This window comes from Oncorhynchus masou, chromosome 25 (genome assembly GCF_036934945.1).
Source record: "Oncorhynchus masou masou isolate Uvic2021 chromosome 25, UVic_Omas_1.1, whole genome shotgun sequence".
NCBI lineage: Eukaryota > Metazoa > Chordata > Actinopteri > Salmoniformes > Salmonidae > Oncorhynchus > Oncorhynchus masou.
This window is the reverse complement of record NC_088236.1, coordinates 48,843,241-48,969,128: the sequence shown is the minus strand read 5'-3', so window position 1 is coordinate 48,969,128 and position 125,888 is coordinate 48,843,241. Positions and strand designations below refer to the sequence as shown.

At 42.1% G+C, this 125,888-nt stretch overlaps 2 protein-coding genes across 4 annotated transcripts; both read right to left on the bottom strand.

Moving 5' to 3' along the window:
- Positions 1-24,600: 24,600 nt before the first annotated feature.
- LOC135513585 (inactive phospholipid phosphatase 7-like) lies at positions 24,601-34,559 on the bottom strand. Its single transcript, XM_064936471.1, has 2 exons — positions 33,993-34,559; positions 24,601-25,242 (listed from the first exon to the last, which is right to left on the bottom strand). The coding sequence occupies exons 1-2, from the start codon at positions 34,486-34,488 to the stop codon at positions 24,857-24,859; spliced, it is 882 nt and encodes a 293-aa protein (XP_064792543.1). The 5' UTR covers positions 34,489-34,559; the 3' UTR covers positions 24,601-24,856.
- A 44,773-nt stretch (positions 34,560-79,332) lies between these two features.
- Positions 79,333-123,874, bottom strand: LOC135514434 (spindlin-Z-like). Of its 3 annotated transcripts, XM_064937934.1 has the most exons (9): positions 123,791-123,874; positions 123,149-123,209; positions 122,764-122,799; positions 122,440-122,543; positions 88,376-88,568; positions 83,697-83,745; positions 83,329-83,576; positions 81,722-81,955; positions 79,333-81,543 (listed from the first exon to the last, which is right to left on the bottom strand). In XM_064937934.1, exons 5-9 carry the CDS (start codon positions 88,425-88,427, stop codon positions 81,344-81,346), a joined length of 783 nt encoding a protein of 260 aa, XP_064794006.1. In that variant the 5' UTR covers positions 88,428-88,568; positions 122,440-122,543; positions 122,764-122,799; positions 123,149-123,209; positions 123,791-123,874; the 3' UTR covers positions 79,333-81,343. The 3 variants fall into 3 exon arrangements, with proteins under 3 accessions (XP_064794006.1, XP_064794007.1, XP_064794008.1); XM_064937935.1 differs by lacking the exon at positions 122,764-122,799; XM_064937936.1 differs by lacking the exons at positions 122,440-122,543; positions 122,764-122,799.
- Positions 123,875-125,888: the final 2,014 nt, after the last annotated feature.

Sequence of the window (125,888 nt, the reverse complement as noted above, 5' to 3'; positions counted from 1 at the left end):
ACAGTAGGCTAAGTTATGAGGGGGAAAGGGAACAAATGTGACTGACCAGCTCAAATCGGTATTATGCAGCAAAATTTGATATTTGGTTTGGGAAATTGAGACTCAGAGCTACAAAATGGTATATCATACACTGCAATTGAGGAATTCTGCTTTAAAAGTTGATCAACTTGTAAACTCACTTTTGAGAAAAGGGCCTTTGAAAGGTTTGGTACCTACTGGGGTGCTCTCCTTTGTCTACACCCATTCAGCATTGTTCACACCCTTTTAAGCCACCCATTTCTTTAAGGATTTACATGTGAGGTCATGTGCTAAACAGTGAGTAGTGCAGTAAATATTAAGACTAAAAGTGGTACCGTGGTTCCTCCTTTAAAAGTTGTGAACTTACACCACGGGACTTAGAGGTACCAGCGTCACAGCTTCATTGCTCCAGACCACCAACAAGGGGGAGTTAGAGCACTCATTATGCAGTTGGGTCCCAAGGTTTTTATATGACCAATAATATTGAGTGGTTCCAATGACAAATTTGACGCGGAGCCACCCTTCCCTGGTGACTTTCTTCAGCAAAGATGGCTGACAAAACATTACGGGGAGGCAAATGTAAGTAGTTTTAACGTTATAACGAGTCAAGAAAAAAATGTACAATTGAGAGGAATATGTTAGTCAATGTAAAGACAACAACATATTTTTATTCGTCATAAAGTTAATTTACGAAAATCGCTATTTAGCAAGTTTTTTCTGTCATATCCAATACCAGGTGTATAGAACTACATTCTGTGAATGATGCTGTGTCTGCGTGTATGTATTACAATCATACACTGTGTTATCAACCGTGTTTACTACTCCTGCTCTCGGGACATCAATTATTACACATTGTAACTATGCAATAGACTAGATACATGAGTTTTATAATTCATATATACAAAATAAAAACAGCACATCCTGCCAATGACACATGGAAGAGAGCGAGGAATGAGATGGGAGTAACAATCCAGGCTATTTGCTCTGAGACCTGCATAATAATGTAATGGAACAAGCAGGGAGCAGGTTTAGAACCCACAACATTCCACAACATCCAGCACACTATCGACCGTGCCCAAATGTATTAATTGGGGTTGGGGCCGATTGTGGCTAAAAAAACTTTATCTACTGGAATCTTTAACATGTGGAAAGAGGAAAAAGTATTATTATTCATTTTTCACAAGTGTAGCAGGGTGGGCAATAGACTATTCAACCTTTACTAAAGAATTGTCTAATATTTTTTATTTCACCTTTATTTAACCAGGTAGGCTAGTTGAGATCATTTACAACTGTGACCTGGCCAAGATAAAGCAAAGCAGTGCGACACAAACAACAACACAGAGTTACAGATGGGATAAACAAACGTACCGTCAATAACACAATATAAAAAATCTATATACAGTGTGTGCAAATGAGGTAAGATTAGGGAGGTAAGGCAATAAATAGTCCATAGTGGCGAAGTAATTACAATTTAGCATTTAAACACTGGAGTGATAGATGTGCAGAAGTTGAATGTGCAAGTAGAGATACGGGGTGCAAAGAAGCAAAAAAATAAATAACAATATGGGGATGAGGTAGTTGGATGGGCTATTTACAGATGGGCTACATAAAGCTGCAATGATCTGTAAGCTGCTCTGACAGTTGATGCTTAAAGTTAATGATGGAGATATGAATCTCTAGCTTCAGTGATTGTAACTATGCAATAGACTAGAAACATGATTTTATAATATATATATACAGAATAAAAACAGTACAAAACAGTACATAATAGCCTAGCTAGGTGTGAACCCCCCCTCCCCATCCCCAACTTGCAACAAATCATTTGTATCTATCTTTCCACATCTACCTACACACGTATCTACCTACACACAGTTAATGTTCCGGAAAAAAATAATATATTTATGGTTCGAATTCAGGCTGTATCACATCCGACCATGATTGGGAGTGCCATAGGGCGGCGCACAATTGGCCCAGCGGGTTTGGCCGGGGTAGGCTGGTGCTGGGGTAGGCTGGTGCTGAAAATATAGCTAGCTTGTTATGCAAGTATGCACACTTGGAGAAAACCTAGACCAGTCGAGCAATTCATTTCAATAATAATCTTCATTTTAATTTGACTTTGCAAATAACAAGAGGGCTTAATTGGAGTATATTTCTTCAGAGCCTAGACCTATATAAAATAACTTAACTGGCTGAGGAAGGCTATAAAGGCTTTAATGGGCCTACTTACAATTGTAACTGGTCAAAAATGTAGCATCCTACATAAAACAATAATTTAAAGAAAAAAATGTCTGCATGGTTGATCTAAACAAAGTAACTAATAATTAAATGTGCACATTCTTAAATCCCAAACTCTAAAAGTAATTGGAAAGGTAGATACAAATGATTTGTGACACAATGAAGAATGTTAACAAGATGATGTGTTTTTATTTACAGTAGTGATGGACAACTGGAGGCATTATTAAAACAGGTTTTCAAGCACTTGTTTTCACAACTGTAGCAGGTGTAGCCCATCATGCAAAGGTTTCCTATTAGCAGGACAATAGACTTTATAACCCAGCTACTGTTGGGAAAAATCGCGCAACTTGCAATGTATTCGATGCTTAAGTACTCTAATGTGTTACATTTCGAACTCAAAACAACAGTACAGTATTTATTAAGCAACATCTTTATGTTTTTGTTAATAAAATAATATGCGGATGCTTACATATACTACACTTTAGTCGCACTTCCACCCAACTGCACTACCACAGGTAAAACCTTGCTGAGATGATCAATGTATTTGTTGCATCAATTTCTCTAGCCAAAACATCTTGATGGCCTTGACCAGTTCATCTTTGAGCAAATTGCTGAAAGGGCCACGGTTGATTCGTCTGTGAAGATGTTATCTCGCCAGCTTTGATCCATGCCTGAGCCTGCAGGACGCAAAGTTCTTTGTTTGTCAGATGAATCATTGGGGCGAAACTACAGAACAAGCAAACAATCCAGGTTAGTATTCTGATCATTTTTTAATTAACCTCTTAAAGGATAGGGGGCAGCATTTCCACTTTTGGATAAATAGCGTGCACAAATTCAACTTCCTGCTACCCATGCCAGGAATATATTATATGCATATGATTAGTAGGTGTGGATAGAATACACTCTAAAACTGGTTCAATCTTGTCTGTGACTATAACAGAACTCATGTAGCAGGCAAAACCCAGAGGAAAAACTGTTCAGAATAATTTTATTATTTTTCCTCTGACCGTTCCCCCTGTTGTCTTTGCCAAGGGAAATTTGATAGTAACCATTTTACAGTTCCTACGACTTCCACAGGATGTCACCAGTCTTTGGAATTGGGTTGAAGTTAATCATTGGTGAAACGAAGAAGAGACACATCCTGGAACAATAGTTACGCAAGAGGGAAAATGGTGCATGTTTTGTTTACTTTCTCTATCGAATACAGATTGCCCCGTCTACAATTTGATCGATTATTAACGTTAATTAATAACTAAAGTTGTATTACAAAAGTAGTTTGAAATATTTTGGCAAAGTTTATAGGTAACTTTTCAAATCAAATCAAATCAAATTTTATTTGTCACATACACATGGTTAGCAGATGTTAATGCGAGTTTAGCGAAATGCTTGTGCTTCTAGTTCCGACAATGCAGTAATAACCAACAAGTAATCTAACTAACAATTCCTAAACTACTGTCTTATACACAGTGTAAGGGGATAAAGAATATGTACATAAGGATATATGAATGAGTGATGGTACAGAGCAGCATAGGCAAGATACAGTAGATGGTATCGAGTACAGTATATACATATGAGATGAGTATGTAAACAAAGTGGCATAGTTAAAGTGTCTAGTGATACATGTATTACATAAGGATGCAGTCGATGATATAGAGTACAGTATATACGTATGCATATGAGATGAATAATGTAGGGTAAGTAACATTATATGAGGCAGCATTGTTTAAAGTGGCTAGTGATATATTTACATCATTTCCCATCAATTCCCATTATTAAAGTGGCTGGAGTTGAGTCAGTGTCAGTGTGTTGGCAGCAGCCACTCAATGTTAGTGGTGGCTGTTTAACAGTCTGATGGCCTTGAGATAGAAGCTGTTTTTCAGTCTCTCGGTCCCAGCTTTGATGCACCTGTACTGACCTCGCCTTCTGGATGATAGCGGGGTGAACAGGCAGTGGCTCGGGTGGTTGATGTCCTTGATGATCTTTATGGCCTTCCTGTAACATCGGGTGGTGTAGGTGTCCTGGAGGGCAGGTAGTTTGCCCCCGGTGATGCGTTGTGCAGACGTCACTACCCTCTGGAGAGCCTTACGGTTGAGGGCGGAGCAGTTGCCATACCAGGCGGTGATACAGCCCGCCAGGATGCTCTCGATTGTGCATCTGTAGAAGTTTGTGAGTGCTTTTGGTGACAAGCCGAATTTCTTCAGCCTCCTGAGGTTGAAGAGGCGCTGCTGCGCCTTCTTCACGATGCTGTCTGTGTGAGTGGACCAATTCAATTTGTCTGTGATGTGTATGCCGAGGAACTTAATACTTACTACTCTCTCCACTACTGTTCCATCGATGTGGATAGGGGGGTGTTCCCTCTGCTGTTTTCTGAAGTCCACAATCATCTCCTTAGTTTTGTTGACGTTGAGTGTGAGGTTATTTTCCTGACACCACACTCGGAGGGCCCTCACCTCCTCCCTGTAGGCCGTCTCGTCGTTGTTGGTAATCAAGCCTACCACTGTTGTGTCGTGAAATGTTTTGTAGTGACGTTGTGTTTTGGAAAGCTGTTTTTTTCCGGATCAAACCTGCTTTATAAATGGACATTTTGTGTATACATGGACGGAATTATTCGAAAAAAAAGGACCAATTGTGATGTTTATGGGACATATTGGAGTGCCAACAAAGAAGCTCGTCCAAAGGTAATGCATGTTTTACATGTTTTATTTCAGCGTTTTGTGTAGCGCCAGCTACGCTAATTATTTTGTTTACAACTCGTTCAGGTGGTTCAGGTGGGTGCATGCTATCAGATAATAGCTTCTCATGCTTTCGCCGAAAAGCATTATTAAAATTTGACATGTTGGCTGGATTCACAACGAGTGTAACTTTAATTGAGTACCCTGCATGTGTGATTTAATGAAAGTTTGAGTTTTATAGCGTTTTATTTGAAGCTATGCATTTCACGAGGCTATTGGCCACTTGAGATGCTAGCGTCTCCCCTATCCATAAATGTGAAAATATTCAGCATACAGTGAAGGCCAGAAGTCGATTTATTTAATTAAGCATTCTTTTTAGCATTATTAGGCCTACATTAAAGTATCGTAGCCTACTGTTCCTGTTTTGTAGCCTACTGTTCCTGGCTTTCAAGTTCGGCGTAAAACAGGCATCTGATGATAGTGTTTGCGAATAGCACTGTCCGTGACCAAAATCCCCAAGTCTACCAGTATTTTTGAAATGTCTCCAGTAGATTTTCCGTTCCTCTTGAAAGCCCTAATCTACTCACTTAAATTAATAGAGATCTCGGTCATGGTGCTACAGTATAATCAGAGTGAGGACAATCGGTAATCTGCTGTATACTAAATAGCCCATTGTGACCAGAAAGTCAAGCCTTTCCTCACTCTGCCCAAAACTACACTACACCCTTAACAAACCAATGAGCAACCAAAGTGAACAGACAAAATGGACATCATTTTCATCAAACCAGCTTCTTTCTATGGTGCATACTGTATATTAAAATCGATAATTGTGTATAAAAAACGTGAATGTGTCACGGCTTTCATTGTGGGAAGGAGGAGCGGACCAAAATGCAGCTCCCTGAGTAGCAATTTTTTGATTCATTTTATTCCTTCTCCACTCCCATGTTCATTCCTTCTTTTGTTGCTCCTGCTGTTGCTTTTGCCTGTTACCACGCCGCTGGTGGGTGATTCTGTCACGGCTATCGCTGTGGGAAGGAGGAGTTGACCAAAATACACGATATACACGATAAACTAACAAAATAACAAACCTACGAAAACCGAAAACAGCCCTATCTGGTGCAAAACACAGAGACAGGAACAATCACCCACAAACACACAGTGAAACCCAGTCTACCTAAATATGGTTCCCAATCAGAGACAATGACTAACACCTGCCCCTGATTGAGAACCATATCAGGCCAAACACAGAAATAGACAAACAAGACATCCAACATAGAATGCCCACTCAGATCACACCCTGACCAATCAAAACATAGAAACATACAAAGTAAACATTGGCCAGGGCGTGACAGTACCCCCCCAAGGTGCGGACTCCGACCGCAAAACCTGAACCTATCGGGGAGGGTCTGGGTGGGCATCTGTCCACGGTGGCGGCTCTGGTGCCGGACGTGGCCCCCACTTCACCGCAGTCTTCTCCCACCTTGTCCGCTTCCGTGACCTCCAAGCCACGGCAACCCTACTTAACAACACGGGACAGAGGGGCAGCTTGGGACAGAGGGGCAGCTCGGGACAGAGGGGCTCTTCAGACTCCGGCAGCAGCGCCGGACAGGCGGAGACTCCGGCAGCAGCGCCGGATAGGCGGGAGACTCCGGCAGCAGCGCCGGACAGGTGGGAGACTCCAGCAGCAGCGCCGGACAGGCAGGAGACCCCGGCAGCAGCGCCGGACAGGCGGGAGACCCCGGCAGCAGCGCCGGACAGGCGGGAGACACCGGCAGCGCAGGAAGGAGAAAGGCTCCGGCAGATCCTGGCTGACTGGCGGATCTGGAAGAATCTGGTTGACTGGCAGATCTGGAAGAGTCTGGCTGACTGGCAGATCTGGAAGAGTCTGGCTGACTGGTAGATCTGGAAGAGTCTGGCTGACTGGCAGATCTGGAAGTGTCTGGCTGACTGGCAGATCTGGAAGAGTCTGGCTGACTGGCAGCTCTGGCTGCTTCTTGCAGACTGGCAGCTCTGGCTGCTCCATGCAGACTGGCAGCTCTGGCAGCTCCTTGCAGACTGGCAGCTCCTTGCAGACTGACAGCTCCTTGCAGACTGGCAGCTCCTTGCAGACTGTCAGCTCCTTGCAGACTGGCAGCTCCTTGCAGACTGACAGCTCCTTGCAGACTGGCTGCTCCTTGCAGACTGGCAGCTCCTTGCAGACTGACAGCTCCTTGCAGACTGACAGCTCCTTGCAGACTGACAGCCCCTTACAGACTGGCAGCTCCTTGCAGACTGGCAGCTCCTTGCAGACTGGCAGCTCCTTGCAGACTGGCAGCTCCATGCAGACTGGCAGCTCCGGCTGCTCCATGCAGACCCGCAGCTCTGGCTGTTCCATGAAGACTGACAGCTCTGGCTGCTCCATGCAGACTGACAGCTCTGGCTGCTCCATGCAGGCTGGCAGCTCTGGCTGCGCTAAACAGGCAGGAGACTCCAGCAACACTGTAGAGGCGGAAGGCTCTGGCAGCGCTAAACAGGCAGGAGACGGGGCGGCAGGGTAGCCTAGTGGTTAGAGCGTTGGACTAGTAACCGAAAGGTTGCAAGTTCGAATCCCCAAGCTGACAAGGTACAAATCTGTTGTTCTGCCCCTGAACAGGCAGTTAACCCACTGTTCCTAGGCCGTCATTGAAAATAAGAATTTGTTCTTAACTGACTTGCCTAGTAAAATAAAGGTAAAATAAAAAAATAGCAGCGCAAGAGAGGAGGAAGGCTCTGACTGCGCTGAACAGGCGGGAGAATCCGGCAGCGCAGGAGAGGAGAAAGGCTCAGGCAGCGCTGAACAGGCGGGAGACTCCGGCAGCGCAGGAGAGGCGAGGCGCACTGTAGACCTGATGCGTGGTGCTGGCACTGGCAGTACTGGGCCGAGGACACACACAGGAAGCCTGGTGCGGGGAGCTGCCATCGGAGGGCTGGTGTGTGGAGGTGGCACAGGATGGGCTAGACTGTGAAGGCGTACTGGAGATCTTGAGAGCAGTGCTGGCACAAGACATGCAAGGCGAGGGAGGTGCACAGGAGGCCTGGTGCGTGAGGCTGGCACCAACTTCACCAGCCGACTAGCACGCACCTCAGGACGAGTATGGAGCGCTGACCCAGTTGCCATCAAATCCCCGACACGCTCCGTCGGGCGAATTCCATATTTAAAGCACCAACAAAGCAACTCCCTCATTACTCTCTCCTCCAATTTCCCCATTAACTCCTTCACAGTCTCTGTTTCGCTCACCTCCAACACCGGCTCTGTTTCTGGTCTCCTCCTTGGCTCCTCACAATAAACAGGGAGAGTGGGCTCAGGTCTGACTCATGACCCTGCCACACTCTCCCTGAGCCCCCCAAGCAATTTTTGGGGCTGACTCTCGGGCTTCCATCCGCTTCGCCGTGCTGCCTCCTCATACCGGCGCCTCTCCGCCTTCACCGCCTCCAGTTCTTCCTTGGGACGGCGATATTCTCCAGTCTGAGCCCAGGGTCCTTCTCCATCTAATTCGTCCTCCCATGTTCATTCCTTCTTTTGTTGCTCCTGCTGTTGCTTTTGCCTGTTACCACGCCGCTTGGTCCTGTTGTGGTGGGTGATTCTGTCACGGCTATCGCTGTGGGAAGGAGGAGTTGACCAAAATGCAGCATAGTTTTGATTCATTTTATTAAATACGGAAACTATACACGATAAACTAACAAAATAACAAACCTACGAAAACCGAAAACAGCCCTATCTGGTGCAAAACACAGAGACAGGAACAATCACCCACAAACACACAGTGAAACCCAGTCTACCTAAATATGGTTCCCAATCAGAGACAATGACTAACACCTGCCCCTGATTGAGAACCATATCAGGCCAAACACAGAAATAGACAAACAAGACATCCAACATAGAATGCCCACTCAGATCACACCCTGACCAATCAAAACATAGAAACATACAAAGTAAACTATGGCCAGGGCGTGACAGAATGTTTTTGCAGAGCTTACAATTTACAACTCCACCATCCATGGAGATCAGTGGACAAAGGTCTAGACAATGGGCCACACCGAAAAAATGCATGGTCGCCAAGAAAGCTAGATTCTTAAAATGTGTACGCAGCATTTGTGTGTTGGAGTCACTTTTAATTCTTAATTGATCTACCGTTTCTATCATAGGCCACTGTAACCAATGGGGGCTCAGGGCATTATCATTGTGCTCATCTGATGAAGTGCTCATGGGTGAGACTCAAACTTTGAAGACCGAGATTGAGTCATTGAAGGCAGAACATCAGAAAGAGAAACATTCTCTGAGGGGAGGAATATGGGTGACAGCTGATGCATTGGTCCAGAGCCAGGTGGTATTTTGCAGAGAATCACTCCTGATTAGCGGAGAATCAGGCGGCATTGGCGGAGAGTCAGGTGGAGATGTGTAACCGCAGAGAGATACCACGAGTGGCCACAGAATAGAAACTGGGATGGATCCCAAGGCAAATGTGGTTTACCAGTGAACCTCTGGGTGTTCATCATGAATACTGTGTGTCAGAAGTTAACGCCCATGACTGATGCAACCAGAAAAAGCATTAAAGACAGAGTTAATGAGTACCTAATGTCACCGAGAAAGTCTGGACATGGCCTGCTCTCCCTTATGTAAGGAATTAGGCACTTTCCCATGTTTACTACAGTATGTACTGTATGCTATGTTTTGTTAATAAAATAATGATAAAAATACTCTCAAAATTCTGCTGTTTATTTATTTATTTATGGATCCATAACAAATTACTTGTTCAAATATGCCATGATATTCTTGAGATATGTGTTATAAGTGATGTCTGCTTTTTTTTCTTTGCTAGGTTAAATGAAAACGAAATCTCCAAAATATTGTTACTTTTTAATGCAACCGCTGTGACTGATTTCAAAAAAGCTTTATGGAAAAAGCAAGCCATGCAATAATCTGAGTACGCGCTCAGACAGAAAAACAAGCCATGCAGATACCCGACATGTTGTGGAGTCAGTAAAACTCAGAAATAGCGTTATAAATATTCACTTACCTTTGATGATCTTCATCAGAATGCACTTACAGGAATCCCAGTTCCACAATTTTTTTTTGTTTTGTTCGATAAAGTCCATCATTTATTTCCAAATACCTCCTTTTGTTAGAGTGTTTAGTAAACAAATCCAAACTCATGAGGCACGGGCAAGTCCAGGTGAAAGTTCAGATGAAAAGTTAAAAAAGTTATATTACAGTTCATAGAAACATGTCAAACGATGTACAGAATCAATCTTTAGGATGTTTTTAACATAAATCTTCAATAATGTTCCAACCAGAGAATTCCTTTGTCTTTAGAAATGCAGTGGAAAGCAGGTCGCTCTCACGGGTGCGCTAGTGATCATCTCATGCCACTCTGGCAGACCTCTTACTCAATCAGCTCTCATTCGCCCGCACTTCACAGTAGAAGCCTCAAACAAGGTTCTAAAGACTGTTGACATCTAGTGGAAGCCTAGATGACCTCATAGACGCTGTATATTCGATAGGTAATGAGTTGAAAAACTACAAACCTCAGATTTCCCACTACCTGGTTGGATTTTATTCTCAGGTTTTTGCCTGCCATTTGAGTTCTGTTATACTCACAGACATCATTCAAACAGTTTTATTAACTTCAGAGTGTTTTCTATTCAAATCTACTGATGATATGCATCAATTAGCTTCTGGGCCTGAGTAGCAGAAAGTTTACTCTGGGCACGCTTTTCATCCAAATGTGAAAATGCTGCCCCCTATCCCAAACAAGTTAACTACAGTAATCAACGGCTGGATGAGTAGTTGACTGAATGGATCAATGATAGTTTTTGGCTACAACATGTGAAACAGTTTTATTCCCCAAGCAAAGGGTCAGGAAATACTGCAATAGATTTAGACAACATTCAAGACCTTAAATTATGATAAAATAATACATCATCTTTACTTACATTGGAACCTTGAAGTCTGTGCAGAGAACTCTGACGACCGCCTCTCCTTTGTCTTTGACGATCCTCAGGAGTCTTTCTACAGCCATGAACCAGGAATTCCATCTTGTAGCATTCAGGCACAGCAGCTGGAGGTACAAGCATCTTCAACAGTTTTGGAGCTTCTGCATTTGTTCCAAAGTGCTTGGCACTTGCCAAATGTTGAACGGGACACTTTTTTGTAAGCCTCACTGGATGTTGCTTTCAGGGCATCGACTGAAGATACTAAGTTGAGTCAGTGGCAAGCACAGCACTGGTGCTTCGTCAGTTTCTCCTCAAAACCATCATCTTCATTCAGGATTGTTCCCACATCAACAATCTCCACTTCTTGACCTGATTGCTGAGCCTGATCCAAAACACTGCAGGTGGAGGAGAGATACTCGGGGTGGTCTATTTTGACTTAGGAGTTGCACACACCACCCACCGCTTCCGGGTATATTACTAATGTTCAATCTCCCTCCTGTAACAATCGCCGTTGGTGGAATTAGACCAAGATGCAGCGTGGGCTGGGTTAATCATATTATTTAATGATAACCAGAAAAACAAGAAAGAGAGAACCAATGAAATGTACAGCCTTGTATGGCTCAACAGCAACAATTACAAGGACAAGATCCCACAACATAGGTGGGGAAAAAAGGCTACCTAAGTATGATTCCCAATCAGAGACAACGATAGACAGCTGCCTCTGATTGGGAACCACACTCGGCCAAACGCAAAGAAATATAAAACATAGAATGCCCACCCAAATCACACCCTGACCAAACCAAATAGAGACATAAAAAGGCTCTCTAAGGTCAGGGCGTGACACCTCCTTTGGAAAATCTGTTTTGCTCCTCCCTTCCTATAGGCAGAAACTCAAACAGGAAGTACCCGTGCTAAAGACTATTCAACGCTGGTCTGACCAATCGGAATCCACGCTTCAAGATTGTTTTGATCACGTGGACTGGGATATGTTCCTGTTAGCATCAGAGAATAATATTGATGACTATACTGATACGGTGACTGAGTTTATCAGGAAGTGTATAGGAGATGTTCTGCCCACTGTTACTATTAAAACCTACACTAACCAGAAACCATGGATAGATGGCAGCATTTGCGTGAAACTGAAAGCGAGAACCACCGCATTTAATTATGACAAGATGACTGGGAATATGGCAGAATACAAAACAGTGTAGTTATTTTCTCTGCAGGGCAATCAAACAGGCAAAACATCAGTATAGAGACAAAGTGGAGTCGCAATTCACCGGCTCAGACACAAGACGTTTGAGGCAGGGTCTACAGACATTCTCCGGATTAGAAAAGGAAAACCAGCCATGTCGCGGACTCTGACGTCTTGCTTCTGGACAAGCTAAACACCTTCTTCACTCGCTTAACACAGTGCCACAGACGTGTCCTTCTATCAAGGACCGTGCGCTCTCCTTCTCAGTGGCTGATGTGAGTAAGACATTTAAGCATGTTAATCCTTGCAGAGCATTCCCAGACAAGCTGGCTGGTGTGTTTACAGAACATATTCAATCTCTCCCTATCCCAGTCTGCTGTTCCCACATGCTTCAATATGTCCAACATTGTTCCTGTACCCAAGAAAGCAAAGGTAACTTCACTAAATGTTACCATGAAGTGCTTTGAGGGGTTAATCAAGGATCATGTCACCTCTACCTTACCTGTCACCCTAGACCCACTTCAATTTGCTTACCAAATAATGTTCATCAACTATAGCTCAGCATTCAACACCATAGTACCCTCCAAGCTCATCATTAAGCTCGAGGCCCTGGGTCTGATCACCGCCCAGTGCAACTGGGTCCTGGACTTCCTGACGGGCCACCCCCAGGTGGTGAAGGTAGGACACAACACCTCCACTTCGCTGATCCTCAACACTGGGGCCCCACAAAGGTGCATGCTCAATCCTCTCCTGTACACCCTGTTCACCCATGACTGTGTGGCCAAGCACGCCTCCAACTCAATCATCAAGCTTGCAGACGACACACCTTGCATGCTGCCGCAGGATTCTGTGGCATGTCATTTAATTCTCAGATATTTTTTCTGTTACTGCAAGTTATTGCTAGTTTGCTTTGAGAAGCATTTGATAGTATTCCATATTGGCGTTACTAGACAATTTAAAACGTTTTCGTAATAACATAGTATATGGGATTGATTTTAAGAAACTTGACTTAATTTGATTAATATTACGGTGTTTCTATTCAGAGAAAAACAAAAAACTAAACCCTCAGGGTTTCTATGGCGCTGTACAACGTGACATCGGAAGTAGGCTACAGAATTGGAGGATTCTAAATTGTTTGCCTTCATTAGCAACTTTGTTTCACTATTTATGTAATTAGCGATGGATCCATAACTAAATCAACATCAGCATTTTTAAAGAGTATTTTTCATCATTACTTAATTAACAAAATATGTTTATTTATTTATTAGGCTACTGTGCAGTCTACAATACATACCGTAGTAAACATGAGGGCCACCATTGTTCCTGTTCCCAAGAAAGCTAAGGTAACTGAGCTAAACGACTACCGCCCCGTAGCACTCACTTCCGTCATCATGAAGTGCTTTGAGAGACTAGTCAAGGACCATATCACCTCCACCCTACCTGACACCCTAGACCCACTCCAATTTGCTTACCGCTCAAATAGGTCCACAGACGATGCAATCTCAACCACACTGTACACTGCCCTAACCCATCTGGACAAGAGGACTACCTATGTGAGAATGCTGTTCATCGACTACAGCTCGGCATTTAACACCATAGTACCCTCCAAGCTCGTCATCAAGCTCGAGACCCTGGGTCTCGACCCCGCCCTGTGCAACTGGGTACTGGACTTCCTGACGGGCCGCCCCCAGGTGGTGAGGGTAGGTAACAACATCTCCTCCCCACTGATCCTCAACACTGGGGCCCCACAAGGGTGCGTTCTGAGCCCTCTCCTGTACTTGGAGGCGTGGCCACGCACGCCTCCAACTCAATCATCAAGTTTGCGGACGACACAACAGTGGTAGGCTTGATTACCAACAACGACGAGATGGCCTACAGGGAGGAGGAGATGATTTGGACTTCAGGAAACAGCAGAGGGAACACCCCCCTATCCACATCGATGGAACAGTAGTGGAGAGAGTAGCAAGTTTTAAGTTCCTCGGCATACACGTCACAGACAAACTGAATTGGTCCACTCACACAGACAGCATCGTGAAGAAGGCGCAGCAGCGCCTCTTCAACCTCAGGAGGCTGAAAAAATTCGGCTTGTCACCAAAAGCACTCACAAACTTCTACAGATGCACAATCGAGAGCATTCTGGCGGGCTGTATCACTGCCTGGTACAGCAACTGCTCCGCCCTCAACCGTAAGGCTCTCCAGAGGGTAGTGAGGTCTGCAGAACGCATCACCGGGGGCAAACTACCTGCCCTCCAGGACACCTACACCACCCGATGTTACAGGAAGGCCATAAAGATCATCAAGGACATCAACCACCCGAGCCACTGCCTGTTCACCCCGCTATCATCCAGAAGGCGAGGTCAGTACAGGTGCATCAAAGCTGGGACCGAGAGACTGAAAAACAGCTTCTATCTCAAGGCCATCAGACTGTTAAAACCTCTTGATACTCCCCATCCCGGATCCGGGATCGTGAATAAAGCCTCAGGCTCATTAGCATAACGCAACGTTAACGATTTCTGAAAATCGCAAATAAAATGAAAATAATGAGCCTGCTCTCAAGCTTAGCCTTTTCTTAACAACACTGTCATCTCAGATTTTCAAAATATGCTTTTGAACCATAGCAAATCACTAATTTGTGTAAGAGTATGCTAAGCTAGCTTAGCATTTTGAGTAGCATTTAGCACGCAACATTTTCACAAAAACCAGATAACCAAATAAATAAAATCATTTACCTTTGAAGAACTTCGGATGTTTTCAATGAGGAGACTCTCAGTTACATAGCAAATGTTCAGTTTTTCCTGAAAGAATCTTTGTGTAGGAGAAATCGCTCCGTTTTGTACATCACATTTGGCTACCGAAACGAACCGAAAATTCAGTCACCAAAACGTCAAACTTTTTCCGAATTAACTCCATAATATCGACCAAAACATGGCAAACGTTGTTTGGAATCAATCCTCAAGGTGTTTTTTCACATATCTCTTCATTGATATGCAGTTCGTGGAAGCCTGCTTTCCCCTCAGAATCGCATGGAAAAATACCAGCAGTTGAAAAAGACGCACCAATTTCGACGGAGGACACCGGGCGGACACCTGGAAAATGTAGTCTCTTATGGTCAATCTTCCAATGATATGCCTACAAATACGTCACAATGCTGCAGACACCTTGGGGAAACGACAGAAAGGGCAGGCTCATTCCTCTCGCATTCACAGCCATATAAGGAGACAATGGAAAACGGAGCCTCAAAAATCCTGCTTGTTTCCTGGATGCTGTTTCATCTTGGTTTTGCCTGTAACTCCCGTTCTAGGGCACCCACAGAGAATATCTTTGCAGTTCTGGAAACGTCAGAGTGTTTTCTTTCCAAAGCTATCAATTATATGCATAGTCGAGCAACTGCATATCAATGAAGAGATATGTGAAAAAACACCTTGAGGATTGATGAACTGTAAATCAGTAATTTTCCCATAAAATTTCAAAGGAAAACTAAATCACACACACACACAACTTGGAAGGAGGGACAAATTGGGGTGCGTAGAGACATACACTGCCTGCATTAGTTAACCTTGTTGGAACTTTTAAAGAACCGTCAGACCTAGAGTTCCGAAACTTTAGAATCCTGTTCTAGACCTCAGGTCGATAGTGCGTGGTGAGTTACGTGGCTCTAGGTTCTCGGACCGAGAAACAGCCTCGTACATTTGCAATGACTTCAATTCATTTTTTGCATCACGAAAATGACGACATTTAGAAATGTCCCAGAGTCGCAAGACTAGGTGCATTGCGACCGTCTCGGCCCATAGAGACGGAACCCAACGTTTCTGTCCGATAGCTCATTCAAGGACCCCATAGCAAGTCATGGAAAAAAGTGGGTTTTCAGCACCAATTGGGGTTTTGCTTGGACACCAAATGACCTATCGAGCCGAAACGTGGGATTCGGGGTCGCCTCAGCTAGAGCTACACATGACATCTGAACTGGACCGGCAGCTGGAACGTAACTACGTGTTTTAATTTTTTTTTATGGTTTGAACCGAAGGCGTTGTGAATTTTGGGCCAACTCTGAAGTATGTGATAGATGGCAACTAAATGAGTTGGAAAAAGTGGGTTTGGTGTCAGTTTGTATCAGTTTGGTGTCAGAATGATATCTATTTGACTGATAGACGGTGACTTGCTGGTGACTCTTGTCAATTTGCAATATGTTTAAACAGTGAGGTACCATCACCAAAGCGACATTCTGAAATCAACCCTAACGAGCGATGAAGAGGAACCAGAATCACTGCCCAGCCATCCCGAGTTGCCTAATCACACATATGCAGTTTTGGAAAGATCTGACTTTTTTAACCCCTCGAAACAGCCCCTGAGACACCAATTATGGCACTTCCGGTTGGCACAGGAAGCTATAAGTCAACACATATTCTCATCGTGGTATGCTTTTACAGAATCCTGAGCTTTAAGTCCTTACGTTAAGAACTGACTGATTTACACAGGGTTGAATGCACTATGTCTATCAAACTGCACGCAGGGTATGGATATACACTTTTAGGGTGATTTTAACCACTTCCGGTTGGTCCAGGAAGCTTAGAATCAACACAGGTAGACCTCATAGTGGCCTGATGCATTCTTACCGAAGACAGGTTCATACAGCATTCATAACCCATATAGGCTTCAGGTTGAATTTAGGGGTGCAGTCAATGTATTCCTATGGGGAGAAGTCAATGCAAACTCTTTGAAGTAAACACCTTCTTTTAATGCCACACAGTCAAGGTTAGTCTTGCACAGATCGGGAGGTCCTTAGGAACGTACCTGAGGTCGATTTGTGCTTCTCACCCTAACGGTTCTCTCACTGTCACCCAAAAGCAAATGACATTGTGGGGCAGGCCTCATTTTGGGCCTACTATTCTAATGGTCGCTGCGCTTAGACCGAGCGAGCTACGGTCAAGCGGGATATCTTGTTGAACTCGGCACAGCCTAGGGATTATGTTAATGCTATCGCCTGCTCTCTGTGTCTTTAAGCACCGCACTTTGTCACTCCATCCTTCCTGTGTGTGTGTGAGTGAGCTTTTCTTTGAGATCTGTTGGGAGAAATGACTAATTTACAGTTCAAGAGGGTTACCTAGTCACACATATGAAGTTTTGGAGAGATGTGACTTTTCTAACCCTTCAAAACAGACAGTGTGACCCAATTAAAGGCACTTCCGGTTGGCACAGGAAGCTATAGGTAAACACATGTCTTGAATGAGGTAGCCTCTTACTGGATCCTGAGTTTTAAGTCTTTAAGTTAAGAATTGACTGATCTACACAGGGTTGAATGCAGTCATTTTCACATTTGCAGGTTATGTGCATTAAAATACCTTTTGGGTGAATTTTACCACTTCGGGTTGGTCGAGGAAGCTTAGAATCGACACAGGTAGACCTCATAGTGTCCTGATGGACTGTCATCGAAGACAGGTTCATAAGGCATTCATAACCCACATAGGCTTTAGGTTGACTTTAGAGGAGCAGGCAATGTATTCCTATGGGGAGAGAAGTCAATGTAAAACACCTTCTTTTAACTGTGAAGGGTTAATGCCACACGGTCAAGGTTAGGCTTGCACAGATCGGGAGAACCTCAGGATCGTACCTGAGGTCGAATTGTGCTTCTCACCCTAACGGTTCTCTCACTGTCACCCAAAAGCAAATGACATTTAGGGCCAGGCTTCATTTTGGGCCTACTTTTTTTCACGGTCGCTGCACTCAGAGCGAGCTACGGTCAAGCGGGGCGTCTCGTTGAACTCGGCACAGTCTGGAGACTATGGTGATGCCATTTTTTGTGTTGATTTCAGAATGCCATTTTGGTGATGGTCCCTCTCCGGTGATGGTCCCGCTTTCAAAATATGGGGCACTTCCGGATTGGATTTTTCTCATGCTTTCGCCTGCAACATCAGTCCTGTTATACTCACAGACAATATCTTTACAGTTTTGGAAACGTTAGAGTGTTTTCTATCCCAAGCTGTCAATTATATGCATATTCTAGCATCTTGTCCTGACAAAATATCCCGTTTAAAACAGGAACGTTTTTTTTTTCAAAAAATTAAAATACTGCCCCTAGAGTCGCAACAGGTTTTAATAACCATAAATCACCGTCAACAGAATAATACAATAAATAGGTCAAACAAAACCCAGTCAATACCAGCATACCTTGCACAAGCACTACAACAAACAATTATGGACAAGGACATAGTGGGAAACAGAGTGTTAAATACACAACATGTAATTGATGGAATTGGACCCAGGTGTGATGGAAGACAAGACAAAACCAATGGAAAAATTAAAAGTCCATCGGCGATAGCTAGAAGGTCGGTGATGTCGCCCGCCGAACGCTGTCCGAACATGGAGAGGGACCAACTTTGGCGGAAGTCGTGAAAATGAGACAGCAATTCTTACCCCTCCCACAATATTTTTCCACAGTACACCATAATTTACAGTATGCTGCAGTAAATATACCGCAAAATATCAATACAGTATGATTGCTAATAGTGAATATTTAATTACATATTACAGCATACACAGCACAGCCGACATAGCACTTGCACTTTAGGCCTTAACAAAGGCTTCTAAACCTGACAGTAACTACAAGACAAAACAGATCAAAAGGACATTGCTAGCCACTCAACCATTACAGGTTTCACACTACCACTCTGATCTGTCCCTTCCATAAATTAATTTGTTGTAAAATTAAATCGTACCGCATTCTCACTAAAGGGTGCAACAAATATAGCCTCTTACAAGACACACCTCAAATATGTTAATGACTCAGAAACAACAATACCATGCATCCACTAGTGTTGTACATAAGGTTTTGATACAGTATATTATTGTATTCTGTGGTGTACAGCCTTCTCACTCATGGGCACAACAAATATAGCCTCTTGCAAGGCCTACATTAAGATATGTTAATGAGTCAGGGATTCTTTTCACATTTTCCCACAATGCATCATAATTTATTCTGTAAAACACATTTCCGCTATTTTACTGTGCTTTCTACAGTGTTTTACGATTGAAATTACAGAAAAGTCTTACAGTGTACTGCCACAACAGTGACCATGTGACGAATGCATTTGCCAGGGTGGGGTGTAAGGAAAAGTTTGATGTTAAAACGATGAGGCATGCTTGTCCAGAGATGTGAATGTCTGAGCTCAGGCAGGTATTTATAGCGTGCTGAGTCAGACTTGAGCTCCAGTAAAGTTACTGGATTACCATCATGATAAGAAGGAGGGGGAGTGATGGTGGTGGTGGTGGTTTGACTGACAAAGGCAGCTGCTTTATGTGCCTCAGTCTGTCAGGAGCAACTCGGACTCCGGGGTAGACGTAACATAGTAAATGTTTATCCGGAAAATGCAAATTTGTATATGGTAAGTATTAATTTGTGGATTTCCATCATATATTTCATATGAATTACAATTCTTACAATATGTTAAGAATTGCAATTTCTACAATATATTACATATTTGCAAAACGTGTGATATGTTACAAATTCCAAATTGTTGTGGCTAACATTAGCAAGGTGTCTAACATTAGCTAGGCAAGGGGTTAAGGTTAGGGTTAGGAGAAGGGTTAGTTAACATGCTAAGTAGTTGCAATGTAGTTGAAAAGTAAAAAGTACTTGCAATGTTGCTAAAGTTGTTTGTGATGAGATTTGAACACACAACTTTTGGGTTGCAAAATATTTGTGTTTATACACCTACCCATTGCCCCTGACCAACCACCCTACCTTCGTATTTTCCTTACCTTATGTCTTATATAACCATACCAAACGTAACATATCATACTAATTTGAGTGTCCTGGATTTACAGTTACTTTGTTACCTTTAGTCTATGAGACCAGACAGGAGAGGCAGCACAACATCAACCTTGTGTTAGTGTCACCTACTGTGAAACACAGACTACCTCTGCTGCAGCAACAACAAAATTCCCCTGACGGCCATTTTAATTGCCAAACAAGACACTTAACCATTGCAACTGTCAAACTAAGATCACATGACAGGCATAAGAAAAATGCACTGACGTCTCTCGCTCTCGCTCCCACTCTCCATCTCTCTTGCTGACACACACAAATACGTTACATGGCCACAAACAAATGTATGTGGACACCCCTTCAAAGTTGTGGAATCAGCTATTTCAGCCACACCCATTGCTGACATGTGTATAAAATCGAGCACACAGCTATTCAATCTCCAAAGACAAACATTGGTGGCAGTAGAATGGCCCGTACTGAAGAGCTCAGTGACTTTCAACATGGCACAAGTCAGTTCGTCAAAATTCTGTCCTGCTACAGCTGCCCCGGTCAACTGTACTGTAAGTGCTGTTATTGGGAAGCTGTGGGCCACACAAGCTCACAGAACGGAACAGCCGAGTGCTGAAGCGCATAGCGCATAAAAATTTGATGAATCACCATCTGGCAGTCCGACAAACTAATCAAGGTTTGGCGGATGCCAGAAAATCACTTCCTGCATTGCATAGTGCCAACTGTAAAATTTGGTGGAGGAATAATGTTTTTCATGGTTAGGGTAAGGCTACTTGAAGAGAGATCACTACAGCATACATTCTAGACAATTCTGTACTTCCAACTTTGTGGTAACAGTTTCCTGTTTCATCATGACAATACCCCCATGCACAAAGTGAGGTCCACACAGAAATGGTTTGTTGAGATTGTTGTGGAAGAACTTGACTGGCCTTCACAGAGTCCTGATCTCAACCCCATTGACCACCTTTGGGATAAATTGGAATGTCAACTGGGAGCCCGTGCCTGAACTCACTAATGCTCTTGAGGCTGAATGGAAGCAAGTCCCCACAGCAATGTTCCAACATCTAGTGCACGGCTGTCGAACCCTGTTTCTGGAGAGCTACCTTCCTACCTACCTTATGTTTTCGCTCCAACCCCAGTTGTAACTAACCTGGTTCAGTTTATCAACCAGCCTATTATTAGAATCAGGTGTACTAGATTAGGGTTGGAGTGAAAACCTACAGGATGGTACAGTAGCTCTCCAGGAACAGGGTTGGAGAGCCTTGATCTAGTGGAAAGCCTTCCCAGAAGAGCAGAGGCTGTTAGTAAAGGGGGAACAACTCCATATGAATTCCCATGATTTTGGAATGAGAAGTTCGACGAGCAGGTCTCCACATACTTTTGGCTATGTAGTGTATATACGGGATAAAGGTCCATAATATTGCATTACATTACTATGTTGATGAATACCATTGCATAAATAGTTTAATTCACATATTAAAATTGTGTTTGGTTCAGGCACATACAACAATTATTTGCCATGTAGACAAAGTGTACAGCTACTGTATGGTGCAGAGGAGGGTATTGTTAAAGGTGTCCTAGATAGAGCACATCTCTGTAAAATGAGAATGCACCTGCATCTCGAGGGCACTGTCCCTTATGTTCTCATCCATACAAAATGTCACACATTTCAGCAAATCAATTGAGGATATAATTTATGTTTAATGGATATGCCAATACATAGACGCATGCATGTATACACTATTCAAGATCAGAAAATACATGAAAAGGTTGTTGGTAACATTTCATTGTTCAAAGATAAATTACCCACTTTCTAATAGAATAAACCAAACCTAACCCAGTAGAATTTCATCCATCTGAATTCAAACCAATATGTTCAGTTAATGCTTAATTACTGAATGCTTTATTATTACGAAAACCTGTCCCACACCTTACTTATCCAAAATGTTTATCTAGTGAAAAATCTAATTTCAATCTTAACTTTTGTTTTAACCAGTAACTGTAGTCTGTCTTACAAAGGACAGCAGTTTCATTATGTGGTGGCATGAAAAAAATTACTGCATAGAAATATTTTGTTCTGAATATATAAGGAAGCTACCGCTAACACATTTTGAAACTGACAATATTTAAGGCAAAACCCACAAATTAAACACAATATAAAGTGTGCTGCTGAAATAATTGTAAAGAAAATGTAGAAACATGTATTTCCATTCATGTAAAAATAGCATCTTAGGCAATTAGAACAGCATCTGTTTTTCACAATTCCTGACATTTAATCTGTGTAAAATTTCCCTGTTTTAGGTCAGTTAGAATCACCACTTTATTTTAAGAATGTGAAATGTCAGAATTATAGTAGAGATAATGATTTATTTCTGCTTTTATTTATTTCATCACATTCCCAGTGGGTCAGAAGTTTACATACACTCAATTAGTATTTGGTAGCATTGACTTTAAATTGTTTCACTTGGGTCAAACGTTTCAGGTAGCCTTCCACAAGCTTCCCACAATAAGTTGGGTGAATTTTGGCCCATTCTTCCTGACAAAGCTGGTGTAATTGAGTCAGGATTTTAGTCCTCCTTGCTCGCACATTCTTTTTCAGTTTTGCCAACACATTGTCTACAAGATCGAGGTCAGGGCTTTGTGATGGCCACTCCAATACCTTGACTTTGTTTGTCCTAAAGCCATTTTTCCACAACTTTGGAAGTATGCTTGGGGTCGTTGTCCATTTGGAAGACCAATTTGCAACCAAGCTTTATTGATGTCTTGAGATATTGCTTCAATACATCCACATCATTTTTTTCTCCTCATGATGCCACCTATTTTTGTGAAGTGCACCAGTCCCTCCTGCAGCAAAGCACCTCCAAAGCATGATGCTGCCATCCCTGTGCTTCATGGTTGGGATGGTGTTCTTCGGCTTGCAAGCCTCACCCTTTAACCTCCAAACATAATGATGGTCATTATGGCCAAACAGTTCTATTTTTGTTTCATTAGACCAGAGAGACCAGATTTCTCCAAAAAGTACCATCTTTGTCCCCATGTGCAGTTGCTAACCATAGTCTGGCTTTTTTATGGCGGTTTTGGAGAAGTGGCTTCTTCCTTGCTAAATGGCCTTTCAGGTTATGTCGATATAGGACTCGTTTTACTGTGGATTATAGATACATTTGTACCTGTTTTCTCCGACATCTTCACGAGGTCCTTGCTGTCCTTTGATTTGCACTTTTTGCACCAAAGTACATTCATCTCTAGGAGACAGGACACATCTCCTTCCTGAGAAGTATGACGGCTGTGTGGTCCCATGGTGTTTATACCTGCGTACTATTGTTTGTACAAATGAATGTGGTACCTTCAGGCATTTTGAAATTGCTCTTAAGGATGAACCAGTCTTATGGAGGTATTTTTTCTGAGGTCTTTAAGGATTTCCTGATTTTACCATGATGTCAAGTAAAGAGGCACTGAGTTTGAAGGTAAGCCTTGAAATACATCCACAGGTTTTTTTATTTTACCTTTATTTAACTAGGCAAGTCAGTTAAGAACAAATTCTTATTTTCAATGACGGCCTAGGAACAGTGGGTTAACTGCCTGTTCAGGGGCAGAACGACAGATTTGTACCTTGTCAGCTCGGGGGTTTGAACTTGCAACCTTCCAGTTACTAGTCCAACGCTCTACCGACCAGGCTACCCTGCCGCTACCCTGGTACACCTCAAATTATGTAAATTGCCTATCAGAAGCTTCTAAAGTCATGACATCATTTTCTGGAATTTTCCAAGCTGTTTAAATTCACAGTCAACTTAGTGTATGTAAACTTCTGACCCACTGGAATTGTGATACAGTGAATTATAAGTGAAATAATCTGTCTGTAAACAATTCTTGGAAAAATTACTTGTGTCATGCACAAAGTAGATGTCTTAGCCGACTTGCCAAAACTATAGTTTGTTAACAAGAAATGTGTGTAGTGGTTGATAAACACGTTTTAATGACTCCAACCTAAGTGTATGTAAACTTCTGACTTCAACTGTATATGATGCTCACAAGCCACACAATAGCTTGGATATTCATTTCCCACTGAGCAAACAATTTCTGTACTTACAGCATTCTCAGAAATTAATTTTGTCATGTTTTTGTTTGGCAGACAATTTTTTAAATTGACATTTGTCAATACAAATCATGAACGCAACTGTTCATGTCAAATCATTCTACTTGTAGCCCTAAATGTCCTTAAAATAAAATGGTAAAACACTTAGTTGTAAGGCTAAATATGGATTGCAGAAAGTAGTTGCTGAAAGTAGTGAGAGAAAAAAAAAGATTTTTGGGCCTGATAATGCTCTTTTGAGACCCCTCTTTCAAAGTAACTGAGATCTCTTCATCTTTCCATGGTAGCCAAAGTAATGGGCAACTGGGCATTTCATACATGACCATAAGCATGATGGGATGTTAATTGTTTTTTAACTGCTATCAATATACTTTGCATCCCTCATTTACTCATGTGTTAACTTTGGCAGTTAGCTGTATCTTCTCGTGCATACTGTACACAAAATATCTGATAGTGAGTCATGTAAAAGTGTGTCTTTCACAAAATCCCTGATAACTTATGATTGTTTTACTGATACTTGCCATTTTTAAATACATACAATTTCAGGTCCAGAGAATGAGTGTTAAAAACATGTTTTTTTATAAGAAAAATGAATTGTCATAAATGTTGACAAAACTAAAAATTGCGGATCAAAATGTAATAAATCAACCCTAGTCAGAAAGGCATCGGAAATGTGTCACAAGGATGCATTCATTTCCTTGCATACTGCATTTACACTGGAGAAAGAAATTCAGTCAAAGCTGAAAATAACCTTATTATCTAGGGGTAAATGTGATTAACATACATTATGTCTTCATAGACTTCTATTTAAAATGACATGAGGGCCAGTGAGTGGTTGTGACAGAAGAAATTAACAAAAATAGGGACTGAGGGATAGGAGGATGTCAAGCTTTTGTGGGTTGCCTAAAATGCTGATATTGTCATTAGAAGGGGATCCAACTGAGTTTCCCGATGGAGATTAAAGTCTGGCAAGTGTTGGAGGGCAGCCACACCATTTCAACTAGATTGAAATGGAGATAGCCCAATGCAAAACCAAATCCCACATCTGTCAGGTGGTGGCGGCCAAGAAGGATGCGGGACACGCCGGCCAGGAAAGCCCACAGCACCAGTAAGATGCGCAGAGGGACAGCGAGCACTAAGTGTGACAAAAGGAACTTGGATACCATGGCAGCTCGGCTTGCATGTGATGCTGGGAAAGAGTAAATGTCCATCGCTATGTAATCAAAGAGGCCAGGTGTCATCTCCCAGGGTCCTTTGCGCTTCACGAGTTTCTGCATACCGGCGACGGTCATTACATCCAGTAAAAGCGCTGAGGAGGGAGAGGAAATGGTGTTACGGATTAACAGAAAACATCCTAGACCTAGATGATAGACAGTAGGGTAAATACAGCATGTGTATCTGAGTTAGGACCTGTACAAGTTTTACCAGTGCCAACCACTTGTTTTTAAAGTTGGCATGCACCAAATCTGTCCCTGTTTGTAGATTCCAGCCCATCTAGCCTAGCCTACAAAAATGCCCCAAAAAATAGCATTGCAGATAGTGGCCAGGTAACAAAACCAAAGCGTGAATTGCTGTCTTACCTTGTCCATAGGCTGCTAGACTGCTAAACCAAAATGAAATTTGGTAATTTTGCTGAACTATCCCTTTTTGATGATCTCATAATCCATTATAAACCTTGTCAGTATCCATGAACTGTTTATAATCTGTTTGTATCATATTATAATGAACCAGTTTGATCAGTTACACATTTTGTTGTGTTACAGCCTTAATTTAAAATTGATTAAATTGAGATGGTGTATCAATACACCCAGTCACGACAAAAACACAGGTGTGCTTCTTAACTAAGTTGCCAGAGAGGAAGGAAACAGCTCAGGGATTTCACCATGAGGCTAATTGTGACTTTAAAACAGTTACAGAGTTTAATGGCTGTGATAGGAGACAACTGACGCTGAATCAACAACACAAAAAACAATACAACCACAATACTAACCTAAATGACAGTGTGAAAAGAAGGAAGCCTGCACAGAATGAAAATATTCCAAAGCATGCATCCTGTTGGCAATAAAGTACTTAAGTAAAACTGCAAAAAACGTGGCAAAGAAATTAACTTTATGTCCTGAATACAAAGTGTTATGTTTGGGGCAAACCCAACACAATACATCACTGAGTACCACCCTGCATATATTCAAGCATGGTGTTGTTTGCATCATGTTATGGGTATGCTTCTCATCGGCAAGGACTAGGGAGGTTTTTTTAGGGTAAAAAATAAGGAATAGACCTAAGCACAGGCCTAGAGGAAGACCTGTTTCAGATTGTTTTTCAACAGACACTGGGAGAAAAATTCACCTTTCAGCAGGACAATTATCTAAAACACAAGGCCAAATATTCACTGGAAATGCTTACCAAGATGACATTGAATGTTCCGGAGTACCCTAGTTACAGTTTTTATGTAAATCGTCTTGAAAATCTATGGCAAAACATAAATGGTTGTCTAGCAATGATCAACAACCAACTGGACAGAGCTTGAATAATTTATTTAAGAATAATGTGCAAATATTGTACAATCCATGTACAATAGAGACTTACCCAGAACGTCTCACAGCTGTAATAGTTGCCAAAGGTGAATCTAAAATGTATTGACTCAGGGGTGGGAATACTTATGTACATAAGATTTTTCTGTAATTATGGGGTATTGTAAAACCTATGTAATCAATTTTGAATTCAGACTACTTCATGACTACTTCACGAAGGCACTGTATTTTGAGACAGTCGGAAAATTGCTAGCAGGGATTCTTGACCGACGGAAATTTAACTTTTATAGTTGAAAACACCAAGGGCAATTTCATAAGGATAAATATTTATTTGGGGAATTGTAGAATGTTTTCTATATTATTCATTTCCATGTTGGCTCTATGCGCGGAAATGCCTTTGTCCTGAGCAGAGGAGCCCAATTTCAAACTCTGCACAAAAAAGTGTTTAAAATGAAAGAACTGACAATAATGAATATTAACTGGAAAAGGATGTTATGTAGTGTCTTGCAATAGCCTTCGGTGAATTTAAATAATAATTATGTAATTACATAAACATGTATACAGAGATTTGGTCAACACATTATTCAGGAATGAGCAGGGTCAGTTACAGCATAAGAACCCCTTCTTCATGTCCTAATTACATGTAGTGCCACAAGACCACTCAGGTCTGTAAAGTTCTCTACTTTTGATAGATTTAAAACACACAATATTGACATCACCATGGTCACAATCATAACTGTCAACTCCATCTCCCTGATAGGACATAGTGTGTGTGTGCCATTCAGAGGGCAAGACAAAACATTAAAGTGCCTTTGAACAGGGTATGGCACTAGGTGCACCGGTTTGAGTGTGTCAAGAACTGCAACAACAGCGGGGTTTCTCACACTCAACAGTTTCCTGTGTGTATCAGGAATGGTCCACCACCCAAAGGACATCCAGCCAACTTGACACAACTGTGGAAAGCATTGAAGACAACATGGGCCAGTATCCCTGTGGAACGCTTTCGACACCTTGTAGAGTCCATGCCCTGAAGAATTAAGGCTGTTCTGAGGGCAAAGTGGGGTGCAACTCAATATTAGGAAGGTGTTCCAAATATTTTGTACACACACCATATACACACTCACTCACACACACACACAACATTGACACTCCCACAAAAAAAACCCACACACATTCACATACACTAAATACGCACATATGCACACACCGAAACAACACAAAAACACATACAGTACATAAACATTACACACACACACAGGCACACTCACACTTTTACTCTTCATTTCCTGCTGCTACTCTGTTCTTTATTTTACTCTTATGATTATCTATCCTGACACCTAGTCACTTTACCCTAACTTAATTTACATATAGGGCTATGGCGGTCACGAAATTTCATCAGCCGGTGAATGTCAAGGAAATATCTGTCAGTCTCCCATTAATTGACCATTAATTAACATAAACACATTTAGCATCTCCTGGCTTATACACACAGCCTACAAGCCATTGATGCAGACCTTTGAAACATTTAAAAAGGTATAATGAATCCATGTAATATAGTCTACAACTTCACAATAAATATTTATTTTAAACAGGTCTAAAGATGCATGATATGAAGAAAATCTAGTCTATTTAAGAAGAACAGAATAGCATACTCTGAGTTGTCCTTATGTTAGGTCCTGATCTGGCTATGCCAAATGGCTGAGGGTACACTAGTTAATTTAGCACATAAGATTTTCTTAGAATTCCGTGGCATTATTTTATAGTATGAAGAATACAATTGATCAAAGCAAAATAAAATAGAAAGGATATTTTCTCCAAATGATTTGAGGGAGTGCGCACATGTGGCTATCTGTGTTGAGAGGTTATTAAACAAAGAAATACACCATCATTCAAAAGTTTGGGGTCACTTAGAAATGTCCTTGTTTTTTTTTTAAAAAGCACATTTTTGTCCAATGAAATAACATCAAATTGATCCGAAATACAGTGTAGGCATTGTTCATGATAATGTTGTAAATGACTTGTAGCTGAAATGGCAGATTTTTATGGAATATCGACATAGGCGTAGAGGCCCATTATCAGCAACCATCCCCTGTGTTCCAATGGCACGTTGGGCTAGCTAATCCACGTTTATCACTTTAAAAGGCTAATTGATCATTAGAAAACCCTTTTGCAATTATATTAGCACAGCTGAAAACTGTTGTTCTTATTAAAGAACAATAAAACTGTCCTTCTTTAGACTAGTTGAGTATCTGGAGCATCAGCATTTGTGGGTTCAATTACAGGCTCAAAATGAACTTTCTTTTGAAATTCGTCAGTCTATACTTGTTCTGAGAAATGAAGGGTTTTCCATGTGAGAAATTGCCAAGAAACTGAAGATCTCGCGCAAACTGAAGAACAGCGCAAACTGGCTCTATCCAGAATAGAAAGAGGAGTGGGAGGCCCCGATGCACAACTGAGCAAGAGGACAAATACATTAGAGTGTCTAGTTTGAGAAACAGACGCCTCACAGAAGTCCTCAACTGGCAGCTTAATTAAATAGTACCTGCAAAACACCAGTCTCAATGTCAACAGTGAAGAGGCGACTCTGGGGTGCTGGCTTTCTAGGCAGAGTTCCTCTGTCCAGTGTCTCTATAATTTTGCCCAGCTTAATCTTTTCTTTTTAATAGCCAGTCTGAGATATGGCTTTTTCTTTGCAACTCTGCCTAGAAGGCCAGCATCCTGGAGTTGCTGATAATGGGCCTTTGTACACTTATGTAGATAATCCATAAAAAATCAGCCATTTCCAGCTACATTAGTCATTTATAACATTAGCAATGTCTACACTGTATTTCTGATCAATTTGATGTTATTTTAATGGACAAAAAATAGCTTTTCTTTCAAAAACAAGATCATTTCTAAGTGACCCCAAACTTTTGAACAGTAGTTTATATATTCCTATATGCTTAATTTAGAGTTATTAATGTCACTTTAGTTGTTCTACAAATGTTGGGCTACATGTTCCGATACATTGTAAGGCTGCATGATGCCACTCTAATGATGATGTCACGCCCTGGTCTATATTTATTATGTTATCTTCATGTATTGGGTCAGGCCAGGGTGTGACATGGGATTATTTGTAGTGTGTTTCGTCTTGGGGTTGTGTGGGGTGTATAGATTAGCCTATGGCTGCCTGAGGCGGTTCTCAATCAGAGTCAGGTGATTATCGCTGTCTCTGATTGGGAACCATATTTAGGTAGCCTGGGTTTCACTGTGTGTTTGTGGGTGATTGTTCCTGTCTCGGTGTTTGTTGCATCAGTCAGGGCTGTTTCGATTTTCGAAGTTTGTTGTTTTGTATTGTTCGTGTTCTTCTTTATTAAAGATGTATCGAACGAACCACGTTGCATTTTGGTCCGATCCTTGTTCTACCTCTTCGTCAGAGGAGGAGTTGGAGGAAAGCCGTTACAGAATCACCCACCACAAACGGACCAAGCAACGTGTCAACGGGCAGGAGCCATAGGAGAAGCAACAAAGGCAGCAACAGCGATCACAGGACTTCTTAACTTGGGAGGAGATATTGGACGGAAAAGGACCCTGGGCACAGCCTGGAGAATATCGCCGTCCCAAGGAAGAACTGTAGGTGGTGAAAGCGGAGAGGCGCTGGTATGAAGAGGCAGCGCGGCGACGCGGTTGGAAGCCCGAGAGTCAGCCCCAAAAATGTCTTGGGGGGGCTAACAGGGAGTATGGCTACGCCAGATAGGAGACCTGCGCAAACTCCCTGTGCTTACCGGGGGGTTAGAGAGACCGGGCAGGCACCGTGTTATGCTGTGGTGCGCACGGTGTCTTCTGTGCGGGTGCATAGCCCGGTGCGTTCTATTCCAGCTCCGCGTATCGGCCGGGCTAGATTGAGCGTCGAGCCAAATGCCATGAAGCCGGCTCTACGCATCTGGTCCCCAGTGCGTCTCCTTGGGCCTGCTTACATGGCACCAGCCTTACGCTCGGTATCCCCGTTTCGCCTGCATAACCCAGTGCGGGCTATTCCACCATGCCACACTGGCAAAGCGACCGGGAGTATTCAACCAGGTAAGGTTGGGCAGGCTCGGTGCTCAAGAGCTCCAGTGCGCCTGCACGGTCCGGTCTACCCAGTACCGCCTCCACACCCCAGCCCACCGGTGGCAGCTCCCCGCACCAGGCTTCCTGTGCGTGTCCTCGGCCCAGTACCACCAGTGCCAGCACCACGCATCAGACCTACTGTGCGCCTCGCCTCTCCAGCGCTGCCGGAGCCTTCCTCCTCTCCTGTGCTGCTGGAGCCTCCCGCCTGTTTTGCGCTGCCAGAGCCTTCCGCCTCTACAGCGTTGCCGGAGTCTCCTGCCCGTTTAGCGCAGCCAGAGCTGCCAGTCTGCATGGAGCAGTCAGAGCTGTCAGTCTGCATGGAGCAGCCAGAGCTGCCAGTCTGCATGGAGCAGCCAGAGCTGCCAGTCTGCATGGAGCAGCCAGAGCTGCCAGTCTGCATGGAGCAGCCAGAGCTGCCAGTCTGCATGGAGCAGCCAGAGCTGCCAGTCTGCATGGAGCAGCCAGTCTGCATGGAGCTGCCAGTCTGCATGGAGCTGCCAGTCTGCAAGGAGCTGCCAGTCTGCAAGGAGCTGCCAGTCTGCAAGGAGCTGTCAGAGCTGTTAGTCTGCATGGAGCAGCCAGAGCGGTCAATCAGCATGGAGCAGCCAGAGCCGCCAGTCTGCGTGAAGCAGCCAGAGCTGCCAGTCAGCGTGAAGCAGCCAGAGCCGTCAGTCTGCCAGGATCCGCCAGTCAGCCAGACTCTTCCAGATCTGCCGGTCAGCCAGACTCTTCCAGATCTGCCGGTCAGCCAGACTCTTCCAGATCTGCCGGTCAGCCAGACTCTTCCAGATCTGCCGGTCAACCAGACTCTTCCAGATCTGCCTGCCGGTCAACCAGACTCTTCCAGATCCGCCAGTCAGCCAGGATCTGCCAGAACCGGCAGTCAGCCAGGATCTGCCAGAACCGCCAGCCAGCCAGGATCTGCCGGATTCAACTCCCTGGCTGGGCTTCCTCTTAGTGCTGGGCTTCCTCTCAGTGCTGGGCTTCCTCTCAGTGTTGGGCTTCCTCTCAGTACTGGGCTTCCTCTGTCCCGAGCTGCCCCTCTGTCCCGAGCTGCCCCTCTGTCCCGAGCTGCCCCTCTGTCCCAGGCTGCCCCTCAGTCCAGTGGGGTTCTGGGTGAGGACTACTAGGCCATGGTCGTCGGCGAGGGTGGACAATCCTAGGAAGCAAGGAGGGGGGACTAAGACATTCATAGAGTGGGTTCCACGTCCCGAGCCGGAGCTGCCACCATGGACAGACGCCCACCCGGACCCTCCCTATTATTTTTGTTGTGCGTCCGGGAGTCCGTACCTTGGGGGTGAGGGGGTTCTGTCATGCCCTGGTCTATATTTATTATGTTATCTTCATGTATTGGGTCAGGCCAGGGTGTGACATGGGTTTATTTGTAGTGTGTTTCGTCTTGGGGTTGTGTGGGGTGTATAGATTAGTCTATGGCTGCCTGAGGCGGTTCTCAATCAGAGTCAGGTGATTATCGTTGTCTCTGATTGGGAACCATATTTAGGTAGCCTGGGGTTCACTGTGTGTTTGTGGGTGATTGTTCCTGTCTCTGTGTTTGTTGCACCAGTCAGGGCTGTTTCGGTTTTCGACGTTTGTTGTTTTGTATTGTTTGTGTTCTTCTTTATTAAAGATGTATCGAACGAACCACGTTGCATTTTGGTCCGATCCTTGTTCTACCTCTTCGTCAGAGGAGGAGTTGGAGGAAAGCCGTTACAGATGATTTGAAAAAAGTCGCTTGAAAGGCATGAGCTCTGCTTCGTTTTTTTGTGCAGACTGTACACACTACATCAGTCACTCATTCACAATTTGACATGCACTTGGTAATGCCTAGAATATTTGTGGCCGTTATGCACGCAAAAAAAATCCATGCCTTTTGTGGTTAGTGGCCGTTCGTGCCCTTCTCTGAGCGCTGCGCGCTCCATCAGGTGATCGGGTCTTTCTCACAGGCTATAAGTGAAGACAGACACATTGGGGACACAACTGCATGCGTCTTTATGCAATTCCAAGGTGCAAAATGAAGATATTGGAAGAACTGTCCAGATTTACTTTTCGTCAGCCAACAAGATGAGTAGGCCTAACAAACAGCAAAAGCACTTGCCTGTGTCAATTTACTATCCCCCATAGTATAAAATATTATTTCTTGACATTATAAGCACAGCAATGTGCACATGGTTGCAGGCTACAAGAGTGAATGTTCCATTAGCAGAAAACAGCATTATCAAAAGTGACCGCAAATTAAATTATTCATGTAAATCTTCTATTATAAAGGTGCATTTTTATGCTGAAAATGATCCTCCCCCAACTTGTATGCCAGTTAGGCTCTACACCCCTTGTAAAGGCAGATTGTGTTTAACTTGAAGTTATTTGACCACTTTAGTTGTGATACAAACCTTATTACAACATATATGCCCATTGGCTAGGCTACACGAGGTGTGCGACTATGATTCAAAAAAGTCAACAACAACAAAAGGAATCGTTTTTTATACTGGGCATCATTCACAAGTGATAATATAAAAATTCACAAGTGATAATATTGTCACCCATCAGACTATTCTTGACATAATATTGTCTTAACATATACTAAAAAATATATCTATGAAATTTGTTTTGATTTAGAATGGACCATAATCATGCACCTATATTGAAACAGGGGCAGCGGGAAAAGATGCATGTCATCTACACATTCAAATAGCGAATGGAGGATGCTTTTCCTTTTAGTTTATTTTCAAATAAATATAGTAGGCCTAGCCTATAGAAAGCTGATGGGATCCTCGTCATTTATTAGGGGCCATCACTCTGTTTTCTCCGGCAATTGCATAGGCTATAGAAATGTTGTGCAACATGAGCACATGGACTCTCATGAAGTGTTTGATTAGATTTTAGAATACATTTGCATTGATGTCAGAGTGATTAGAGGGACAATAGGTTGCTGAGTACCAGGCAGTTAGCAAGTTTGTTAGGCTACTAATGACCAGCAGCAGCATCATAGCTTGGGGAAGCCTAATTACTGTGACTAAACGGTCACATGGAATTTGACTGCCTTCATGACTCGTGACCGCTGGTGTGGCGGTAATACAGTCACCGCAACAGCCCTATGTACATATCGACCTGAAATACCTCTGCACAATGATATGGTACAGGTAGCTCCATTCTTGTGTAATTTTTGTATTCCTCATGCTACTATTTTATTTTGAACATCGTTGGGAAGTCTACACCAGTTGTATTCATTGCATGTGGCACATATAATTTGATTTGAATAAGCTGTACATAAGGGATGGAATTAAATGCACAGACAACAGTGTTGAGTGGTGGAAGAGTGGTGGAAACAAAAACAAAATTCAGTCAGAAAAAAACACTGTGAAGAAGTGTCCCTTATGCTTGAATGATTTGAGTCTGCCACATTTGATGACGAAAAGGTAAATCAAAAAATTAAATCACTTACCAAGAAGCAAATTGACCAGAACTTCTTGTCCTGCCATTGTGTTGCTTCTGGTGAGACATATAATTGTGCCAACAATCCAAGGGATGCCATGACCAGTGATTGCAAGCAGGTTGACCATGGAGCGCACACTGCCCCATGAGGAGTGAGAATATGCGCAAACCCCAAGCCTTTTGGACATGCATATATCAATCGCCAAAAGAGAGTTCATTGCAATGGCCTTAAACGAGGGGTTGAGTTGTATGCAATCCTCTTCTGGAAGTTTAACAGATTCTCTGCGGTCCTCAGTGTTATTTTCAAGTGGCTCCTGCTGCACATTTTGAGGTTGCTGCTGCTGCTGCTGCTGTTGGCTTGGCTGGCGTTTCAGTGAACCATGCCGTCTTAATGTCCCCCGTGCTTCGTTGCTATTTCTGAGAGGCTGGTTCAGTGAAATAAACTCCAGTCTGTTGATCGGGTCATTCTGATCTCTCATCCTGGATCTGGTCTGATTTACAGGCATTTTGATATCAAATTAGCAAAACCTGACAATTCCCCCTTTCCATGTAGCAGGGACGTGATTACTGATATGGTGAAGAGTTGTCTGCAGAGAGATCAAGTGTTGCTCTGAGGCGCCAACTCAGTGTGAGTTATAAATAGATCTACTGCCTTGCTTCTGTATCTGTATGACTGCACATGGCTCCTCGATTTCAGCCATTTTTATTTTGATACAAGACAAGTGACTGTACATAACTAGGGCCGAGCTCCCTGGCATCCAGGAACTCTATACCAGGCGGTGTCAGAGCAAGGCCCTAAAAATAGTTAGACTCCAGCAACCCAAGTCATAGACATATCTCTTTGCTCCCACATGGCAAGCAGTACCAATGCACCAATTCTGGAATCAATAGAAGCCTGAACAGCTTCTACCCCCAAACCATAAGATTGCTAAATATCCACATCCATGGGACAGTAGTGGAGAGGGTAGTAAGTTTTAAGTTCCTCGGCGTACACATCACAGACAAACTGAATTGGTCCACCCACACAGACAGCATCGTGAAGAAGGTGCAGCAGCACCTCTTCAACCTCAGGAGGCTGAAGAAATTCGGCTTGTCACCAAAAACACTCACAGACTTCTACAGATGCACAATCGACAGCATCCTGTCGGGCTGTATCACCGCCTGGTACGGAAACTGCTCCGCTCACAACCGTAAGTCTCTCCAGAGGGTAGTGAGGTCTGCACAACGTATCACCGGGGGCAAACTACCTGCCCTCCAGGACACCTACACCACCCGATGAAACAGGAAGGCCATAAAGATCATCAAGGACAACAACCACCGAGCCACTGCCTGTTCACCCCGCTATCATCCAGAAGGAGAGGTCAGTACAGGTGCATCAAAGCATTGACCGAGAGACTGAAAAGCAGCTTTTATCTCAAGGTCATCAGACTGTTTAACAGCCATCACTAACACCGAGAGGTTGCTGCCTACACACAGACTTGAAATCATTGGCCACTTTAATAAATGGCTCAATCGTCACTTTAATAATGGCACTTTAATAATCATGAAAAATATTGCATTTACTCATCTCATATGGATATACTTTTTTTTATATTATCTATCGCATCTTGCCAATGCTGCTCTGTCATTGCTCATATTTATATGTATATATTCTTATTCCATTCCTTTACTTAGATTTGTGTGTATTAGGTAGTTGTGGAATTGTTATATTACATGTTAGGTATTGCTGCACGGTTGGAACTAGAAGCACAAGCATTTCACTACACTTGCAATAATATCTGCTAACCATGTGTATGTGACCAATAAAATTTTATTTTATTTATAGCCAGGTTATTGTTATTCATTGTGTATTACGTGTTATTACGTGTTATTACTTTTATATTATTTCTCTATTTGAAATTTCGGCTTTGTTGGGAAGGGGCCACATGTAAGCATTTCACTGTTAATCTATACCTGTAGTTTACAAAGCACACGACGAATACGATTTGATTTTAAATGACTGACAGTAACCTCAGCCAATCGACCATGGACTATTATTAAGATATAAAAATGATAGCTGCAGAGGTGGCACCACAGTTCAAAAGTTTTTCCTGATCTCATGACCTGGTCTAGTAAACCACACCCATCCTGATCACATTTGTAGGCTATCACATAGTCCAACGTTAACTTTTTTCTCACTGGCCAGAACAGAATTTCTATTGGCCCGGAAATGGAGTAGTTTATTAATGTGGCGCTGCCCCTTTAACTTCTTCTGGCTTCAGTGGCACTATTGAGTAGCTTGGATGAAAGGTGTCCAGAGGGTGCCCAGAGTAAATGTCCTGCTCCTCAGTCTCAGTTGCTAATATATGCATATTATTAGTATTGGATAGAAAACACTCTGAAGTTTCTAAAACTATTTGAATGATGTCTGTGAGTATAACAGAACGCATATGGCAGGCAAAAACATGAGAACAAATCCAAACAGGAAGTGAGAAATCTGAGGTTGGTATATATTCAACCCATTCCCTATTGAAATCCCCTTGAGATATGAATGAAGATTCACTTCCTAGGGCTTCTACTAGATGTCAACTGTATATAGACATTTGAATGAGGCTTCTACTCTGTTGTGGGACTGAATAAGAACAGAATGCATCAGACTACTGGCAGAGAGCCAGTTCCAGGTCTAGCATAGCATAGCACATGTTATCTTCCTACGTTCCGTTCCTCCTCAAGACACAGAAGAATTCTCTGGTTGGAACTTTATTGAAGTTATATGATAAAAACATCCTAATGATAGATTCTGTACTTAGTTTGAAATGTTTCTTCAACCTGTAATATAACTTTTTGAAGCTTTTGTCTGAAAAAATGATCAACCAACTCTGGGGTGGATAGGTGTACGAAACGCACTAACAAAAGTGGCTAATTGGACATAAATAACGGACATTATCGAACAAATCCAGCATTTATTGTGGACCTGGGATTCCTGGGTTTGCATTCTGATAAAGATCATCAAAGGTAAGGGAATATTTAGCATGTCATTTATGGTTTATGTTGACCACAACATGGCAGCTAATTTGACTTGATTGCTCTGAGGACCGTCTCAGATTATTGCATGGTTTGCTTTTTCCATAAAGTTTTTTTGAAATCTGAAACAGCGGTTGCATTAAGGACAGGTATATCTATAATTCCATGTGTATAACTTGTATTATCATCCACATTTATGATGAGTATTTCTGTTGAATCGATGTGGCTATGCAAAATCACTGGATGTTTTTGGAACTAGTGAATGTAACGCGACAATGTAAACTCAGATTTTTTATATAAATATGAACTTTATCAAACAAAACATACAAGTATTGTGTAACATGAAGTCCGATGAGTGTCATCTGATGAAGATCATCAAAGGTTAGTGATTAACTTTATCCCTATTTGTGCTTTTTGTGACTCCTCTCTTTGGCTGGGAAAATGGCTGCTTTTATTGTGGATTGGTGATGACCTAAAATAATCGTTTGTGGTGCTTTTGCCGTATAGCCTATTTGAAATTGGACACTGTGGTGGGATAAACAACAAGACTACCTTTAAAATGGTATAAGATACATGTATGTTTGAGGAATTTTAATTCTGAGATTTCTGTTGCTTTTAATTTGGCGCCCTGCACTTTCACTGGCTGTTGTCATATCATCCCATTAACGGGATTGCAGCCCAAAGACTTTTTTTAAGACACTTGCGTTCCAAAAAAGATATCGACCTGGCTACAGTAGACTAGCGAAGACGAATGCTAAAGTGTATTTTATGTTTGTAGACTATCAACAGTTGCCAGCATTTTGAAGGTTTACTTTTGTAAATCACTTTCCCTAAAATAAATAAGTTCAGTGAGTAGATAGGCGTGTTTTTATGCTCAGGCAGGACAGCTCGCGTGTACTGTGTGAATGTAACATACGCTAACACCATTCCATACAAATGTGCGCAACCGGGGCATTCAAACGAGGCCACAAAGAAAACTCATGGGACTGTAGCGACTGTGTTGACATCAAACTCTGGGGTGTGAACTCCGTTTCTATTCAAGTGTTGATTGACATGGTAATGGCTCTATAGTATTGGAGAAAGGTTTAAAAAACGGACCCTCCGACGCTGTACGTTACATTGTGAGGTTTCATAGCGTAACGTACAGCACACATAAAGCAACTAATTCTGTCTTACAGCCTCTCTCCACCAGGTGTAGCATTTCTCTCACCGTTCAAAAACAAGAAAGGGACAGGGACAGGGTATTTTTTGCGTCATCACTGCAAGCTATCATGACTCTCAAAACCCTCTGTTTACTTCTGAAGATCACTTTTGCAACGCCCTAAAAACCCAATTCATATTCGACACAAACCTTCAAATAGGTATGTAATGACACAGTATATAAACTCTTTATAGTGTTTTATTTACATCTTAGAGGCGATAAGCTGATAAATTGGACAGATCGAGTGAAAAAAGCAGTTTCCCAACACGACATCTCTCCTTCTCACTATCACACAATAGGTTTAGCTTCCCCACCTGCCATTTTTAAAAAGACCTGACGGAGCTCATTGCCTTCTTGAATCATGCAGCGATGGGCATCAGGATGGCCTCGCCATTGATTTTGTTGGAAAGGGGAGAAATTGTGCTTTACATTGGTATTGATATTACAGTTGTTCTGGAAGTATTATTTTTTTTGAGCACTAAAATAAGGTCAATTGTACGGACCAGCGCGATGTACAAAAGTGAGTGAGTTTACGTTAGCTATCACCTTTTGCACTATTCAAGTGCTCCAGTAGTTATAACTCATGGGAACGTAGTGCTGCTTGAATGAACGGCCAATCATTTTGCTCAAATACAAATAGCACAACTTTTCCCTGCAGATGAAAACAGCATAGACCATCATTCGTTGTGTTTTTACTGGTAACCAGCCTTTGTTATGTTTTTACTGGTGACAAGCCTTCATTGTATTTTTTAATTGGTGACCAGCCATAGTTGTGTTTTTGCTGGTGACCCGCATAAGCTGACTTGCAAAGAGATGTTTATTTCCTATTGGAATCCAGGTTTATTAGGGCAATCCAACAATTTGAACTTTTATTCAACCATAACCTGCATTCAGAATGACTGCCAGGGTTAGAAACAAATGTTTAAATGAGACTACCTAAACCATCTTAACTGGAACAACGATTTCAATAAAGGGTAAAATAAGTCCAACAAACAGATTGGTTTTATGTTATTTAACTTTGTGTAGCATAAGATAAATTAATGTATAAATGAATTAATCAATGTAGGCTACATGTCATTCTAAAAATGCCACTACAATAGAGCATGTTGGGAAATGTGTTCATGATGGGTGTGGTTTAGCAGACCAGCTTGACCATAATGGGCCAGGATACACTCTAAAAATATGATACATGTACAGTGGTAAGAAAAAGTATGTGAACCCTTTGGAATTACCTGGAATTCTACATAAACTGGTCAAAAAATGTGATCTGATCTTCCTCTAAGTCAACAATAGACAAACAGTGTGCTTAAACTAATAACACACAAATGATTGTATTTTCCTTGTCTATATTGAATACTTCGTTTCAACATTGACAGAGTAGGTTGGAAAATGTATATGAACCCTTGGAATAATCAATGGGATTGGAGATGTTGGTTAGAGCTGCCTTGTAATATAAAAGAAACACTCACAAAATGTGAGTTTGCTATTCACATGAAGCATTGCCGGATGTGAACCATGCCTCAAACAAAAGAGATCTCTGAAGAACTAAGATTAAGAATTTTTGACTTGCATAAAGCTGGAAAGGGTTACAGAAGTATCTCTGAAAGCCTTGATGTTCATCAGTACAAGGTAAGGCAAATTCTCTATAATTTGTCACCCGGGGAGTGGCTGACCTGCAAAGATGACTGCAAGAGCACAGCGCAGAATACTCAATTGATTATAAAAATAGTGCCCCCTAGCTTCAAGAGTTAACAAGAATCCTAGTGTCAGCTAAAGACTTGTTGACGAGTCTACGATATGTATAATTGAAGTCGGAAGTTTACATACACTTATGTTGGAGTCATTAAAACTAGTTTTTCAACCACTCCACAAATTTCTCGTTAACTATAGCTTTGGCAAGTCGGTTATGACATCTACTTTGTGCATGACAAGTCATTGGTCCAACAATTGTTTACAGACAGATTATTTCACGTATAATCGACTGTTTCACAATTCCAGTGGGTCAGAAGTTAGCAAACACTAAGCTAATTGTGCCTTTAAACAGCTTAGCAAATTACAGAAAATGATGTCATAGCTTTAGAAGCTTCTGATAGGTTAATTAACATCATTTGAGTCAATCAGAGGTGTACCTGTGGATGTATTTCAAGGCCTACCTTCAACCTCAGTGCCTTTTTGCTTGACATCATGGGAAAATCAAAAGAAATCAGCCAAGACCTTTGGAAAAATAATGTAGACCTTCACATGTCTGGTTCATCCTTGGGAGCAATTTCCAAATGCCTGAAGGTACCATGTTCATCTGTACAAACAATAGTATGCAAGTATAAACACCATGGGACCACACAGCCATCATACTGCTCAGGAAGGAGACGCGTTCTGTCTCCTAGAGATGAACATACTTTGGTGTGAAGATGCTGGAGGAAACAGGTACAAAAGTATCTATATCCACACTAAAACGATATCCTACATCAACATAACCTGAAAGGCCACTCAGCAAGGAAGAAGCCAATGCTCCAAAATGCTGTCTAGCCACATATTTTCTGGCGGCTCTGGATATATCAACATATATTTGTCAGGATTTGGCCAGGGTTGTTCCGGGTTTTGGTCACTAGATGCCCCCATTGTGCTTTTTGACCTCATGTTTTTTCCCTTGTTCCCCATTATTATTTGCACCTGTGCCTCGTTTTTCCCCTGATTGTATTTAAACCCTTAGTTTCCCTCAGTTCTGGGCTCTGTGTTTGTATGTTAGCACCCAGCCCTAGTGTTCTGTGTATTCTTGTTGATTCCGGTGGATGCTCTTGTGGAATTCTGTTTTTGTTTTTGAGGATCTCTTAAGGCTTTTTGTGCTATTCCTACCATCTTTTGGATTTGCCATTTTTTGTATTGAAGGACTTCTCCTTTTTACTTTATTAAATACACCGTCTTAAGTACTGCTGTGTCTGCCTCATCTTCTGGGTTCTGCTGACTATTCGTGGCTCAGTTGGTTAAGTGACTGTTTCTCACTCAATCCGGAGGTGCCTGCGTCTTTGTCCTTGGTTATGTCTCCCCCTCCGGTGGCTTCTACCTCGGGTTCAGATCCTCGTGGCTGCCAGCCTCACCAGACCGTGAGGCTGCCTGGGAGACCGGCCCATTCAACATCACCAGCTGTTATCATAGTCAGCTCTATGGTGAGTAACATCTCGGTCCCCAAGGCAAAAACCCTGTGCTACCCAGGAGCACGAGTACAGGACATAACAAGGCTGCTTCCAATTGTTCTACCACAGATGCCGGGACCTGACACTGTCGTAGTCCATGTGGGGTCAAACGACATCCAGAGGGCTGGCTCGGGACATTTTGAAAATGCATTTTAAAGAATTGATTTTAGCATTAAGACTCCAAAAAACGGCCAATAATTTCAGGTCCAGTACCATCGTTGGGCTGTGGGTGTGAAAGATTCTACAGACTGCTGGCATTACACATCTGGCTTAAAGACTACTGTAGCTCTGCTGGAGTCACTTTTATTGGTAACTTTTACCAGTAGAGAGAGGGTCCTGAAAGTATATTTCGGAAATATCTTTTAGAGTGTGTATGGGAAATGTGTTTTTTCACAAGGTGGAAATTGTCCTTTGCCATTTTCTTCTTTGTGACATTTCTAATGTTTTGGAAACAGAAGATACTCTACAGGAATGACGGAGTCCATCCATATCATCTCGGCTCCTGGGCTCATTTCAAGGCTGCGTTGAAACAATGACTGGTAAATGATCAAGATCAGCTAAATTAATCCTTACTATTGTGACAATGAGTCGTCATAATGCTGCATCAAATATACATGATCTTAGGGGCATTGGCAAACACAATGTAAGTAGTTTAATTTATGTTCCCCCAATTGCACCGAATTCATCTGTTTATCCTACAGCTATTGTAAGCAGTAATCATGAGGCTATAAACCAGAGTTGCACTGTTAGCACTGAGGCGGTGTGCAATAGTAGGAAGACCACTTTATGCAGTTCACTACATGCAGTTCACCTTGCACTATCAGCTCAAATGTAAATAACATGAGTAAGTCTACCTCTAAGCTTCCCAGTAAAGCATTGAAAACAATCAAGCAACCCAGAAAAGTGATAAAAAATAGCCCATATTAACATATGTAGCCTAAGAAACAATGTCCATGAAGTAAATAAATGACTTGTAACAGATGACATTCATATTCTGACTCTCTGAAACTCACTTAGATAATACCTTTGATACAGTGGTAGCAATACATGGTTATAATATAACATCTACTGAAAAGACAAATGCCAACTGAGGCGGTGTTGCTGTCTATATCCAGAACCACATTCCAGGTTCATCTGCCTCATCTAAAGCTCAAACATTTCTAAACATTTTACAGTCCACCTAGTCATAGTACTTGTCCATATTTCAGGCATGGTACTAGTGTCACAATACCAGAATTGTGACTTCAATACCAGGTTTAGAATCATGATACGCAATACCAAAACGATACTCTATACCAAAACAAACCATGGCAAAAAAGAAAGAAAGCAGGGAGTTTTTTTTGGGGGGGTGTTAAAATATTTTAGGGCTGACTCTAACCATAGCCTATACACGGTCCATACTCTTAGGCAGGTGTGATGTTAGTAGGAATGTAATGATTCACCCAATACGCATCGTCCCCGATTCAAATCTTTAAGATACAAGTGCATCAGTCCATGGACCTATCCAAATGTAACATGCATCTTTCAGAAAATCAATTCAAACTTTACAAAAGTTTGCTCATTATATTCTTTCTACCTTCCAAAAATACCTCATATTTTCTGACAACTGATGAGTCCTCTCTTTCTGTGTCAAACCACATGTAACTGTGTTGAGTCATTGATCTACAAGTTATTTTGCATGGCGAACAATCACAGGCAATATCAGTAGCCTAGTCAAACTGTGCACAGTGCCAGGCTTCGCTCATAAACTAAAGTGAGGGAGGTGACCTGTTCCTGATCTTGCACATCTGCCTGGCACCTTCAGCATTTGAGTGCTAAAATGGCTTGCTCAATATTGCCTATGTAATTTGCTAGGTTATTGTTATCTATGCTCTGTTTAGAATTGTTTTACCGGAATAAAAGTAAGCTACTGTAGACAACTCATCTGGCTATACCTAGATTTGATTTTGATCAGGTTCATCGTCAGTAATAACTTATAGTAGTAGTTTTGCTTTAACCCTTTGATGCGTACGATCATATATTTGTGATCATTGATGAGTGGTCCCTGCAGCATACCGTTGCAAATATGTGATTGGAACTGTAGCAACAGAACGTATGATGCAATAAACGCATCTAAACAGCATTGTTGTCAAAAGCATTTCAACAATGTTTTGTACTGATGGAAAATAAAGCTCTTTACAACTTTATTACTCAATTTCACCTTTTCTTTTTAAAGATAAATGTGGGCATCACAAGGAACACATCCACAGCCAAACTCATTCCATAAAGTCTAACAGATAAAGTCTGACAAAAAAAACTAAATAAATTAGCGACTAATCTACCACATCTCTGGTGAGCACAAGGGAGAAATGTAATATTGTTTAGAAAAGAGATATGTGTCAGGTAAGCTAACAGTGGCTAAATTCTTTAATGGCAGCCACGATTGTTTGACAAGTAAAAACTCCCTAATCCCATAAAGTGCAAATAATCAGTCAAAGATGGCTGCGCCCATTGCTTAAATAAGATCAACTTAGTTTGGCCACTTTTCAGCATATTGCAAATCTTCAATATGCTTGTTAGTGTATACATTAGCCAGAGCACACGAGTTGACAAGTTGTTAACAAAGCAAATGCGATTATCAAATACAAGCTTACTGCCTAGCTGTAGCACGAAAGCTGAACATGTTTACCAGATTTGAGTGAAACCATTTTAGGGGGCAGCAGATGTAGCCTATGTTTTTTGTCAGATCACAAAGTGTAATTTTTGTAGGTTGTGTTTGAGCTAGTAATATATTAATTAATATTCATGTGTTAATACGATCTGTTATAATCAATAAATGACAAACTGGGTATTCTTGAATCAGTCAGTAAGGATTTAAGAGGGAGTTGAGTTGAAGGCAAGGAGAAGGAAACAAACAAGCTAAAAGGAACAGCCAATAGGACTGAAACCGAAGTGAATGAACTTAAAAAGGAGAACATTGTTCTGAGAGAAGCCTTACTTGACATACAGACTAGATCCATGAGAGAGAATCTGGTACTTACAGGTATCCAAGAGAAAGGAGTTCTTGAATCTTTAGTCAGAGTTCCTCCATAGCTTTGAGTGAAATCTGAAGCCATGTATCAACAAAATCCAACTCAAATGTGTACACCGCTTCGGACAGAGAGGGCAGAGGTATGAACGCCAAATCGTTGCCAAATGTGCTTCTTTTAAACATAAACATTATTTTAAAAGCCTGGTAAAAGACTTGCTGGGACCAAAATTGTCATGAATGACCAGTTCCCGAAGGAAATTGCAGAAGGCGTAAAGTTCTGTATCCAATTTTCAAGGAAAATAGATTAAAAGGGAAACGAGTAGCTCTCGTCATCGATAAACTATATATTGATAACCAGTTGTTCAGAGACACAAAAACTAATCCATGGCTATTTTAAAAATTACAAAGTTCTTTTAAACGAGGAAAATAATGAAACACAATTCTAGCCTGGTTATCGATTGTAATAATTCAACACAAAATATAGCTTTTCTATATATCTTCACATATAACTCATTAGAACACAAAGCACTAATTCAACATGGTGAAGATAAAAACTCAGTAAACAAAAGACAAAGTATGTGCGGGTGGTGTGGTGTGTGTTTTATTGCTGTTTGGGAAAATGTGGCATTGAGTGAGAAAGGAAATGGTTGCATTTCCTGGAACCAATGTATTGCTGTGAGCTGGGTTGTGAGAGAGCTTTCAATGTTGTTCCGATGATGGATATAGTTTTTATAGTGAATTATATTATTGGAATTAGTGGGTATATGGAGACTTAAATACCCTGCCCTAGTGAGATATACAGTGGGGCAAAAAGTATTTAGTCAGCCACCAATTGTGCAAGTTCTCCTGCTTAAAAAGATGAGAGGCCTGTAATATTAGTAAGTATTATATTATAAGTCTTCACAAGGTTTTCACACACTGTTGCTGGTATTTTGGCCCATTCCTCCATGCAGATCTCCTCTAGAGCAGTGATGTTTTGGGGCTGTTGCTGGGCAACACAGACTTTCAACTCCCTCCGAAGATTTTCTATGGGGTTGAGATCTGAAGACTGGCTAGGCCACTCCAGGACCTTAAAATGCTTCTTACGAAGCCACTCCTTCGTTGCCCGGGCGGTGTGTTTGGGATCATTGTCATGCTGAAAGACCCAGCCACGTTTCATATTCAATGCCCTTGCTGATGGAAGGTTTTCACTCAAAATCTCACGATACATGGCCCCATTCATTCTTTCCTTTACACGGATCAGTCGTCGTGGTCCCTTTGCAGAAAAACAGCCCCAAAGCATGATGTTTCCACCCCCATGCTTCACAGTAGGTATGGTGGATGCAACTCAGCATTCTTTGTCCTCCAAACACGACGAGCTGAGTTTTTACCAAAAAGTTCTATTATAGTTTCATCTGACCATATGACATTCTTCCAATCTTCTTCTGGATCATCCTAATGCTCTCTAGCAAACTTCAGACGGGCCTGGACATGTACTGGCTTAAGCAGGGGGACACGTCTGGCACTGCAGGATTTGAGTCCCTGGCGGCGTAGTGTGTTACTGATGGTAGGCTTTGTTACTTTGGTCCCAGCTCTCTGCAGGTCATTCACTAGGTCCCCCCGTGTGGTTCTGGGATTTTTGCTCACTGTTCTTGTTATCATTTTGACCCCACGGGGTGAGATCTTGCATGGAGCCCCAGATTGAGGGAGATTATCAGTGGTCTTGTATGTCTTCAATATCCTAATAATTGCTCCCATAGCTGATTTCTTCAAACCAAGCTGCTTACCTATTGCAGATTCAGTCTTCAAAGCCTGGTGCAGGTCTACAATTTTGTTTCTGGTGTCCTTTGACAGCTCTTTGGTCTTGGCCATAGTGGAGTTTGGAGTGTGACTGTTTGAGGTTGTGGACAGGTGTCTTTTATACTGATAACAAGTTCAAACAGGTGCCATTAATACAGGTAATGAGTGGAGGACAGAGGAGCCTCTTAAAGAAGAAGTTACAGGTCTGTGAGAGCCAGAAATCTTGCTTGTTTGTAGGTGACCAAATACTTATTTTCCACCATAATTTGCAAATAAATGCATTAAAAATCCTACAATGTGATTTGATGGATTTTGTTCTCATTTTGTCTGTCATAGTTGAAGTGTACCTATGATGAAAATTACAGGCCTCATCTTTTTAAGTGGGAGAACTTGCACAATTGGTGGCTGAGTAAATACTTTATTCCCCACTGTACATGGCGGAGGCTTAATCAAGCTAGTTCTCTTGACTACTTTCTCTGGCACCAAATGTTAGTGTTGATAAGGGACAGAATGTGTCAGGATTTGGCCAGGGTTGTTCCGGGTTTTGGTCAGTAGATGCCCCCATTGTGCTTTTTGTCCCTATGTTTTTCCCTTGATCCCCATTATTATTTGCACCTGTGTCTCGTTTCCCCTGATTGTATTTAAACCCTTTGTTTCCCTCAGTTCTGTGCTCTGTGTTTGTATGTTAGCACCCTGCCCTAGTGTTCTGTGTGCTCTTGTCGATTCCGGGTGACGTTCTTGTGGTATTCTGTTTTTTGTTTTTGTTTATTTTTGGTGAGTTTCTTTTGAGGTCTTTTTGTGTTTTACCTACCACCTTTTGGATTTGCCATTTTTTGTATTTTAGGATTTTTCTTTATTAAATACACTGTCTTAAGTACTGCTGTGTCTGCCTCATCTTCTGGGTTCTGCTGTCTATTCGTGGCTCAGTTGGTTAAGTGACTGTTTCTCACTCCGGAGACCCAGGTTCGAAACCGGGTCCTGACAGAAACACAGAGCCAAAAATGAACCCAGAGGCAGCCAGTTCCCAGGACCTTTTGCCACGCTGTCCCACCACCAGGAGACTGTCCAACGCCACGAAGCCGCCCTGGTTCAGCAAGAGGCCTTAATGGCTAGACATTCTCATCTTCTGTCGGAGATGCTGACTTCCATTAAGCAAATATCTGATCGACTTACCCCGGCAACAGTTCCCGTCCCAGTACCTCAGGTTCACGTACCCATGGCAGTTAACCCCCTGGCTGAACCTCGTCTTCCACCTCCCCAACGGTTCTCAGGTGATCCAAGTGCTTGTAAAGGCTTTCTCACTCAATGTTCTCTCTCCTTTGAGCTGCAACCCTCGTCGTTTCCCACCGACCGGTCTAAGATCGCATATATCATCACCCTGCTGTCGGAAAAAGCCCTGGCCTGGGCTACTGCTGTGTGGGATGCCCATAGTTCCTGCTGTGCCAGCTACTCTGCCTTTGCTGAGGAATTCAAACGAGTGTTTCAAGGCCCAAGCAGTGGTTCTGACTCAGCCAAACAGCTCCTGACTCTCCATCAAGGTTGGCGCAGCGTGACGGACTATGCCATCCAGTTCCGCACGGTGGCAGCAGCGAGTGGCTGGAACAACGAGGCGCTCACGGTGTGCTTTCTGAAAGGCCTTTCCGACACTATCCAAGATGAACTGGCCACTCGGGAACCACCGGACAATCTCGAGTCCCTGATCAAGTTGGCCTCACGCATTGACCAGCGTCTGAGAGAGAGAGAACTCAACCGTAGACCTCTAGCCCCTATCAGTCCCAGCTCCGAGTCCCCACCTTTATCATCGCTGGCTCCACCGGAACCCATGCAGATTGGACGCATCTCCCAGGCTGAGAGAGACCGCCGGATGAGGGAGCGACGCTGTCTATATTGCGGCAAACCGGGCCATTTCCGTTCCACGTGTCCCGGGCTCCAGGGAAACGCTCTGTCCCGTACAGACCGGGGGGAACTGTAACGGGAAACAACCTCCTCCCATCCGTCCAACTGCCGTCTGCTCATTCCAGTCACCCTCTCCTGGGACAACCACAAGCTTCACCTTCAAGCCTTGGTAGACTCTGGAGCCGCAGGTAACTTCATGGATGGTGTCTGGGCGAAGGAGAATGGCGTTCCCTCTGAACCTCTAAGTGACCCCATGAGGGTTACTACATTGGATGGAAGCCCTTTGGGATCTGGACTTGTCACTCATGTCACTACCTCCTTGAGACTTTCAGTTTCACAACACCAGGAATTGATGAACTTTCATTTGATCTCCTGTTCCGAGTTCCCTCTCGTCCTTGGATACCCCTGGTTTCACAGCCATAACCCTCACATCGACTGGTCTGTGGGCACTATCAAGCAGTGGGGTCCTACGTGCCAAGCTACTTGTATTTTCCAGAATTCCCGAGTTCTACTCCCGAGTCTTTAGAATCCATCGACCTGACCCGAGTTCCCGAGTGTTACCATGACCTCAAACTGGTGTTTAGCAAACAGAGGGCCACCATGCTACCACCCCATAGACCTTACGATTGCCCCATCGACCTGTTTCCGGGCACTTGCCCCCCAGGGGTCGGATCTTTTCCCTATCTCCACCCGAACGAGCTGCTATGGATACCTACATCAAGGACGCTCTGGAAGCAGGCCTCATGCGTCCATCCACCTCCCCCGGCGGGAGCAGGGTTTTTCTTTGTGGCCAAGAAAGACGGTGGATTACGTCCTTGCATCGACTACCAGGGACTCAATGACATAACCGTCCGTAACCGTTACCCGCTACCCCTTATGGCCACAGCCTTCGAGCTGCTCCAGGAAGCAGTTGTTTTCACTAAGCTTGACCTGCGGAACGCATACCATCTTGTGCGGATCAGACCTGGTGACGAGTGGAAGACCGCTTTCAACACGCCTACTGGTCACTATGAATACTTGGTGATGCCCTTCGGCCTGACCAACGCCCCAGCGGTGTTCCAAGCGCTCATAAACGATGTGCTTAGGGATATGCTTAACATATTTGTGTTCGTTTACTTGGATGACATCCTCATCTTTTCGAGCTCCCTTCAAGAACACACTAAGCATGTCAGACAAGTACTCAAACGCCTCCTGGACAGCCATCTGTACGTTAAGCCGGAAAAATGTGAATTCCATTCATCCCGAGTACAATTCCTGGGATTTGTAGTGGAACCCGGTCGAGTCCAAATGGACCCTAGGAAGGTAGGGGCGGTAGCGGATTGGCCCACCCCCAAATCCGTTAAGGATGTTCAGCGTTTCCTGGGCTTCACAAACTTTTACCGCAAGTTCATCAAGAACTTCAGTTTGGTGGCAGCTCCTCTCTCAGCTTTAACCAAAGGTGGCAATGCAAGGTTTTTGTGGGGAAGAGAAGCTGAGACGGCCTTCCAAGGACTCAAGCAGCGCGTCCTCTCTGCTCCCATCCTGATACTACCGACTACGGATGAACCATTTGTGGTGGAGGTAGACGCATCAGAGGTTGGTGTTGGAGCTGTCCTGTCTCAGAGGGGTGAAGACAAGAAGCTTCATCCGTGCGCTTTCTTCTCACACCGGCTTACCCCGACTGAGAGGAACTACGATGTGGGGGATCGTGAACTCCTAGCGGTTAAGATGGCATTGAAGGAATGGAGACACTGGCTCGAGGGGGCTTCTCACCCGTTTCAAGTGCTTACGGACCACAAAAATCTGGAGTATATCCAGCAGGCGAAGCGGTTGAACTCTAGACAAGCTAGATGGTCTCTTTTCTTCAATCGATTCCAGTTTATCCTCACCTATCGGCCCGGGTCGAAGAATCTCAAACCGGATGCCCTGTCCCGAGTCTACGCTCCTGCCATTCGAGATGACACGGACATGCCTGTCCTTCCTGCTGCTAAGATGGTGGCTCCGATCTCGTGGCAAGTTGAGGATACCGTGAGACGTGCTCAAGCTAGCGAACCGGACCCTAAAGGAGGCCCTGCCAATCGGTTGTTTGTCCCCAAGGCAGTGAGGACTCAGGTCCTTCTGTGGGGGCACTCCTCTCGCCTCACCTGTCATCCGGGCGTAGGTCGCACCTTGGAGTTTATCCAGCGTAAGTTCTGGTGGCCTACCATAAGAGAAGACGTTGCCACTTTCGTCAATGCCTGCCCCGTGTGCTGCCAGGGCAAATCTTCTCACCTTCACCCTTTACCTGTTCCCCACAGACCCTGGTCCCATATCTCATTGGACTTTATTACTGGACTTCCTCCATCCCATGGCAATACTACTATCCTAGTCATAATCGACAGGTTTTCAAAGGCGGCCAGGTTCGTCCCTCTGACTAAGTTACCTTCTGCCAAGGAAACGGCTGAGTTGGTAATTAATCATGTGTTCCGAGTCTTCGGCATTCCTCAAGATGTGGTTTCTGACAGAGGTCCCCAGTTCGCCTCAAGGTTTTGGAAGGCCTTCTGCCAACTCATGGGGGCTTCTGCCAGTCTATCTTCAGGGTACCATCCGGAGTCCAACGGCCAAACAGAGAGGATGAATCAAGAGCTGGAAACCACCCTCCGATGTATGACTCGTGACAACCCGTCCACATGGTCATCCTTTATTGTTTGGGCCGAATACGCGCACAACACCTTGCGCTCCTCCTCCACTGGTATGTCCCCGCATGAGTGTCAGTTTGGCTATGCTCCTCCATTGTTCCCGGACCAGGAGGCAGAAGTCAGAGTGCCTTCAGCCTTGAGGTTCGTCAGACGCTGTCGGCTTATGTGGAGGAAGACCCGTCTTAATCTGATGCGTTCCTCACAGAGGTATCAACAACAAGCCAACAGACGTCGCCGTCCCGGGCCTACCCTGCGCCCCGGCCAGAGAGTCTGGCTTTCCACAAGAGACTTACCTCTACGGGTGGAGTCTCGCAAGCTGTCCCAAAAATACATCGGTCCCTTCAAGGTTGCCAGGAGAGTTAACCCAGTTTCTTATCGCCTACACTTACCCAGATCCCTTAAGATTAATCCCACATTTCACGTTTCATTGTTAAAACCTGTTGTTTTTTCTCCCCTTGTCCCGGCAGACAGACCTCCCCCTCCGCCTCGTGTCATTGGAGGCCAGCCGGCTTATACCTTCCACCGGATACTGGATATCCCGCCGGGTGCAGCGGTCCTGGCAGTATCTGGTGGACTGGGAAGGCTACGGTCCTGAGGAGCGCTCCTGGGTTCCTGCCAAAGACATCCTGGACCCTGACCTCATTTGTCAGTTCAGGGTCCTCCACCCTGAGAGAGCTGGTAGGAACGTCAGGAGCCGTTCCTAGGGGGGGGATTCTGTCAGGATTTGGCCAGGGTTGTTCCGGGTTTTGGTCAGTAGATGCCCCCATTGTGCTTTTTGTCCCTATGTTTTTCCCTTGATCCCCATTATTATTTGCACCTGTGTCTCGTTTCCCCTGATTGTATTTAAACCCTTTGTTTCCCTCAGTTCTGTGCTCTGTGTTTGTATGTTAGCACCCTGCCCTAGTGTTCTGTGTGCTCTTGTCGATTCCGGGTGACGTTCTTGTGGTATTCTGTTTTTTGTTTTTGTTTATTTTTGGTGAGTTTCTTTTGAGGTCTTTTTGTGTTTTACCTACCACCTTTTGGATTTGCCATTTTTTGTATTTTAGGATTTTTTCTTTATTAAATACACCGTCTTAAGTACTGCTGTGTCTGCCTCATCTTCTGGGTTTGCTGTCTATTCGTGGCTCAGTTGGTTAAGTGACTGTTTCTCACTCCGGAGACCCAGGTTCGAAACCGGGTCCTGACAGAATGCAGTCGGATCATCACATAATTGGCATATATATTACTCTTACAGAATTTCCATGTGGGAGAGGATATTGGAAATTAAATCAAAGCCTACTAGATGATAAATTGTTTAGAACTAGAACAGAATAATTTATAACTGACTTTTTCAGACATAACATAGGTACAGCAGATCCCCTTATTGTATGGGACACTTGTAAATGTGCCTTTAGAGGCCATGCAATTCAGTACTCATCTATAAAATGAAAGCGATTTAGATCAAAGGAGTCCATATTAACAAAGGAAATTGAAGGACTAACAGTAGTTAGATAGCAATAAAAACTGTACCATATAATGATGGCTTCACGCATGATTGACCAAATTATATTTTGAAAGAGGAAGTAAAGTACTTTAAGAATATGTTTTCATTTCAGTCTCCATCTCCACTAACTGAAGCTATTTATATGGATGTTCTAACTAATCATGTAAAATTAACATCTGTACAGAAAGACTCATGTGAAGGCCAAATTACAAAGTAGGAACTTCTTCATGCAATTAAAGCCTTTAAGGCTGGGAATACTCCAGGGCTGGATGGGATACCAGTGAAAGTATATAAACTTTTTTTGATGTACTAAGAGGACCATTATTAGCATATTTGAACCACTCCTATATCAATGGTAGATTATCAGGCACGCAACAAGGTCTGATATCATTATTACTGAAACAGGACCCAAGTGGTGTCTATGTAAATATCCAGTCCATAAAAAAATTGGAGACCTCTTACACTTCAGTGTTGTGATGCAAAATGCTTGGCGCGTAGACTTAAAGTATTGTCAGATACTATTCATCCTCATCAGACAGGTTTTTTACATGGACAATACATTGGAGATAATATAAGACAAGTACTGGAAACAATAGAATACTATTGGTTTTGAAAAATTGGGGGCGGCAGGTAGCCTAGTGGTTAGAGCATTGGGCCAGAAACCAAGAGGTTGCTTGATCAAATCCCTGAAGGTAAAATTCTGTTCTACCCCTGAACAAGGCAGTTAACCCACTGTTCCCAGGCCATCTTTTAAAATAGGAATTTGTTCTTAACTGACTTGCCTAGTTAAATAAAGGTAAAAAAGTACAAGTGGAGTTTATATATAAATGCCTAGAATATTTAAACTTTGGGGAATCTCTTATAAAATGGGTTAGTTATGTATAGTAACCCAATGTGTAAAATAGTAAATAATGGCTACATCTCAAAGTTTTAAACTATCTATAGGAGTAAAACAAGGTTGTCCACTATCGGCATATCTATTTATTATTGCCATCGAAATGTAAAATCGACTGGCTACATTTTTATTTTTTGGAGCAATCTTTTTGCAGCCAGTCAATTTCTAGTATGCCGGCTATTGAAGGTTTACTTTTGTAAATAAGTTCAGTGAGCAGATTGATGGTTACTTCTTTTTGCTCTGGACAGCTTGTGTATGGTTGTGTGACTCATGTAGCCTACTGGTTGGGAAAATTGTGACTTTCGGGAGCGTGGTGATTGAATGAACGGCCAATCACATTGCTCTAACACAAATAACATGACTTTTCCACGTGTGGTCTTCAATTGTTTTTAATGGTAAACTGCGACAGAGCAGGTAAGTGTTGAACTGGTACGCCAAAATTACAGATTACGGAGCGCTAACCTATGCTGATACTCTTAAAACAGTGCAGATTGTGCCCATTTTCAGGAGTTGAGAAATCAATGAAGTAATAATGGGAACTTGGGATCCCCTCTCTTTTTAACAAAGTGGGTGGAGGGTTTTTCCTGATTTTGCATAAAGAAATATGGTGCACTGTCTGCCAATCAAAATGCATGACGCTCTCCCTTTTTGAACTTGCAAATTGAATGCATCTCTAGAGGAATATTTACTGACTAGGTTAACTATTCTACAATGGGGTTGTCTGATTCTGCTGTTCATTAATCGTTTTGTTGTCAGAATCCCTATCTCTCCCAGTCTCTTGCTCTCTTTAGTTCTTAGAAGTGGCTTGCTCTGTTTAAGCTGATGCAACATTGCATGCGCAAGAGCAAGTAACACAGCCTACTATTGCCTCGAGAAAATTCGGACAAATTACTAGACAGACATGATCCGCTCAGCCAGTATACGCCGCGAGACTTAATTGATAGAAGTGCCGAAAGTAGCAAATTCTACTACCGAACCATTATTCATGTTCTAGTATCGAAAAAGTTCAGAAGTTTCGGTATACCGTGCAACACTACATTGTGCCAATCCTACTGAGATTTCTGGAGTCGTTCTCTCCAAAGGGATATGGCTGTGTGCTGATGTTGTACGCTGTGTACCGCAGGTTCAAGGAGTTTCTCCAGAGGAAGTGGTCGTCAGAGAAGTGGTTCGGCCTGGAGGGCTGCGAGTCTCTGATCCCCGCCCTCAAGACCATCATCGGCAAGTCCAGCGAGAAGGGTGTGGAGAACATTGTCATGGGCATGCCACACAGGTAGGTAACAGCAGGAACACAGGAGGGAATTCTTGAGTTTCTGCTAAGTGGTTTCACTGTCTGCCTTATCTGACAAGTGCTCCTCGTTTTTTTAGGGGTCGTCTGAACGTCCTGGCCAATGTCATCCGCAAGGAGCTGGAGCAAATCTTCTGCCAGTTTGACTCCAAGCTGGAGGCTGCTGATGAGGCGAGTCCCATCTACCCCACCCACTGCACGGGAATTCTTGATTCTGTAATCAATCGAATACATCTGCTTTCAGTGGGATATGGCTATGTTCTTTCAGGGCTCTGGAGATGTGAAGTGCCACCTGGGAATGTATCACAGGAGGATCAACCACGTTACGGACCGCAACATCACCCTGTCACTCATGGCAAACCCCTCCCACCTAGAGGCCGTGGATCCCGTGGTGCAGGGCAAGACCAAGGCCAAGCAATTCTACTGTGGAGACACAGAGGGACACAAGGTACCAACCCACTGACTGACACAGCTGGTTTTAAATGCAGTTTGAATAGCGATTATATGCATTTTGTCAAAGTGTTGGGGAAGTCCTTGTAAAGATCATTGTCCTTTTTTGTTCTGTAATAAATGCACCCTTAAGGTTCAATCCCAGGTTTCGGCAGCGACAAAAAGAAATGTACTTCTTTCTGCCCTTCACATACACACTGATATGTAACGGATGAGTGAAACTATGTTTTTCACCATATCGGCTTCACTAATCTGACTTTATCTGATACGTTACCTTTAAATAATGGGTTGTAAATGGTTTTTGAAGTTGGATTGTTTATGTTCCAGGTGATGTCTATCCTGATGCACGGTGATGCTGCCTTCGCCGGCCAGGGCGTCGTGTACGAGACCTTCCACCTCAGCGACCTGCCCTCCTATTCCACTCATGGCACGGTGCACGTGGTTGTCAACCAGGTGCGGACACATTCACACCAAGCTAACCACAGACCACACCTGGTCTGGAGAAGATAGAAATATACTTTGTTCCATGTGGGTTACAGCCATGCCAGGAAACCATTAGTGGTGTGGATGGATGGCATGCTAACTCTATCACCCTGTCTACCCCTAGATTGGCTTCACCACTGACCCCCGTATGGCGCTTTCCTCTCCGTACCCCACTGATGTGGTCAGGGCGGTCAATGCTCCCATCTTCCATGGCAACGCTGACGACCCTGAAGCTGTGGTATACGTGTGCAACGTGGCGGCCGAGTGGAGAGCCACCTTCCACAAGGACGTGGTGGTGGACCTGGTGAGTAAGAGTTCCCCATTCCCTGGAAAAGATGATTAAAGGCACAGTCAACTTAGTGTATGTAATCTTCTGGTCCACTGGAATTGCGATACAGTGAATTGTAAGTGAAATAATCTGTCTGTAAACAATTGTTGAAAAAATTACTTTTGTAATGCACAAAGTAGATGTCCTAACCGACTTGCCAAAACTATAGTTTGTTAATTAACAAGACTTTTGTGGAGTGGTTGAAAAACTAGTTAATGTTTCCAACCTAAGTGTATGTATGTAAACTTCCAACTTAAACTGTATCAGTTTAAGGATACATCAGTATCCTGTAACGATGTTTATCACCAGCGCTGTTTGGCAAAATTGGTTGAGTAACCTCTTCTGCCAGGAAGTCTTTCATAAGGATTAGTGACACGTCCCAAAAATATATCGCCATCCACACAGATTGACAGGAACCTCTGACTGGATGAAATACAGCCACGATCCACTGGGATGCTGTGCAGTATCGCCACCATCTCTCTACAAAACACACACACACACACATTATCTGGCAGCATCTGCACTCACACCAGATTGTGCCACCGCTACGCCGACCGTCTAGCTGAGGTGTTTCAGGCAGCATATCTGTGTTAATGCTACGAGAACAAACTCTTTGATCTGGGGCAACGAGCAGCTCAAACATGAATGGCTTCAGTAGGTTTATCGGCTCCGTAACTAATGTTATTTCATCTACTGTTAAAAACTAATTCTCAGACTCGGAGCTACTCTTGTTAAATTCAGCCATTTTTGGGAGTTCGAAAACTCTTTCCTGCCAGTGACGCAACAATGCCAATATGGCAATTTACAGTTAGCTGGCTTTTGAAATCCTAGTGTTTCCATTCCCCTTTAAGACGTCATTGTGCTCCGGCACCCAAACACGAGGGCTGCTACAGAGAGGCTCTATCTTTCTCAGGGTGGCTGTCTGAACGGCTTCGCATCCAATCATCTGATAAATAACCAAACTTCCAACGAGAATACTAGCAGTTGTTTATAGGGCTAGGCATTGACAGGGACCTCGCGGTACGATATATTATCATGATATGATATGTATTGATTATCATGATATGATATGTATCATGATATGTATTGCAATTTTCACGATTCTATATGTATCGAGACTTGATGTTCCTAACATATTGCTCACCATATGTCTGCAGCAGAGAGACAAGAGAGCCATGAGATAATACATTTTAATCAGTCATGGAAATAAATGCAGAAAACAATTGGTTCCCTATTTTAAAGACGGAGAACAAGCTTTGAAGGAAAAATACTGCCGTCTGGGTGCAGGTACCGCCAACTAGCCCAAAAAGAATATTGCGATATTCTCAAAACTATACATCAAAAATAATATCACGATATGTAAACTGCATCGATTTCTTTCACCACTAGTTTCATCACTAGTTGTTAATCAAGTGCATTCGACTCTGAAAAGAGGAAAAAGACATGAGAAAGATAAAGCAGAAGTTCCTTCTGTGAACAATACAAAAAGCAAATATTCAATCACAAAGATAGAGGGACAGAACTATTGGGAGACTTATGTTTCCATACCTCCAACAGTTAGAATACTGAGACGGTTCTTAAACATTGCCAGGTCTGAAGGACGCATCAGGGGGCGAGAGATCCAGAAAAGGTTAGTGACTCATGCCCCCATCATGGACATGGGGGCCATCTCTACCACTACTCACTCAAACACATCGAAGGGGTTGGCAAACTAGAATCGAAGTGGAACTGTGGGTGGTTCACGAAGACAATAAGATGTCCTTTTCTCAACTTATATTCTGTGAAGCCGAGTTCTCACCTATAATACTCAGATACAGTAAATGGCACTACTAGTGCCGCTAGTATATTTTGCTGGTGATGTGTGGCAGCACGTAGCCAACTTTGCTATGACTTGGTATTATTTACTTAATTTATTACCATAAATGGACTGTATGGGATGTAGCCAACACCAAGCTATGTAGCTAGCTAATGCCACGTTTATGTCCAATCTGAATTTTCCAAAATACAACTTGTAAAACTCGGAGCAACGAGTTGTGTCCATTCAAATAGTAGTGTTCAGAGCATTGTTTTCGATAAATAGCATTTGTTTTAAATGTCCTTTCCATGGTAGGTAAAGTTAGAGTTTAGCATGTCGAGCAACTCAGGGTACAAAGATGGTTCCAACTTGTATTTACGACTTGGAAGCTCATGTGAAAATAGTTTTCCAAGAGGCCATAATCAGATGATTTTGGTATTTTCCAACTAACTACAGATCGCAAACTTTGCCGGTGTGGCAACCACAGCCAAGTTACCTTGAAACAAAATAACTAGCTACCTAGTTATGGAAAAGTGCTTGTGTGAATGTAACACCAAGATAGTTTGGTGATGTTTCCACCATCTCTGCATACCAGAGGCCACCATCATGACGGTCAGCAGCCAGGGAAGGCATAAACGACTGGGAACCCTTCCACCACTTAATTAAATTGATCAGACAGCGGTGGGTTGGTGTTTGCTAAGTTAGAACATTTCAGTTGCAAACACCTCTGACAAACAGTTTTTTTATTTCTAAATGTGTCTAGTTTTGGACATTATAGAGAGAGGATGACAGTGGGGAAAGATAGGAGAGGTTGTGTCTAAGGACAGTAGGCTGGATTGGAACATATGCAGACACTAGACATGTGCCGGAGGCAGTGGCTTAGCGTGCTAGGCCACTGGCTTGTTATTTTAACTTCGATTTTGTTTGCAAAAAGCACCCAAACTTCGACTTCACCACACAACGTCCATCACTACAGCAACACAGCGACTGATCGACTGCCTCCGAACTCTAGCGACAGCACTGACCACAACATGGATGGCAAACAAAGCTTTAAGTGCCAATCACGTCTAGAAAATGCAATACCTGCCTGGCTGCACAAATACAAACATCACACCTGGATCAAAGCCTCACTTAAAAACGTCCCATGCAGACCGCGACATGCTGTACTGGAACGGACAACCATACGACACGCATAAGGTATACAAACCTTGAGTACTACTAATTAGGATATTCAGTCATCAACAAGAAGCGAGGTCCAAGGTTTAGGGGCATGCTGGTGTGTAAAAACTGCTGCTTGGGGATGTCCCTTCCCTACCCTTTTTTCTTATAATCTAAGTTGAAGGCAATTTACCTTTCCAAACAGTTAACCTTTTACTGCTGGGAATCATACTGTATGCTGTTGTGAGCAGTCAGTGACAACTAAGGCCTAAAAGTTATAGTTAGCAGTAGAGCAAAAACTCATGTGTCCCCCATCATTCAGCAGGAAACTACCAATGCGTTGAATTGCTGGGAGTTGTCACTGTATCACGGTTAGAAGTAGATTAATAGTCAGATGGGCTTTCTCGGCCATACTCAAGGCTGTGAGTAATGTGAGGGAAAATGTGGTCCAGTCCCGGAAGGTTTTAAGGAACGCAAAAAGGTTAGTAGAGCTAGAAGCTAAGCCAAAAAATCTGAAGCAGTCTCGAATTGTCCCTCCACAGATGTGTAATGGGACACTTAAATCATATCATAAAAACCAATGGTGCAACACTGGCTCCAAACTGGGAATCTACCTCTGTGTCCCTCAACAAGGCTCCTATAGGTGAACTTAACACTGGAGCACTCCAGACAATATTGTTATGACGGTTCAATTTGTGCTTGGCTGCTTGCAGACAGAGAAGTCAGACAGAGCTGTCCTAGAAAGAAGTGCTAACCAAGAAGCTGCCTATTTGTATTGATGATTTTTCGACTCTCACCTTGTCGGGGAGACGGGGCTTGAGTACCTTAATGATTCCTCAGAGCTATGCCCATTGGAGGTAACTCCCGGCAGGTCTATGCAAAATGGACATGTCTAGGGCCAGCAGTCAGATGAACCACAGTCTACCTCTTAATCATAAAGCCTTGTAGGAAAAATATGCGGAAAACTGTGGATAACAGTGAACACAGCTGGCTGGGCTAATCAACAATCCAACTAAAATATTACAGAAAACGAAACCATTGATACTCCAACTGTGGACGGTTGAAGTCAAGTCAAAAAGCATAAATATATTTGTCATTTCAGAAAAACAGGGTGCTAGGAGCCCTTTCATGACAGTGGGCAGACTGAAAACAGGGACAAACGGGCACGTTTACAGAGAAGGCCGGCTTAGGTGATACATAGAACAGCAGTTTAAGTCAAACAGAGCTTGCTCAGCTTCCCAGCCGCCCGAAGGCTCTGTAGGGACTGGCTCATTCTTCTCAACGAGTTTATCCGAGGACGTTATAATGTCATTGGGGACATGAGAGTCCAGATCAGCATCCATAATCTCTAGAGGGTCCAGCTGAGCAACATGGTGCCCACGGATGTACATAAACAGGTTTGAGTGGAAATGGAACAAAACATCCAACAGGTGGTGGTGGGGGGCACGAGTGTAGAGACATAAGTGTTGAAAGGAATTTGAAAGGAAATAGAGAAGAGAAAAAAAGAGGGAGGAAATGGGAAAAGCAACATTAATACAAACAAGCTCATTGTTGTCTCGCACAGCTGTGAGGGAACATTTCTCACCGACATTCTGAACCCCAGTAGCTACTGGGGCATCATCAAAATGTATACAACTGATGCCAAGAGGATCAACTTGTACGTTGTGATGGCCATTCAACTGGAAATAAGGTAACATTAGTCACATGGTAAAACAAGGTATTCAATTAAAACAACAATACAACATAAAAATATGAAACATTCAAGAGTGTATCATAATAGGCATTTCTGTAATGAAGTAACTAGTTCCTTATGGGATAAAAACAGATATCTCACCATTGTCCCAGCTTTCAAATAATCAACCATTTCAGCACAGGACAAGTGCCTTCTGAAAGTATTCATACCCCTTGAGTTATTCAACATTTGGTTGTTACAGCTTGAATTCAAAATGGATTAACTAGTTGTTTTTTCACCCATCTACACACACACACTACCCCGTAATGACAAACTGAAAACATGTTTTAAGAAATATTAGAAATGTATTGAAAATGAAATACATAAATTTAATTTACATAAGTATTCATACCCAAGTCAATTTTTTGTAGAAGCACCTTGGGCAGCATTTACAGCTGTGTATTTCTGGGTACGTCCCGAAGAGCTCTCCACACCTGGATTTGGCAACATTTGCCCATTATTATTTTCAAAATGTTTCAAATCTGTCAAATTGGTTGTTGCTAGACAAACATTTGCAGGTCTCGTCATCGATTTTCAATCAGATTTAAGTCAAAACTAACTCGGCCACTCAGGAACATTCACTGTCTTCTTGGTAAGCAACTCCAGTGTAGATTTGGCCTTGTGTTTTAGGTTATTGACCTGCTGAAAGGTGAATTCATATACCAGTGTTTGGTGGAAAGCAGACAACCAGGTTTCCCTCTAGAATTTTGCCTGTGCTTAGCTCCATTCCGTTTACTTTAATCATGAAAAACTCCCATCCTTAAAGGGGAATTTCACCATGGATCTGCCAGTATCATTACAATATTAACATTATGATAAAAACGTAAACGTCACAATTATCCAAACCACAAGCTGGAACAGGCACATTTTAACTTCACTGGTAGAATCGGGAGGTCGACTCCCTGAGTATTCATCTGAACCAAAGTCCAGTATTCACAGCAAATCCTGATATCGCCCACAAACGAATAATGGCATTGTTTGCGTCGAACAATCAACACACAATAATCTCAGAATTTCTCTTGGCAAGATTCTTTTATTAACCGTTGTTTTTCACTGACGTTACGGTCTTGTATTGAACGCTGAAAGGCATCAGCTAAATCTTTTATCCATATTTTGGTATGCATATTGTCAATCCATTTCGCCTACGTCATGGTAGTCACTGCTAGATTGGTAGCTACCTTCAGCATAGTAAACATGTTTGTTCTATCTTTGACTGACATTCGCTAACGTAAACTAGCTAATGTCAGCAAAGAGTCAATTTGGTAGCCGACTATTCCACCCTCGCCTGGAAGACACTCCGTTACTGTCGATATACTGTGTGTTGGTAGAAATTATGAATGTGTATAAATTGTCTATGGTTGCTTCTAGGACAGTCTCAGCTGGCAAGCTAGCAATCTTGCTGCCAATTTGGTGGGGTGGTTGAATTGTGTATTTTGTTGTAGTTCATACAGAATCGGATTCCATCAACATGCACTTCCAACACCTAGCTCTGCACAAGGTGAAGGTAAGTTAAAATATTTACAAGCTGAAAGCTAAGATTTACATATTACGGTAAGCATGGTATAAACAAGAATTGGGTAGTGTTTGTGTTATGCGGTTACATGTGGTTAGAGGTAGCCTGAGGATCACAGAGTATCTTCCAGACCATGTAGTCTACCCCTCTTCTTTATGTAAAACTCAGGTTATCTGGAGTCATTCCAGTGCCCTGCTGAAAAATACCCCAAAGCAAGGGCATTTTGGGTACACAAGCATGAAGAAGCAGACAAGAATGTTGGACAGAAACCAGCAAGGGCCACAAAAAAGGTATAAAATCAAGACTAAAACAGTAATGAGAACCACCTAAATTCTTCCCTCTGCAGATTCTCAATAACACAACACAAAGACATGTCTACAAATTTCCCCTGCAAAGGGCTACTATTAGAATGACTAGAATGATCCTTCAAAGTCAACGGGCTAGGTAGGGGAGGTTTTGGTTGTGCTTAGACAGTATATTAATTTTTGCCATTACTCCTCAATCTCACATACACAACAATTCATACGGTGTAAGAACTGCCTTCTGAAGACTTTTCACACCTTTAGCTCATTCACTCCCACTATCCCGTCATTGTGTTTAAACAATACTCTAGCCGGTCCAATTCAGTTGATACCGTTTCCCTAATGTCCCTTCCACAAAAATAACAAAAATACCACAACTGTCTTTCCAGTACAGTACCATAAAATATTCTGCAAGAGAAACAAACAGTTGGTGTTTAAAGATGCCCTACAGCACTTTCGGCAGAGTCTTATTCAGCTGGCCGTTTAGCGCAGACCATCGCATAAGCCCATCTCCCTCAGCCCACCTTTGCCAGTGTACCGAACCCGGATAAAGGACTAAGTTTGCATTTCCACAGGCAGCCCAATTCTGATATTTTTTTCAAACTTTTAACCAATCAGATCAGTTCTGACAAAGATCTGATATGATTAACATCAATTAATGGAAAAAAATATCATAATTGGGCTGCCTGTGTAAACGTAGCCAGTGTGGCTCAGCATAAGACAGTGTTTCCCAAACTTGGTCCTGGGGACCCCAAGGGGTGCACGTTTACTTTTTTTGCCCTAGCACTACACAGCTGATTCAAATAACCAAAGCTTGATGATTAGTTGATTATTTTAATCCGCTGTGTAGTGCTAGGGGGAAAAAACTAAAACTAAAACTAAACTCAAAAATGCACCCCTTGGAGTCCCCAGGATCAAGTCTGGGAACCCTGGCATAAAACCATGTAGAAAAGGTGTCTCCAACCCTGTTCCCGGAGAGCCAACCTCCTGTAGGATTTTGCTCCAACCCCAGTTGTAACTAACCTGGTTCAGTTTATCAACCAGCTAATTATTAGAATCCGGTGTGCTAGATTAGGGTTGAAGTGAAAAACCTACAGGACAGTAGATCGCCAGGAAAAAGGGTTGGAACCATCACAAAATTGGAAATGTATCAGCTCTTATGGATTCACAGAAGATATTGACAGTATATAAGCTGTACAGGGCGCTGTAGCATCAAACAGTGTGTCTCAGGTGTAAAGACAGGTGCAGAGAACTGTAGCTAGATTTTTACACCAGATAATGTGATTTACCCTAATATTTTGGGTGTCCCACCCCAAAGTGCTGCATGTCATGATGAAAGAGACCTGTCTCAATCAATGAGTGAAAAGACTTGAAAGACGATGGCAGCGGCCATATTGTTGGATTACAGTATAGGGCATTTTCTAAATTCAATTGACCCCCTGCAACTGGATACAGACATTTTTATGAGACACCCGTTTCCCTGAATCAAGGACGAAGACAGTATCTTTAACCTCTTGATGCTAATGGGGGCGCTATTTCATTTTTGGATAAAAAGACGTGCCCGTTTTAAGCGCAAAATTTTGTCACAAAAAGATGCTCGACTATGCATATAATTGATAGCTTTGGAAAGAAAACACTGACGTTTCCAGAACTGCAAAGATATTCTCTGTGGGTGCCCTAGAACGGGAGCTACAGGCAAAACCAAGATGAAACGGCATCCAGGAAACCAGCAGGATTTTTGAGGCTCCGTTTTCCATTGTCTCCTTATATGGCTGTGAATGCGAGAGGAATGAGCCTGCCCTTTCTGTCGTTTCCCCAACGTATTTGTAGGCATATCATTGGAAGATTGACCATAAGAGACTACATTTTCCAGGTGTCCGCCCGGTGTCCTCTGTCGAAATTGGTGCGTCTTTTTCAGCTGCTGGTATTTTTCCATGCGATTCTGAGGGGAAAGCAGGCTTCCACGAACTGCATATCAATGAAGAGATATGTGAAAAAACACCTTGAGGATTGATTCCAAACAACGTTTGCCATGTTTCGGTCGATATTATGGAGTTAATTCGGAAAAAGTTTGACGTTTTGGTGACTGAATTTTCGGTTCGTTTTGGTAGCCAAATGTGATGTACAAAACGGAGCGATTTCTCCTACACAAAGATTCTTTCAGGAAAAACTGAACATTTGCAATGTAACTGAGAGTCTCCTCATTGAAAACATCCGAAGCTCTTCAAAGGTAAATGATTTTATTTATTTGGTTATCTGGTTTTTGTGAAAATGTTGCGTGCTAAATGCTACTCAAAATGCTAAGCTAGCTTAGCATACTCTTACACAAATTAGTGATTTGCTATGGTTCAAAAGCATATTTTGAAAATCTGAGATGACAGTGTTGTTAAGAAAAGGCTAAGCTTGAGAGCAGGCTCATTATTTTCATTTTATTTGCGATTTTCAGAAATCGTCAACGTTGCGTTATGCTAATGAGCCTGAGGCTTTATTCACGATCCCGGATCCGGGGTGGGGAGTATCAAGAGGTTAAGGTTGGTTGAAAAGTCTCTGTGTTACAGCAAACAGTGTCTTACCTACAAACATAGAGCCCTGTCTAACTCCCCTAGTTCCACAATGAGATAGCCAACATGCCAGCTTAGTGGAGTCTGCCATTAGCACAGTCAGTCTAGTCAGCTCAGTTATCTCCATTGAGACCGTTGTCTGTGCCTTGACTTCGGTTGGTCAAAACTAAACATGGCGGTGTTCGCCTTAGCAATCTCACTGGAATAAAGACCTCCTCCATTCTTGCCATTATTGAAAGAGATTGTGATATCTCACATCTCAAAATAGAGCTACTTAATGTTAGATCCCTCACTTCCAAGACAGTTAGTCAATTAACTAATCACTGATCATAATATTGATGTGCTTGGCCTGCAAAAAACAGCATCTTTAGCCTGATGAATTTACTGCGTTATAGAGGCCTCACCTCCTGGATACACTAGTGACCAACCCTGCTTTGCCAGCAGCATACCACCCTGCATACCACTGCTGGCTTGCTTCTGAAGTTAAGCAGGGTTGGTCCTGGTCAGTTCCTGGATGAGAGACCAGATGCTGCTGGAAGTGGTGTTGGAGGGCCAGTAGGAGGCACTCTTTCCTCTGGTCTAAAAAAATATCCCAATGCCCCAGGGCTGTGATTGGAGACACTGCTGTCTTTGGGATGGGACTTTAAATGGGTGTCCTGACTCTGAGGTCATTATCCTCAGAAATTCTACATCCAAGTTTTCAGACCCCGGTGGCTTGTCATTGTTGATAGACAACAATAATTTTCTCAACTTTTCCACACTAACTTTACGGAATTTTAAATTACAGTGCTTGTCTTTCATAATTTGGTCAGATATACTTGGATGTGTAGTGTCAGCATTTGTTGCTGGCATGTTATGCCTACATTTTCTAATCTGTTGATCTCCATCAGTACAACAGGGCCCAGGTGCTCTATGATACCCTCTTCAACCACATCTACACACCTGAGCCTCAGCTGTGGCATTAATAGCTTGTGTATGTACAGACATGTATGTATGCAGACATCTCATAAAAAAACTGTTGACCACGTAGCCTCATTCATTTTTAAAATGTTTCTCTCTCCCAATTTTGTGCTATCCAATTGTTAGTAGCTACTATCTTGTCTCATCGCTACAGTCCCGTACGGGCTCGGGAGAGACGAAGGTTGAAAGTCATGCGTCTTCCGATACACAAGACCATGTTATAATATTTGTATTGTATTATAATGGTTGATTTATTTGACAGAATAGAGTGTTCTGTTAACTATTGTGTGTGTGTTTTACTGAGGAGGGCCTCTATGAGATAGCACTGACAGAGGAGATTTACGATGTCTTTGGGTAATAAAGCCTAAAGAGCATTCCAGAGAACATGAGCTAATAGTTCTGTTCTATACCGTACCAGGGAGAGACGATTCCAGTTTGGAGTAGGAGGGCCAGACACTGGTCTTTACAATGAAAACTGTTGACACAGCAGTAACTGTCTGCTATGTTGTATAGATGTATTTCATACAAATCTTAACCTTGTGACCATTCTATGTCTCTGCTGTTCATCATATAGGTTGAGAGGGGTGTATCTTGGCTATAAAAGATCTTTGTACTTTTGTGTTGTCACTTTCAATGGTTCATTAGAAATGGCGCATCATTGAAAGTCAAATTGCTATTGCAAAGCTCTTATTAATAAAACAATTGTTGAAGTATAACTCTGACTGGTGTGTGAAGTTTGTTTCTCCTCATTTGGTAATACAGAAATTAGCCACCACACAATATTAGCCTATAACTTGTGAATGATGTATTATCACTTGTGAATGATATCCAGCATGTGCAGTAAGGCAAGAAACAGAGCATGCTTTTTTGTTGTTGACTTTTTCAAATCATAGTCGCACACGTCATGCAGTCTAGCCCATAGGCTTATATGTTTTGATAAGATTTGTAACATAGCTAAAGCGGCCAAACAACTTCTTAAAAATAATCACATTAATCCGCTTTACAACCGGTGTAGAGCCTAACTGGCATACATAGGTGGTGCGTGAGTTTCAAGTTTGGGGAAGATAGTTTTCATCATAAAAATGCACCTTTATAATAAAGCATTACATGCATAATTACATTTGTGGTCACTTTTGAAAACAGTGTTTTCCGCTAATTGATTGCATTTTGGAACATTTGCGCTTTTAGCCTACTACTGTGTATGCATAGCTGTGCTTATAATGTGAATAAATAGGCTAATAGTTTATCAACATTTTAAGCTCAATGTATTGATCTGTTGCATCAGCCCCATTGCTTTTAAATGTTTTTTGAATGCGAGTGGTTGTATTAATTTGGGATCTATCGCATCCGACAACTGTCCAAGCGTATGTTTGGAGTATTTATATATTGCACAGAAGGACAAGTTCACCAATAGAATAGGTCAACTTTGCACTATGTGGGATAGTAGATTGACATAGACTTCTGCTGTTGCAGTTTGTTAGGCCTACTCATTTTGTGGGCTGACGAAAAGTAAGCTAAATGTGGACAGTTTTTCTAATATCTTCAATATGCGTCCCCGATGTGTCGGTCTTCACTTGTAGCCTACTTATTAGCTGTGAGAAGGACCTGATTATGTGACTGTTATTGACTAATTAGAATATTGATATCTGAGAGAGCCATGTGAGTGAGCGGTCCTTCACACATCGGCCACTTTGGCTGCAAAAGGCATGTATTGTTTTAGGGGGCATTACGATAACACAAGGGGGATGCCACCAGGACATTTGAGACCTGGTGAGAATATTATCAAGTGCTTGTCAAATTCTGAATGAGAGACTGATGAAGTGTTTGCAGTCTGCACACAAAATAAATCAGAGCTCATGCCTTTCATGCAACTTTTTTCAAATGATTATTAGTTGTGTCATGCAGCCAATGTATTAAAAATCAAAACATACAGCCCAACGTTTGTATCACAACTAAAGTTGCATAAATAACTAAAAATGAAGCCTATAGGAGGACCTGATCTGTCCCTGATTGAGAACCATACCCGGCCAAAACATAGAAACACAAAACATAGAAATCAGAATATAGAATGCCCACCCAAATCACACCCTGACCAAACAAAAATAGAGACATAAAAAGGCTCTCTAAGGTCAGGGTGTGACACCAAGGGAATCCCTGACAGCTTGAAAGACATTTTGGACACTACTGTGAAAATGGTTAACTTTGCCTTTTACGGCTGCGGTTCCTGTACCAAATCAACGAAAAATCCAGAGCGCCTGTACCAAATCAGCGAAAATTTCAGAGCGCCAACATATTGTACTCGTTAAAACTCAAACTTTCATTAAAATTCACATGCAGGGTACTCAATTCAAGCCAAACTCGTTGTGAATATAGCCAACATGTCAGATTTGTAAAATGCTTTTCGGCGAAAGCATGAGAAGCTATTATCTGATAGCATGCAGCCCCCAGAAACACACAAAGGGGTTTTCTTGGGATTTTGACCACAGAACTCGTTCTGTTATAGTCACAGACACCATTGAACCAGTTCTAGAAACTTCAGAGTGTTTTCTATGCACACATACTAATCATATGCATATACTATATTCCTGGCATGAGCAGCAGGACATTGAAATGTTGCGCGATTTTTAACAGAATTTTTTTAAAAGTAGCCCGATCTCTAAGAGGTTTTAAAGCAAGGACCCTGAACTCTCGCGGACACTGACCCTGAACTACGCGGACACTGACACTGGACATACTCAACAGGTGTTGAGCATTCAAAAATGAATCAGTTATTCTGCGCTCTGGCACACTAAGACGGGAGTATTTTGTTAAGAAATGTAGTTAGATAGCTAGCTAGGTAAACAATGATTCCCAACTCATGACTTAACGTCAGCTAGCTAGCTAATAGTACACTAACTTGAAATGAAAATACATTGTCAAAATTAGAGTGGAGTTGTTTTTTGTTAAGACATGTAGCTAGCTAGCTAGCTTGCTATACATTGGAATATAATCACAACTCATGACGTTACTACCCTGCATGAATCTGAAGGTAGTTAGCTAACCAACCATGTTCTATGGCTAAAACTAGCCAAGCAAATGTGTCTAAGATACGAAGAATAAGATTATACACAACGTTAGCTAGCAACCCAGCCAGCTAACGTTATCTAGCTAACAGTACACTTGAAATGAATCCACTTTCTGTCAAATTTAGAAAAATGTAATATCTGAAAATGTAGCTAGCTAGACTATCTTACCGGTCAGTAAACATCATGGTTGGATGCGTCTCCTGTTTGATGCCATGCATGGTTGCCCTTAGTTTAACAATCTAATCCAGACTGGTGTTTTCTCCATCTCCTTAGCTATCATACTCGAATTCCAATGATTTCAAAACTCAGTCATCCTGAAAGTGGAGAGCATATGCATAACATTAGCTAATTAACAGTACACTTCAAAATAACATAAGGTTTATGCAGTTTTACTACACAATAAAAAAAAATTACAGCCACGTTTGACATGATTACCAAGACATACTGACCAGCTCCAATAGACAGGTGAATGCTATATGGCAGACCAATCCAAACTCATCTCTCAGCATGTCCAGCCCACTCATTATCTCAGCCAATCATGGCTAGTGTGAAGGTTGCTCACTTTTTCTGTGTCTAAACCAACTAGGCTTGTAATTTAACAATTGTATTTGTATTTACAGATGGCATACAAGTTTGATATTAAGGCACATGAAAGTTCACATGTTCGAGATGGCATTTCTGCCCCCCAAAATTCAAACAGCTCTCCTGTGAAATCGTGACTTGCGACATATGCCGAGTTTCCTGAATCGGGTCACAAATATGCGATTTGGGTGAGCAATTACACAGATACTTTCCCGAAACAACTGGATTCATTATCCCTTTCATGCCCTGCCTCCAGTCCACTTACCGATAACTGAACAAGAGTGCCTCATCGAAATTTCAACAAGTGGTTCTGTGAAAATTTCACAGATCTCTGGATGGGGCTGCACTCAGAGTATCCTGCCTTGGCAAATCGCGCTGTTAAAAGACACTGATGCCCTTTGCAACCACATACCTATGCGAGAGTAGCATGAAAACTAAATACAGGCACAGACTGTGTGTGGAAAAGGATTTAAGACTGAAATTCTCTCCAATACAACCCAACATTGCAGAGTTATGTGCATCCTTTCAAGCACACCCTTCTCATTAACCTGTGGTGAGTTATTCACAACTTCCGATGAACAAATAAGGTTTTATTTGTAAGATGGTTAAATAAAGAGCCTGGTGCTACAAGAGCTCTTTGTCACTTCCCACGAGCCGGGTTGTGACACAAACTCACACTCATTCTTATGTTTAATAAATGTATCGTATAGTGTGTGTGTGTGTGGCAGTCTTACAAGGATGGCAAAAAATAACATTTGAGATTGTGCTGACCCTGGTGCTAGAGGGGGCACGCAGCTGGAGGTTGAATGTTTGAAGGGGTACAGGACTATAAAAAGGGAACCACTGGTGTAGGCTATATAAAATGTATTTATTAGACTTTTTAAAATGTAGATGTTACAAAGCCCTACATCAGTGGCTTGTAGGCTATGCGTGGAATTCAGGAGATGCTAGACGTGTTTATGTTCATTAACGGTCAATTACAGTGAGACCGGCCGTTATTTGGTGATTTGCTTGACAATCACCGGCTGACAAAATGTCATGATCACCACACTTGTGCTATTTTTTTGTGTATAGAGCCCCTGGCCAAGGCAATTCAACAATCGAAAGAAATTTCACCAAAATCACATCATCTCATTATACGCCGACAATATCTTGCATTGTCTAGATAAAGTATCTCAATCCTTCCCAAAACCAGAGAAGATCATAGAGAACTTCAGCTCTATCTCAAATTATTAAATAAATCTAATCAAATCTGCCCTACTGCCTCAAGACGCTGATGGAGGACTCCATCCCTACTTATGGAATCCCAATCGTTTCCTATTGAAATATTTTGGAATAGTTCTATTTCCTTCCTTAGATAAAACCATTGCCAGAAAGTTTAACAGAATGTTCCAATACATTTCTGTAGTTCAAATGCTTCCTTTGTCTCCCCCTTCTGGCTAATGTGATGAAATCCATAGTGTGGTTTCAAAATGTATATGAGAAGGTAAGCAAGCCTGGATAAAATTACCAAACTTGGAAAGAGGGTAGGAGGTCCCCTGTACTGTACACAACTTTAAATTGTATTTCCAGGCACTAGCATTTAGTCTGACCCTAGAAAATAAAAATGAGGAAAATTAGTATAGAGAGAAATATGGTGTCAACTATTTCCCCGGAAAACATTTTCTACACTGATGTAAGCTCTTAAACAATGTAAACTACACTTTGGTTCTATTATTGCGCACACAATTTATATTTGCCGCAAAATTTTAAAACAATTTAACTGGGAATCTAAATGGCATGCCCATACACCAATATTTCAATATAATGCCTTGCGATCTGGTGGGCAGCCTTTTGCTCCCCACCCCCAATTCCAAATGTGGAATCTGTACCCTTGCCAATATTTTTTTGTCCATGAAAATAACATCAAATTAATCAGAAATACAGTGTAGACATTGTTAAAGTGGCTAGTGATACATTACATCAAGATGGCAAGATGCAGTAGATGGAATAGAGTAAAGTTTCCTACCCTCACCACCTGGGGGCAGCCCGTCAGGAAGTCCAGGACCCAGTTGCAGAGGACGGGGTCGAGACCCAGGGTCTCAAGCTTGATGACGAGTTTTGGAGGGTACTATGGTGTTAATTAAATGCTAAGATGTAGTTGATGAACAGCATTCTTACATAGGTATTCCTCTTGTCCAGATGTGTTAGGGCAGTGTGATTGTGATTGCGTCGTCTGTGGACCTTTTGGGGCGGTAAGCAAATTGGAGTGGGTCTAGGGTGTCAGATAGCGTGGAGGTGATATGATCCTTGACTAGTCTCTCAAAGCACTTCATGATGAAGTTGATAGTCGTTTAGCTCAGTTAAGGGAAAGTCGTTTAGTTCAAATAAGGGATGTGTTTCATGTAGATTTACCCTGGCCTGACTTTAGATAACCGTGTAAATCTCTCTAGGACAAGATAACTTCTATCAGTATATACGCCTGTATTTACCCCCCAAAATGAAACACTAATTTGCTGTTATTATGGTTATCATAAAATACAAATGCCATGATGATCTGAATGAGACTTCCAAATTGAGGCAAAGGTAAGAATCTCTGGATTAACTACAGTGCATTTGGAAAGTATTCAGACCAATTGACATTTTCCACATTGTTACGTTACAGCCTTATTCTAAAATGGATTATAGTTTTTTTCCCTCATTAATCTACACACAATATCCAATATTGACAAAGCAAAAACAGGTTTTTAGAAGTTTTTGCACATTTATACAACATAAAAAATGTAATATTACATTTACATAAGTATTCAGAACCTTTACTCAGTACTTTATTGAAGCACCTTTGGCAGCGATTAATGCCTGGAGTCTTCTTGGGTATGACACTACAAGCTTGGCACACCTGTATTTGGGGAGTTTCCACCATTCTTCCCTGCAGATCCTCTCAAGCTCTGTCAGGTTGTATTGGGAGCGTCGCTGCACATCTATTGTCAGGCCTCTCCAGAGATGTTAGATTGGGTTCAAGTCCAGGCTCTGGCTGTGCGACTCCGGAACAAGTCTCTGAATGTCCTTAAGCCACTTCTGCATTGTCTTGGCTGTGTGCTTAGGGTCATTGTCCTGTTGGAAGGTGAACCTTCGACCCCAGTCTGAGGTCCTGAGCGCCCCGGAACTGGTTGTCATCAAGGATCTCTCTGTACTTTGCTCCGTACATATTTCCCTCAGTCCTGACTAGTCTCCCACTCCCTGCCACAGAAAAACATCCTGATGCTGCCACCAACATGCTTCATCATAGGGATGGTGCCAGGTTTCCACTACATGTGACGCTTGGCATTCAGGCCGAAGAGTTTAGTCTTGGTTTCATCAGACCACAGAATCTTGTTCATTAGTTGCCTTTTGGCAAACTCAAAGCGGGCGGTCATGTGACTTTTACTGAGGAGTGGCTTCCGTCTGGTCATAAAGACCCAATTGCTCAGTTTGGACGGGCGGCCAGCTCTAGGAAGAGTCTTGGTGGTTCCAAACTTCTTCCATTTAAGAATGATGGGGGCCACTGTGTTGTTGGGGACCTTCAATGCTGCAGATTTTTTTTTCTTCTCTGACATGCACTGTCTACTGTGGGACCTTATGTAGACAGGTGTATGCCTTTCCAAATCATGTCCAATCAATTGAATTGACTCCAATCAAGTTGTAGAAACATCTCAAGGATGATCAATAGAAACAGGATGCACCTGAGCTCAATTTCGAGTTTCATAGGAAAGGGTCTGAATAGTTATTTAAATAAGGTATGTTATTTATTTTGTATATATTTGCAAAAATGTCTAAAAACCTGTTTTTGCTTTGTCATTATGGGGTATTGTGTGTAAATAAAAACAAAATGTGGAAAAGGTCAATGGTCTGAATACTTTCCGAATGCACTCTACATAATATTAGCTAACCGTAGTCATTAATAAATAGTCTACATTTCTTTAAAATGGCCAATTCTGTGAACTTTCTTGTGCAAGTTTTAAATTTACAATACCTATTAGCAAAGGTATCAGCTAGAGATGACGTGCAGGAGCTTGCAGGGATTTGTAGTTTTGCATGATGTCTACTTTGATACTAGTTAGCATTTTCAAATCTGGGACCAAATACATTGACAAAAGTCACCTTGTCCGAGATATACATGGTTATCAAAACGTCATTCCAGGGTAGGCCTACACAAAACACACCCCTTATTTTAAGTGTTTCTAAAATACCCTATGTGAAAAATGAATGGTGGAAAAACAATTGGAACCATTTCCCTGTTTGACCACTAGGTTTTATGGGTATTATGACACCTCTACTGTTGGGCCATAAAGGCCTACTATAGCTCTGATTGGCTATGGCCCATCAGCCTGTGTAGACTCTGGTCCTGGACAAGACAGATGTTTTTATTAGGTTTATTTACTGCAGTGTCTATTAATTGTCCAAATGCACGGCCGCTTCACACAGTATATTGCTAAACATTCCCAAACATTCTATGAATGTATGTAAACGTAAAAATGTCCATATCTAAGCGCTTGCTTGTCAGAAAATGTGTTATATCAAGCGTTTCCACCGCCATATTTCACATAATTCAGTTCTTTTTTTTCAGATAAGAGTAGCAAAAGCTAGCTACTAGTTATCTAAAATGAGTGAGCGAGCTAGTGTAACATAAGGGATTCCATTCCAAGCACAGAGGAGTTATTCTATTTGATAGAGTTAGGTTATTAGGTTCCTTACAAGCCTTTCATTCTAATCAAATCAAATCAAATGTATTTATATAGCCCTTCGTACATCAGCTGATATCTCAAAGTGCTGTACAGAAACCCAGCCTAAAACCCCAAACAGCAAGCAATGCAGGTGTAGAAGCACGATAGCAATATCACAATCTTGACCTTCAACACGTGCACAGCCTTTGGAAGGAAAAAAAAACAAAGTTGGGAGAGTAAAAGTCTCCCATTCAATGGTGTTCCGTTTCAAGTTGTGGGCACAAAGACATGAATGCCACCTGGGGAAAGGCAAAAGCCAAAGAGAAATAAGCTGCTGAAAAGAACAAGGCGGCAGTAATTTCTACGACAGATCACTGTAATTTATACCATACATTTGTACAAAATTAATTTCATTTCAATAATGTTGAAGTACTAACTAACAATGGAATGTTACTTGAAGACGGGACTTAAAATGGGTGTCCCAACTCTTTGGTCACTAAAGGTCTCATGGCACTTATTGCAAGAGAATGTAATGATGAGTACCATTTCATGTGTATGTCAAACTGTATTCCAATCATGTAATACTGTATATAAAAGTACCATGTATGTAAAGGATATGAATAATGTACTATATTTAACAAAATATCTGTAAAAAACTAAAATGACTCAAGTCCACCAGTAAAATATTACTTGAGTAAAAGTTTCTGGTTTTAAATATAAGTACAGTGGTGGAAAAAGTACTCATATTATACATCCAATTCCTTATATTAAGCAAACCAGTCGGCACGATTATCTTGTTTTTATATTTTTATTTATGGACAGCCAGGGCCACAGTCCAACCCTCAGACATCACAAATGTAGTATTTGTGTTGTGAGTCTGCCAGATGAGAGGCAGTAGGAATGACAACGCGTTATATGGATAGGTGTGCGAATTGGACCATATTGCTGTCCTGCCTGAACATTACAAATTTAACTTTTGGGTGTCAGGGAAAAGTACATATTTTCTTTAGGAATGTAGTGGAGTAAAAGTTATCAAAAATAAAAAAATAGTAAAATAATGTAGCCCAAAATAATGTAGCCCAAAAAACTACTTAAGCAATACTTAAGGCCTAGCTGCTAGACTATTGTTTCTACTCACAATATGCATACGTATTTATACAAGTAATTAGCTAATAAATTATACCAGCTTTGAAAATTTTCTGCAGCTAAATACAAAGATCCTACCATTTATATTATGTATGTAATTATAATGAATATTTCTCAGAGTTTGCATGACAAAGGGAATGGCTAGTATGTGTTCTGCAACACTCAATATTATGAAAGCTTTTCCGTGGACCCCATTTGGACTACTATACCTGCCGCACAATACTGGATCTTCCAGTGTTGTGTTAAAAGGAAACATAACATAAAAAAAAATATTACATAGGCCTACTTATTTATTTTAATATTCAGGATAGTCCATTATCAAATTTTCTTGCAGAATTCAGAAACATTAAAGTGTTTGTGCCAGATGACTAAACTGTAACCATTTACAGTGCCTTGCGAAAGTATTCGGCCCCCTTGAACTTTGCGACCTTTTGCCACATTTCAGGCTTCAAACATAACGATATAAAACTGTATTTATTTGTGAAGAATCAACAACAAGTGAGACACAATCATGAAGTGGAACGACATTTATTGGATATTTCAAACTTTTTTAACAAATCAAAAACTGAAAAATTGGGTTTGCAAAATTATTCAGCCCCTTTACTTTCAGTGCAGCAAACTCTCTCCAGAAGTTCAGTGAGGATCTCTGACCTAAATGACCAATGTTGACCTAAATGACTAATGATGATAAATACAATCCACCTGTGTGTAATCAAGTCTCCGTATAAATGCACCTGCACTGTGATAGCCTCAGAGGTCCGTTAAAAGCGCAGAGAGCATCATGAAGAACAAGGAACACACCAGGCAGGTCCGAGATACTGTTGTGAAGAAGTTTAAAGCCGGATTTGGATACAAAAAGATTTCCCAAGCTTTAAACATCCCAAGGAGCACTGTGCAAGCGATAATATTGAAATGGAAGGAGTATCAGACCACTGCAAATCTACCAAGACCTGGCCGTCCCTCTAAACTTTCAGCTCATACAAGGAGAAGACTGATCAGAGATTCAGCCAAGAGGCCCATGATCACTCTGGATGAACTGCAGAGATCTACAGCTGAGGTGGGAGACTCTGTCCATAGGACAACAATCAGTCGTATATTGCACAAATCTGGCCTTTATGGAAGAGTGGCAAAAAGAAAGCCATTTCTTAAAGATATCCATAAAAAGTGTTGTTTAAAGTTTGCCACAAGCCACCTGGGAGACACACCAAACATGTGGAAGAAGGTGCTCTGGTCAGATGAAACCAAAATTGAACGTTTTGGCAACAATGCAAAACGTTATGTTTGGCGTAAAAGCAACACAGCCTATCACCCTGAACACACCATACCCACTGTCAAACATGGTGGTGGCAGCATCATGGTTTGGGCCTGCTTTTCTTCAGCAGGGACAGGGAAGATGGTTAAAATTGATGGGAAGATGGATGGGGCCAAATACAGGACCATTCTGGAAGAAAACCTGATGGAGTCTGCAAAAGACCTGAGACTGGGACGGAGATTTGTCTTCCAACAAGACAATGATCCAAAACATAAAGCAAAATCTACAATGGAATGGTTCAAAAATAAACATATCCAGGTGTTTGAATGGCCAAGTCAAAGTCCAGACCTGAATCCAATCGAGAATCTGTTGTAAAGAACTGAAAACTGCTATTCACAAATGCTCTCCATCCAACCTCACTGAGCTCGAGCTGTTTTGCAAGGAGGAATGGGAAAAAATTTCAGTCTCTCGATGTGTAAAACTGATAGAGACATACCCCAAGCGACTTACAGCTGTAATCACAGCAAAAGGTGGCGCTACAAAGTATTAACTTAAGGGGGCTGAATAATTTTGCACGCCCAATTTTTCAGTTTTTGATTTGTTAAAAAAGTTTGAAATATCCAATAAATGTCGTTTCACTTCATGATTGTGTCCCACTTGTTGTTGATTCTTCACAAAAAATACAGTTTTATATCTTTATGTTTGAAGCCTGAAACGTGGCAAAAGGTCGCAAAGTTCAAGGGGGCCGAATACTTTCGCAAGGCACTGTATTTAAAAAAATATTATTTAGAACACAAGGCCATTAAGACATAATTTTACCTCTATATTTTGATATAGCAGAAAAGTACTGTCCCGTAATTAAATCTCTTCCATTTCAACTCAAAATATGATATGTTAATCCAATTTTAACATATAACGACTGACTGAATATGTACGCACAAGGTCCATCCTTACATGCACACACATTTCTCACAATCAAATAAGGAAAGTTCTTTATGGATACATATAAATAAGCCAGTAAAATTAAAATAAACTGACAAATGATTTATTTAGAACTATCACCCCTTAAATGCTGTACAAGACTGGCACGTTTAGTTGGCACTCATTTAGAATTATCAGTGCGTTGGTTAATGTAATGCACAGTACAAAAACAACAAAATGTCACAATTGACATACGCTAATAACTTTGAAAAGAAACTGACATGCAACTCACATCAACGTACATTTAGCTATATGCATGCGACATAAGTCTGCTTTTCAGAAGTGGAACTGACAGTATACACAGTACATTACAATAGTAATGTAAAATGTTAAATGCCTCGACTCCCACAGCCATTGGCAACATATGATGATTTCCACACTTTGGAAATCATGAAGGGGCAATCAAGGATTTTAAATAGACCTGTGGTCCGCTTTCAAGATGTCTTAATAATGCTACAGAGGTTAGCAGGATCTCATCTTTGTGCGGGAGAGTGACTAGTGATGGCAAGCAAACCTGCAGAAGCTCCAGACATACAGTGCATTCAGAAAGTATTCAGACCCCTTCCCTTTATTCACATTTTGTTAGGTTACAGCCTTATTCCAAAATGTATTAAATCATCAATCTATTCACAATACCCCATAATGACAAAAGCAAAAACAGGTAAATGTATAAAAAAAATAAAAAAGTAGTTTTGCTATGAGACTCAAAATTGAGCTCAAGTGCATTCTGTTTCCATTGAACATCCTTGAGATGTTTCTAGAACATGATTCCACCTGTGGACTCCAAATTCAATTGATTGGACATGATTTGGAAATGCCCACGTGTCTATATAAGGTCCCATAGTTGGCAGTGCATGTCAGAGCAAAAACCAAGCCACGAGGTCGAAGGAATTGTCCGTTGAGCTCCGAGACAGGATTCTGTTGAGTCACAGATCTGGAGAAGGGTACCAAAAAAATGTCTGCAGCATTGAAAGTCCCCAAGAACACAGTGGCTTCCATCATTCTTAAAATGGAAGAAGTTTGGAACCACCAAGACTTCCTAGAGCTGGCCTACTGGCCAAACTGCACAATCGGGGGAGAAGGGCCTTGGTCAGGGATGTGACCAAGAACCCAATGGTCACCGACAGAGCTGCAGAGTTCCTCTGTGGAATTGGGATAACCTTCCAGAAGAACAACCATCTCTGCAACACTCCACCAAATCAGGCCTTTATGGTAGAGTGGCCAGACGGGAAGCCACTCCTCAGTAAAAGGCACGACAGCCCGCTTTGAGTTTGCCAAAAGGCACCTAAAGACTCGAAGACCATGAGAAACAAGATTCTCTGGTCCAATGAAATCAAGATTGAACTCTTTGGCCTGAATGCCAAGCGTCACCTATGGAGGAAACCTGGCACCATCCCTACGGTGAAGCATGGTGGTGGCAGCATCATGTGTTGCGGATGTTTTTCAGTGGCAGGGACTGGAAAATTAGTCAGGATCGAGGGAAAGATGAAAGGAAAAAAGTACAGAGAGATCCTTCATGAAAACCTGCTCCAGAGCGCTCAGGACTAGGGCGAAGATTCATCTTCCAACAGGACAACGTAACAGTGGCTTCGGGACAAGTCTCTGAATGTCCTTGAGTGGCCCAGCCAGAGCCCGGACTTGAATCCTATCAAACATCTCTGGAGAGACCTGAAAATAGCTATGTAGGGACGCTCCCCATCCAACCTGACAGAGGTTGAGAGGATCTGCAGAGAATAATGGGAGAAACTCCCCAAATACAGGTGTGCCAAGCATTTAGCCTCATACCAAAGAAGACTTGAGGCTGTAATCATTGCCAAAGGTGCTTCAACAAAAGTACTGAGTAAAGGGTCTGAATACTTATGTAAATATGATGTTTCCATTTTTAATACATTTCTAAAAAACAGTTTTTGCTTTCGTTATTAAAGGGGTATTGTGTGTAGATTGAATAGGGGAAAACAAATATTTTATCAATTTTATTATAAGGCTGTAATGTAACAAAATGTGGAAAAGGTCAAGGGGTCTGAATACTTTCCAAATGCACGGTAGGCTTCAGTAACACAATTTGAACATGCTAACAAGACAGCAATTCTAAAATAACCATGACATGTTGACCATTTAAATATCTTTCTAAATCCTTGGATGAAATTCAAAATGTTGCAAGTGGTGTATAATACTATTATACAGTATCAAGTTAAATCATGAAATCAACCTAGGCTCAGGTCAGAAAACAGCAAACAATTCATATTTGCTTAAATGAGAAATAAACATATGGATTGGATTGATGCTGAATTCAATTAAACAATGACATTTTCAAAATTAACCTCATTGATGGTAGGTGGCTCAGTGGCATATGACCCAATTAGAACATTAACAGGCCATTTGCTTAATCAATTTAGACCACACATTCTTTGATAGAAACATTTCTGAGATCTATCACTCTGAAAATATATGGCACATAGACATGAAACAGGCATGAAGAATTGAAGGTAAGTCGTAAAAATACTTCCAAATGGATCACAATGCTAGCAAGATAATTGATACACTCTATTTCTTGTAAGCCGCATTTATAATCGTCTTTCACGTACATTGAGTATACAATACATTAAGAACACCTGCTCTTTTCATGACAAACTGATCAGGTGAAAGCTATGATCCCCTTATTGATGTCACCTGTTCAATAAACCACAAGTGTAGATGAAGAGGAGAAGACAGGTTAAACAATGATTTTTAAGCCTTGAGACATGGCTTGTGTATGTGTGCCATTCAAAGGGTGAATAGGCAAGTGCCCATTTAAGTGCCAATGGACAAGGTTAGTAGCTGCCAGGGCGGGGTATGGTGGTAGGTGGAACTCAATATTAGGAAGGTGTTCTTAATGTTTTGTCCATTCAGTGTATAGTTAGTTATGTGTATCAATCATGATCCTTTTAGTGTTTTTGACAACAAAGTTGTAGCTCTAGCAAAGGAGTAAGAGTGAAATGTGATAATACAAATTTGAAATCAGATTTGGATGATAGAGTATTACATAACAAAACTAATCATTTCAGGTTGAAGGAAATTAAAATCAAATCTAAAAGCCACAGTAAACAAAAAATATTATAATTAAAATAATTGATGAACTTTGCACAACCAATCAGCCAAATTACTCTAATACAATTTTGATTTGACAGAGTAGTAGAGGTCTTGACACCCATTTCGGGAGAATGCAAGTGTGGCCAACATAAAATAACACTGATTTAAAAACTAAAAGGAAGAAGCTCTTGGATTTCCTTGGTCTCAGAAACTAGCCTTATGTGAAGGACAATTTCACAATGGCAGTTCATACAAGTAGAGAATTAAGGAATCAAATTAAATCACAGAAATTAATGTAATACCTTTCTTTTTAAACTGATTACTCGGGTGTTTGGCTGATACAGTAATGTGCCATTTAGCAGACACTTTTATCCAAAGCGACTTAGTCACGCGTGCATACATTTGACATATGGATGGGGGGAATCGAATCCACTACCCTGCTCTACCAACTGAGCTACAAAGGACCACAGCTGTTAGACTGATGCATGCTAAATTCTGAGGATGTTAAACACACAAGTCAACAAAAGTGGTAGAAACATGTTTACGAGAACCTCACAATAATTCATTTACAGCATCATAGACAAGAAAACCCCACACAAAATTCTCACTTTTCTTTCATGTTAAGAAAAACTTTGGATTAAGCTCCTGTTGTCTGGCCCAATTGAACAGAGTAAATGTTCAGACATGGTGAATTCTGCAGAGGTCTCTTCTTTTCAAACAAAAGTGGACTTCAGACAAAGTACACTTATAGCTTTCGCATTGGAAGCAGTGACACAGGAAATGACAAGTTTCACATTCGTAGCCTGTGAAGGAATTGTCCATTTAACTGGAAATTGATCTTGTCTCAAAGAAATCCTGAAAACATTTGCCACGCTCTGTGGATCAATGATTTTCTCAATGCCCTAAGACGTTTTTACTAAATCGTAGACGTAGATGTGAAAGTCGTCATCAAACTTGATGAAATACACAGAGGGTTTGGCATCAACCTGATGGATAACCATGCCTGTCCTTTTGCCGCCATCCTCTTTGGCATATTCCACTTGTTTGCCAACAAGGCTATCCACCACTTCGCCAGGCTCTCTCTCTGATGGGGTCGTGTCATCTGCAAAAGCATAGAATATTACCAGCTTTAGTGAGATAATTTGTTGACAACATTTATGTAGTTGATTGTATCTACCGTAATACAACTTAGAATTACATGCTTTTAAAGAAAGAGTGGTATGGAGACCATAAACAATGCCTACAGTGTTAACACAAAATATAATTTCTGATGGACTCACTTGAATCAGGCATTATCCGGAGATCCCCCTCTTTGTAGTCATCCAAGAGCTGGTACATGTACAAAACAGGGTCCTTTTCGTAAGTGATGTAGAACCATGTGTTCATAATGGGAGCCCGTGCTAGCACCATGCCCCTCCACTCCTCCTTTGGTCCTTCATCTTGCTCAAACATGTGCTCCACTGCTTTGCCTATCATGGTTTCTGCTAGCTGTGCATCACTGACGCGAGCTGGAGCTGCATTACAGAGAGCAGTTTCAAATGAATAGTAAATATGGCTATGAAAAGATGTTAAGTAATTTGTAACAAACTCAGCAAAAAAAGAAATGTCCCTTTTTCAGGGCCCTATCGTTCAAAGAATTTGTAAAAATCCAAATAACTTCACAGATCTTCATTGTAAAGGGTTTAAACACTGTTTCCCATGCTTGTTCAATGAACCATAAATAATTAATGAACATGCACATGTGGAAAGGTCGTTAAGACACTAACAGCTTAGGCAATTAAGGTCACAGTTATGAAAACATAGGACACGAAACAGGCCTTTTTACTGACTGAAAAACACTAAAAGAAAGATGTCCAGGGTCCCTGATCATATGCGTGAACGTGCCTCAGGCATGCTGCAAGGGACACAGGATGGACAGTGGCAGACCACGTGTAACAACACCTGCAGGACAGGTACAGGATGGCAACAACAACTGCACCGAGTTACACCAGGAATTCACAATCACTCCATCAGTGCTTAGACTGTCCGCAATAGGCTGAGAGAGGCTGGACTGCGGGCTTGTTGGCCTGTTATAAGACATCACCGGCAACAATGTCGCCTATGGGCACAAACCCACCGTCGCTGGACTGGCAAAAAGTGTTCTTCACTGACGAGTCGCGGTTTAGTCGGATTTGCGTTTATCGTCGAAGGAATGAGCGTTACAACGAGGACATCCTCCTCCCTCATGTGGTACCCTTCATGCAGGCTCATCCTGACATGATGCTTCAGCATGACAATGTCACCAGCCGTACTGCTCGTTCTGTGCATGATTTCCAGCAAGACGGGAATGTCAGTGTTCTGCCTAGGCCAGCGAAGAGCCCAGATCTCAATCCCATTGAGCACGTCTGGGAACTGTTGGATCGGAGGGTGAGGGCTTGGGACATTCCCCCCAGAAATGTCCAGGAACCCTCAGGTGCCTTGGTACATCTCACAGCAAGAACTGGCAAATCTGGTGCAGTCCATGAAGAGGAGATGCACTGCAGTACTTAATGCAGCTGGTGGCCACACCATACACCAGATACTGTTACTTTTGATTTTGACCCCCCCTTTGTTCAGGGACACATTATTCAATTGCTGTTAGTCACATGTCTGTGGAACTTGTTCAGTTTATGTCTCACTTGTTGAATCTTGCTATGTTCATACAAATATTTACACGTTAAGTTTGCTGAAAATAAACGCAGTTGACAGTGAGAGGACGTTTCTTTTTTTGCAGAGTTTATAAAGGTATGCATGATCAAATACACAGCTAGCACGAGTGCATTTGTTCTTACACACTCATACTATACAGACATGTAATATGCTCATGGCAGAGCAAGGCCAACTTTTGTCATGTCTTCACAATACCTACCAACTCTGTCTGGTAAAACCTCCAGGCCTTGCACCCTCTCATCTTTGTGAAGCTCAAGTCCATAGATGCAGTCAAATCCATCATACTTGATCAGGTAGAGAGATGGGTTGACAGGGACTTGATCGAGAACTGTTCCTTTCCACTGGGAAACCTTGGTATCTTCCTTCCACTGGTGCGTTATCCTGCAACCCACTATGTTTCGTCTGGGTTGGGCAATAGGCTTGCTTGTACCAACATTCTTCTGCTTCCTATAGAGATCCCAATTTGGAAGGAAGTACGTAATGTCAAATCAATATATCCACACATCTGTCTGTTTGGAAGTCAACCTGCTTTTAGTCTTATGCTGTGTCTACACAATGAGAACTTACTTGTGGGAATTTTTCCTCTTGATCAGATTTGCAGAAACCCCAGTATTACCTAAAATGGCAAACAAACGTGTGCATGAAATATCTCCTCAAATCAGCCTACAGAAAGTATTCACAGCTCTTGGCTTATTCAAAATTGTTGTTACAGCCTGAATTATATATGTATTAAATATATATTTTTCCTAAATACCCCATAATGACAAAGTGTAAACATGTTTTTTGAAATTGAGAAATGTATTGAAAATGAAATACATACAGTTGAAGTCGGAAGCTTACATACACCTTAGCCAAATACATTTAAAGTAAGTGTTTCACAATTCCTGGCATTTAATCCAAGAAAAAAAGTCCATGTCTTAGGTTAGTTAGGATCACCACTTTATTTAGGGGAATGTGAAATGTCAGAATAATAGAGAATGATTTATTTCAGCTTTTATTTATTTTATCACATTCCCAGTGGGTCAGAAGTTTACATACACTCAATTAGTATTTGGTAGCATTGCCTTTAAATTGTTTAACAATTAGTTGGGTGAATTTTGGCCCATTCCTCCTGACAGAGCTGGTGTAGCTGAGTCAGGAATGTAGGCCTTCTTGCTCGCACATGCTTATTCAGTTCTGACCACACATTTTCTATGGGATTGAGGTCAGTGTTTTGTGATGGCCACTCAAATACCTTGACTTTGTTGTCCTTAAGCCATTTTGCCACAACTTTGGAAGTATGCTTGGGGTCATTGTCCATTTTGAAGACACATTTGCAACCAAGCTTTAAACTTCCTGACTGATGTCGAGATGTTGCATCAATATATCCACAATTTTCTTTCCTCATGTCGCCATCTATTTTGTGAAGCGCATCAGTCCCTCCTGCAGCAAAGCACCCCCACAAGATGATGCTGCCACCCCCATGCTTCAGAGTTGGGATGGTATTCTTCGGCTTGCAAGCCTCCCCCTTTTTCCTCCGTACATAAACGATGGTGATTATGTCCAAACAGATCTATTTTTGGTTCATCAGAGGAGAGGACATTTCTACCAAAAATACAATCTTTGTCCCCATGTGCAGTTGCAGACCGTAGTCTGGCTTTTTCATGGTGGTTTTGGCTGATTTTCTTTTGATTTTCCCATGATGTCAAGCAAAGAGGCACTTAGTTTGAAGGTAGGCCTTGAAATACATCCACAGGTACACCTCCAATTGACTCAAATTATGTCAATTAGCCTATCAGAAGCTTCTAATGCCATGACAACATTTTCTGGAATTTTCCAAGCTGTACACTAAGGCAGAAGTGCACTTAGTGTACAGTGGGGAGAACAAGTATTTGATAACCTGCAAAATCGGCAGTGTTTCCTACTTACAAAGCATGTAAAGGTCTGTAATTTTTATCATAGTTACACTTCAACTGTGAGGGACTGAATCTAAAACAAAAATCCAGAAAATCACATTGTATGATTGATTTTTCAGTAATTAATTTGCATTTTATTGCATGACAAGTATTTACCTACCAACCAGTAAGAATTCCGGCTCTCACAGACCTGTTCGTTTTTCTTTAAGAAGCCCTCCTGTTCTCCACTCATTATCTGTATTAACTGCACCTTTTTGAACTCGTTACCTGTATAAAAGTCACCTGTCCACACACTCAGTCAAACAGACTCCAACCTCTCCACAGTGGCCAAGACCAGAGAGCTGTGTAAGGACATCAGGGTTAAAATTGTAGACCTGCACATGGCTGGGATGGGCTACAGGACAATAGGCAAGCAGCTTGGTAACAAGGCAACAAGTGTTGGCGCAATTATTAGAAAATGGAAGAAGTTCAAGATGGCGGTCAATCACCCTCGGTCTGGGGCTCCATGCAAGATCTCACCTCGTGGGGCATCAATGATCATCAGGAAGGTGAGGGATCAGGCCAGAACTACACGGCAGGACCTGGTCAATGACCTGAAGAGAGCCGGGACCACAGTCTCAAAGAAAACCATTTGTAACACACTACGCCGTCATGGATTAAAATCCTGCAGCACACGCAAGGTCCCCCTGCTCAAGCCAGCGCATGTCCAGGCCCGTCTGAAGTTTGCCAATGACCATCTGGATGATCCAGAAGAGGAATGGGAGAAGGTCATGTGGTCTGATGAGACAAAAATAGAGCTTTTTGGTCTAAACTCCACTCACCGTGTTTGGAGGAAGAAGAAGGATGAGTACAACCCCAAGAACACCATCCCAACTGTGAAGAATGGAGGTGGAAACATCATTCTTTGGGGATGCTTTTCTGCAAAGGGGACAGGATGACTGCACCGTATTGAGGATGGATGGGGCCATGTATCGCAAGATCTTGGCCAACAACCTCCTTCCCTTAGTAAGAGCATTGAAGATGGGTCATGGCTGGGTCTTCCAGCATGACAACGACCCGAAACACAAAGCCAGGGCAACTAAGGAGTGGCTCCGTAAGAAGCATCTCAAGGTCCTGGAGTGGCTGAGCCAGTCTCCAGACCTGAACCCAATAGAAAATCTTTGGAGGGAGCTGAAAGTCCGTATTGCCCAGCGACAGCCCCGAAACCTGAAGGATCTGGAGAAGGTCTGTATGGAGGAGTGGGCCAAAATCCCTGCTACAGTGTGTGCAAACCTGGTCAAGAACTACAGGAAACATATGATCTCTGTAATTGCAAACAAATGTTTCTGTACCCAAATATTAAGTTCTGCTTTATCAATGTATCAAATACCTATGTCATGCAATAAAATGCAAATGAATTACTTAAAAATCATACAATGTGATTTTCTGGATTTTTGTTTTAGATTCTGTCTCTCACAGTTGAAGTGTACTTATGATAAAAATTACAAACCTCTATATGCTTTGTAAGTAGGAAAACCTGCAAAATCGTCAGTGTATCAAATACTTGTTCTCCCCACTGTATATACACTTCTGACCCACTGGAATTGTAATACAGTGAATTATAAGTGTAATAATCTGTTTGTAAATAATTGTTGGAAAAATGTCTTGTGTCATGCACAAAGTAGATGTCCTAACCGACTTGCCAAAACTATAGTTTGTTAACAAGAAATTTGTGGAGTGGTTGAAAAACAAGTTTTAATGACTTCAACCTAAGTGTATATAAACTTCCGACTCATTTACATATGTATTCACAGCCCTGAGTCTTGCCATAGATTTTCAAGCAGATTCAAGTCAAAATTGTAACTCACTCCCGGGTGGCACAGTGGTTAAGGGTGCTGTACTGCAGCGCCAGCTGTGCCACCAGAGACTCTGGGTTCGCTCCCAGGCTCTGTCGTAACCGGCCGCGACCGGGAGGGCCGTGGGGCGACGCACAATTGGCCTAGCGTCGTCTGGGTTAGGGAGGGTTTGGCCGGTAGGGAAATCCTTGTCTCATCGCATCCTTGTCTCTCCTGTGGCGGGCTGGGCGCAGTGCGCGCTAACCAAGGTTGCCAGGTGCACGGTGTTTCCTCTGACACATTGGTGCGGCTGGCTTCTGGGTTGGATGGAGCTGTGTTAAGAAGCAGCACGGCAGGGTTGGGTTGTGTATTGGAGGATACATGACTTTCAACCTTCGTCTCTCCCGAGCCCGTACAGGAGTTGTAGCGATGAGACAAGATAGTAGCTACTAAAACAATTGGATACCACGAAATTGGGGAGAAAAAGAGGTAAAAATAAATAAATTGTAACTCGGCCATACAAACTCCAGTCCTGAACAATTACAAGCATACCAGCCACCAAAATATGGAGCGTGGTACTCAGAAATGTGTTGTATTTATCCCAAACATTACACTTTGTATTCAGGACAAAAAATATATTGCTTTGCCACATATTTTGCAGTATTGATTTAGTGCCTTGTTGCAAACAGGATGCAGGTTTTGGAACATTTTTATTCTGTACAGGCTTCCTTCTTTTCACTCTGTCAATTAGGTTAGTATTGTGGAGTAACTACAATGTAGTTGATCCATCCTCAGTTTTCTCATATCACAGCAATTAAACTCGGTTTTAAAGTCACCATTGGCCTCATGGTGAAATCCCTGAGCCGTTTCCTTCCTCTCTGGCAATTGTGTTAGGAAGGACGCCTATATCTTTGTAGTGACTGGGTGTTTTAATACACCAATTAAAGTGTAATTATTAACTTCACCATGCTCAATGGGATTTTTTTTCTTTCTCTCCCATCTACCAATAGGTGCCCTTATTTGCAAGGCATTGGAAAACCTCCCTGGTCTTTGTGGTTGAATCGGTTTGAAATTCACTATTAAGGGACCTTAAAGATAATTGTATGTGTTGGGTACAGAGATGAGGTCATTCAAAGATCATGTTTAGCATTATTATTGCACACAGAGTGAGTCAATGCAACTTATGTGACTTGTTAAGCACATTTTTGTGATCATGGGGTTGAATACTTACATTTATCAAGGCATTTCAGCTTACATTTTTTAATTCATTTGTAAACATTTGTAAAAACATAATTCCACTTGGATATTATGGGGTATTGTGTGTAGAGCATTGACAAAAAATCTAAATGTAATCAATTTTAAATTCAGGCTGTAACAGAACAAAATGGTGAAAAAGTAAAGGGGTGTGAATATCTTTCTGAAGGCAGTGCATATTACTGTATCATACTCATATCTTAAAAAAGCCATATGGTTTTGTAGGCTGTCATGTGTAATTTTTCGGCTACATTCATGTACATAAGCCGTGAGTTTCTCTCACCCCCATCAGCTCTGGGGCGCTGGCCTGGCGTCTTTCCAAATGGGGTCTTCATTGATATACATGTAGGTGAGCAGCCAGGCTACCAGACTATAGGGTGACAATGTATCTACTAGGGAATCAGGAGAGAGAGGGACAGAATGCAGGTGGTGGCACTAGGTGGAAGGATCACTCCCATCCAGTGCAGGAAAGCAGACTGTTGAAAAAATGAACATGTGTTAAACATGGGGCACAGAGAAACTCTGCAACATTATGATGAATAACTTTGGTGTAGAAAATGCCATAATTAGCAATTATCTCCAAATTTAACTGATATGAACACAGTCAGTCATGTTGACTCATGTGTGCTATAGACATATCCTTCAGCAATTACACAATCATATAGTTTAGCTACCTAGAAACAATGGCAGAACAGTAAATCATTTTGTTGCAGTGTTACTTAAGGGCTTTCAAATCAAACTGTTTTGTGTCGTAAACAACAGGTGGAGACTAACAGTAAACTATTTACGGGCCTTTCCCAACAATGCAGAGATAAAATAGAGAGATAATAGAAAACTAATAACATGTAATAAAAGTAATAATACATAGACAATAAGAAAAAATAACTTGGCTATATACACGGGGTAACAGTCCTGAGTCGATGTGGAGTGGTATAAGATAATCGAGGTAGATTTGTACATATAACTAGGAATAAAGTGACTAAGCAACAGGATAGGTAAACAGTAGCAGCAGCGTATGTGATGAGTCAAAAAAGTTTGTGCAAAAAGGGTCAATGCAGATAGTTAAATAGTTAACCAAATAGCTACCCGGACTAACTATTTAGCCATCTTATGGCTTGGGGGTAGAAGCTGTTCAGAGTCCTGGTACATCAGTAATGCTTGCCGTGCGGTAACAAAAATAACAGTTTATGTCTTGAATGGCAATTTTTAGGGCCTTCCTCTGTGACCGCCTGGCATAGAGGTCCTGGATGGCAGGGAGTTCGGACCCAGTGATGTACTGGGCCGTATGCATGACCCTCTGCGGCTGGATGCCAAGCAGTTCCCATACCAAGCTGTGGTGCAGGGTCCATAGCTTAGTGATGAGCTTGGAGGGCTCTTTGGTGTTGAACGCTGAGCTGTATCAATGAACATCAATCTCACATAGGTGTTCCTCTTGTCCAGGTGGGAGAGGGCAGTGGGGATAAGCATCCAGATTAGTGACCCACTCCTTGAAAGCGGCAGCTCCATCCTTTAGCGGCTGTTGCTTGTAATCCATTGTTTCTGGATAGAATATGTACATATGGTCAATGTGGGGACGACGAAGCCAGTGACTGATATTGTAAATTCCTTAATGACATTGGATGAATCCCAGAACATATTCCCTTCTTTGCTACCAAAACAGTCCTGTAGCCTAGCATCTGTTTCATCGGACCACTTCATTATTGGTACTTCCTGTTCAAATACTTCCCGTTTGAGTTTTTGCTTGTAAACCGGAATCAGGAGGATAGAGTTATGGTCAGATTTGCCAAATAGAGGGCGAGCTTTGTATGTGTTTCTGTGTGTGGAGTAAAGGTCCTCTAGTTGCGCAGGTGACATGCTAGTAGAAATGAGGTAAAATGGATTTCAGTTTCCCTGAGAGTATTTTCTTGCTTGCTTATGTCCTAATACTGCTTGTTGAGTGTTGTCTTACCGCCAGCATCGGTTTGTGGTGGTAAATAGACTGCTACTAAAAATATAGATCAACTCTATTGGTAAATATATGGTCTACAGCTTATCATGAAGTATTCTAAAACGCAGGAGAGAAGAAACTCGAGATTTCCTTAATATTCGAGATCGTGCACGAGCATTTGTTGTTGACAAAGAGACATATCCATCCCCCTAACCTTACCCAACGCTGCCGTACGGTCTTGACAACACATAGAAAAAAACAGCTAGATGTATATTATCCATGTCCAGCCACGACTCAGAGAAACCTAGGATATTACAGTTCTTCAGGTCCCGTTGATAGGATAGTGTCGAACGGAGTTCGTCCTGTTTGTCCTCCAGTGGTGGTACATTCGCGAATAGAACGGAAGGTAGTGGCAGATTATTTATTTGCCGACTTAGTTTCATCCGAGAGCCTACACATTGGCCTCTCTTTTGCCGTCTTTTCCTTTCCCGAGTCTCTGGGATTAGGGCCTGGTCCAGGGGGAGCAGTTTGTCCTATGCCACTGGTAAAAATCTTCATCCAAATCAAGGTAAGTAATTGCTGTTCTGATGTCCAGAAGCAATTTTTGGTCGTAGGAAACGAAACACACAACAGAATTGTGTGCCCGTAAAAAAGCAACTATCCATTGCAGCGCCATCCACAGTGATTTCACAGTCTATGCAAGTGGAGCTACAGAGTACAGTTTGTATCGTATTCCAAAAATTCTGCTGCAAAACAATACGTAGAACTACTTAGAGCTTCGTAAACAAACCTCTGTCGGAGCCGTTGCGTAGACTGTGTAGAGCCCTTAAGTCTAACACACCATAGGAAACCAGTTAATTTATTTATATACATATATATAAATAAGATAGATTCAGTGAGTCATAATTACAGTACAGAGACCAGGTAAGCCTAACCATACTGAGGTCAATAGACCATTTACACTGAACAAAAATATGAACCCAACATGTAAAGTGTTGGTCCCATGTTTTATGAGATGAAATAAAATAACCCATAAAATCATCCATATGCACAAAGTTTATTTCTCTCAAATGATGACAAATGTGTGTACATCCCTGCTAGTGAACATTTCTCCTTTGCCAAAATAATTAATCCATCTGACAGGTGTGGCATTAAAGAAGCTGATTAAACAGCATGATCATTACACAGGTAAACTTTTTTGTTCTTCACACAGCAATGCCACAAATGTCTCAAGCTTTGAGGGAGCAAACAATTGGCATGCTGACCGCAGGAATGTCCACCAGAGCGGTTGCCAGAAAACTCAATGTTAATTTCTCCACTATAAGCCAATGTCGTTTTTTTAAATTTGGCAATACGTCCAACCGGCATCACAACCATGTGTAAAAATGCCAGCCCAGGACCTCCACGGTGGTGGTGGGGTTATGGTATGGGCAGGCATAAGCTACGGACAACAAACACAATTGGTCCGATGAAGCGGATGCTAAATTACAGGATTGTTTTGCTAGCCTATCAGGACTGGAATATGTTCCGTGATTCATCAAATGGCATTGAGGAGTTATCAGTCAGTCATCGGCTTCATTAATAAGTTCATAGACACAGTTTTGTCACACACCACAATGCTACAGATGTCTTAAATTGAGGTTGTGTGCAATTGGCATGCTTACTGCAGGAATGTCCAGCAGAGCTGTTGCCAGGGAATTTTATGACCATTTCTCTACCAATGTCTTTTTAGAGAAAATGGCAGTATGTCCAAATGGCCTCACAATCGCAGACCACGTGTATGGAGTCGTTGGGGTTATGGTGTTGGGCAGGCATAAGCTACAGACATAATTCCTGGAAGCTGGCCTGCTTACCCAGACATGTCACCCATTGAGCATGTTTGGGATGCTATGGCTCGACATGTAAGACAGCGTGTTCCAGTTCCCGCCAAAATCCAGCAACTTCGCACAGCCATTGAAGAGGAGTGGAACAGATGCATATCTGTATTCCCAGTCATGTGAAATCCATAGAGTCGGGCCTAACCGTTTTCCTTATATGAACTGTAACTATCTCTTTGAAAATGTTGCATGTTGCGTTTATATTTTTATTCAGTATAGTTTTGAGGCAGTGGCATCTTCCTTGCTGAATGGCCTTGCAGGTTATGTCGATATAGGACTCGTTTTACTGTGGATTTAGATAGTTTTGTACCGGTTTCCTCCAGCATATTCACAAGGTCCTTTGTTCTGGGATTGATTTGCACTTTTCGCACCAAAGTACGTTCATCTCTAGGAGACAGAACATGTCTCCTTCCTGAGCGGTATGACGGCTGTGTGGTCCCATGGTGTTTCTACTTGCGTACTATTGTTTGTACAGATGAACATGGTACCTTCAAGCGTTTGGAAATTGCTCCTAAGGATAAACCAGACTTGTAGAGGTCTACAATTTTTTTTCTGAGGTCTTGGCTGATTTCTTTTGATTTCCCCATGATGTCAAGCAAAGAGGCACTGCGTTTGAAGGTAGGCCTTGAAATACATCCACAGGTACACCTCCAATTGACTCAAATTATGTCAACTAGGCAATCAGGAGTTTCTAAAGCCTTGACATTTTCATTTTCCAAGCTGTTTAAAAGGCACAGTCAACTTAGTGTATGTAAAACTTGTTAAAGTTAATTATAGGTGAAATAATCGGTCTGTAAACAATTGTTGGAAATGTTTTTTTGTGCCATGCACAAAGTAAATGTCCGAAGCAACTTGCCAAAGCTATAGTTTGTTCAGAAGAAATTTGTGTTGTGGTTGAAAAACGAGTTAATGACTCCAACCTGTATGTAAACTTCTGACTTCAACTACGCATATCTACCTCAAATCTCTCCACCAACTCAGTACTGCTACCCCGTGTATATTGCCAAGTTACCGTTACTCATTGTGTATTTTTCATTAAGCGTTATTACTTTATTTCTGTACATTGTTGGGAATGGCCCTTAAATAAGCATTTCACTGTTGATCTTCACTTGTTTTTTATGAAGCATGCGACGACGAACATTTTATTTGCATCTTGGAAAGAGACCTGTAAACACACAGATACAACAGTCGGAAATATTAACTATGAATATTCATGATGAACGTAAACTTTACTTTTTGGTAGCGGTTCAATATACAGCTTGCAAAGTCAAATTTGCTCATTCAGTGCTGTATGGTCCTGCCTGACAAAAATGCATAGTTACACTGCAATAATCCCAACATCCTGTCATTTCAGCAAGCCATGACACCCACCGTCTCAGATTGTTCTGAAGTAATTTATGTAGTTAGATAAGATAAGCATTCCTGCAACATTTTTTGGTTGAAATATAATTTGAGCTTTGAAAAATTAAGCTAATTGATTGCACCCGAAATATATATTTTAAATTTATAGGATTCATATAACATTCAATAAATATAATACCTAACATCCAATTTGGACCACCTTTTTTATTTTATTTACTATGTGTAAGACATGAAGAATCCAAAGTAATTGTCAAAAGCCACCTATGGATCCCCCAACCCATCGTGAGAATAAGTATACAGTATCAATCAGTTCTCCACGTCTAATAAGTAGTATGGAGCTGCAGCTCTGAGTATTGTTTTTTCATCCTATGTAATGTATTATCAGTAAATTTGGTGTCCCCCCATCTTTTCAGAGAAATTGTTCATTTCCTTTCATGTCCCATCCTACATACTGTCATTACCAGGTTCTGACCACTAGATAGTGCTGTTCCTACTATGTTATTTATTTTTAAAGATTACACCCCCCACCCCCAATGTTAAAGGGATAGTTCACCAAATCACATACTGGTTTCCTTACCCTGTTAGCAGTTTATGGACAAGGTATGACAGTAACCCATGCTTTGGTTGTTTACCTGACCAATGTTTCAAATGCACAAATCCAATGGGTGGGGGGGGGGTTCTTTAAAAAACTGGAACAGCACCATGTAGTGCACAGAACTTGGTAATATCAGGATGTAGAATTGTAACCACTTCAATTACTAATTTCTCAGAACATGGGGGTGGGGGGGGAAACAAAATTCACTGAAAATACATTACATTGGATGAATAAACAATAATCTGAGACGCAGCTATATACGACTTGTCAGACATAGAGAACTGATACTATATACAGTATTAGTTGTGGGGTGGGATGTGTTGGGTCCGTGGCAGGCTTTTGACAATATCTTTGGATTCCTCATGTCAACTCATTAGCTAGGTTTCCATCCAATTGGCGACAGATTTTCATGCGAAGATGTAAAGATGTGCATTTAAACATTGTTTACATAAAATTCAAATCAAAAATCAAATCAAATTTTATTTGTCCCATACACATGGTTGCAGATGTTAATGTGAGTCTGGCGAAATGCTTGTGCTTCTAGTTCCGACAATGCAGGGATAACCAGCAAGTAATCTAAACAAACAATTTCACAACAACTACCGTATACACACAAGTGTAAAGGGATGAAAAATATGTACAAAAAATATATGAATGAGAGATGATACAAAATGGCATAGGCAAGATGCAGTAGATGGTATCGAGTACAGTATATACGTATGTAAACATATTTAGTGGCATTGTTTAAAGTGTCTAGTGATACATTTATTACATACATTTTTCCATTATTAAAGTGGCTGGAGTTGAGTCAGTATGTTGGCAGCAGCCACTCAATGTTAGTGGTGGCTGTTTAACAGTCTGAAGGCCTTGAGATAGAAGCTGTTTTTCAGTCTCTCGGTCCCTGCTTTGATGCACCTGTACCGATCTCGCCTTCTGGATGATAGCGAGGTAAACAGGCAGTGGCTTGGGTGGATGTTGTCCTTGATTATCTTTTTGGCCTTCCTGTAACATCGGGTGGTGTAGGTGTCCTGGAGGGCAAGTAGTTTGCCCCCGGTGATGCAATGCGCAGACCTCACTACCATCTGGAGAGCCGGTTGTGGGAGGAGCAGTTGCCGTACCAGGTGGTGATACAGCCCGACAGGTTGCTCTCTATTGTGCATCTGTAAAAGTTTGAGAGTACTTTTTGTGACAAGCCAAATTTCGTCAGCCTCCACGCTGTCTGTGTGGGTGGACCAATTCAGTTTGTCCGTGATGTGTACGCCGAGGAACTTAAAATGTTCTACCCTCTCCATTACTGTCCCGTCGATGTTGATAGGGGGGTGCTCCCTCTGCTGTTTCCTGAAGTCCACGATCATCTCCTTTGTTTTGTTAACGTTGAGTGTGAGGTTATATTCCTAACAGCCCACTCCGAGGGCCCTCACCTCCTCCCTGTAGGCCGTCTCGTCGTTGTTGGTAATCAAGCCTTCCACTGTAGTGTCGTCTGCAAACTTGATGATTGAGTTGGAGGCGTGCATGGCCACGCAGTCGTGGGTGAACAGGGAGTACAGGAGAGGTCTCGGAACGCACCCTTGTGGGGCCCCAGTGTTGAGGATCAGCGGGGTGGAGATGTTACCTACCCTCACCAACTGGGGGCGGCCTGTCAAGAAGTCCAGTACCCAGTTGCACAGGACGGGGGGGAGACCCAGGGTTTGGAGGGTACTATGGTGTTAAATGAGCTGTAGTCGATGAACAGCATTCTCACATAGGTATTCCTCTTGTCCAGATGGGTTAGGGCTGTTGTGTGCAGTGTGGTTGCGATTGCGTTGTCTGTGGACCTATTGGGGGCAGTAAAGAAAATTGGAGTGGGTCTAGGGTGTCAGGTAGGGTGGAGGTGATATGGTCCTTGACAAGTCTCTCAAAGCACTTCATGATGATGGAAGTGAGTGCTACGGGGCGGTAGTCATTTAGCGCAGTTACCTTAGCTTTCTTGGGAACAGGGACAATGGTGACCCTCTTGAAGCATGAGGGAACAGCAGACTGGGATAAGGATTGATTGAATATGTCCGTACACACACCAGCCAGCTGGTCTGCTGAGGACGCGGCTGGGGATGCCGTCTGGACCTGCAGCCTTGCAAGGGTTAACACATTTAAATGTTTTACTCACGTTGGCTGCAGTGAGGGAGAGTCCGCAGGTTTTGGTAGCGGGCCGTGTCAGTGGCACTGTATTGTCCTCAAAGCGAGCAAAGAAGTTGTTTAGTCTGTCTGGGAGCAAGACATCCTGGTCCACGACGGGGCTGGTTATCTTTTTGTAATCCGTGATTGACTGTAGACCCTGTCACATACCTCTTGTGTCTGAGCCGTTGAATCGCGACTCTACTTTGTCTCTAAACTGACACTTAGCTTGTTTGATTGCCTTGTGGAGGAAATAGCTACATTGTTTGTAGTCTGTCATGTTTCTGGTCACCTTGCCCTGATCCAATTTGTAAGTCGCTCTGGATAAGTGCGTCTGCTAAATGACTTTGTAAATGTAAATGTAATTAAAAGCGGTGGTTTGCGCTTTCAGTTTCGCGTGAATGCTGCCATCAATCCACGGTTTCTGGTTTGGGAATGTTTTAATAGTTGCTGTGGGTAGGACATCAACGATGCACTTGCTAATAAACTCGCTCACCGAATCAGCGTATTCGTCAATAATGTTGTTTGACGCAATGCGGAACATATCCAATCCACGTGATCGAAGCAATCTTGAAGCGTGGAATCAGATTGGTCGGACCAGCGTTGAACAGACCTGAGCACGGGAGGTTCCTATTTTAGTCTCTGTCTTATTGGCAGGGAGTAACAAAATTTACATTTACATTACATTTACATTTAAGTCATTTAGCAGACGCTCTTATCCAGAGCGACTTACAAATTGGTGAATTCACCTTCTGACATCCAGTGGAACAGCCACTTTACAATAGTGCATCTAAATCATTAAGGGGGGGTGGTGAGAAGGATTACTTATCTTATCCTAGGTATTCCTTGAAGAGGTGGGGTTTCAGGTGTCTCCGGAAGGTGGTGATTGACTCCGCTGTCCTGGCGTCGTGAGGGAGTTTGTTCCACCATTGGGGGGCCAGAGCAGCGAACAGTTTTGACTGGGCTGAGCGGGAACTGTACTTCCTCAATGGTAGGGAGGCGAGCAGGCCAGAGGTGGATGAACGCAGTGCCCTTGCTTGGGTGTAGGGCCTGATCAGAGCCTGGAGGTACTGCGGTGCCGTTCCCCTCACAGCTCCGTAGGCAAGCACCATGGTCTTGTAGCGGATGCGAGCTTCAACTGGAAGCCAGTGGAGAGAGCGGAGGAGCGGGGTGACGTGAGAGAACTTGGGAAGGTTGAACACCAGACGGGCTGCGGCGTTCTGGATGAGTTGTAGGGGTTTAATGGCACAGGCAGGGAGCCCAGCCAACAGCGAGTTGCAGTAATCCAGACGGGAGATGACAAGTGCCTGGATTAGGACCTGCGCCGCTTCCTGTGTGAGGCAGGGTCGTACTCTGCGGATGTTGTAGAGCATGAACCTACAGGAACGGGCCACCGCCATGATGTTGGTTGAGAACGACAGGGTGTTGTCCAGGATCACGCCAAGGTTCTTAGCGCTCTGGGAGGAGGACACAATGGAGTTGTCAACCGTGATGGCGAGATCATGGAACGGGCAGTCCTGGAGTCGTGGTCAGCTTTTCCTAAGGGCCAAAATCCCTGCTGCAGTGTATGCAAACCTGGTCAAGAACTACAGGAAACGTATGATCTCTGTAATTGCAAGCAAATGTTTCTGTACCAAATATTAAGTTCTGATGTATCAAATACTTATGTCATGCAATAAAATGCAAATTAATTACTTAAAAATCATAATGTGATTTTCTGGATTTTTGTTTTATATTCCGTCTCTCACAGTTGAAGTGTACCTATGATAAAAATGACAGACCATTACATGCTTTGTAAGTAGGAAAACCTGCAAAATCGGCAGTGTATCAAATACTTGTTCTCCCCACTATGTGGCTGTGATTATAATCGAAGAGAACTCTCTTGGTAGATAATGCAATCGACATTTGATTGTGAGGAATTCTAAGTTCGGTGAACAGAAGGACTCCAGTTCCTGTATGTTGTTATGATCAGACCATAAGGCATACCCACCCGCCCCTCTTCTTACCAGAAAGATGCTTGTTTCTGTTGGCGCGATGCGTGAAGAAACCAGCTGGCTGTACTGACTCCAATAGCGTGTCTCGAGTGAGCCATGTTTCCGTGAAGCAAAGAACGTTACAGTATCTTATGTCTCTCTGGAATGCTACCCTTGCTCGGATTTCGTCTACCTTGCTGTCAAGAGACTGGACATTGGCGAGTATTATGCTCGGGAGCGGTGCGCGATGTGCCCGTCTCCGGAGCCTGACCAGAAGACCGCTTCGTCTGCCCTTTTTACGGCGTTGTTGTTTTGGTTCGCAGGCTGGGATCGGATCCATTGTCCTGGGTGGTGGGCAAAACAGGATCCGCTTCGGGAAAGTCGTATTCCTGGTCGTAATGATGGTGAGTTGACGTTGCTCTTATATCCAATAGTTCCTCCCGACTGTATGTAATAAAACGTAAGACTACCTGGGTTACCAATGTAAGAAATAACATGGGAAAAAAATAAAATACTGCATAGTTTCCTAGGAACGCGAAGCGAGGCGGCCATCTCTGTCGGCACCGGATTTCCGGTCACAACTTGCAGACTTGTTCACGTGTTGTTGTGCGTTTTGTTGCCAACCTTACTTAGCTACCTGACAACTTTACGGTTTTTACTTTTTAATTACCGTTTATATTTTTGGATTTCCCTCAACTTTTTTTTCTTCCATTCAACTTTTTCACTCCGGACGCTTTATCTGGACATGGTTCATCAGGACCTCCAACAGCCGAAGCTAAGTAGTAACATGAACATGATGCCTTCTAATTGCAGTCGCTGTACTCATAATATACAGGAGAACGATCCCCTAACGGCGAGGATAGATGTGCTGCTAGCCCAGGTTCAGACGCAATCGTTAGGCAAGGTTACTTTCAGTGTAGGAAAGGATGAAACAGCGTCTGTGCCACCAGTAAGTACAGATAGTAACGTACTAACATATTAACCATAAATCCCCTTGCACGGTCCCCGCAGCCGGACAACTTTCTCACGGTTTCTGGAGGGAAATGCTGTAGGAATGCTCAACCGGTTTCGCTCATTCAGCCGACAGAAACTTTCAACCGGCTTTCCCCATTAAGCAACGAGTCGGAGTCAGAGGCCGAACCTTCTCGTCTCCACTCCTCCCGTTACGGGGTCTGAGACGCTGAAGCTTCCCACCATTAGCTCTGACAAATTGAAAACTCTAGTCATTGGCGATTCCATTACCCACAGTATTAGACTTAAAACTAATGATCCAGCGATCATACATGGTTTACCAGGGGGCAGGGCTACCGACGTTAAGGTTAATCTGAAGATGGTGCTGGCTAAAGCTAAAACTGGCGAGTGTAGAGAGTATAGAGATATTGTTATCCACGTCGGCACCAATGATGTTAGGATGAAACAGTCAGAGATCACCAAGCGCAACATAGCTTCAGCGTGTAAATCAGCTAGAAAGGTGTCGGCATCAAGTAATTGTCTCTGGCCCCCTCCCAGTTAGGGGGAGTGATGAGCTCTACAGCAGAGTCTCACAACTCAATCACTGTTTTCTGCCCCTCCCAAAAGATAGAAGTTTTAGATAATTGGCCCTCTTTCTGGGGCTCACCCACAAACAGGACCAAGCCTGACCTGCTGAGGAGTGACGGACTCCATCCTAGCTGGAGGGGTGCTCTCATCTTATCTACCAACATAGACAGGGCTCTAACTCCTCTAGCTCCACAATGAAATAGGGTGCAGGCCATGCAGCAGGCTGTTAGCCAGCCTGCCAGCATAGTGGAGTCTGCCACTAGCACAGTCAGCGAAGTCAGCTCAGCTATCCCCATTGAGACCGTGTCTGTGCCTCGACCTAGGTTGGGCAAAACTAAACATGGCGGTGTTTGCCTTAGCAATCTCACTAGGATAAAGACCTCCTCCATTCCTGTCATTATTGAAAGAGATCATGATACCTCACATCTCAAAATAGGGCTACTTAATGTTAGATCCCTTACTTCAAAGGCAATTATTGTCAATGAACTAATCACTGATCATAATCTTGATGTGATTGGCCTGACTGAAACATGGCTTAAGCCTGATGAATTTACTGTGTTAAAATGAAGCCTCACCTCCTGGCTACACTAGTGACCATATCCCCCGTGCATCCGGCAAAGGCGGAGGTGTTGCTAACATTTACGATAGCAAATTTCAATTTACAAAAAAGAAAAATGACGTTTTCGTCCTTTGAGCTTCTAGTCATGAAATCTATGCAGCGTGCTCAATCACTTTTTATAGCTACTGTTTACAGGCCTACTGGGCCATATACAGCGTTCCTCATTGAGTTCCCTGAATTCCTATCGGACCTTGTAGTCATAGCAGATAATATTCAAATTTTTGGTGACTTTAATATTCACATGGAAAAGTCCACAGACCCATTCCAAAAGGCTTTCGGAGCCATCATCGACTCAGTGGGTTTTGTCCAACATGTCTCTGGACCTACTCACTGTCACAGTCATACTCTGGACTTAGTTTTGTCCCATGGAATAAATGTTGCGGATCTTAATGTTTATCCTCATAATCCTGGACTATCGGACCACCATTTTATTACGTTTGCAATTGCAACAAATAATCTTCTCAGACCCCAACCAAGGAACATCAAAAGTCGTGCTATAAATTCAAAGACAACACAAAGATTCCTTGATGTCCTTCCAGACTCTCTCTGTCTACCCAAGGATGCCAGAGGACAAAAATCAGTTAACCACCTAACTAAGGAACTCAATTTAACCTTGCGCAATACCCTAGATGCAGTTGCACCCCTAAAAACTAAAAACATTTTTCATGAGAAACTAGCTCCCTGGTATACAGAAAATACCCGAGCTCTGAAGCAAGCTTCCAGAAAATTGGAACGGAAATGGCGCCACACCAAACTGGAAGTCTTCCAACTAGCTTGGAAAGACCGTACCGTGCAGTATCGAAGAGCCCTTACTGCTGCTCGATCATCCTATTTTTCCAACTTAATTGAGGAAAATTAGAACAATCCGAAATTCCTTTTTTATACTGTCGGAAAGCTAACTAAAAAGCAGCATTCCCCAAGAGAGGATGGCTTTCACTTCAGCAGTAATAAATTCATGAACTTCTTTGAGGAAAAGATCATGATTTATTAGAAAGCAAATTACGGACTCTTTAAATCTGTGTATTCCTTCAAAGCTCAGTTGTCCTGAGTCTGCACACCTCTGCCAGGACCTAGGATCAAGAGATACACTCAAGTGTTTTAGTACTATATCTCTTGACACAATGATGAAAATAATCATGGCCTCTAAACCTTCAAGCTGCATACTGGACCCTATTCCAACTAAACTACTGAAAGAGCTGCTTCCTGTGCTTGGCCCTCCTATGTTGAACATAATAAACAGCTCTCTTTCCACTGGATGAGTACCAAACTCACTAAAAGTGGCAGTAATAAAGCCTCTCTTGAAAAAGCCAAACCTTGACCCAGAAAATATTTTTTTTAACCATAGGCCTATATCGAATCTTCCAATACTCTCAAAAATTTTAGAAAGGTTATTGCGCAGCAACTCACTGACTTCCTGAAGACAAACAATGTATACAAAATGCTTCAGTCTGGTTTTAGACCCCATCATAGCACTGAAACTGCACTTGTGGAGGTGGTAAATTACCTTTTAATGGCATCAGACCGAGGCTCTGCATCTGTCCTCATACTCCTAGACCTTAGTGCTGCTTTTGATACCATAGATCACCACATTCTTTTGGAGTGATTGGAAACCCAAATTGGTCTACACGGACAAGTTCTGGCCTGGTTTAGATGTTATCTGTCGGAAAGATATCGGTTTGTCCTCTGACAAATCAACTGTAAATTCCGGTGTTCCTCAAGGTTCCGTTTTAGGACCACTATTGTTTTCACTATATATTTTACCTCTTGGGGATGTCATTCGAAAACATAAATGTTAACTTTCACTGCTATGCGGATGACACACAGCTGTACATTTCAATGAAACATGGTGAAGCCCCAAAATTGCCCTCGCTAGAAGCATGTGTTTTAGACATAAGGAAGTGGATGGCTGCAAACTTTCTACTTTTAATCTTGGACAAAACAGAGATGCTTGTTCGAGGTCCCAAAAAAACAAAGAGATCTTATGTTGAATCTGACAATTAATCTTAATGGTTGTACAGTCGTCTCAAATAAAACTGAAGGACCTCGGCATTACTCTGGACCCTGATCTCTCTTTTGAAGAACATATCAAGACTGTTTCAAGGACAGCTTTTTTCCATCTACGTAACATTGCAAAAATCAGAAACTTTCTGTCCAAAAATGATGCAGAAAAATTAATCAATGCTTTTGTCACTTCTAGTTTAGACTACTGCAATGGTCTACTTTCCGGCTTCCCGGATAAAGCACTAAATAAACTTCAGTTAGTGCTAAATACAGCTGCTAGAATCCTGACTAGAACCAAAAAAATTGATCATATTATTCCAGTGCTAGCCTCCCTACACTGGCCTCCTGTCAAGGGAAGGGCTGATTTCAAGGTTTTACTGCTAACCTACAAAGCATTACTTCTAACTATCTCTCTGATTTGGTCCTGCCGTACATACCTACACGTACGCTACGGTCACAAGACGCAGGCCTCCTAATTGTCCCTAGAATTTCTAAGCAAACAGCTGGAGGCAGGCTTTCTCCTATAGAGCTCAATTTTTATGGAATGATCTGCCTACCCATGTGAAAGACGCAAATTCGGTCTCAACCTTTAAGTCTTAACTGAAGACTCATCTCTTCAGTGGGTCATATGATTGAGTGTAGTCAGGCCCAGGAGTGTGAATGTGAACGGAAAGGCTCTGGAACAACGAACCGCCCTTGCTGTCTCTGCCTGGCCGGTTCCCCTCTTTCCACTGGGATTCTCTGCCTGTAACCCTATTACAGGGGCTGAGTCACTGGCTTACTAGGGCTCTTTCATACCGTCCCTAGGAGGGGTGCGTCACTTGAGTGGGTTGAGTCACTGATGTGATCTTCCTGTCTGGGTTGGCGCCCCCCTTGGGTTGTGCCGTGGCGGAGATCTTTGTGGGCTATACTCGGCCTTGTCTCAGGATGGTAAGTTGGTGGTTGAAGGTATCCCTCTAGTGGTGTGGGGACTGTGCTTTGACAAAGTGGATGGGGATATATCCTATATCTGGAGTATTTCTCCTGTCCTATCCGGTGTCCTGTGTGAATTTAAGTATGCTCTCTCTAATTCTCTCTCTCTCTGTCACTCTCTCGGAGGACCTGAGCCCTAGGACCATGCCTCAGGACTACCGGGCATGATGACACCTTGCTGTCCCCAGTCCGCCTGGCCGTGCTGCTGCTCCAGTTTCAACTGTTCTGCCTGTGATTATTATTATTTGACCATGCTGGTCATTTATGAACATTTGAACATCTTGGCCATGTTCTGTTATAGTGTCCACCCGGCACAACCAGAAGAGGACTGGCCACCCCACATAGCCTGGTTCCTGCTTCCAAGGTTTTGGCCTTTCTAGAGAGTTTTTCCTAGCCACCGTGCTTCTACACCTGCATTGTTTGCTGTTTGGGGTTTTAGGCTGGGTTTCTGTACAGCACTTTGAGATATCAGCTGATGTACAAAGGCCTATATAAATACATTTGATTTGATTTTGATTTGATTAATAATGCGTGCCAGAAGTAAAATTGCCTCGTTGTGGATAAAAGGCTGTGTGTGTGATGACGTAGTGCACATAAAAATACATTTTGCAGTTAAAATCCCATGTATCGAAAAGAATACAAGTTAAATGGGTTTCCACCGCATTTTCAACTCTGATGGTTTTCTCACAAAAAATATTGCGTTATACAGTATAGCAAGTGTGCCCATTCTGGTATTAGCACCTGCACTCGAGCCAACAGCTCGCAGATACAATGCGGGTATAGCCTATATCACAGGTGTTAAACTCTGCGGGTTTTCACTCCTCCCTTGTACTTGATTGATGAATTCAGGTCACTGATTAGTACGGAACTCCTCACCTGGTTGTCTAGATCTTAATTGAAAAAACAACAACAAAAAACAGCTGACACTAGGCCCTCCATGGAATTAGTTTGAAACCCCTGGCCTACATGATGAGATTATTATGAACAAACGGCAGCCAATCATTGATGATCATGTCACCAGAATAAGACCCTCGATATTTATTGGAAAGGAGCATCAAGCTCATTGCCATGCACTTTCACCACCCTGTGAAGTTCATCATAACGCATTTCATCTGTAGCCTAATAAACTGCATGGTTTCCCGAAGAGTCGTAGTGGGAGGACCACCCAACATGTCATTGTGTGACTCCAAGTTTACTTCAATATGATGGTTGTTATATCAATTTGCGCTTTAAAGCATTTCCACCGACATTCTTGCATAATTAAATTTTACTGACACTAAAAGATCACACCCTAGAGTATTTTGTTTTATCAACGTTTGAAAGTTTAACAAAAAATGTTCTGCTTCCATCAGGCTTGTCATGACATTTTTATCCGACATGTATTTTACGAGCATAAAAAAGGTTGGATGGAAACCACAGAGGGCCGCTGAGGGAAGAACGGCTCATAATAATGAACGGAACATAGCAAATGGAATGGCAACAAACACCTGGAAACCACATGTTTGATGTATTTGTTACCATTCCACAAATTATAGTAATTACCACGAGCCTGTTCTCCCCAAATTAGGTGCAACCAACCTCCTGTGATGGAAACCTGGTTATTGTTAGAAAAAAAATCGGATGTTAGGTTTTATATTTATTGAATATTAGGCCTGTATCCTGAATCCTTCAAATTAAAATAACCAGTTTGGGTGCAATCAATTAGCTTAACTTCTCAGAGACCAAATTATATTTCAACAAAATGTTGCAGGAATGCTAATCTTAACTATTTCTAACAGAAACAGTGTCAGAACAATCTGAGATGGTGGGTGTCAAAATCCTCTCATGATTTTTGAGGTGGAACAACCCCATTTACTGCAAACAAGACGCACCTTGGTTGGTAAAACTTGCTGTATGTGATTGTTTATTGTTGCTGGGGATTGACTGTGAGGAAGTGGTCTTTGTGTGCCATGTTTGATCAGCTCCACATCTACAACCCTTTTACCGTTCATAAAAGCCCAGGGATCTTCAAATGTACATTGCATTATATTACAGTATGAAGAATACAATTGAACATAGCTGAATAAAATAGAAAATATATTACTGTGTTGAGCGGTTAATAAAGAAATAGGTACACTTATGCTTAGTTATTTATGTTACTTTATTTGTATACAAATGTTGAGCTACACAGTGCATTCGGAAAGTATTCAGACCCCTTGACTTTTTCCACATTTTGTTATGTTAAAGCCTTATTCTAAAATGTATTAAATCGTGTTTTCCCTTCATCAATCTATATACAATACCCCAAAATGACAAAGCAAAAACTGGTTTTTAGACATTTTTGTAAATGTTTTTAATTTAAAAAAGCTACGTAAATATCACATTTACATAAGTATTCAGACCCTTCACTCAGTACTTCTGTTAAAGCACCTTTGGAAGCGGATATGACGCTACAAGCTCGGCACACCTGTATTTTGGGGAGTTTCTCCCATTTTACTCTGCAGATCCTCAAGCTCTGTCAGGTTGGATGGGTATGTTCACTGCACAGCTATTGCCAGGTCTCACCAGAGATGTTTGATCGGGTTCAAGTCCGGACATTGAGACTTGTTCCGTAGCCACTTGTCTTGGCTTGTGCTCAACACTTGTATTGTTGTCTTCGCTGTGTGCTTCAGGTCGTTGTCCTGTTGGAAGGTGAACCTTCGCCCCAGTCTGAGGTCCTAAGCACTCTGGAGCAGGTTTTCATTAAGGATCTCTCTGTACTTTGCTCTGTTCATCTTTCCCTCGATGCTGACTAGTCTCCCAGTCCGTGTCTCTGAAAAACATCCCCACAGCATGATGCTGCAACCACCATGCTTCACGTAGGGATGGTGCCAGGTTTCCTCCAGATGTGACGCTTGACATTCAGGCCAAATAGTTCAATCTTGGTTTCATCAGACCAGAGAACCCTGTCCTTTAGTTGCCTTTTGGCAAACTCAATGCCTTTTACTGAGGGAGAGGATTCCAACTGGCCACTCTACCATAAAGGCCCTATTGGTGGAGATCTGCAGAAATGGTTGTCCTTCTGGGAGGTTATCCCATCTCCACAGAGGAACTCTGGAGCTCTGTCAGCATGACCATCGGGTTCTTGGTTACCTCCCTGACCAAGGCGTTTCTCCCCCGATTGCTCAGTTTGGCCGGGTGGCCAGCTCTAGGAAGAGTCATGGTGGTTGCAAACTTCTTCCCTTTAAGAATATTGGAGGCCACTGTTCTTGGGGACCTGCAATGCTGCAGGAATGTTTTGGTACCCTTCCCCAGATCTGTCCCTCATCACAATCCTGTCTCGGAGCTCTACAGACAATTCCTTTGACATCATGGCTTGGTTTTTACTCTGACATGCACTGTGAGACGGCAGGGTAGCCTAGTGGTTAGAGCGTTAGACTAGTAACCGAAAGGTTGCAAGTTCGAATCCCAGTCAAATCTGTCGTTCTGAACACTGTTCCTAGGCCGTCATTGAAAATAAGAATTTGTTCTTAACTGACTTGCCTAGTAAAGTAAAGGTAAAAAAAAGACCTTAAATAGACAGGCGTGTGCCTTTCCAAATCATGTCCAATCAATTGAATTTACCACAGGTGGACTCCAATCAAGTTGTAGATACATTAATAATGATCAATGGAAACAGGATGCATAGCAAAGGGTCTGAATACTTAAAATGTTTTTAATACATTTGCAAAAATTCCTGAAAACCTGTTTGCTTTGTCATTATGGGGTATTGTGTGTAGACATTACCACCGGTGGATTGTGGCGGTAATACGGTCACCGTAACAGCCATAGCAATGATGGAGTAATTATCTTTGATCACCAATACCATTGTTGTGAATTGCCAAACCGGCCATTCACAAATTCAGAGCGTTATCATGCTCCTCAGTTAATTCATCACATTTAATCTCGACACTGAGCACGCTCAAGACGCACGCAGAGTATCGCATTGTTGAATCATACAAATGTTGTAACGGCAGTCAAATGACAAAAGTAAAATGACTAAAGTGTCTAAGCTTGCTAGAGAACCTCCAATGAATTACAGAATAACTTCTCCTATACTGTATTTGACATATATCAAGGTATCTTAACAGGTATTTTGACATGCATAGGGGAGAGACATGCTGTGATAATGCAACCTACATATTACAGAATAAAGTTAGGCTTTTCATGTGACGGGAGTCAGGATTTGGGGTTTTAGTGAGATTGGGACTGGAAAGGAAAACAGCCAAGGCTCTAGGACAGGGTTTTCCAAACTCTGTCCTGGGCCGAGTTTGGTAAGTGCTGCTCTAGGACAGGTGAAGATAGCATTTTCCCTTATGTCTCTCTGTATTGTTAAAAAACTTCATGTCTATGACAGAGATGCATATGTAGTGAATTGTTCATTGACTTATCAAATGTGTGACTGTCTAAAGAGACAGGTCAAAGAGGCACACATTCTTTTATAAGCTATACTCTAGGAGGTTTCCTGTAGGGAAGTGTTAACTGCATTCGGGTCGCATGTGCAGCCCGGCAGTGTCAATTATGTGTGTGCTTTGCATTTATGCAGACTTTTTGTGAAGTAAATACACTAGGCTAAAGGCTTCCATTAAACAACCTGTTTAGATGATGTGCCATTTCATTTTTTGCTAATCTGATGCTGCTCATGTTGTGTATTTTGAGGAATTCCCTTAGTGCCGACATTGAGGGGAAATGTTTAATTGGCTACAGATTCATCTGCCTCACCTAAAGACCATTCTTGTGGAAAGCTGCTAAAGACCACCAAGTGCTAACAGTCAGTATCTGGATAATGTGTGTGAAATGCATGTGATATCAACAGAGAAGTATATTTTCCGGGTGATTTAAATAGACTGGCTCTCATCAAGCTGCCCACTCAAGAAAAGGTGTTGTCAGTCAACCTACCAGGGTAGTTACAAACAGCACAGGAATTAAATCATCAACATGTATTGATCACATCTTTACTAATGCTGCAGAAATTTGCTTTAAAGCAGTATCCAATCCATAGGATGTAGTAATCACAATATAGTAGCACAAAAGTTCCAAAGGCTGGGCCTAATATAGTGAATAAGAGGTCATGCAATATGTTTTGTAGTGATTCTTATGTTGTTGATGTAAAGAATATTTGCTTGTCTGTGGTGTTTAATTAGGAGCAACCACACGCTGCACTCGACACATTTATGAAATTGCTTATTCCAGCTAATAATAAGCATGCACCCAATAAGAAAATTACTGTAAAAACTGTGATGGGTTCTGACTATAAACCTGAAATATCCTTAATCAAGTCACTAAGGGAGAGAGGGGAATGCAGAACGTTTACATTCTGTCAGAACATGTTATTGTTAGACGTCAGGTATCCTATGAAAAGGAGAATGGCCACAGTCTGGTTTCAGTTGTTGGGTTGCAATTTGGAATACTTGCTACACCAGAAGTTAATGGTTATATGTAAGGGGAATGGGGGTCAATTATGGTTGAATATGAGCCAGGGGCTTAGAATGTTACAAAGTAAGGGAAAAGGCAATCACATGGTTGTTGTCACTGATAAGGGTGGAGAGCTGTGGATTAGTGAAGAATGGGGGCCGAGGTGAGATCACATTAAGGGAGAAGGAACAGTTTATTATCCACCTCACTTAAACTTCCTGCCTAGCAATAAAGATGTAATGTTTAGAGAAAAGGAGGAGACATCACCTAAAGTGGGGAATACATACTTGTTCTGGTGGGAACATGTCTTTTGTCTGTTCAACAGTCTGACCCATTGGGTGAATAAACTTGGTTTGAGCTTGTCCTAGTTGTCCGGTAGGTTCTAAATAAAAAGAGTAAATACTAACAACTGTTAAATCCCCTTGGATTGATGAAGATTTGAAAAACTGTATGGTTGAGAGGGATGAGGCAAAAGGTATGACAAATAAGTCTGAAAGCCCAACTGATTGGCAAACGTACTGCAAATAAGAAATCATGTGACTAAACTCAATAAAAATAAACTATACTATGAAACAAAAAATAATTGATATAAAGAATGATAGTAAAAAGTTAGAGCACCTTAAATTACATTTTGGGAAAAAGGCAAACTCAGCGCCATATTCATTGAATCAGATGGCTCATTCAACAAAACCCACCGATATAGCCAACTACTTTAATTACTTTTTCATTGGAAAGATAAGCAAACTTAGGTATGACATGCCAGTAACAAAAATGATGACACTACACGGTAATTCTCATGAAACCATTAAAACAACATGGCAGTAATGTTTTTAAATATAAAACATGTAATTTAGTAATATAACAAAATATCATAATAAAGATAAGTGTTCTCTACCTTGCACAAAGAGTAATTTCAACATAGGAATGAATTACTTTTGTATTTTATTGCATTATCTGCTGAAATTCTCATTACCGCAACACGTCCAGCTCTGTCTCGTCCAGCTCTGCTACCTGTCCCAGACCTGCTGTTTTCAACTCTCTAAAGACAGCAGGAGTGGTAGAGATACTCTTAATGATCGGCTATGAAAAGCCAACTGACATTTACTCCTGAGGTGCTGACCTGCTGCACCCTCGACATCTATCCTTGATTATTATTAATTGACCATGCTGGTCATTTATGAACATTTGAACATCTTGGCCATGTTCTGTCACAATCTCAACCCGGCACAGCCAGAAGCGGACTGGCCACCCCTCATAGCCTGGTTCCTCTCTAGGTTTCTTCCAAGGGAGTTTTTCCTAGCCACCATGCTTCTACACCTGCATTGCTTTCTGTTTGGGGTTTTAGGCTGGGTTTCTGAACAGCACTTTGAGATATCAGCTGATGTACGAAGGGCTATATAAATACATTTGATTTGATTTGTCTGAATGATCCAAGATGGCGTAGCAGTCAGACGTCTTGTCCTGTCCCTTGTATATATCGTTTTCACATAGTTTTCTTCGCATACCTTTTAAAATATTTTGCTAAACCTCAACATCTAAATACTCTCCTGCAACCCGCCTCACCCAATGTAGCGTGGATCTGCTTTTTTTTCTTCTAAAGTATTTATATTTACTACGTATCTGGAACCCCTCAACTGAAGCTAGCCAGCTAACTACCAGCTATCAGTCAGCAAACCATTGCTAGCGGTCATCAGCTAACCTTTAGCTCGGAAAGCTCTCACCAGTTCGAACAACGCGACTCTAACCAGAGCATAACGGACCTATTATTTTTATCCCCGGATTCCCACCGCAAACGGAACATTTTCATCTGGATCTTCACAACTAGCTTCACAACCCCAGATGACTACTCCTGGCTACCGTTTCCATCCACTTAGCTTGAAGCTTGCCTGGCCAGAGCTCCTGTGCTACCACCGAAGCATACTCCTAGGCTACAATATCCGGACGCACAACCGGTCTATCAATGTCACCGAATGAAGAGGCATAAACAGACTTAACCCCATCACGACGTCCCCCAAAGGCTAACTTTCTAGCCCTTGCTATCTGATTGCTTGCTAATTCGGCCTGATAACTGCTAGCCTGCCCCGGTCTACTGACAGCTAGCTTGTTTAGCCCCGGTCTGCTAACTGTTAGCTTGTTAGCACAGGCCTGCTAACTGTCTGAATCGCCTTGTCCCCAGCCAGCCCAACCACTCAACGGACCCATATTTATTTTCAATCTCTTTTCGATTTTTAATTTGATTATACCTTCAGGTAACCTGCCTCACCCAATGTGATATGGAATCGCTATTTTTTTTTAATTTTTAGAACACATTCAAGAACCTCCAGAAGCTAACCAGCTAACTAGCTACAAGCTATTTAGTCATTGTTAGCCACTGCTAGCGGCTTTTACCTTCTGCACAGCCAGCCAGTTTTTTAACTGTTTTTTAACTGTCTCTCCACAACAATGCCGGATTCCTGCCATAATCCCTGTACCACTACTACTGATCTTCACAGCTAGCTTGCACGCAGTACCGAAGCTATCCTTGAGGCCCACTTCCCGGCTTACTCATCTGTTCACCCGAACCACACTCATACACGGCTAGAGCCCAATACTCCACCGGATCCTTGCTGTAAACTTGGCTACATAGCTGATGCCTGCTGGACTGTCCATTAATCACGGTACTCCATTCTGTTTGTTTATGTTTTATCTGTCGGCCCCAGCCGCACCCAGGCTCTGTGTGTAGTTAATCCGACCCTCTCTGCCTAGTCAACGCCATTTTACCTGCAGTTGTTGTGCTAGCTGATTAGCTGTTGTTGTCTCACCTGCTGTTTTATCTAGGTCTCCCAATCAACACCTGCGATTACTGTATGCCTCGCTGCATGTCTCTCTCAAATGTCAATATGCCTTGTATACTGTTGTTCAGGTTAGTTATCATTGTTTAACTTTACAATGGAGCCCATAGTTCCACTCTTCATACCTCTGATACCTCCTTTGTCCCACCTCCCACACATGCAGTGACCTCACCCATTACAACCAGCATGTCCAGAGATACAACCTCTATTATCATCACCCAGTGCCTGGGATTACCTCTGCTGTACGCATACCCCACCATACCCCTGTCTGCGCATTATGCCCTGAATATATTCTACCATGCCCAGAAATCTGCTCCTTTAATTCTTTGTCCCCAACGCTCTAGGCGACCAGTTTTGATAGCCTTTAGCCGCATCCTCATACTACTCCTCCTCTGTTCCGCGGGTGATGTGGAGGTAAACCCAGGCCCTGCATGTCCCCAGGCACCCTCATTCGTTGACTTCTGTGATCGAAAAAGCCTTGGTTTCATGCATGTCAACATCAGAAGCCTCCTTCCTAAGTTTGTTTTACTCACTGCTTCAGCACACTCTGCTAACCCTGATGTCCTTGCCGTGTCTGAATCCTGGCTTAGGAAGGCCACCAAAAATTCTGAGATTTCCATACCCAACTATAAAAAATTTCGTCAAGATAGAACTGCCAAAGGGGGAGGAGTTGCAGTCTACTGCAGAGATAGCCTGCAAAGTAATGTCATACTTTCCAGGTCCATACCCAAACAGTTCGAACTACTAATTTTAAAATTTACTCTCTCCAGAAATAGGTCTCTCACTGTTGCCGCCTGCTACCAACCCCCCTCAGCTCCCAGCTGTGCCCTGGACACCATTTGTGAATTGATCACCCCCCATCTAGCTTCAGAGTTTGTTCTGTTAGGTGACCTAAACTGGTATATGCTTAACACCCTGGCAGTCCTACAATTTAAGCTAGATGCCCTCAATCTCACACAAGTCATCAAGGAACCCACCAGGTACAACCCTAAATCTGTAAACAAGGGCACCCTCATAGACGTCATCCTGACAACTGGCCCTCCACATACACCTCCGCTGTCTTCAACCAGGATCTCAGCGATCACTGCCTCATTGCCTGTATCCGCTACGAATCCGCAGTCAAACAACCACCCCTCATCACTGTCAAATGCTCCCTAATACACTTCTGCGAGCAGGCCTTTCTAATCGACCTGGCCCGGGTATCCTGGAAGGATATTGACCTCATCCCGGCAATTGAGGATGCCTGGTCATTCTTTAAAAGTAACATCCTCACCATTTTAGATAAGCATGCTCCGTTCAAAAAATGCAGAACTAAGAACAGATACAGCCCTTGGTTCACTCCAGACCTGACTGCCCTCGACCAGCACTAAAACATCCTGTGGCGGACTGCAATAGCATCGAATAGTCCCCGCGATATGCAACTGTTCAGGGAAGTCAGGAACCAATACACGCAGTCAGTCAGGAAAGCCAAGGCCAGCTTTTTCAGGGAAAGATTTGCATCCTGTAGCTCAAACTCCAAAAAGTTCTGGGACACTGTAAATCCATGTAGAACAAGAGCACCTCCTCCCAGCTGCCCACTGCACTGAGGCTAGGTAACATGGTCACCACCGATAAATCCATGATTATCGAAAACTTCAACAAGCATTTCTCAACGGCTGGCCATGCCTTCCTCCTGGCTACTCCTACCTCGGCCAACAGCTCCGCCCCCCCCGCAGCTACTCGCCCAAGCCTCTCCAGGTTCTCCTTTACCCAAATCCAGATAGCAGATGTTCTGAAAGAGCTGCAAAACCTTGACCAGTACAAATCAGCTGGGCTTGACAATCTGGACCCACTATTTCTGAAACTATCCGCCGCCATTGTCGCATCCCAAATTACCAGCCTGTTCGAACACTTTCATATCGTCTGAGATCCCCAAGGATTGGAAAGCTGCCGCAGTCATCTCCCTCTTCAAAGGGGGAGACACCCTGGACCCAAACTGTTACAGACCTATATCCATCCTGCCCTGCCTATCTAAGGTCTTCGAAAGCCAAGTCAATAAACAGGTCACTGACCATCTCGAATCCCACCGTACCTTCTCCGCTGTGTAATCTGGTTTCCGAGCCGGTCACGGGTGCACCTCAGCCACGCTCAAGGTGCTAAACGATATCATAACCGCCATCGATAAAAGACAGTACTGTGCAGCCGTCTTCATCGACCTTGCCAAGGCTTTCGACTCTGTCAATCACCATATTCTTATCGGCAGACTCAGTAGCCTCGGTTTTTCTGATGACTGCCTTGCCTGGTTCACCAACTTCTTTGCAGACAGAGTTCAGTGTGTCAAATCGGAGGGCATGTTGTCTGGGCCTCTGGCAGTCTCTATGGGGGTGCCACTGGGTTCAATTCTCAGGCCGACTCTTTTCTCTGTATATATCAATGATGTTGCTCTTGCTGCGGGCGATTCCCTGATCCACCTCTACGCAGACGACACCATTCTGTATACTTCCGGCCCTTCCTTGGACAATGTGCTATCTAACCTCCAAAACGAGCTTCAACGCCATACAACAACCCTGCCGTGCCCTCCAACTGCTCTTAAACGCTAGTAAAACCAAATGCATGCTTTGTCAACCGTTCGCTGCCTGCCCCAGCATGCCCGACTAGCATCACCACACTGGATGGTTCCAACCTAGAATATGTGGACACCTATAAGTACCTAGGTGTCTGGCTAGACTGTAAACTCTCCTTCCAGACTCATATCAAACATATCCAATCTAAAATCAAATCTAGTCGGTTTTCTATTCCGCAACAAAGCCTCCTTCACTCACGCCGCCAAACTTACCCTCGTAAAACTGACTATCCTACCGATCCTCGACTTCGGCGATGTCATCTACAAAATAGCTACCAATACTCTAATCAGCAAACTGGATGCAGTTTATCACAGTGCCATCCGTTTTGTTACTAAAGCACCTCATACCACCCACCACTGCGACCTGTATGCTCTAGTCGGTTGGCCCTCGCTACATATTCGTCGCCAGACCCACTGGCTCCAGGTCATCTACAAGTCCATGCTAGTTCACCTCTTTGGGCAACCCGACACGCAAGCGTCCCACCTTGCCAACAATAAATGCAAATGCGCTACGCCAAATGCTAATAGCACTCGTTAAAACTCAAACGTTCATTAAAACTCACATGCAGGGTACTCAATTCAAGCTACACTCGTTGTGAATCTAGCCAACAGATTTTTTAAATGCTTTTCGGTGAAAGCATGAGAAGCTATTATCTGATAGCATGCAACACCCCGAAATACCAGAAGGGGACGTAAACAAAAGAATTAGCGTAGCCGGCGCTACACAAAACGCAGAAATAAAATATAAAACATTCATTACCTTTGACGAGCTTCTTTGTTGGCACTCCTATATGTCCCATAAACATCAAAATTGGGCCTTTTTTTCAATTAAATCGGTCCTTGTATACCCAAAATGTCCATTTATGAAGACTGTCAGATCCAGGAAATACACCATTTTTAAACGCAACGCTATTTTTTTAAATTAAAAAAGTTGCCTATAAACTTTGACAAAACACTTCAAACTACTTCTGTAATCCAACTTTAGGTATTAGTAAACGTTAATAAACGATCAAATTGATCAAGGAGCGATCTGTATTCAATAGCAACAAGTTTGGAAAACGTAGTCCACTTTTCCGCTTCCATTTTTTCCAGCTATGTACCTGAAGACCGGATGTGCCTATTACTCATCTGATCAAGGATTTAGTTGCATCGAAATCACAACACTGGCGACATCGTGTGGAAGCTGTAGGAACTGTAATCCCATCCTTAACTATTATTCCTTGCAATAGACAATACAGAGACTGGCGGATTGATTTTTTCTTCGTCGATTTTGTGATCAGGTTTCCTTGCGATTTTGACCACGGAACACGTGCTGTTATAGTCACAGACATCATTGAACCAGTTTTAGAAACTTCAGAGTGTTTTCTATGCACACATACTAATCATATGCATATACTATATTCCTGGCATGAGTAGCAGGAAGTTGAAATGTTGCGCGATTTTTAACAGAATGTTGAAAAAAGTAGCCCGATCTCTAACAGGTTTTAAAGCTCCGCCTTATCTCAGTTCAATGGTCACAATGTCAACACCCACCAGTAGCACGCGCTCCAGCAGGTGTATCTCACTGATCATCCCTAAAGCCAACACCTCATTTGGCCGCCTTTCGTTCCAGTTCTCAGCTGCCTGTGACTGGAACGAATTGCAAAAATCGCTGAAGTTGGAGACTTATCTCCCTCACCAACCTTTAAACATCTGCTATCTGAGCAGCTAACCGATCACTGCAGCTGTACATAGTCTATCGGTAAATAGCCCACCCAGTTTACCTACCTCATCCCCATACTGTTTATATTTATTTACTTTTCTGCTCTTTTGCACACGAGTATGTCTACCTGTACATGACCATCTGATCATTTATCACTCCAGTGTTAATCTGCAAAATTGTAATTTTTTGCCTACCTCCTCATGCCTTTTGCACACAATGTATATAGACTCTCTTTTTTCCTACTGTGTTATTGACTTGTTAATTGTTTACTCCATGTGTAACTCTGTGTTGTCTGTTCACACTGCTATGCTTTATCTTGGCCAGGTCGCAGTTGTAAATGAGAACTTGTTCTCAACTAGCCTACCTGGTTAAATAAAGGTGAAATAAAAAAATAAAAATGCATGATATGTTGTAATTTAAACAGAGTACAATTTAAATATTTTGAAAAAAATGGATGTTCTAATAGATGTTTTCAAATGACAGAAAAAGTATTAGCTAAATATTAATGTATGATAATAATGAAAAAAGTGGAAAAATCAAGTGTCCGTGACTGATGTTGTCATCCTCCGCAACATTTTTGAAGGACAGAATTTTAATAAAGTTTGATTTTGAATGAAGCAACACATCTGCCAGTACCTTCAAGATGGCTACCAGGTAAGCAGATCTCTTTATATTTCTCCAGTTAAAAAGTTAAACAATCACGTCAGACTGCGTACATGACAGTATTGATCATCATTACCGATACAGGTAGTTTTCCATATTTAGAAAAACGTTAGATTAAAATTGTTCTATGAAAATATACTTCATTAATGTCTAATTATGTACATTGAGTAAAATTTGCTTAGTCATCATGTCTTCTCGATAGTTAGCAAAACATGCTAAGCTTCCTCATCCTCCGCAACACCATTCTCACTTACCGCTGCAATTTGTGGTAGAGAGAACCTCTGTTTTGGTAATGAGAATTGTATCATACAGACTATATTTTTTTAAATAGATATAATGAGCTATTAATTTAAATGTTATTTATTAACTGTTGATATTTTGCTTTATGTCCTGTTTAATTGCAAACAGTTAGCTTTAGCGAAGGCTAGACTGAATTCTGAGAAAAAGTTTACACCAACCCAGAACTGCTGGAAGAGTACAGAAGGAAGGCGAGAGAAGATGTTAGGGGTTGGAGAGGTTACAGCAAGAGTAATTAGCATATATATATATACACACATACATATATATATATATACACACATACATACATACATACATACATATATATATATATATATATAGTGCCTTGCGAAAGTATTCGGCCCCCTTGAACTTTGCGACCTTTTGCCACATTTCAGGCTTCAAACATAAATATATAAAACTGTATTTTTTTGTGAAGAATCAACAACAAGTGGGACACAATCATGAAGTGGAACGACATTTATTGGATATTTCAAACTTTTTTAGAAATCAAAAACTGAAAAATTGGTCGTGCAAAATTATTCAGCCCCTTTACTTTCAGTGCAGCAAACTCTCTCCAGAAGTTCAGTGAGTATCTCTGAATGATCCAATGTTGACCTAAATGACTAATGATGATAAATACAATCCACCTGTGTGTAATCAAGTCTCCGTATAAATGCACCTGCACTGTGATAGTCTCAGAGGTCCGTTAAAAGCGCAGAGAGCATCATGAAGAACAAGGAACACACCAGGCAGGTCCGAGATACTGTTGTGAAGAAGTTTAAAGCCGGATTTGGATACAAAAAGATTTCCCAAGATTTAAACATCCCAAGGAGCACTGTGCAAGTGATAATATTGAAATGGAAGGAGTATCAGACCACTGCAAATCTACCAAGACCTGGCCGTCCCTCTAAACTTTCAGCTCATACAAGGAGAAGACTGATCAGAGATGCAGCCAAGAGGCCCATGATCACTCTGGATGAACTGCAGAGATCTACAGCTGAGGTGGGAGACTCTGTCCATAGGACAACAATCAGTCGTATATTGCACAAATCTGGCCTTTATTGAAGAGTGGCAAGAAGAAAGCCATTTCTTAAAGATATCCATAAAAAGTGTTGTTTAAAGTTTGCCACAAGCCACCTGGGAGACACACCAAACATGTGGAAGAAGGTGCTCTGGTCAGATGAAACCAAAATTGAACTTTTTGGCAACAATGCAAAACGTTATGTTTGGCGTAAAAGCAACACAGCTCATCACCCATCCCCACTGTCAAACATGGTGGTGGCGTGGCAGCATCATGGTTTGGGCCTGCTTTTCTTCAGCAGGGACAGGGAAGATGGTTAAAATTGATGGGAAGATGGATGGAGCCAAATACAGGACCATTCTGGAAGAAAACCTGATGGAGTCTGCAAAAGACCTGAGACTGGGACGGAGATTTGTCTTCCAACAAGACAATGATCCAAAACATAAAGCAAAATCTACAATGGAATGGTTCAAAAATAAACATATCCAGGTGTTAGAATGGCCAAGTCAAAGTCCAGACCTGAATCCAATCAAGAATCTATGGAAAGAACTGAAAACTGCTGTTCACAAATGCTCTCCATCCAACCTCACTGAGCTCGAGCTGTTTTGCAAGGAGGAATGGGAAAAAATTTCAGTCTCTCGATGTGCAAAACTGATAGAGACATACCCCAAGCGACTTACAGCTGTAATCGAAGAAAAAGGTGGCGCTACAAATTATTAACTCAAGGGGGCTGAATAATTTTGCACGCCCAATTTTTCAGTTTTTGATTTGTTAAAAAAGTTTGAAATATCCAATAAATGTCGTTCCACTTCATGATTGTGTCCCACTTGTTGTTGATTCTTCATAAAAAATACAGTGTTATATCTTTATGTTTGAAGCCTGAAATGTGGCAAAAGGTCGCAAAGTTCAAGGGGGCCAAATACTTTCGCAAGGCACTATATATATATATATATATATACATATGTGTGTGTATATATATGTCTATAGGGAGACTACGCCCTCATACACTGTCTATAGGAAGTCAATACCCTACAGTGTTTAGAAGTCTACACATCGCGCACACACATCCACCACACACGTGCACGGTCACACACACACACAAAGTCAGTAAGCCATTCAGTCCCTACTATAGGATGTGTACACACAGTCAGTAAGCCATTCAGTCCCTACTGTAGGATGTGTACACACACACAGTCAGTAAGCCATTCGGTCCCTACTGTAGGATGTGTACACACACACAGTCAGTAAGACATTCAGTCTCTGCTGTAGGATGTGTACACACACAGTCAGTAAGCCATTCAGTCTCTGCTATAGGATGTGTACACACACAGTCAGTAAGCCATTCAGTCTCTGCTATAGGATGACGTGTCCATAACAGTAAGATTTTTCCCATGTTTCTAGACATGCTCATTTCATGGCATGGTTCCTTTCCATCTTCAGATGTCAAAAACGAAAGCAAAAACAAAACCCCAGATCTGACCAAGAAGCCACATGAAAAGAAGAAAAAACAGTGGCGGGAAAACTCAAAGGTATTACAGAAAAGAGAAACATCTAAAAGCTGTATTGGACATAACACAATCAATCAAGGAAGATGATACACTTCAACATGTTCAATAAGAAAAATGAACAAGTTGAGAGCAGACAAGAGAACAGACATTCTAACCTCAGCAGGTAAATGTCCCTGCCATCAACTCAACTCCTAAAATAAGAGACACCAGGACCAGTGAATACATCTAACCCAAAGGAATCACCCAAAAAGTGGAACAGAAGCAAGAAAACACATTCAAAATTGAGGTCAAAGTTGCACTACACAGAAGAGAAACTGCTGGAGAGGACCAAGGAGATGGTCAACCTAAAGAAAATACTGAAAAGACTTAAGGTGATGGCTAAGAGGAATCAGGTAATTGTCAACATGGAAGTCAGAGGTCCAGAAGAATTATCCAATAACAGCCAGAGAAGAATAATCCGCAAAGTTGTTAGCCGCTTCCTTTGTCAAGATGAAATATTCACTGTAATAAATGGGAAATCGGGAAAAGGGGACAGATATTCCTCAATAGAGCCTTAACGGACACCATGGCAAATCTTAATAAAGACTTCTATCTGAGAATCCAAGGGACAACCTTTCCAAGGCTCAATTCTTTAAACTTAAGCCATTTTGGATTGACCTGCGAAGAGTCACAGACAGAAAAACAAGTGCTTGCAAAACACATGAAAACTATGGTTTTGAAGATGAAGCTGCACCAACTTGTGGCCATATAAACATCAACACCAAGGGACACTGTACAGGCCAGTGTGTGTAGTGACGATGACGTACTGTTCTAATGTTCTCGTATGTGTTGTTTTTATGTGTTCTGTGTTTTTAGCCAATGTATGTTATGTTCTTTTGAAGCACTGCAAATTAAAATTGATTGAACTTGAATCCATGATTGTGCCAATATTATCTCATTTATTTTCTACATTAAATATCGTGTTTTTAACCATACCTCAGTCTTAGTATACTTACTATCATTACTGAAATCAACCTCATTTCCGAATCTATATATCATTACCGCAACAGGTGTTCATTTAATGTTAATTTAATGAATGGAAGAAATAGTAGTTTGCTTTTAAATGCATGTGCGGAATCTATACGTTACGTTCTATCAGGCTTGCCACATCATTTTGGAAATATTTAATTGAAACCGGACATCAAAAATATTAGGTTGTAGATTGCGGAGGTTGTGAGAGAAATCAGTCAAAATCACATAAAAAATGTAATTTAAAAATATATATTATTTCACAGTTTCAAGTAACTGTGCATGACTTAATAAAAAATACATTGAAAATGTATTAGCTTTCCTAACGGTCTTGACGTTTTCAGAGGACTTGTTTTGGAAAATATGTTCAAAAAGGTGTTAAATTGTCAGTAAATATTTTTAAACTAATGCTCACAAACACTTCAGACCTTGTTATTAATGCCTAAAAAGGAAATTTGTTGATGCATGTCTTTTTAAAGATTTAATGTTTGAAATATTTGAAACCAAGATTTCATGAGAATCACCCACACATCCAAATATATCTGACCAAATTATGAATGACAAGAAACTTTTGCATTCCGTAAAGTCAGTGTGGAATAGGTGATTGTTTTGTTGTTGTCCATAAACAACGACAAGCCACTGGGGTCTGACAATCTGGATGGAAATTGACTGAGGATAATAACGGACGATATTGCCACATCTTCAATTTAAGCCTACTAGAAAGTGTGTGCCCTCAGGCTGGCTCAAATAGCCAACCAATCAGCCTGTTACCAACCCTTAGTAAACTTCTGTAAAAAAAAAATATATATATACTGTATTTTCAAAAGCATTTGAAAATTCTGGTGTTAATATTTCACAACCTTTGCAGGCTTTTGGAGTAGCCTATATCCAACACCAGAGGTATTCAACTCTTACCTTATGAGGTCCGGAGCCTACTGGTTCTCTGTTCTACTGTACCTGATAAAGAATTGCACCCACCTGGTGTCCCAAGTCTAAATCATTCCCTGGTTGTCAGACTTTTCTAATCATTACTTGTTTTGTTGGCAGATGTAGACCGTTCCAGCATCGTAAAAGTGTGCCCAGGCAGACATTATGCATACTAATATAAAATCAATCACTTAGAATTAAAACTGTTCCAATACTAGGATTTGTACTACATAAAGCCATGACTACATGGAACTATATTCCACATCAGGTAACTGATACAAGCAGTAGAATCAGATTTTTAAAAACTGGTAATACACCTATAGAACAATGGGGACTGTGAAGAAACACACACACACAAAAGTACTGACACATGCATACATGGTCTAATTGTTGTATGGTGGTATTAAACATTTAGTACTGTAGCTATGTAGTGGAGTAATAATGTTATATGATGTACTGTTTTATATTTTGTTTCACATGTAAAGTAAGTTCATTGATATGTCTGGAACCCAGGAAGAGTAGCTGCTACCTTGGCAGCAGCTAATGGGGTTCCCTAATAAATACAAATACCTAGCTAGGTCCCCCTCACAGGTTCGGTCACTCTCCACTTCTGCTGGGCGTGCATCAATCCGTAATCAATGCCAACCATGCACGGTTAATCTAAAGGCAAGTCAGTCTGTGACAGCCCTTTCACAGACTTTGCCTCAGAACCAGACCAGAACCAGGAACCATTCCACTACTGATGTATCCCCATTGTCATTCAGGCTGGGATAACATTCCAGTTAGTCAATGGGTCTCTTTGGTATGTATCTGCTGACTGTCTATAGTGAACTGTATAAATGGAAACTGATCACCCAACAGCCCCAATATCCCGCCAGTCATACAGGAAGGATACCACCCATGTCGCTGCAGCTTGCCCAGAAGGACCAGTTAGCTGTGCAAGCTGATCAGGCCCCAGAACTACAACCAAAACTGACTACTTCGTCTCCTCTCCCTTTCTTAAAAACACACTCATTTCATGGAGAACTCAAAGACTTTGGATCAACCTTGCACACTTAATTTTAGTGGGTAAAAGAGGGCTGTACATATACACTACTAGAGTAGCTGAGTGTGGTATTATGGTTGCTTTCCTGTAACTTGGTTACGCTACTGTGTGTTTGTGTCGTGAAAGGCTTGTTATTATATTTTGTAGAATTGCCCATTGTTGATATGCTGTAAGTGTGTGAATGAGATTAAAACAAACACATTGAAGTTGGCTTTGGCTATTCAAACACAGAGGCATGGCAGTGCCACTCATAGTTAAATATACCAAGACCCTTACGAAACCATTTTTAAAGACAGAATAATACATACAAAATGAACAAGGGCTACTTACGTGCAGGTGAAGGAGTTGGAGTGTAATCATGTTGGCCATATTGGATTCAGAATAAAATTGATTCACACCAGCCTTTATAGTCAAGTGTTGTAAACTACACAATTCTGGGGAAAAAAATGAATGTTGGATGGCATATTGAATGAGGCAAAATATAAAGATAATATGTGATGGCCCCATGACTTAATTGAAATACTAGGGGCTAAAAGATACAAAATCCTTTAAGGAACATTAGACCCCCAAAAAATATATTTTGATGTCTGAGCCCATTTGTTTTCCTTAGAGCCAATTACAATAGTCACAACATGAAAAAACGTGTAGCCTTACTGTTTGAATTTTCTTGTCAGGCAGGAACATACAGCACTGAATGAGAGCAAATTTTTACACGGATAGTTGTCTATTGAATAGCTACCAAAAAGTGAAGTTTACATTCATCATAAATAAATAAATAAATATATATATATATATATATTTCATTTCCACCTATTGTATTGGTGTTTTCTTTAGAGCAGATTACAATAGCCACAACATAAAATAAAAAGTGTTACTGTATGTATTTTTATCAGACAGGATCATTTAGCACTGCTTGAGTTAAGGGGATGTGTCACAATATCTATCAATTTAACAACTTTTGCAGTAAAAAAAAATCACACAACCATCCACTTCATACATGAGCCCTTAGAGATATGGAAAAAAACGTGGTTTATTTTACCTCGGGTATGGGTATCAAGAAAATGTGGGAGCCTTGCCACTAGCCTTATAGGCTGTCATTCCTGAAAATGTATACACAATTGGGATTAGAATTACACACACCCAGTTCATTCATGGTTTTTCAAAAAAAATGTACCTACAGATAACATTGAAACAATGTGTATCTGTCTCACTGCCCCCGACCTAACTATACTTTTATTTAACAGACATGGAGAGCAGTTATAGCTAAGTAAATCTACTCAATATTCTCTGTAGTGATCCAAGAACGTATAGGATTGCCATTTATACAATAAATAAAGTCAAAGGGAGGAAGTATTTGCTTGCGGTTGCATTTGTAAACACATGTGCATCCTGAAGCAATGATTCGCTTGATTGCCAAATAGGTGGATTGACTGGATTCTAACAATGTCAGCCATGTTGGACCAGCAGTACATACAAACCCCGCATCGGTGTGCAAAAACGGCGCAGGCGAACAAAGGAAGGGAAAGTATATGGTCTGTTTGACATGCATTTTAAATGCAAACAAAAAAACAGTTTTATACACAAATATCCCGTGCACCCTCATAACTCCCATGGAAACCAGCGGTCGTCTGAGGCCATGCATTTCATTATCAATCGAGTGATTCGTTTGAGGGTTGCTTACCCGATGAATTGTAAATCGAATTAATTGGTCCCCTCTCGCATTTCCTCCAGCTCCGTTTGTATGCATGCAACCCTAAAGCTATGACCGAATCCACCGCTGTGAAGCAGGCAAGAATAATTAAGTAGTTCCGGGTCATGGATTTTTGAAATCCTTCAGAATAAGAGACCCGTCCTGTATTTATTTTTTTTCACCTTTATTTAACTGGGGCAACTCAGTTACGAACAAATTCTTATTTTCAGGGGCTGCCTGAAACTGCCTGTTCAGGGGCAGAACAACAGATTTTTACCTTGTCAGCTTGGGGATTTGAACTTGCAACCTTTCGGTTACTAGTCCAACACTCTAACCACTAGGCTACCCTGCCGTATACATTGTAAATCAATAATTAGGCTGAAAATGATGGAAAATATGCACAACTATCTTTATATTTCATACTAGTTATTATACATGGATTAATGAAATGTTTTTTGTGTATGTACTATCATTTATTGCACCGTGCACAATTTGATGTATGTTGTGTCGCTGTCAAAGAGTGGCCCATTCTACTCAGGAGCACTTTTAGTTTCCAAATCCACAGAGTTTACACCCAGAAGAGCGTCGCTGCTCCTTGTCCAGCCCGTAAAGAGTGGAAAAATCATCTTAAATACAATGTTGCAGTAAAAGGTTTCTACAGCCCTTAAAGCGAGTGTACAAAAGTGCAGACTGGACCATTGTTTTATGGACACAATCAATTGTTTTTCCTGCACAGTGCTTTATAAGTACCATATAGTGTCCAGAGGCCCAAGGCAAAAATATTTGACCACAGTTGACCACCAAGTTTATTCCACACAAAGAGATGCATACCAAGCTCTCCCCCGCCCTCCATTTGGCAAATCTGACCATAATTATATCCTCCTGATTCCTGCTTACAAGCAGAAACTAAAGCAGGAAGTACCAGTGATTTACTCAATACGGATGTGGTTAGATGACGCGGATGCTACACTACACGACTATTTTGCTAGCACAAACTGGAATACGTTCCCGGGATTCATCCAGTGGCATTGAGGAGTATACCGCCTCAGTCATCTGCTTCATCAATAAGTGCATTGACGACGTCGTCCCCTCAGTGATTGTACGTACATATCCCAACCAGAAGCCATGGATTACAGGCAACATCTGCATCGAGCTAAAGGCTAGAGCAGCCGCTTTCGAGGTATGGCCTCAGACGAACCATCAAACAAGCAAAGTGTCAATACAGGCTTGAAAGCTGTAACGGACTACAAAGGGATACCGAGATGTGAGCTGCCCAGTGACGCGAGCCTACCAGACGAGCTAAATGCCTTTTATACTTGCTTCGAGGAAAGCAACACTGAAGCATGCACGAGAGCACCAGCTGTTCTGGATGACTGTGTGATAATGCTCTAGGTAGCCGATGTGAGCAAGACCTTTAAACAGGTCAACATTCACAAAGCCGCGGGCCAGACGGATCACCAGGATGTATACTCAAGTGCGGACCAACTGGCAAGTGCCTTGACTGACATGTTCAACCTCTCCCTGACCGAGTTTGTAATACCTACATGTTTCAAAGCAGACCACCATAGTCCCTGTGCCCAAGGAAGCGAAGGTAAACTGTCTAAATGATTACAGGCCCGTAGCACTCATGTCGGTAGCCATGAAGTGCTTTGAAAGGCTGGTCATGGCTCACATCAACAGCAACCTCCCTGATACCCTAGATCCACTCCAATTCGCAAACCGCCCCAACAGATCCACAAATGATGCAATCTCAATCGCACTCCACACTGCCCTTTCCCACATGGACAAAAAGCAACACCTATCTCAAATTCAAATAGAATTTGATTGGTTACATATAGATGGTTAGCAGATGTTAATGTGAGTGTAGCGAAATGCTTGTGCTTCTAAATCTGACAGTGCAGTAAAATCTAACAAGTAATCTAACAATTTCACAACAACTAACTTGTACACACACAAGTGTAAATGGATGAATACGAATAGGTACATATACAGTTGAAGTAGGAAGTTTACATATTAAACTCAGTTTTTCACAATTCCTGACATTTAATCCTGTTAAAAATTCCCTGTTTTAGGTCAGTTAGGATCACCA

Coding starts and splice junctions, on each gene's coding strand:
- LOC135513585 (XM_064936471.1), bottom strand. CDS start 34,488: ATGCCTGTAAATCAGACCAGATCCAGGATGAGAGATCAGAATGACCCG. Junction 25,243..33,992: donor TCTGGTCAATTTGCTTCTTG/GTAAGTGATTTA, acceptor CTCCCTCCTCAG/CGCTTTTACTGGATGTAATG.
- LOC135514434 (XM_064937934.1), bottom strand. CDS start 88,427: ATGAAGACCCCATTTGGAAAGACGCCAGGCCAGCGCCCCAGAGCTGAT. Junction 83,577..83,696: donor AAGAGGAAAAATTCCCACAA/GTAAGTTCTCAT, acceptor GGATCTCTATAG/GAAGCAGAAGAATGTTGGTA. Junction 81,956..83,328: donor GGTTTTACCAGACAGAGTTG/GTAGGTATTGTG, acceptor TCTGTAATGCAG/CTCCAGCTCGCGTCAGTGAT.